Raw genomic sequence first — 141,521 nt, forward strand, 5'->3', positions numbered from 1 at the left:
ATCGTCGGCCTCTCTCCACAAACATTAATCTCAACTTTAACACCTGCGAGAGCTGTGAACAGCGCCGTGAACAAATAGTGTAGCACAGAAAGAATATTAAATATTGCCAGGAAACATCATGACAGCCACGAATCAACAAAATTTACAGCTTCCCTCCACCGTTTCAGTCCAAATTCCCTAAAGATTGACCATATCAAATTTCAAACTCAAGAACAAGAAATTACCAACGCCCATAACCTCACAAGAGCAAGGCCGTTCACCACCAACCATAGACGACCTGAGAGTACCTGTCCTTGAGCCACCGGAAGCTCTTCCGGAAGGACCCCTTGACCTTCCCTTCGACGCCGTACATCTTGTAGCTGGCGACCCTCCTCTTCCTCTGCAGCTCGGGATCGGCGATTCCCCAGGAGTTGGAAGCCGACCCAGATGCGCTCTTCCCTCTCTTCGGCTTAAAGTCTCTCCCTTTATCGTGGCCGCGGAAGTTACCGTTCGGTTGGGCCTGCGGGTAGGCGGCATTGTAGCGCCCGAGCTCGTGGGGTCCGCTGTAGTAGGTCTGCAACTGCATGACGTTATTGCTGTTGCTGCTGCTGACGTTGTTGCCGCTGTAGCTGTTGCCTCCATAGCCGTAGGTTCTTGATCTGTCGTGGTCCTCCATGGTTATGGCGATTGGATGCGTATGAGCTGGGTCTTGATTCTTCTCTGTTCTTGGAGGTTTCTGATGCTGACAGATGAGAGGAGGAGAAGAAGAAGAAGAACAATGATAAGGGAAAAAGGGAGGAGGAGACTCCAATGCACGACGCACTGTATTTCTTTATATAAAAAAACGTATTTTTAAAATTAATCTCTTATATCGCTTATGAAAATAAATAAATAAAAAATATTCAAATTTAAAATGCTTTTATTTCATGAAAACTGAATGATTTGAAAACGTTTTCAAAAAAGTTATTGCTTTTATCGATTACAAAGATGAATAAAGGAAAATATATTTGCATCATTTATGAAATTTTTAAATATGAATTATTGTCGATATAGACCCACCCATGAGTAGCTCAGTTGATTATGGCGTACTTGGAATTGTATGGTTAGGCGCACTGATCCCAGGTTCGATTCCCCAGCTAAGCACTTGTGATTTAAGTGGGGGGCCATGGCGATGGGTTGCTGTGCTAGTCTCCCCCAAGGAATAGTCGAGGTGCGCGCAAGCTGGCTCGAACACCTCGGTTACCAAAAAAAATAAAAATTATTGTCGATATAAGAAAAAAATTATTAACTAATTATTTCAAGAGATATAAACGATCAATTTCTGGAAGATGTTTTATATATCAATTATTTTTCGCGAAACAAACAGAGCATTGAATTGTTATCGATAATGAAAACTTTTTTTAATGATTATTATTTTAAATTATACAAGCGATTACTTTCTGGAAAATATTTTTCAAATTTATTTATTTCCTACAAAATAAATGGAGTTCATAATAAACGAGAGCCCAAAGTTGGTATCGTGGACGCACTTTTTAATTTTCATCGAGTATTTTCAATTTTTAGAATCTTGCCAAACCGTTTTCTTAATTATCTGGAGACCATGTTAAAAAGTGCCTCTATCTTATTAAACAAATTTCGGAAAATTGAATTTTTTTAACATGAAGTAAGTGATTTTACGTGGAATTCTTCCATGTTTAAAATGTGGCCAAAAGTGTTTGTTTTCAATTTCGATAAATTTAACTAGTGTCTGACGGGCACTTAATAATTTGATCCATTTTATCGACAACAGGCACTTTGAGCACTCATTAATAATGTTCCGAATTTAAATTTCCAATGTTTCTTATGATATTTAAGGAAAATCGTACAGTCATTAAGCTCTAAATGAGCTACAATACTTTATAATTAAGTACGCAAGAAAAAAAAAATATATATATATATATATAAAGAAAAATTAGGACGGCGGGGCTAATGGAACTTTCCCTCTAAACAATGGCGTGCTTACCGGGCAATCACATGGTGTGCGGCGATTTATTGCTATTTTAATGGTTTCTATTTTTTTTTAATTTATTGTTTTTATTGGTTTTTTTTTTCTCTAGGAAATTGTGGGGGTTTAATTAAATTTTATTATTTTGACTAGTCAAGGAAAGAACAGTCCGAATGAAAATTGTGACAGATTTTTGGCGCGTGGAAATTTGCTGCATTTTACCAAACATTTTTCAGATAAATATCTTTTCTTAAATAGTCAAACCCTTTGAAAGATTGGAGGAATAATGACACAAACGGCCATTGAATTTCAGCTCAATGTACAATATGATTCATGAATTTTAGTCTAATGTTCAACGCGGTATCTGAACTTTTAATCTGTTCAACATGATTCCTGAACTTTTAGTACATGTTTAATATAGTCCTTGGACTATATGAAAATGATCGATATAGTCCATGTACTTAAATTAATGGAACGACTATATTGAACGGTCAGATTTACCCCTCCACAAAATTTAATGTCGAATTTGGCGGCGAGATAGATTTTTACTTTTTAATTCATTCAAGTCTTTATTATGGAGGCACTTTAATTTTTCTTATAGTTTCTAAGTTCACATAAATTTTTTTAAAATTTACATAATATTTTAAATTTTGGCAGGCTTTTCGCTTTTTGCTGGAGCATAAACGACCATGCCCGCATCAATTTTTCTCTTGATGTGAATAACGGAGTACGTGTATGACGAGTGCTTTCGAGAAAACCGTCCACATCAAATGGGAAGGCAGGCACACGTGAAGAAGATTCTCTTGGTAGAATAATTAAATATTAAATTATATCTTCATTTAATGACTCAAGTTTTTAGAATAATTGACTGCGGTTCAACAAAATCTCACACCTCCTACTTAAGAGTAATTCTCATGTGCCTTGGAAATTGCTTAAATTTTCGGTTTTCCGAGCCTCCAACTCTACTTCTCACACGTGTGCGGGAGTCGTCGCCGCACGTGTGTGTGCGTGCCCGTCGGAGTGGCTCGTGCCCCCCAATTCCGGCGGGGCCAACGGCCGACGACTGGGCAAGGCACCAAGTGGGCCCCACGGAACAGCGTAGCAAAAGTTGGAATTTGACCCGATCGGATCACATCAAATCAATGGGAGTCTACGCCGAAAATAGAATAAGATCGAGAGAGTTAGGACAGGCCCATCACATGTTGCTGTCTTGTCGTCCATTAAATTATTTGATCCACCATAGTCGACCATGTCATATAATATAAGCCCTAAGAAGGAAACAATCAAATCGCTACTATTGAATTTTTCGCACAACTCTTACATGCACGGTTAAAAATATTTTCTTATAGCGAGTCGGGTGGTGTTTGGACCGGCTTTCGAGTTCGCCCGGCATGGGCTTCAGCCCGGAGACTTACTCGAAAGAAAGCTGGGAAAGGCTCGTGCAGCAAGGCCACCATGCTCGTCCTGGAACATCCACAGCCTCCGAAGGGTTAACTCTGGATTAACGGCGGGGTCCTGAGTTATTGTTGTCCATGCGGATGTACTAGTGAGTGAAGCTTGTCGAGGACGACCGGACCCGGTCTATCCCCCGACCTTTTCTAGTCGGCTTGATGTCGAGACTGTAGAAAAAAGACTCTCCTTTTTCTATTCAATGAATATGTTTTCTGTATATTTACAATACTCAATCCTGTTATATATATAGGACATATGACAACCCTAATTAAGAGATATACAATAGAAAGGATTCTATACTAGGAAGAAATCTATACAATAAAAATGCCTAACAAATAGGCTAAAATAGCTCACGACCACAGGGACATGGGCCACTTACTCCTAACCCGTGCGGTCTCTTGGCACGTGGCAAAACGGCACCCGTCAATTCGACGCGCACGGATCGCCTCGCGTGTCAGAAACCGTTCGGCAGCCACCTCTTACTTAGAAACACCCATAAACCATTCACTTTGAGGATAACAATTTCACAAAGGAAAAGCTACGGCTGAAATCTTTTTGGCAGCGATTTATCGTCATCTAAACGTTTTCGATCTCGGTCGACAGTATGTATGAATAATGTTTTGCAAATATACTATTTCCTCGTGAAGTATGCTCATGAACTCTATGTAGGATACACTCCAAAATCCAAATAGACATTCGAACTGTTTGTCCTTACATTTTGGGCTCACCTTTTCAGTGGGCTAATTGGGGAATTGAACTGAGCCTAATCTTGTCTCTTTGCCCATCCAATTTGATAATCAGCTCTATTACACACATTCTTGAAAACACAGAAGCATTCATTTAATTGCAGAACATAGTCAAATCCATCCGTATGCTAGTTCCTGTGCTTCTTGTGATGCGCCATCTCAAAAGGATGCTCGAAGCACAACTGATCCTGTGCCAAGTTAAAAGGCCAGCAACTCGGAAAAAAGAAAACCCTGTCGAAACGAATCGCCATCTTCAATGAAAGCAATTATAGCTGCTGTTATTGTTGCAAATTACGTGAAACGCGGATGACTTAAAGGGTTCGCGGAGAAAAGCATTTTCTGTAAGATGTCAGTATTTGCATTTGTGCACCAAACTCTGAAGTTGAAAATTTAGAAGCTCATGTGTGTTGTTTTGTCAACAGATATAAGGATTAGAAGCACACCGAATGTATTCCTCAAAACATTTACCAAACAGCATTATTTGAAATGATCTGTTGGAGCTCTCTTGTAAATATATAATAAGTTTTCTATAGTTCTGTCTCTATACCATTATTGGGTGCCTTAAGTTTGATTCTCACCCTTGATGCAACGATTAGGCATTTGGACCTTCTCTTCGAAGAGGCGAGAGTTTTCAAGTTCGATCTCTCGCTTGTTGTCAATTCTGAAGATCACCTCAAGAGTTATGGACTCGTGTGATTTTGTTATTATCCAGGTAGTTAGGACACGGGGATTAGTCGATTGCTAACTGACGCAAGACATTTCCAACATTATATCTAGAAAAAGCCTTAAGTCCAACACATCTCTAGGATGAATTTGAGATATTTATTCCATGAACGAACAAAGCGACATTTAAATGTCGATTGGTTGCACAGTTCTTTAGATTAAAAGAGATAACTGAAAGATAGAAAATTTGTGTATCTGTATATTTCATTTCTTTGTGTACATAATATACAGACATGATATACATAAGCCAATGCATCATGATTATACAGGATTCTAACCCTAAACTAGTCAAAGTATATACGCATGATATGCACAAATCTACCAATATTACATCCTCATATCAAACCAAAATCATATCTCTTAACACAGACAATCTCAAACATCAGAAGATGAACAAAGGAATTACATCTCCTCTCTTCTCCTGAACATTATTCCTCTTTCTCCTCCTACGATCAGCAAAATTAGATCACAACAGTCTTATTGAACCATACTATCTAAGTACACTTGAGCTTATAAGTACAACACAATAATGAAGCACGCCTGAATCGGACCATGCATCCTCCCCCTTCTTGGACTCGAAATCAGACCAGTTCTTCTACTATTCCGAGCCAATAGAGTCTATGAATCTGGGATTTCAAAGTTCTTGTTTTGGCAGGAACTCTGGGATAAAAAATTAAGAACCAAAGAGAAAGTTAAAACATGCACTGTACTATGTTAATCATGGTAGGTTTCCAAAGGGAAGCATAGCTGTAAGGTAACAATATTTCAAGAAGAAAGATCCTCTAATTGATCAACTTATCCAGCATGCAGTAGAAAATCAATTCACAGGCCATATGTATGACAAAGAACAGCTTGAAAATTCTTGAAATTATCATTCACAAATCAAGAGATGCACACATAATCCCAACGGTGAGAGAGAGAGAGAGAGAGAGAGAGAGAGAGAGAAGGTATGAATGATTAATTGCCAGAATCATAAGCATGTATGAGCTCATCTCTTTGAATGAACAGACTTGACTCAATGACTTTTCGAAGCTACAAAGCAACCAAAATCATCTCCGAAACTTCATAATCAGCCAGAACTCAAGAGCAATTAGCCCAGCCCTTTGCGCAATTCGGGGGTAGAGCCTATACTTTAGAAAACTAAAAGTAATCTTCTTACTATCTGGGCATCCAAAATGAATCAACGAATCAACTATGATCAACACAACAACTAAACAAGATTAAAAAATCCTGAGATTTTCCCAGGAAAACAGTGATAATATCAGGCAAGAAAATCCTTTTGCTTCTTTTTTATTTTATTTTCGGTTTTGCTCGATCGGGGAACAACATAAACCTAGGCAATCGATTTACTGTGCACCAGCAGTCTCGGGCACTGTAATAGATTTACTGCGTGGCCGTTAAAACACGCTCCCACAGACAGCAAAAAGAGATATACAACGACCAAGATCTGGCAGTGTCCTAGACAAGAAATTAGTAAATAAAAAAGATGCCGATTAAATTAAGACGGAACCCTAGACTGATGAGTTTGGGTTCCAAGACACCCAGAGCACGGTTCGTTTCTTCCAACACTCGCATCTGATATGGAGCATAAAAGGAAAAAGAACCTGGGAAAGGAAAACGATGTTCACTGAAATGAAAGCACAGGTACTTTCTTGCTACTCCACAAGATTCAAAAAGGGCAAAAAACGAAGAAGAAAAAAACCAAGAAAAGAGATTGAATCGGACATGTAAAAACAGCATAACAGAGGACAAGCTCGCATGAAATTGAAAATCACATCAAAATCAGAAGGGGGAGAGAGAGAGAGAGAGAGAGAGAGAGAGAGAGAGAGAGAGGAAGGGGGTGACAGACAGAGGGTGAGCACACAGAGCTTCGAGCATGAATTGGGACATGCAAGAAAGAGTACCATGTGTGCTCACTCTCTTCTGTCACCTCCCTTATTCACCATTTCATTGAACTGAATCACCAGAACAGATGGATGAAAAAACCCTAATCTTGTTATACCCTCTAGAAATCTCTCCCTCCCTCTCCCTCTGTGTTACTGTTCCATTGGAACAAAAACAAGGGCTGGGATTATTTGATGCTGTGGATGAAGAAGCTGTGTTGGTGTTTATATAGATGGAAAAAGAGGAAAGAGAGAGTGAGAGATAGTGCATCACGCACAAGCATAAATGGGTCTTCTTCTCTCATTGGTCGCCCTAATCTTTTTTATATGGGAAGGTGTGTTTGGATGAAAATCGAGATGCGGGCGTGCCAAAAAAGGCAGCTAGACGAAAAATTGTGTGTCGAGGTGATCCGATCTAAGACGATTGGAGAGATCGAAATCCCCCCTAGTTCCACACTTGAGCACAAAGTGCATGATTAGGAAATACATTGAGCGAAAAACATGATCAGAATTGAAATTACAAGGAGTTGAACGTACAAGGAATTGAAAGATAGAAGAGTGTGATTTTGTTTGTGATTGTTCTTCGATATATGCCTCCAAAAGCTTTCTAAAACTCTAGGAATTCGCCAGCGATTTCTACCTCCCTCCACCTTTCAGATTTTTAGCAAACTACCTCCACGTATCTATCCACATAACTGCACCAAACTTCCACGTCAATATCGATAAATACGGTGAGTTCCTACTGCCCTAGAACCGATTATATGATTTCTTCAAAATTTGGAAGCTCTCATCTCCATCTAAATCTAGATGTGGGAGCTCTTCTCTCTCGATCTAGATCTACATTAGGGAGTTCCTTAAAGGTATTTCTATATTCGTCTAATCTCTCCCGAACTAGATCTAGATCTAGTAGCTTGTTCAAGCTATTTTTGTTATCTCTGTATGGTGATGGTGTTGAGGACGCTGAGGTTAGGTGCGGATCGCCCTCTAGGCAAACTGTAACTATTAGAGAAGGGGATTACGGTGTGTGCTTATCACTGATGATATTGTGAGATTCCGTGATCGGCCGCCTTTCGTTTTGTTTTGATGCTAAAACATATCCGTTCTTGAGGGATGAGAGTGTGTTTATCATAGCAATTTGTGCTTTGTTGTTCTACTTTACTATTTTTGCTTTATTTTGAACCTTTCATATATATCATCTTGAGATATGAATAAATATTTACTTTCAACCAAAATAAAAGTTACGATAATTTAATGTGAGTACATTAATTATTCAACTTTTCTTTTTAGTTAAATTAAGGATAAAAATTATTTTAGTTTTTTCTTGGTTCATTTTCCTTCTTTAATGCATGGCCTAGTGTCATCAACAAAATTGACCCGAGTTTTGTGAAATATCCATGATTCCTTTCAAATCGTTTTTTCATTGGATTTAATTGAGACATCTAAGTCGTTTAGTATCGATAAAATCTATAATATATTTGATTCAGATAATCCGAAAACCCATTTGAATAAATTATTTGATATATAATGAGAAATTCTTACTTATAAGGTTGAATAAGTTCCGACTCTACAAATATAAATATAAGTGTTCATCTCTATATAATAGTACGACTAGAAAAATTGACTTTATTACATGCAACACAAATATTTGGTATATTCAAGAATAGACTAAATCTCTATTAAATAATATATTGGGTAATAAAGAGGATAGATACAATTGTGAACATTATTCAATATGACTTTATTATGCAAAATATTTATCTACAAACATAAATCTACTTTGCAGTAAAATAATTAAAATGACTTCTTTATAGGCAATTCAACATAATATAGAATATAAGATGATTGCTTGAAGTATGTCGAGAAAGCAATCAAGTCAAATTATAAAGAAGTATTAGTTGACGAAGAATATAACGTAATATTTATATATGTAGTAAATAGGACATATTAGATATTTGACAAGGGTAAAGTGAATTTAATGTGTAAGACGATTTTGTTCATGATATTTCACAAAACCCATGTGAAGCATCGACATCTTTTTGTTGTTATCAAACTTGTACAGCGAATTCAATAACAAAGCGAACAATAGAGACCTTTCCAAGCAATGTGGGTCAAGAGGATGTAAGAAAAATGAGTCATTTGAAATACATTTATGCAAAATTTTTCTGTGAAGTAGTAGCGGGTTAGAATCGATATAGATGTGGTAGAATTGATGATTCTTGAAATTGTAGAATTCATTAGTTCTAATTAAGCCTTTTTAAATACTGTAAAACTTTTTTCTTCCCAGCTGGAAATACTGTAGAGGTTACACCTATTAAACAAAATCATATAGCCATCGCATCAATTATTTATACACACACAAACTCGATCTAATTCCTTGTATTTATATAGCCTGCAATGGATGGATACGGATCCTTTGTTCGGCCACAACCGGACATGACATTGCTTCGACCATGGGTTGTGCGAGACTTGTATCCGACGGGAATGATGTGGAAAAAGCTACAAAGGAGAAAGCTACGACAATATATATCTGCATGCCCACTGATCTTAGTCAATCATGGATCACAACGTGTACATAGTTGAAAGATCTCTCTCTCTCTCTCTCTCTCTCTCTCTCTCTCTCTCTCTCTCTCTCTCTCTCTCTCTCTCTCTCTCTCTCTCTCTCTCTCTCTCTCTCTCTCTCTCTCTCTCTCTCTCTCTCTCTGTGCAACTGCAGGAGCACGCGTGATATGGCATATATTGCAAAAGGTCAAAAGAGAGCAGAAGGGATACTGATTCAAATCATTCAAATTCAATTGGCATATAACATGGGGGGGTTTTGCTTTGAATTGGCATATCAGGCCTATATCATTTCATTCAACACATCACTAATGGGGGGCCATTGTGGCCCTCTTGGCCTCATTAAAAGTATTCGATATCTCTCTCTCTCTCTTCTGTCATAAGTTGCATACAAGTGGCTATGAGCTTATGCAGATGAATTTCCCTTTTTCCCATAAAATATAGATGACCAAAGATATCTATTTCTCAGAGAGAATACGAAGGAGGTGAGGAGGGACCATCCTCAATTATAGAGATTTTCAAAGATTAATAAACAAATTGAATGAGGGCACAGCCCAAGGAAAGAAGGATGGTCCCAAAAACACCCCATCACAAGCTCATAAGATTGTTGAGCTGTGCCATTTAGTATTTTTAGGAATCTTTACAAAAGCCCAATCTTTAGGAAAGAATCATTTTTCAAAGAAATATATAAGAATTACAGATATTCGTACCTTTTAAGTTACTGCTCTCCATGTGAATTTTCAAAAAAAGTACGCATTTTGATGAAATTGCTTGCTTCAAATAGTAAATTTTAACTTTTTTCAAAATCTATTGAATAAGGTTTAGCGAGTGTCCATAGGAGAAGGTGCATACATGACATTCACGGTCCAACACTCAAGGTCCATGAATTTTCCTAATTTTGGTGAATTACTGGAAAATATGGAATTTTGGAAAACAGTCATGAGTTTGTTATATGTAACCTAAGTGGATTAGACAGTCAAGAATCATTAAGTAGTGAAGTACACAAACTTAAGTACAAGCGTGCAAGGTTTCTTGTCTTTTTTGCGAAAATCAAAGCTTCAATGTTCAAGAGCCAGTCCGGACCATGCGCAGCACCATAGCTCTTTTATATGAGCTATAATGTCGAGGCCATGCCTAACACACCAAAATCAGAGTAAAACCCTAGAAGCAGACTCCTATCTCATAGCCTGCACGACCACAGGAACGACAACCGATGCCGTTTAGGATGGTCCTCTCGATGATCTTGGTGCACATGAACAGAGGGGATTATAGGATCATGTCTGCACAGTATTGTTAGCAGGCGGTTTTCCCCTATAACCCTATCCAGTATCTGCTCGCCAAGGAAGGAAAAGAATTCCAACAACTAGATATGAGCCTCCCAGATGTTACTGTTAATGGTGGATCTGATCCATATATAAACAACACGACAAGAAAACTTAACAAAAAACCCTAACCAAGTGCAAGTGAAAGTTCTTTTTAGAGCCAGATTCAAGGGCCTCCTGTTTTGTTAATTGTCCGGCTCTGCTGTACATAAAGGGCTCTTATGATGTTTTAAGAGACTTGGACACTTGAACATCATGAGAAACTAAAATTAATTAAAAAAGAGGAATGAAAAGACACATCTTATGAGGCACTGGTCCATGGCAATTAAGTTTCCCAACACCCTGCCAAATTATTGGAGGGACCATCTAACTTAATACTATCCAGCCAATTTGGATGCACATAGATTGAACTGACGGTTGGGTGGGAGCCAACAAGCTCATGAATCCCCCTGGACCGACACTTGGAATTGCCAGAAACATATAGACACATTGAGCATCATCATCTATGTCATTTGCATCTGCCGAAAGTGGCATCCAACCCTATCAAGATAGGATGACAACATGCTTCTACACACGTTTTCTCTTTTCTTTTTTGAAGGAAAAGAAAAAGGAGGAAGGAGGAGGAGGAAGAAGAAAAGTAAAAGTTTTCAACTTTTGGACTTCTAGTTGGTACTTTGATATATGCAAAGTTTGTTCTGGACACATATAGCGAGATATTTGTAATCGGTCATGTTAATCTCTGGATGAAGAAAATTTATTTCCATTGGTATATGATATGTGACTTCTTAGGAAAAAAATTGTTCATCTTGATAATTTGTCGCTTAAATCTCTCTCTCTCTCTCTCTCTCTCTCTCTCTCTCTCTCTCTCTCTCTCTCTCTCTCTCTCTCTCTCTCTCTCTCTCTCTCTCTCTCTCTCTCTCTCTCTCTCTCTCTCTCTCTCTCTCTCTCTCTCTTAGTTTGCCTAAGTTGCTGCCTTTATAATGCCTGACCCATTACTACTGCCGCAATGCTTGAACCGTTGCCATTGAAGTGATATCTGAGTTGCTGCCTTGCCATCCAAAGCACACACAATCAAACACACACCCTCTGTCTGTGTATGTTTGTATGTGTATCTTTGTATATATGTGTATCTGTGCCACACCAAGGTCGTGTAGTCCATATGATGGAGGTCGCGACCTTCTAATGACCTAATTCTTGAGCTCCCCTTAGGTGGGAGACATAGCCAATCTATGTGCCAATCTAAGGTTGAGATTTCAAACTGGGCGCTTGAGGTTGCGATGGCAATCCTTGTCGAATGATTCCAACTTTAAAAACGAAAAGTACATGAGATAATGACACAAATGGTTCATAAACTTTGGCTAAATGTGTAATGTGGTTCTTGAACTTTTAATTATTTAGTGTGGTCCTTAAATTTTAGTTCAATGTGCAATATGGTCCATGAACTTTTAATTTGTTCAATAGACTTTTGGTACATATCTAATGTAGTCCTTAGACTATATGAAAACGTTTAGTATTGTCTTTCTATTAATTCGAGTTCAGAGACAACATTGAACATTTTCATATAGTCTACGGACTAACTACATTGAATATGTACCAAAAGTTCAAGGATTACGTTGAACAAATTAAAAGTTCAGGGACCACATTGCACATTGACCTAAATTTCACAGAGTACATTGCATATTGGGCCAAAATTCAGAAACAATTCGTGTCATTTTCCCAAATTACAAAGATACATATCTAGAATGATCTATGTAAATTATCAAGATTATATCACATCAAAATTCTTTTTTCTTTTTAGATTTGGGAGGGAGGGGGGTGGGGGGTGAAGATGCTCATCATAGTTGGGGTTTGATGCTCTCGTTGCTCCTTTAGTATTGGGTTGAAAGGGGAAAAGAGTTTTTGTGCTCGTGGAATGGAACAATGTATGTGTACGCATTCCCACCACCCCCCACTCCAAAAAGGGAAAGTCTTGATCATCATTAAACAATTGCCCACTTCCCTAAAGGGTATAAATTTTTTATTTTGTGCGGTACCCACCACTTACCATCATTTTAAAGTACACCCAAAGAACAAGAATCCCTTGGCATACGAAGACGGAACAGTGAATGGTGATTGAATGATGAGCAGCTGCATTATTTTCTGCAACTGAGCATGTAGCCCTAGCCCTCACTGTCCAATCATTTTGACCCCCCTTTTGTTTAACAGCTAGTTAACCAACCTACCTAGATCTCCATTGATGACTTGGGTTTGGCTTTTATCTTGTTCATCCATAGTCCTTCCAATTGGATTTGAATCCAGCTTAAGGTGATTGGTTCAGATCATTTGACAAATCATTACACAGTTCATGTGGGAATCTTTCATGATTTTGAGATGGTATATGTTGATGAACTAAGCGGCTTTCCTTCTCTCAAAACAGCACAACCAATCGAGTTTGTCAAGCAATTGAAGGTACATGGTCCCATCTATCGGCATGAGGGCATACACGCCTAAATAAAGGCAACCGATATAAACGAGCGAAAAAGCTGTGCGTGAGGAATTGAATTCATGGCCTCTGACCTTAACACCATACCGAGGCTGCTCGAGAAAAGTTTTTCTTTTGTAAATGGTGATTAGTATAGAAATATAATGTTTAACGAGGTGCTTTACGCAAGAATCGAAATCTACTCGCGAATGTATAAAAGCAATGACGTCCCCGCAAACCACGCACTCGCAAGGATTGGTCGGGACAAATGTCGATGATTCTCAGCATGTTATTATTTGTGCTAAACTAATATAAAGCAGTAGAAAAGCAAAAAAAGCATATATACTTTAAGTTGCTTTAGCGCCGTATTAGATCTTTGCGTGAGCATGTGTTAATGAGTCTCTGTTGGTCTCTCATTGGCTGAATCAATCCAATTCATGAAGAGCACCTTCTAAAATCTTTTTCTCAAAAACAAATGTGTATATTGTTTTCTTTTCCAGAAGGTGGGGCCTGCCATTAGGGTTTCTTGATTTAGTTTATGGCCTGAACGCAGTTGAAATGATAAATTAGTTAAGGAAAGTGCATGTCTCTTTGCAAGAACGAAATATTGCCTACCTTTTCTTTGTATCACGATGGATATATTCCAAGGCATGAAGACACACAGCAAAAAACATACCCTAATTTTAATTGGCACTACTTGTGAGGAACATAGTCAAAGTATATGGTTTCTTTCCCTATTTAAGGAGGTCCAAATATCTTTTACATCAAGTTTATGGTTTCTTTCCAGAAGTTCGAAGAATGGAAATTTGAACTTTGATGAGAGACTGAGGGAGGATTTCAAGATTCAAACGCAAAGTCTTCTTCTATAAAATCGAGTGGAATTGATGTGAATCTGTTTGGACACATGATAAAATAGTAGATGAAGGCATCTTTAATAATCCAAAATATTTTCCAGAAAGAGCAAGAGGTTCTTACCTTTGCTTGTAGTATCTTCAAGATTTGCAATTTAGCATAGACGGAATATCGTCAAATTGAGTATGCCATTCCAATTACTCCAAAACTCTATATTGTTTACCGAATCTCCAAAAGTCAATAGAACAATGATATTGACACTCCCCGACACGTAATTTTGTTTTCTAGTCATCTTGTAAAAGTTGATTAAATGACATAACATGTCATATCAACCCAACAACACAGAGACTAAAGGATTGAAATCTCTCGCATTTTGGTATCAGAGTTAGTGCCCGACTTCTTCACGCCTACTTTTACCCTTTTAAGGCTTTGCTCTTGATTGTTGTTGCCTAATGATTAAGTCTATCACAGCATTTGCGCTCTTTGGTGCCTAATGCTGTCTCCTAGGCAACGCATTGTAATAGTGTTGGCATACACTTAAGCAAAGAAATATTTTCGTGTTGCAATTGTAGTGGTATAAGGTCATTGTAGTGAAAGTCTTAGGTTTCTTTGACAATCAAGTTATTACCTATACTACATATAAAGCAAACGTTAAATTTGGTATCCACATTTAAATGATTAAAATACCTTTGTTTTCAACTTTCAATGTAAAAAAGAAGTAAAGAGCAATTAGATATTAATAATGAAAAGCCAAATTTCCCAAATGATGAGGTGACAAATCTATAACTTTTATGTATCGTATATTTCATTTTTAAAAAATCTTATCCTTATTTTCTTACTTAAAACCATCAAATCCATTTTCACTTTTGGCCTAACTTTTACTTAAAACTGTAGAGCACCCACGGATGATCTAGGTACGCATAGAACAAACTCAAATTGCCTCGAACCTTATAGCCCTAAACCTTAGTTGATGTCGAAGACATAGAAATTTGATAAGGTTGTATGAAAGTTTTTTGATGGAGCCGGATGACTGGACAAACCCAACCCATCTATCTATCTCCACAGGCACATGAACGAGTGAAAAGCATCGATATGACTTGAAGAAAGCGAACGTGATGAACGCAGGAAGGACTAGCGTGGGGATTGGGGGCCGATACATGTCGAATCACTAGACGCATTGGTAACCGTGATTGAGATAAACGAGCCTTAAATTCATATCCCAGATCAATCACTTGACGACAAGCTGTGCACTAAAGACGCTTGATGGCAATAGCCCTTGACTGAAAGATCCAGTCAAACATGTATTTATGGATATGGTCTTCCCAGGTTGAGTTGGATTGACAGTGCTATCTTTTTCATTCCCTGTTGTTTTCCTCTTCCCAAAATCATGGGTCTTATCTGCAGTTTCTTGGTCTTTTTTTCTTTCCTTTTGTGCTCCCTAAGCTCGATCAACTCCTCAGTACGTTAGCTTCTACTGTGCAATTTGGACCGTGGTCATTGAAACTTTATCCGCATGATTAGATAACAAGAAGATCATGTTTAAGTAGAGAATTCGATCAGGAAAGGGGAATGTAATGGCATCAATAACGAAGAAGCTTACAGCGAAGAATGTTAGGATTATTGATCTTCATGTGGAATGGTGAATGCACATCAAGGAAACAAAAAAGAAAAAGAGACCAAGTAAACGGTGAAATGCTGACTATGAGATTGAAAAAAGGGAGGAAAGAGAGATACCAAATAGATAGGTTTATCTCATAATTAACTGGATGTCCCAATCAAAAGTTATTTTTGTCATTCATCTTTAAAAACATTGGTGTATTTAGCCAAAAAGGGTGTACAAATATCTCCGCTTAACGATAATGCACTGAAAACTGTAAATTTTTCTTAAGTAGTCTGCTTAACAAGTGCCGAGAACACTTTTGAGCAAAACCCTAATATTGAATTATGCTTATAAAAACAATTGTGATCGAACTCAATTTTTTCAAGTGAAGAAGACAAGTAGACTATTTCCTCTTTGTATTGTCGATACTTTATATTGGATGGACGAGATGTTGGAAAATATCCTTTTCACCTACGTGGTCTCTCTCTCTCTCTCTCTCTCTCTCTCTCTCTCTCTCTCTGTGGGGGAGTGATTAGCAATAAAATATTAGGGCAACCAATGAAAGAAGAAGCCCCATTTATGCTGTGCCCGGCCACCATCTCTCTCTCTCTCCATCTATATAAACACCATCACGCTAAGCTTGTTCCTCCACAGCATCAAATCATCACAATCCCTTGTTCCTCTCTAATAGAACAGTAACGCAGAGTGAGGGAGTTAGGATCTGAGGAAGATGATGCACGCCAGATTCGACGGAGTGGACAGATCGATCTGGGGTAAACAAGGGAGGTGACAGAAGAGAGTGAGCACACATGGTACTCTTTCTTGCATGTCTTAATTCATGCTCGAAGCTCTGTGTGCTCACTCTCTGTCTGTCACCCCCTTCTCTCTCTCTCTCTCTCTCTCTCTCTCTCTCTCTCTCTCTCTCTCTCTCTCTCTCTCTCTCTCTCTCTCTCTCTCTCTCTCTGTTTTTGCTCTTCTCTTGTTTATGCATGTGTGAATTTGTGATGCATTTTCTCTGCCTGTTGTGTGCATGTGTGAATTTGTGATGCATTTTCTCTGCCTGTTGTGTGCTTGATCTGCCCAGAAAACCTTGCATCTTTTTTGTTTGCTGTAGTTGTTTTAAGGTTTCAAAGTACAACCTCAGTGAACATATGTTTTCTTTTTTGGGTTTTACCAGATCTTCTATGTTTGTACTTTTATACGCAGCTGATAATTTGCCCCCAGCGAAATGGAAGAAGCTAGGGTTGAATTGAATTTAATAACAAAATTTTTCCCCTTAATTTTTTTTTTGTGTAACTGACCGATAGATCCTGCTCTTGTACTTTTTTCGGTACTTAAAATGACAAAAGGTCTGTACTTTCACCATCCAAAAATTACAGTGTCCAAGAATTCTGTCTTCCTCAAATAATTTATTAGTGAGTAGTGAGATCTTTTTTGTTTTTTGTTTTTTGTTCTTTTGGTTCTGTGTTTTTGAGTTTTAGCAGATCTAGACTTCCTGTTTCAGAAAAACCATCTCCAAGGTTGTAGATTCCCCAGAAGAATCAGATCTATCAGTTTATTCTTCTTCTCCTTTCAATCATATTTCATTTCACCTTCTTCTTTACATTGTTTATGTTGGAGTTTTTCCTTTTCCATTTTCCTTTTTTGGGTTTTTGCAGGGTGATGCATTTTGAGATGGGTTCTTTACAGGAGTGGCAATTTCAATTGATCCTGAGGTAAACTTGCAACATTTTTATATTGTATTGTATTTTATAGTTTCATCTTGTTCGCTACTTGTATATCTTTATTTTTCTGGTTCAGTAATGCTAGTTATGCTAAGGCCGATTTACAAGAATTGATATCCTAAGTGATATGACAGATTATCTGTCATTTTAAATGCTCATTTGTAGTCTCTCACGTCATTTTCTATAACATGTTTGCGTTGTGTGTCAATTTTAAAATACCTAGCATTAGTCCTTCGCAATTTCTCTTTTCATTTTCATTTTGGCTTTTGGGATGTAATAGATCTCTCTCTCTCTCTAATGTTGCAGGATTAATTCATCAGTCTAATGAAATCTAAGATTTCTTAGGTCATTTCATATTAAGTGGTTTTACATGTTGTGGGCTTTACTGATGAGATTTGATTAATTATTTTGTCAATTGGTACCATTGGAGTCAATATTACATTAAGCCAATAGAGAGATCACTTTGTTTTCTGAGAATAAGATTCTTGGCTAAAATAACGATGAGTGGGTGTTTCACTTTAATTAGATTAAATAGATCTCACTTAACAAATGACTGGTTACCCTTGCCCTATGGCTCTACAAAACTTACAAATCAATGGGGAAGAACATGGAATTAATTAGCGTATCATAGGTTGACCGGTTGTCTTTGTGATTCTGGGAATGACCTATCTGGTATATGTCTTGATACAGGGCCTCAAAAAGGTTCCATATTCTTAATCTAATTGAATTAATGTATCAAAAAGTTGATTGATTGAATAAACTTTCTCCTATTATTTAGGATTATGTTTACCTTTTCTTGTTCTAACAATAACCAACAAGCCCTTTCCCATTGGTTAGCTTGTTTCACTACATGGATCTTTTCACACGATTGCATTTTCGTAGCTTGCCACATCTTCCTTTACATCCAAATGTTTGAGATCTTTTTTTCCCCAAAGTATCAGTATGTCCATATCTTTTTTAGCCTTCCCTTGCTCATTTTCTGTATTTTGTTAATCTTTACTGTTAGTTTAATTCTTCTTAATGAACACTCCAGTGGAAAAAAAGGATTCATTCATAGGATTTAATTTGCTGGATTGACCTTTCCATAGTTAAGGAGGATCTGGTCGATTTTGCAGGTATATAGTTTCACAACCCATATGGACCAATTGTGACTGAAGTACTCTCATAAGTTAGAACTCTCAGTCTCAAACGAACTAAGGGCGAGCTAGAGCACTATAAGATCAGCAGCAAAGTAGCGAGTGACAAGATCATATCCAGAATCTTGTGATGGCATAATAAGTGTATCTTCATGTACTTGCAATCTGAAAATGCTTTCTTGCTGATTGGATCATGCACCTCGGTGGTGCAGAGCCATCTCTCTTTTTGGATATATGGAATTAGAATGGATGTCAAATAGGGCATGAATGTTCATTGTTCTGAACATAGCTCAGAACTCATGTTGGCTGCATTACTCTCGATGATGCTATTACTTAAGTTAGCAATTTATCTTCATTGATGTGTTATATTATCACTGGATTCTCAGAGCACTTGTTTAAGCTTTACTATATGGACAGAAAATTTGTACCTTGAGACGATGAAGTGTTGTAATTTTACCTCCATCTTTTCGAGTTATTAGCACTATTTGTAATGATGGGGATGCCCCTAGGTTGCTGTATTTCATGTGATTTATAATACCGACATTTTACACCAAAAAAGAAGAGGATGAAAGACCTTCGACCACTTCTTAATATTGTATGATCATTTGCTTGATGGAAAGTGAAATATAGAAACCAAGTCATTACGTTCTGAAGAGAAAAGTTCAATTACAATGGAGATGTGTTGATATTTACAAATATGCTATAGAGGAATGTTTATGTCTTGATGCCAATCCTAATGGTACAATTATTACTTACTAATTAATTCAATTTCGAACATTGAATGTGAAAATCCCAAAATGTGGCGACAAAAGATGCAAAAATGTGGGGGGCCATGGCGGTGGGTTGCTGTGCTAGTCTCCCCCGAGGAATAGTCGAGGTGCGCGTAAGCTGGCCCGGACAGCTCGGTTACCAAAAAAAAAAAAAAGATGCAAAAATGTGGGGGCCCTGGCGGTGGGTTGCTGGGCTAGTCTCCCCCGAGATATAGGCGCCCCGATTACCTGTGCGGGCTCGTCCCCCGGGAATGGTGGCGGATCCTCGGTTACCAAAAAAAAAAAAGATGCAAAAATGTTGTTCTAATTGAAGAGTTTGATTGTGGGTTTTTCTTCCACTATTGTTAAGATTGATTGGGTTTGTTCTTCCTTGATTCTGATCTAATCCTATTGATTCTCATCCTTGATTGTTTATAACTTCAATGTTATTTATAATCAACACCAATCAAAGGGCGATTTTTTGTTTGAATCTTGTGATATTCATCTTTAGATAGAAAAGGGTTAGCTGCTCATTTTTCGAGATAATAAATTTGTAATTTATCTAGCAAACATGGTTAATTCAAAGAGGTAAGATAATTTCAATTCAAAGAGGTAAGATAGTTCAAGTGAAGAAAAACATGTGACACCAATCACTAAAATCAATTGACCAAAAAAATTAACTTACTAGGGTCATGTTGATGATTGCCTCAGGAAAAGTTGCTGTTGCTAAGCACTTAATGAGAAACTGTTGGATTTGAGCATTGATCATGTATATATTACGAGAAAACTTTGTAACATTTTCTTATTTGGTTACTTAACTTAGACCCGAAAATTCTCTTTTATCACTTATTATTGTAAATTGTAGATTACAATACAATCTATGATGCATTTGCATGGCATTTTGTTAAAACATTTGGAGGTGTAGAGCTATGTAATTTTATCCTTACATAAGAAAATTTTACGAGTCCATGTCGATATTGTTTTCTAACTTTTTACGCTTCATATATTTTTGGGAAAATGACATAAATGGTCTTTGAACTTTAACCCAATGTACAATGTGGTCCCTAAACTTTCAACTTGTTCAATGTGATTTTTTAACTTTTGGTACATGTTTAGTTTAGTCCTTGAACTATATGAAAATTTTCAATGTTGTCTTTCCATTCATTCAAGTTCAGGGACAACATTGAACATTTTTGTATAATTCAGGAACTAAGTTGAACATGTACCAAAAGTTTAGAGACTACATTGAACAATCTGAAAGTTCAAGGACCATATTGCACATTGCGTTAAAGTCAAAGGACTACACAGAACAAATTAAAAGTTCATGGATCACACTGTACATTGGGCCAAAGTTCATGGACTATTTGTGTCATTATCCCTATATTTTTTGCTCCGACGCTTTTGAACATAATCGATCATCATAAATTTTTTTTCGTTTCATATACAAAATGAATCATTTTTACATGAAATCACAAAGAAACTTTAATTTTGCTGTATCTCAATTTGTTGGAAACAGAAATGGCCTAACATTAAAGTTACAGGTGTAATGTGATCATCCATAATAATGTCCATCACTTTTAGTTAGCAGGTGCCAATGGCCAGAATAGTCATGGGGACGGAATGAAGAAGAGTTTTAGGTAATGCAATCTAGTCTTCCGGGCTGGTCATTTCACATGTTCTTTCTGGGGTCTCCTGAAGCAGAAGTAATATAATAGTTTCTAGCGGGCCCAACAAGGCCCACACAAACTCACCAATGAGCCCCTCCTCATTTTCTTTCTGTCCTTTCTTCTTTGCCCTGTCTACTATTGTCGAAAGGAAAAGAAAAGGGAAGTGAATGCATTCAGATATCAGGCAACTCAAATAAAGGTAGAGTGTTCAATGAGCTCATGATCATCTGATGTTTATTCCGCGCTGTCATGTTAACGTGTTGGTACCGATCCAAATGAATGTTGTCGGATACGTATGATAAGAAATGTACATTATCTATTGTCTATTCGTCGGATCACTTATTACTTAGACATGTCTTGATAACACGTCGAACATTCATGGAAAACGCTTAAACAAAGCACGAATGCTTGAAGGACCCATGTGACTAAAGATAACTCGAATTGTCTAACTCAAGGGTGTCCATTAGTTCATGCTTTTTAACCAACACACATGAGATATATGAGTAAAGTCTTGATGGCATGCCTTTCCAGCTACTGGAGTTAGTGCCAGTATACTCAGAGCTCAACTCAATTAGCTATTCGAATTATTCGGACGCAACTAGAACTCGGAAAAACACCGAGCCGAGCACGGTGGCAAAAAATTTGACGAAGTGTCTCAAAAAGGGCCAATTTGCAGCTTGCAACATAAACTACAAAGAAACTTTTATGAACAGCTAGCATCCAGAACTTACAAGCACCAAACTTAGTGAATAAATTCTTGCGCTCTGGCTATGCCCTCTCAACCATATCCTAAGATCATATAACAAGGAAGAACAACAACAACAACAACAACAACATAAAGAAGTGACAATGACCAGCTAAAGAAGCAGCTTCTGAGGCATTGAAATAGTAGTAAGGATAAGAGTAATCATGCCCTCCCATTCCCGTTCCTGGAATCCCAGGACCAGAAGGTGCATTGTTGGAGTACTTAAAAGGAGGCGGCGGAGCGCTCCACGAAGGGTAGAGCGACGGCGCCTCGGGCGGCGGCAGCAGTGTTGGCAGAGGCGGGCCGGGAGGGGTCAGCGGCAGAGGCTCCAGCGATGGTGGCGGCGGCGAGGAGTAATAGTGAGACTCGGGCGGAGGATGATGGTGGTGGACAGGCAGCGGTGGTGGGGGCAGCGTCGGGAGCGGCGGCAGCGGCGGTGAGGGCAGCGTCGGGAGCGGTGGCAGCGGAGGCTGATATGTTGGCATTGAGAGTGGAGGAGGGGATGAGCAAATGACAGGGCAAGTGGCACAATCACTGATGCAAACTACGCCAGTAGTGGGTGTGGTCAGGGGCATTTGGCCCTGTGAAGTCACTCCACCTGTGAGCCAGAGCAGTGCACTGAAGATTCCAACTTTGAGTACCAATGGAGACCCGAATGAGCTCAACCTGAGACAAGTCCAACTCATCTTCTTGATGATGTTTCAGCTGGCATAAGCTTGAGAAGAAGAGAAGAAGCTGCTTGGTATGGCGATTCACCAGAAGGTGTGAACTCAAGAAACTACACTGTTGTGCTTGTGCTTATCTTGTCCTTTTTGGTGAGTGACTTTATGATGAGTGGCAAGATACCCCTTTTGCACTCCTTAGCTGGTGTGTGTTTCTTTGTAAAGCTGGATTCTTCTCTCTCCCTCTGTCTGGTGTGGAAGAGGAGCCAAATGGAGTCTCTAGTTCATTACTTAATGGAAGTTTTATCTGTTCGGTTTTGGATTAACCACTAAGAGAAGATTCAAAAAGTTGAATTCAGATGCACCCTTTTTGCGGGGTGTTGTGGCTTCTTTTCTTAGTTTAATTCGGCCAAAGTAGGGCGCTACTCCCAAGAACTTTCCCTTCAAATTTCTTGAAAATTGCACTCTACGAGTGAGACAGCATTGTCAAAAGTGCCTTGACTATTGCACTGTGCCCTAAATTTATGGATGTGATTGCACAGATTTTAGCCTTGATGCCTTATGTGTGAATGGGAGACGCAGCTCACCCACAGGGCAGGACAGAGTGGGGACATGGGGACAAATTTCTACTCAATGCCGCGCGCATAGTTGGGCTGATATTTGGATGCAAATGTTCGTCTAAAGTTGTTTTCATAGAAGGGATCAAATATCGTCGTTAGATCTTGTGGGACCGTACTCACGCATGATTCGCATGGATTGGCCCGGCAATGTGCTCTCTCTGGAGCTTCTCGCCAGTCAATTATTGATCCCTCTATGACAGAGTTATCTCCTCCTTTGGATATGAAACACCAAGATTACAAGTCAAGAATGATGTCTATCAGATAATCAGAGAAAGAATCACCATGTTGGACCGTCAAGAAATGAATCATTGCGAGGACCCAGAAAAAGGGGCTTTATTACATGAAAGGACAGAATTTAGAGACCCCCAGAGATAAAAGTGTCTATTCTTTTAATCCCCTTTTATTCCCATGGAGTGGAATCCTAAGTGAAAGTTGCTGGACAGATGCTGTTGCTTTTTTGCTTTTGACTCTCACATATCACAACCCAATCACCTCGTTTTGTGCATCAGGTCCTAGCCACACAGACACACCTTTTGCTTTTATTCTTCTTTATTCTTATGCTTCTCTTTGGAAGGTTGGCCTCCAACATTCCACTTCCATTCCTGATTCTAGGGAAATCTTGTTTGTATTCAATTGAATTAGAGGTTGGCATCATCACATTACATAAGTAATGTTTTTTCAATTGAAAATCTCAAGAAACCTAGTCTAAAAACATGTAACTTAGTCTCGGCAACCTGATTGTTAGAATGATTACCACAAAAAATAAAATCACGAGAAGACATGATAAGGCCAAGAAACTTGGAAGAAATGCGGTGTCGATACTCGTCATAAGGAACACCTAGAAGGCAAATTCATTCCAAGAGCAAATAGAAAAGCTGCCTTCGGTCAATGCAGGTAGCACAAAAATTTTGATTTCAAGCGGTAGTAATTGTCTGCTGAAAAAAGCTTAAGTATACACATTCCTCACTGAACTGTTTTCTAATATCAACAAGCCTCCAAAAAAATGATCTTCACAGTTTAATCTGATTGGGTAATAGCAGGACCAGGATCATTGCATACCATGTAGCTTTTTGTGTGATGAGTCCTGAAACTGTGAGTTCTTCAAGATTGGTCGATGTCATCCTTGCTCGCATATGCATTCATTCATCCATCGTTTCCATCAGTTGAAGTCTCATATGACAGACCCTATATAGATGCCAGCACGATATCAACATACAAAACAAAGACGAAACTTATTTGAAACGCTATTGATTCTAGTATAAATGCAACATTATAAGTAAGGAAGATGTTATGGTTAAGAACAGCTTTTCCCTTTTACTCTCCTTATATTATGTCTAAAGGAGTGTAATGGATATAATTCTTCAGTCAAGTGGATGCCAATCTCTTAATGAATAGTTTCGAGTTTCAGCTTTTTCACAGCTATTCTCAATGACTGTATGCATGCATATTTGTTATTAAACCCGCCTTCCCTCGTCATATTTTGCACACAAATTGAGAAGAATTTCCATGAAAGAAGGAAAGGCCTAAAAAAGTGATATTTTACAAGGTAACTAGAAAACAAAATATAAACAGAAAATCATCTGTCCCAGCTTTTTGATGCGTATCAAATGCAAATCCATGTCAGTTGTTCTGATTAGTTCTCAGTTCATGTTTCTGTCCGTCCAAGCGATGAGGATCAGATGTGATGTAGGATGCATCCATTTAACTTGTTGAAAGCTATAAACAAAACCAAGCTTAGTGTCTAGTCATACCTGACGAAGACTTAAAACTGGAGAACTTGGTCCACGGCTTACAACGGTGGGAGAGCTAGGTCCATGGCTGGGACTGTTACCACTGCTACTTTCTAAGTTGCTTCCAAAATCCCTCAGCCGGTTAAGCTCTGGCAATACAACCGTTCCAAGATCAGGTCTATCCTTCTTTCGCAGCTCTGCGCACATTAGAGCCATTTTAGCAAATGCTAAAGCCTCTTCCACTGGCCAATCTGGCACTGCTGGATCGAGCATCTCTTTGAACGTTCCCTTCTCGATGGCAGTTCTAACATGGTGGGACAGCCCCATTGCGGGTCGAGCTGTGATTATTTGAAGCAACATTATCCCAAAGGAGTACACGTCTGATTTGGTGGTTAATTTGCCCGTCTGTTGATACTCTGGATCTATATAACAAAATGTTCCTGCGGCCGAAGTCATGTGAAATTGCGTAACACTATCTGCTATAGCAGGCGGGACCAACCTCGCTAGGCCCACATCACTAATCTTGCTCTTGTAATTACGGTCTAAGAGGATGTTGGCTGGTTTGAGGTCCCTATGAACAAGGGGCTCAGGCTTGGATTGGTGGAGAAACAAAAGAGCTGTTGCGATCTCAGATGCTATATCAAACCGCTTATGCCACGAAATCGGAGGGGTTTTGCCTTTTCGAAATAGGCGGTCTTCTAGACTGCCAAAGTCCATATATTCGTACACCAAGCATCCATACTCAGGGCACGCTCCTAAAAGGAGGACCATGTTTGGATGTCTCATGCAGCTCAGAACCTCGACCTACATTTTTGGCATAAGAAATTAGCTTTATGAGATAAAATGGCATAGAACAGAAATGTTTCGTATAAATCTGCTGAAAATATGTTGTTTTAAATAGTGTGGGTCACTCCACCTACTCCCCCAAGCGTGTCGTTTCCTCACATTCGGAGATTCTAAAACTGATGCCTCCAGAGATGCATTCGTTCAAGCCAGAAGATCTTAGTACGAATAGAGATTAATCAAAGCTACTAATTCTCATTCCTCGGGCGTACTGATGAACAAATCCAATGAAAACTATGTTTTCTTTTTGTGTGTGCATCTGTTGAACGCAAGCAACCAGACAAAAATTTGTTTACCTCTTGATGGAATTGCTTTTTCCCTTGAACAGCATCAGGTCGTAATACCTTGATCGCTACAGGCGTGTGGTCGAGCTTTCCCTTGTATACCGGCCCATATCCGCCTTCACCAATCTTATTAGTCTTCGAGAATTTGTCGGTTGCTTCCTCAATTTCTTGTATGGTGTATTTCCTGTATCGGGAATCATTCTGGTGCAAAGCACTCAGTGCTCGAACCTTTTCTTTCGACTCTAGCTTGGCTTTTATCTCAGCCTGTCTCCTTCTCTGTGCCTCCATTTCAGCCATCTTCTGCGCCTTCTCTGCTGCTTCAATGGCAGCTTTGCACTTAGCCTTTTCCATCTCGGCAAGAGCGAGAGCTGCCTCTTCTGCAAGCCTGGCTTCCTCGAACTTACGAGCTTCTTCAATCTTCAACAGATGAAGCTCTTCAGCCTACAAAAAAACAATACAATCCCCATGATCCTGTCAGTTACACTCGATACCTTTTCAATAGCTTCAAAAAGGGGCACCTGTGAAATGCGAAAAGCTTAACCAAATTCCATGTCCAATATGTTCATTGCCAATTATAGAATGATCTAACAGCAAATTAACATGATGTATTTACAACACTAATCAAGAAGTTCCTAACCGCAAGATAGGAAGATATGCATCAGTCTCAATCTCACATTAAGTAATTGTAACTTATTTTCATCCATCCCCAAGTGCAAATTCTTTTACTGTTAATTAGAGGGCTTTTTCGAGTATTTGTCAATAATTAATATCGCAGAATGAGAATATAACGAGTGAAGGAAGGCTTCCCAAATTACCACTCTCTAGCAGACCTAGTTGGTGTATATATCAAATATTTTGGAAAGTTTAGTAAAATATCGTCTAGATAAATATAGACACAAAACCAACTGACGGGCACAAAGGGTATCTGTATCTGATGAACTATCAAGAAAGTCATCCGTGCATTAAAATTTGAAGACATAACTTTACCTGCTTTTTGGCGGAGATGGCCTCTTTGCAAGCAGTGCTGTACATGTCCATGGTTTGCTTAAGTTCAAGCCTGAGTCTTTTCATTTCGGCCTCTAGTTCTCGCTGTAAAGGTATTACGCTCAGATTGTGAAAATTGGATTGGACGTTTTGAAAAGATGATTGCGAACTTTGGCGCTTAGACATTGATGCGGTGACTCACAATTCTCTAGAGGGTTGTACTTACAGAAGATTGAGAGATTGACGAAGATGCTAGCGAATCCGAGTCCACCATGCTGAAATCCAAGTTCTGGCCCGCCAAATCCATCGATCCAAAAGAAAGAGACTCCGAAATATCACTGTCGTCGGACATAGAATTTCGCTGTGACGAAGAACTGAGCCCACGGAGGTCAAGATTGTCTACCGACAGGTTCACTGCAGCAACTCGGTTCCTCTCGTTTCCCATACTCATCATATCCGATCCTGTACTTCTTCTTCTTCCCCTGCCGTTTCCTCTGATTTATCAAACAACATTAGGACAAACGAAACTTGCCACTTTGACTTCTAAGAAAGGTCCTTTACGACACTTCTGATGAGTCTCCTATTTTAGATATTGGTGAGCATCGCTCGATTTGAAATGCATAAATACTTTTAGTCACATGAAACAATCTCATGCATCCACATAATCTCGTGTTCTATCAACATGCAATAACTCATTGACTGTAATTTCCACATCTAATAATGCATGAAGAGGTACATTTTCTAAAGAGTAAGGGCCTAATTCAGTATCTACTACCTGGCTGCGTCCTGGAGCTTGATCTGTTCTGGCGAATAAATAGGAGAGACGCAGCGAGAATTTGGCTGTCTAGGGGGAGTCGCGGTGTTTACCACAGGCCGCCGCGCTTGCCGGACCGATACTACCTTCCCTTTTGAAATCACGTAGACGCTACAAAAGTCAGGCGCGGATTTCGAAACGGAGGATGACACGTCGGTGTACTTCAGCTTTCTAAGGTCCAAGAAAAAGAGAACTAACTTAATTTTTTCGTCACTGTTTGATAGGGAAAGAGAGAGAGAGAGAGAGAGACCTGGCTAGAGTGTTCCGACTCGCTGCGCCCATGACAATGCTAGTGATGCAGTTGTTTGCGATATATTCCAGAAGGCCTTTGGCAACATCATTCTCCTCAATGATCACCTCATTTATTTGAACCTACAGCAAGTTTTACCCTGAGAGTGAATCTGATTTGTTTGCGTTCATCAATCGCCATCCATTTCCCAGTAAGAATCTTCCGTCAACCATTTTGCCATTTCTTGTCTATCGAACTTAAGTAAAAGTGATAGATGTTCAAAACCAAATGCTACCCCATCTAAAAGCTATTCATGGAACATCAGCTTCAATTATATGAGAAAGTAAATAAAGAAACCTGATGCCATGTTGATGTCCAGAGCTGTGATATTCACGGATTGTCCAGAATCTCAAAAACCGAAATCCGAACCATGACTTAATCTAGACACTCATACTTCGACACGTGAAATGTTTGATTTGTGCACGAAAACGAGAAACTGGCATACCCCTTTTCGAGCGCAATATCCCCGGTACATAGCGAAAAGATCTCGCGATTCTCCGTCCGCTGGGTCTCCCACAGCATCAGTGCCAGGAGCGATTGCTGAACCAACATTCATAAAATCTCAAGTGTGAACAAAAACCGAATAGTTGGAGCGCGAAATCCAATTCATTCACAATCCTCATTTTTTCGTCTTGTGAATTCGAGAAACCGAAGAGAGAGATCGAGGGTACCTACTGTGTTGCGAGTTCTTGTTCTTGACGTGGATCAGGGTCATAACCGAGCCGTTGGCCCCGAGATGGTCGATGGCCCACCGCACGGCGTGCGGGCTGTTCTTGTCCTTGTCGATGGCCACGGCCACGGTGGCAGTGCCCGCGGCGGCGGCACTGTGGTCGGACGACAGCTGGGACGAGGCCATCTCGCGGACCGTCGAGCGGGGGACGGGGCTGCGGCCGGGGCGGCTGCTGCCGGCGTCGGTCCTATCTCCTCGTGGGGTGGTAGAGCCGCTCCCGGGGTTGCGGCCGAGGCCCCCGGTGGGGAGTTGGTTTGGGAAAAGAGGCTGACAAATGAGGTGAAAGCTCATTGTGCCTGTGGCCTGAGGGTCTTCTGCGTTTCTTTTCCTTAACGGACATCGGCGACATTAACGAACTTTACCTAATTTGCGCGCCAAGCTTTAGACCTATTTTTGGCAGTTTGACCAGGTCGTTATTTTCTGGATGCATAATTGATTAGGTAAATTGACACGTCACCACTTGTCCAGTCCATTTTGGACGGACAAGACAGTGCGGCTAATTGCTTTTTTTTTCGCTTGGATGAATTGTTTTTTTATTATTATAAATTACCCAGAAATTTATCTATTTTAAAAAATGTGAGAGCTTATTACATAAATGGGAAAATGATGCAAATGATCTTTGAACTAATACGGTCCATGAAGTTTTAATTTATTCAATGCGGTACTTGAATTTTAACCTAATGTGTAATGTCGTACTTGAACTTTTAAATTATTCGATGTGAATCCTGAATTCTTGGTACATGTTCAAACTAGTTCTTAGATTATACAAAATATTTAATATTATTCTTCCATTAATTTAAGTTCAGGGATAACATTGAACATTTTCATATAATCCAGGGATCAGTTGGAACATATACAAAAAACTCAAGGATTATATCGAACAAATTAAAAGTTTTATAAATGGTATTGCACATTAAGCAAAAATGCAGGGATCAGATTGAGCAAATTGAAAGTTTGATGACCACATTGCATATAAGGGTAAGCACGGTTCCAGGGTAGAATTTGAAACCTGAAAACCGATCCGATGAGAACCTATCGTTTCATGTTCCAAGGTATGCATGGTAGGTTTCAAGTTCAAAAAATTGAGGAATCTGTTTTGACAAGTAAGTTTCAAGTTCTAGGTAAATGGAACCTAGAACCTGGAACTTGACACCTAAAACCTGAATGTTGTGTTTTTTTTTTTGTCTATGTCTTTGCGCGATCATATGGTATTCCATGGCGTCTGACGATGAGTGTATTATTTAGAATTATTAGTTTGAGTTTTCATTTTATGACTAAGACTTTTATTTTGTTAACGTTTTATATGCTTCGCGTATCTAAATATAATTTTATGGTCAGTGGATTGTAGTAGCAAATAGTGGTCATTAAAAGTGATGATATTCACTACAATCTTTCAATTAATAACACATATGGAATTTTGATAGATCTTGGAACCGATCCTGGAACCTGTAACAAGATAAGTTCTATGCTATAAGGTATGTACGGTAAGTTCCAAGTTTCGAAAAACGAAAAACCTGTTCTGATTGGTAGGTTTCAGGTTTCTGGTGGAACCTGTATGGAGCTTAGAACTGCTCACCTCTAATTGCACATTAGCCCAAAATTCAAAGATCATTTGTGTCATTATCCCTACGTAAATTCACTCTAATTTGCCGATGACAGTATGTTGTACACATATGAATCGTACACAGTTTTGGGCACGAGTACAATTTGGGCAGGCGCTTAATCCAAATCAAATGATGTGATTTAATTAACCGATGTTCTTAATTCCACGTCACTAATCGGTCCGGTCGACGCTACGTGGCCTCATCGGTTTCGATCATGTGTTTGGCGAAAGGAGCAATGTGAAAAAAATTATACGATCGGGGGGGCTTAATTGAAAAAGACAAAAAATTTCAAGGACAACATTTCAGGGACCGGCGGCTGACGGCGTCGTTTGGGTCTTCTTCTTCCACAGCCGATGCTCCAGAAAACCCTGGAAATCGCGGTCGGGGAGAGGATTCTCCGAATCGGAGATTCGCCTGCGCCGAGGTCACGGCACGGAGCTCCGGCGGAGTTCCGGTAGAAGATGTCGACGGTGTACGTGTTGGAGCCGCCGACGAAGGGGAAGGTGGTGCTGCACACGACGCACGGCCCGCTCGACATCGAGCTCTGGCCGAAAGAAGCGCCCAAGGCCGTGAGGAACTTCGTTCAGCTCTGCCTCGAAGGCTACTACGACGACACCATCTTCCACCGCATCATCAAGGACTTCCTCATCCAAGGTGGCGATCCTACTGGCTCCGGCACAGGTCCTCCCCCCCTCTCTCTCTCTCTCTTTCTGTCGCTCTATTGAAATGAAATTGCAGGGATTTTGAGCAAAACCAATAGGTTTGGTGTGTTAGCGGTAGAGGGTTTTGTCGGTAGTTGTTGCTGCTGGTGATGGTGATGGCTGATGTGTTGTTGCTGTTCTGTTGCATTAGTTCACGTGACACTAGAGATTGGATGAAGTCTGAAGATTGGGTTACGCCTCAGGCAACAGCACATCGCTGATTGTTTAATTCGGTCGAGAGCTCTTTTTAGATGTGAGGTTTATTTGCTTGTTCCTGGAGTGGAAATTGCTGGGAAAGTATTGGGTTTTGGTATTAGCAGTGTGGAATCGGATTTGCTTTGACGGCTAGTCTTCTTAGTTCCCCGAAGCAATTGGCTTTTTGATGAATGAAGTGGATTTTGGACCTGTACACCCTGCTTATTTAGGGTTTACGTGGCGATGCGTGAGCTAGATTGGTTCTGTGTATGTTGGATGAGAAATTCCTTGACGTGGATTTTCCACTGACATCAGCAAGTGTGGTGATTTCAGGTGACGAAAGTATTTATGGGGACGTGTTTGCTGATGAGTTCCATTCACGTTTGAGGTTCAAACACAGAGGTTTGGTGGCTTGTGCCAATGCGGGATCACCACACTCCAATGGGAGTCAGTTTTTTATCACATTGGATCGATGTGACTGGCTTGACCGAAAGAACACCATTTTTGGAAAGGTAAACGTGTGACGAGTCATGAGCGATGTGTAGATTGCGAGTCGCTTGATAATTTTCTGCTTTTCCAGGTAACTGGTGATTCAGTATACAATCTTAGTGGACTAGCTGAGCTCGAAACTGACAAGAGTGATCGCCCGTTGGATCCACCCCCCAAAATAATCTCAGTGGAGGTAGGTTCTTGTCATGCTTCTAAGAGTCTTTGAAGAATTGTAACTAGAGGAACAGCATGATGTTGCTCCTCAGAGGTCTATTCCAAATCCAGATTTCTATGATGGTTTGCTCGCTGTTTGTTTTATCAACCCGCTTATGTTGGTTCTGCCTGCTTCTCAGCGACCTTAATCGCCTTTTTTTTTTTTTGGTATAACAATTCACTACACCAGGTACTCTGGAACCCTTTTGAAGATATTGTTCCTAGAGCATCAGTGAGGTCTTTGGTTCCAACTGTACCTGATGTTCAAAATAAAGAACCAAAGAAAAAGGCTGTAAAGTAAGATGTTCTTCACTTATATGATATGACTAATGCAGGGATATCCATAACTTCCCCCACAGCTATTCAAGAATATAATTGTCTTATTTCTTTGTAGAAAGCTGAACTTGCTTTCATTTGGAGAGGAAGCTGAAGAGGAGGAGAAAGAATTGGTTGTTATTAAACAGAAGATCAAGAGCAGTCACGATGTGCTTGATGATCCTCGTTTGCTGAAAGATCATATACCAAGTAAACAATTGGTAATTAGACAGTCGGTTTTATGGTATAATAGCTTGGGAAATAGAGAATAGCTTTTCTTTTTCTTTAGACAACCTTGGTCCTCCATTCTGAGTGGGGGGTTGCATTTGCAGTGTTTTGTTCTATGCAGGTGCAACATTTTCTATCTGTTATACTTGTTTTTCGATAGATTATTTACACTTGGTGATGCCAACTGTGAATTGCAGGATTCTTCTGACGGCAAAACCGCAAGGGATGTCCAATCCGTTAGAGAAGCTTTAAGCTCAAAGAAACAAGAGCTGCAGAAAGAGTCCGGATCTGGATTTTCAAATTCATTTAGGGAAATTGCCGATGATGAAGAAGATGACGACGATGATGCGAGCTTTGATGCAAGAATGCGTAGGCAAATACTTCAGAAAAGAAAGGAGCTGGGTGATCTCCCTCCAAAGCCAAAGTTGCCTGGTACTGAATTAACATCTGATAGTGCAGTTTCATTTATTAAGTTACTGTTGCACCGACATGAAGACTTTTGCCTTTTTTTTCTGTTGCTCCTGTGGACGTCAACAAAAGAAAACATAGTCACTCAGAGAGATTGCTTTTTCTATGTTTATGGCATCAGACTTTGAACTGAAAATCATGAGTAGAGAATCAATCAATGGCTATAACCAAAGCAGTGTAGTGGAGTGATTGTTGTGAAGTGCAAAATGTAGACAACATTGCTAGTGTGAAGCAAATGTAGACATTTTGGGAAGATGAGTCTCACTTCAGCCACATACTTCTTCTAGGAAATGATTTGAGGAAAAAGCAAGAGTCAATTATGAGAAAGATCAAACTCAGTAGTTTGTATCGAGGATATCTTAGGAGAATCATAAGGGGACAAAAACTAACGATTACAATCATGAGATTTCACAAATGAGTTTGTTTTTTTGGATATTCTTGAAATGTCCTGAAACAATTGCATGGTGCAGCTCTGCTTTTAGGGTTCTGAAATCCCTTCTCTCCCACTTCACACCTCGGAGCGCACCGTTATTATAGAGAGAAAGGTTATACCTATCTGATAATTTTTATACTGGTTCTTTGAAGTTGGTTTACTTTTTTCTTCCTCGTCACATTTTGCTTGGAGCTTTACACTCAATTTGAGGTATTTGACTCTCGAGAGAAGCTTTATCGTCAACTGACATAAAGAATAAGAACTGCTTATTATTGCTAAAAGTTACCTGGTGACATTGACAGGACAAGATAATTGAAATTATGCATAGGTGCTCCTTTGCATGGTTGTTTACTCAGTTCATCATCAAATCCGACTTACTTGTGCTATATTGCTCGAAATGCAGGGACTTCTGCCAGAAAGGATCGGGAGACATCTATTTCAAGGTAAAGAGAGAGAACCTAATTCATAAATTAAGGAAATTGTAGATGTTTATCCATTATAATTCAAAATGTCTGTCCTACTTAACCTTGCTCTGCCAGTGAGCAGTGGTTTCGTCATACTTCCTTCTTTGTACAAACTTTACTATATCTTAAAAGAGAAGCTGTTATAGGATCAAGTATTCACCATACTCTGCTTATAATAACAACATGTGATTGCAAAGTGCTAATTTAGATATTAGTGGCTGAGAACCTTAGGTGACTAGGCTTTTGTTGTTTACTGAGACAAAGTGATGTAGATCCTGTGATTTACTATCTGGATTCCTCCTTGAGGAGAAGATGCTCATGATTAGAAAAATTAATTCACTCATAATCAGGAGATTTACCTCAACTTATAGTGCATTATGTTTATTAGAAGACAGTTGTGGCTTAGTGTTTTGACTTTAGACTAAAAATGTCACTGTGCTTAAGATGCTGTGAGGCGAATGGCATTTGGTGCTGTGGGAACAGAGATGTAATCGGCTGCAAATTTCAATAGTAACTGATTCTCTCACCTGTTGCTAGTCAATACAAATTGCTGCCATTCCTGATTTTTGTGTTTGATTCCATTTACAGGCTGGTTTTGGGCCTAGGTGCACCCGTAATTTAGATTGAAGTAACCTTAATGCTATTTCTCATTTTACATCTTCACTTTTTAGTGACCGAAGGATGCATCTACTACCTTAACAAGTTGCGGGGTTAAAGTCATTCATGTTTAAGCCTTCTTAGTATTTTTATGTGGAAGCTTCCAGCTTGGTTTTTTTCTTTGTCCAGATAATCTTAACTATATTATCCTCTTTCCGCAAAATAATGGATCAAAATTGAGCTAGTAAAATCTGGTCCCTAAAGCAAGTTTCTCGTCCGGGAACTCAGTTTTAGCCATTCATAGAGGAATTTTTAGAACTATATATTAGAATTGGGGGTTGGCCTGCCTTGTAATTGAAGTCTAGCAAGTTATATTCCGATTCCTGATTTGTCAGAAATTGTTGCATCAAGCCATGATTCAACACCTGATGGTGTATCTATTCTATCTAACCAGGGACAAAGATGACGATGATGATCAACCAAGGTTGGAAAAGCTCTCCTTGAAGAAGAAAGGAATAGGATCTGAAGCCAGAGCTGAGCGAATGGCTAATGCTGATGCAGATTTACAGCTGTTGAATGATGCTGAGCGAGGTAGACAGTTGCGAAAACAGAAAAAGCGCCGGCTTCAAGGACGTGAAGATGAGGTATTTAATAAGCTGTAATTTTCACAATGTTACCATTCTAGGAAATTTGCAGATAGTTGCAGAGAATTGGATCAACAAGCAAAAGATCTAGAGCCGATGATTCATGCTCAAAGTCACTATTTATTGACTCAGGATGCATTTTTTGCTAAATGACTTGAGTTCCTATTTGTGGGCTTCTAACTTACTTTCACCTGCTGAGTTCATCCAACGCTTCTATTCGTGTTTTGATAATATATGACTTTCAAAAAAGATTAGTTTGCATCAGATTAATTATTTGTGTTTCGTTACTTCATATTCTTGTGCTTGCTGTGTATGCTGTTGTTAATATATTTTTTTATTCACTATTAAGGTACTAGCTAAGCTTGAAACGTTCAAGGCGTCAGTATTGGGAAGACCTTTGGTGTCAAGTGCCAAGGTTGGAGACGGTGATGATGATTTATCTGACTGGAAGTCAGTTAAGTTGAAATTTGCTCCTGAGCCTGGCAAGGTGAGCTTAACTTTTTCAATGTCTATGGCTATATGTTGAGTTCTGTAAAACTTTCAACAGCTTTTGGAGGCTCAAGAAAGAATTTTTCCAATGGACAACCGGTATCTAATAGTGTATTTAACGGAAGTTTTAGTTGAAACTACATCGTCATTCCCGAAAGAAGTTCAGTGTGAAACTGGTTCTGTTAGTAATGACGAGTTGGGCCTTTAAGTTGTATGTGAAATTGAGCAGTCTGCTGTCGTGTATGGGTATAAGATGGAATATGCGCAACTGAGAGATATTTTTATTGCAAATGGCACTTTAAAATGTAAATATTTCGTCTTGTTGAACATTGGAATGTCCCATACATTAAAATAGTTTTGCTAATACATCTGCAGGACCGAATGTCTCGTAATGAAGACCCAAGTGATTATGTCGTTGTGGACCCTCTCTTGGAGAAGGGAAAAGAGAAGTTCAACAGGATGCAGGCCAAAGAAAAACGAAGAGGACGGGAATGGGCGGGCAAATCTCTCACTTGATCCCATTTGTCCCCACTGACATATCTCATGAATATAACCCGAATCCATGAGCTGGGCGATGGTGCAAGGTTCATGCTTGCTGAGCCATTCGATCGACAGACTTCCTCCAAACTTACTTACTATGCACCCCTGGACAAACTAAACCAGTGATTCTCGAAGTGCATGTTAGAGGTGGCAGCTCTCTTCATTGAAGAGATTGATCTATTGACATCCCTCCCTGTATCATTAGGACACAAATCAACATGTACATATTCTCTCCTTTCGAGAGAGGCGGATCATCTTACTAGCACTGTTCTTGAAGCGGTACAATTCTTGCTGAGAGTTTTTAGTTCTTTCTTATTTTTGGGTCTCTGTCAAGATTATGTTTTGCTGGTCTTATTTGAACTGAATCACTTCTGGAAGAAGGGCACGGCCAGAAATGACCAGGAAAAATCTAGGGGGGGGTCTCCATCTCTTGTCCACTAACACGGACAGAGCATGAGGAGGGCATTGGATTCTGACCAAACCCTACCATGATGTTTCGATTTCTTCTAGACGTTTTGACGTTAGGGGGTGACTACAGAACAGACCTGTCCAAGACATTTTTCGAAGCCACCAATGAGTCGAAGCCCTGCTGAGAATTTTGTGGGCTTTCTTGAAGGAGGAGCGTCACATGGTCTTTGCTGGCTGTGTCAGGTTTCCCATTGGAGTGTTTGATCATTCTCGCATTAGTTTGTCATCATGAGAATTGGAAATTTGACCCTCCTTGTTCTTCCAATCACTACTTAGGATTTTTTAGTTTATCTTTGTTTTTGGGAGGTCTTGAGGGTTGGAAAATTGGGTTTGTCTTCTTTTTGCTTGTTTGAACGTGAACCAAAGGAGTGGAAGCTTGGGTCCGAATTGGAGTAATTTGACCCTAGAAGAATTTGACCCTAGAAGGCCTCCCTTTGGAAGTTGGTGAGGCTTTAGATTTCCGAAAGAAGAGCTCTATTTTGGGTTCAATTCAAGACAAATTCGCATTTAACTCTTCCCAAAAAACTGAAATTTCCATACATTACAGCAAAAAGTTGATGTCGAGTAGCCGGTGGCCGGGGAGCAATAACCTCTACCGGCCACCCTCCGGTTCAGGTTCGCATTGAGGCTCCGTTTGTATTTTTTGCGGAAGATGAATGATTTGAAAAGCATTTCCCTGAAATCGATTGCTTGTATTGCTTGAAATAATTAGTCAATAAAAAATATTTTCATTTTTTACAACAATTTATGTTTAAATGTTTACGTGGACGACGCGAATATTTCTCGTTCATTCATTTCTGTAAGCGATACAAATGATTACCGCTAACATATGGGGGCATGAATTCGTGTCTCGTATCAATGTGAACGCGCAGTGTTACTCAGAATTGAGCCTCGAAACGTGAGCCTATCCTCTCCTTTTCTTTTATCTTTTCTTAATCCTTTTCGTGTGCGTTACGCGCGACGTTCTTGTCCACCCACGTACCGGTTCGGATCGATTTCGGGGTAAATTATACACCGAGTAGGGCCCCTAGACAGCAAGGGGTGGCATCATGTCTAACATTAACAACGATAACGAACGAGTAAGGAATGATTAAAAAGCTTTGACTTGAGTCCCCCTCCCATTAAACAAGCAGCTGAGTTTCCTAGATGCTGCTGCTGCTCCAAAACATCGTTCCACAAGCAAAGCCACGATTCCTTCTCTCTTTTCCTGCTTGCCAGGCATTGCTGCTCAAACGTCAAAAAGCAGCGTAAAACGTTGAAATCTTTGCAGCAGCACCCAGCTTGCCCGGCCCGAAAAAGACCCGAAATTTTTTAATTTTTCTTTTTTTATTTTAATCTCGGCATCGGTTCGGAAGTAACATGGTGTCCTGATCGAAGGAAGAATTTGATCGATTAATTAATTAATTAGAGAAATACAATGCGGATCTTGTTCAGGCATCATCTATACGCGTTTAAGACTAATCACGATCAAGGTTAAATGATACTTTAATCCATTTGTTTATTCGTTCGGGCGATCTTGCTCTCTTGTTGCGTGATATGATGACGTTGACCGGATGTAATGTCATTGGAAACGTACGAGTATATTCTTGTAATATTATATTTTTCGCATTTATCCGCCGTATATGGTCCGTATGTCTTGTCTTAAAAAGACATGTTTCTCTTTTTATCTGAAATTTTCAAAAAAAAATATCGAATTCCAAAAAAATATATTAAATTTTTAAAGACGTCGCGTTTCAATATTTTGATGTTTCGAAAGGTTTCGGGTGCTAAATAATAGTCCAACTCTCAACGCTACCGGGAAAAGAAAAAGGTCAAAAAAGAAGAGTAAAAAATTACCTCAAACTACATCAATGTGAAAGAGTGGTCCAAATTGCGAGCAGCATCTTTTTGTTTTCAATTTTTTTTTTTGTAGGAATTGCAAGAAGCATTATTAGTTCTGAATTAATTACGCTAATCCTACTCAAAATATCTTAATTAATTGCAATTAAGGACAATCACTTTTATTAAGGAATTCATAGAAAGTATCAACTTCATCACGTTGCTTGAGATCCGACATCTAGCTGCTACGTCGGCCTTAATGTGAATCCATAGATAATAGTTTATTTGTGTAATTCCAGATTAAGCTAACTTGGTTCCACTATAAGAAGCTCATATTAAATAAAGTTGCTACTCCTTTCAGATGCAATCTATTCATTTATGTAATCATCTTAACGAATCGAGGTCATGTCCGCTTCGATTTTGGCCGACATAACTCAACAAAACGCTTCGATTGAAATGAGCTTAAGGGTCGAAACAATCGGTATCTTAAACGGAAAAAATAGCAAAAACCAATCTGAAAACTAATTGCTTCGCAGTGTTTAAAAAAAAAACCCAGTCTAAGTAGCTTTAAATTAAAAAAAAAACCCATTTTTAAGAGTAGAAAAGTAGATAAAATTGTTTAAAAAGTCCTAAACTTACTTTACATCGGTTAAATCAGATCTAAATTTTTCAATTTTATCAATTTAATCATAAATATTTTAACCATTTATTAATATAATTTTTTCAATCAATTTTGATCGGAAATTACTGACTCAACCGTTGTATCAGGTCGGACGGCCAACTGTCTATTCCAGCGATTTCCGGCCAATCGTCGTGTGCCGTGCATGGAGAATCGTGTTAGACAAATGTTTTGGGGGGGCGAAGTGGAGGGAGGTGTGAACACACCGAGGAGGAGAAAGTCAAAAGAGATTCTCTCACTTCTCTTCGCACTCATGCATCGTCAAAACCTTTTTTTGAAGGGGACACCTATCTACGAAATCGACTTCGCCATGTGTTCTTTTTAAATATCGAAGACATTCAATGCCGCGAAAGGCTTTACATGACGAAGCACGAGTCCTTGTCTTGTCGGCCTCCCAAGTCAGCATTCCGTGCTTCGTTTGGATATCGAGATCTAATTCGACTTATGACCCGGTTTTATTTTTAAGCACGGATCATTCGAACCGCGCGAAAATCCCGTCTTGCCCGCCATGCATCGATCGAGACTTCACCCGTGAATTATAGTCAGAGGATCGAGCTTTGTTAGGGTTTCCAGATCTAATTCGGCCTTCTAACCTAATCGGTTTTCTAAACACGGGGCATTCGAGCTTTCCGATCGATCGAATCCCTGCATATGGACTCCAGATCGTCTCGTCTCGTCTCGTCCACATGCATCGGGCAAGGACTCCCACTCGTAAAGCGCCGCCCCCGCGGCCCCCCCTTAAATTATGGATTTTTCCCTTTCGCACCAAAGTCTTCGTCTGAAGTCTTTAAAAAACAACATACGCCGGACATTAGGATTCACGTTCACACCCGCCTTTTTTCGGCGGTTGTTGTCTTGTAAATTGAAAGATTGCGGCCTCCACGAGAAGGTCAGATTGTCCAAGCTTTCTTGCACAAGTTGCGCCTAGCGCAATTATGGACCATTCCCCACATCGGAAAAGTACCCCTCATGTGGAGATCCAAGAGGAGTTACTCCCTACCCCTGCTATCCAATCGATCGTGTGGAGCTTATCCCCGAATTCAAAATCTAAAAATCGAACCCGATCCGTTCGAGATTTCAAAGTGAACGGAGAAGAAATTAGAGAACAGGCTCGCGCCCGGGAATCAACACCACCCGTCACGTACGTTCAGCAGCCCGGCATCCATCGTCCGGGTGCAGAACGGGTTTGAATTCGGGACCTCTCGCTCGGGCCGAGGATTCGTTTCGAGTCCCTCGTTCACGAAAGGGATAGCGACACAAAATAATTCATAGACTTTAGCACAGTGTGTAGTGTGGTCTATAAACTTTTAATTTGTTCAATATGGTCAATAAACTTTCGGTACACATTCAGTGAGGTCCCTAAACAATATGAAAATGTTTAATACTATCCCTGTACTTAAATTAATAGATGGACAATATCGAACATTTTCATTAAGTTTCAGAGACCATATTGAACAAGTTTAAAAGTCCACGTACTGCATTGGACACCAGACTAAAATTCAGGGACTATATCGAACAAATTGAGAGTTCAGGGTTCACATTACATGTTGAGCCGGAATTCAGGATTCACATTACACATTGAGCCAGAAATTCAGGACCGTTTAGATATTTGTGTGTGTGGGGGGGGGGGGGGGGGGTGGGGGGAGGTGGATCGAGATCTCGTAATGAAAAGAAAAAAAAGTCGTTGGGAGTTATTTTTTTTTAATTAATAATTTTTTTTTTGGGCGGGGGGGGATTTCTTGGGATCCAAAAAACCGCGTGTGTTGAAAACACGAGAGAGAGAGAGAGAGAGAAGGAAGTCACCGTCCAGCACCAACCACCGCCACCCCCACCCCCCGCACACCAAAACCGCGTTCACACCTCCTCCTCCTCCTCCTCCGCCTCCCGCTGTCTCTATTCTAACCTCTATCCGCCTCTCAAAGTGATCCCCTGCCGCGCGCCCCCACGGGACCTCTCGCGCCCTCTACCCAATCCCGTCCCGCCACGTCGCGGACCCCCCCCCCCCCCCGGGGGCCCCTCAACGACCGCCGCTGACCTGGCCGTCTCCCCGGGTCTACATTTGCCAGCTTTGATCGAGGGCTCAATTAAAGTTTAAAAAAAAGGGGGGGAAATAAAAGAAATCCATCTCTTGGCCGAAAAATACAGGAAAGGAAAAACGTTTCGGATACGTCTTCGCGCGTGCCCGTCCGTCCAAACAAATAGGAACGTGATGACTCGTGAGGCGGACCGAAATAACTCTGAACGAATCACGCCGTATGCTTGAATTTTCCTTGCGCGGAACCCAAAAAAAAAAAGAAAGACGGAATTGCCCTTTTTAGTCTGCATTTTCATTGCGTCCAATGCCCGGTGGAAAGAAGAAGAAGGAAAAAAAAGAAGAAGGTAATTCGTACCATATAAAAGTCTTATAAAATCCATTTCTATTTTCCCGCCCCCGGGGGGCGGGGCTCCACCACGGCGACCGCGCGCCCGTCCGCACCGGATCCGAACCCAACGTAAGGAGCAAATCATTATATATATATATATATAGTCATGAGTTCGCGGGTGTTAACTTCCCAACAATCAACAACAACGACACCGTCCTCCTCCCCGTTCACACCACCGCCTCGTATATGTCCAAAAGGACCCCAGAAAAACCACGCCCCACATCTTATAATTCCAAGTTCAATTCCCACCTTCTCGACCCACACAAACATCAAAGAAGAAGAAGAAGAACAGCAGCAGCAGCAGCAGCAGCAGCAGCAACAATCATCAATCAGTCGCCTTCGAAAAGTTGCAAAACCTCTGAACCTCCTTAATCTCTCTTTATGAAACTCAGTTCCCTCACCGGCCCACAAGACTTCTCCTACATCCTCACCTTGCTCCACACCTCCTTCGGGTCGCCGCCCGACCCAATGAGCGAGACCACCCCCAGCACCACCGCCTCCACCGCCACGGCCAGGCGGCGCCGGAGGAGAGAGGGCGGCGGCGGGGGCGGCGGGGGGGCGGAGGAGGAGGGCGGGGGCGGGGGCGGGGGCGCTGCTGCTGCTGCTGCTGCTGATGGGGGCGGTAGCAAGAAGAAGGAGCTGAAGGGTATCCTCACTTCTCTGCTGCTGCTGGAGGAGCAGGAGAAGCAGGACGATCAAGAGCGGGACAGGGCCTCCCGGGAGGAGAAGCAGCTGTTCGACACCCATCACAAGAAGAAGGCCAAGGCCATGGCGGATTACTACTCCAAAGTCGACGATTACTACACGGAGGTGGAGGAGCTGGACCGGGCGAGGCGGAAGAAGGGGCGGTCGCTGGCCGGGGCGGTGGCCGTCACCGGCGCCGTCGCGTGCGAGGCTGATTCGGGGAAGAAGGGGGTCAAGAAAGGGAGCGGGGAGAGCGGGGGCGGCCATCAGAGGAGGCTGTGGGTCAAGGACAGGTCGAATGCTTGGTGGGATGAGTGCAATAGGCCTGACTACCCCGAGGAGGAGTTCAAGAAAGCCTTTCGGATGGGGAAATCGACCTTCGACATGATCTGCGAGGAGCTGAATTCGGTTATCGCCAAGGAGGACACGACATTGCGGAGCGCGATCCCGGTCCGGCAACGGGTGGCGGTCTGCTTATGGAGGTTGGCCACGGGCGAGCCGCTCCGGCTAGTCTCGAAAAGGTTCGGTCTGGGCATTTCGACTTGTCATAAGTTGGTTCTTGAGGTCTGTTCAGCTATTAGGACCGTGTTGATGCCCAAGTACTTGCAATGGCCTGATGAGGATAAGCTGAGGAAGATTAAGGATGAGTATGAATCGATTTCGGGGATACCCAATGTCGTTGGGTCCATGTACACGACCCATATCCCCATTATCGCGCCTAAGATTAGCGTGGCTGCTTATTTCAATAAACGGCACACGGAGCGGAATCAGAAGACCTCGTATTCGATCACTTTGCAAGGCGTGGTCGACCCTAAAGGGGTGTTTACTGACGTTTGTATCGGTTGGCCCGGTTCGATGCCCGATGAACAGGTGTTGGAGAAGTCTGCGCTTCACCAGAGGGCCAATGGGGGGCTATTGAAGGGCGTTTGGATCGTCGGTAATTCGGGGTACCCGCTATTGGATTGGGTTTTGGTGCCTTACACGCAGCAAAATTTGACATGGACTCAACACGCATTTAATGAGAAAATCGGCGAGGTCCAGAGGGTGGCCAAAGACGCGTTTGCGAGGTTGAAAGCGAGGTGGAGTTGCTTGCAGAAACGAACGGAAGTGAAGCTTCAGGATTTGCCCGTGGTTCTTGGAGCATGCTGTGTTCTGCACAATATCTGTGAAATGAAAGGCGAGGAAATGAACCCAGCACTAGGATTTGAGCTCATAGATGATGAGATGGTCCCCGAGGTAGCTTTGAGATCAATGAGCTCGATGAAGGCTAGGGATTCTATTGCCCATAACCTCTTGCACCACGGCCTCGCGGGGACTGCTTTTCTGTAGAACGAACAGTCACAGCTGGTTCTTATTCTTATTTTCGTTTTACTTTTCTTTCTTTTTAAACTTTTGAGATGGCTATTCTTTGGAATTCGCTTTCTTTCATACTTTGTTGTAGTCTTACACGACAATTATTCATCATGATTTGTTGGAGGAGCTGTGTAAAAGAGATGCTCTTGCCCCCTTCCACAAGCGGATGATATTCATAAGCTCTATGTTATACAGGTTGAATCGAAGGAAAATGTTGCAAATCGTGATTACACACTTGAATTACCGAAAAAAAAAAAACAGTCGAATGAAATTTGACTTCGTTGGATTCTTTATTTGCGCAGGGCTTTTCTCTTATAGATTATCGCATTTTATATTCTCTGTTTGCAAGAACTCTGGATTGATGGAATGGGGAAACTCATCTCTTCACTGCTAGATCATGGTCAGTTTCATCTCATATGCTACTTCTTGCGACTTCTCTCTGTATAAGCACTGACAAGTCATTTGAGTTTCTAGTGCTGTATGGCTGCTTATGTATGAATCACAAGGGACTGAGCTACTTGGAAACTAGAAGTCCTTTGACTCTGGCGCACCAGAAATGTGCTTTTCCTCAGCTTATTATCCGAAAAACTAAGAGAGGCATCGCATTCGCATTTACTTTTCTAAAGCCAATTGTGCTCATTTTCTTTTCATCTCATTATTCCTCTTCTCACGTTCCCATTTCCGAGCTCAGCTAATCTTCATCGCTAGAGCGGAGTAATTTTAGTTCGAATGAAAGTATCTTGAGCTAATCAGCTTTTTGTGGATTCAGTATTCTTCTGCATCTAAGTTCAAGCATATGGAGACATACTGTGCTGATATCTATTGATTAATCAATAACAAGCTAACAACGAAAAGAATTTAAAGCATCGGCTACAATTTCAACCGAGTATGCACTGCTCTGCTTTCCTCTTTCCTTTCCTCAACTCGATACATGTCATTCGCAGAAAGAAATAACTCGGACTGTTCTATTTTGTCATCCTAAAGTTCTTTTATCGTCTTCCAAGGGGAGTCATTTTGAATTCTCAATCATTTGGTTTTATGGCTATCGTTTGCTTGATGAAATGTGGTAAACCTCGGCGACATTGCGAGGGCTAATTCTCCGCGTTCCAAGTGTTTTTTTTTTACCTCCAACGGCTTTGCATTTCACGACTTTCATTTGCAGACCCTATAATAACCATTTCAAGTTCATTCTTTCCGAGTAAAATTTTCAAGTCGTTTCTAAAAGCCGATTACTTAGGGAATTAACAGAAGCAATAGGCAGCGCTGATGTTGAATCTCTAGTTTTCGCGCAGTCATTTCCTCATAATGCAGCAAGTTCACTGATGATCTCTAATTTTCGCAAATGGAGCTCCTGAATATCATCCTCCGCGAGTTTATAAGGACGCTTACGTTTTTCAACTGTTGTCATTGTGATCATGAACCAGCATTCTAAGTTTCAGTTGGGGATTAGCTTACAATAGTGAAGATGTCCATAGGGGAACTCTAGCTTCAGTTTCGTGCGTTAGTCAGTTCCATCAGAGCCAGTGAGAACTGTTTTAATAGGTTCATTGCTAGATATCTCTTTAACTCTTGTGGTCTGTATTCCCAGATGAACAGCGAGGTCAACGATGCCTTCAAATCTTGTATTCATCAAATGAATCTGTTTCGGCAAAGAAAATAGAACTGAGAAAAGAAAAGGAAGTTGAATTGTAGATTCTATTACCGGGTTTGAGCAAGACAAGGATAATGTAAATTGGAAAAATGTTTCGTTTCTTCCTCCACTTTTGTAATATCAATCAGAATAGGCTGTACTGAGATCGAGAAATGGCCAATAGCATCTTACAAAGGCCTAGTTAATGTTGCAGGTTATGCTTTCGGTTCGTGTTTCACATGAGAAATGTAGTTATTAGAGCAATAACTAAATGGTGTCTCAGAGTCCACAGCTTGGACTTGGAGAACCCTTGACTTATTATCTTCCTGTCACTTTCTCTAGGGTGCTTGACTTGAATGACAGCATCAAACGCTGCAAAGAATGAATTGGCACAAATATGTTAGTGCTGCAACATCCACTCCACTCAATATTCATTTAAGTCGCCTTCAAAGTAGGTCTGAATCATGACATTTTTTCATTTTTGCATGTATGTACCAGTCCCTTATTGTGACCGGCATATCTCATGCCATAATTTCCTCTGGAAGAATTGGCAAGTCCATACAAAGAAGACCAATGAAACAACCTGATGTGAACGAGTCCATACTAGTCTCACCACACAAATCCGAACAATGCGTCCTTCCTCAAGAATGACTATCGTGTCTTTATATTTAAGAGGAATTTACTTGGTGGGGATTGAAAGGGAGCACGCTTAAGCTTGACAAGATCTTGCACTCATCCTGAATAATCATCAAGACCACAGTGAAATTTCTGTTTCCTTTACAAGAACATCAGACAGAAAATTCTCTTTTGTGATATTCACGAACAGTTTGATCAAGTATAGGTCAAGTCATATAAAAGGAAAAACTCATTCCTGCTTCTATCCTTAGCTCCAACGGCCCAGTGATGTGAAGCTAGCAAAATCAGAGATATGCACACTAGTCTACACGTCATCGGGTAACACATTACAGATTGATCACTATCACATCCATTTGCTCAGATCAGACCTGGCTTTCTAGCCATTCTACATCATTTTTTCAGAGGGTAGACGGAGAGGAAAGTGTGCAAATTGAATCCTCAAGACTGGGGAGTCTGGTTTCTTGTCATCGAACTGGTAACCTGCCAAAAATCCAACAAGCTCTTGTTAGGCTATATTATCAGAGGACTCTAAATACAACATACAGTAATAAACACGGGAAGATAGGTTAGCTGACTAAAACAGTTATAAAACTACGTTTGGTGGCCAGGAAAAAGTCAGGATTTTATCCTATCCGGTGTTTAATTGCGTTCAAGACAGAATAGGGCCAGATAGAAGAGGGACATAACCCGAATTAACCAATCTTATTTGTTTGGGGGGGGGCGATGGTGGATAGGAGTTCTCATGTCCATGGTTTATGCCGGCTACCGCACGAGGACCACCACGACAGCCAATCTTCATCGCCTCCGACCACGGTGCCGTTGTTGTCACCTCCAACCACCGCCACATTGGTGGCCAAATGATCGTGTTCCCCAATCAGAGCTTCCCGATCAACATCTCCGCATTTGTCCAACTCTGGTGTGAGGGTGGGGCTTTCATTTATCATCCCTTTTCATTTACAACTTGTGCATCCTCCCTGTTACATACACACTTCATCTGCAAGGCAAAGGTTCCACCTTTTTTGTAGTCTCTCACTCAATCACGCATTGTGCTCATGGGAATCAAAGAAATCAAGCCACGAATTCTGTATTCTACTTCGACTCATCAATGGAAGTACAACATGTCCGTGCTCTTCAGAGGGCAGAACAAATGGAAGACCTTCGCGGCCCATCTCTTCCATGCACCAGGGATCTACTTTCAGGGACTAGAGATGAGACAGAAATGGTGGCCGATTGGGCACCATGGGTGGATAACTGGGCAACAATTGGTACAAGATGACAACTAACTATAGCTGATGAGGTGAGGTGATGTCAACGGCGGCTTGACAGGTCACAGCGAAAGGCAACAGCAATGTTGAGTTAATGACGATAGCAAAAAGGTGGAGGAGGAAGAGAGAAATTTGTGTTATATCCACGTTATATCCAAATATTTACTGAACACTGCATAAGATAGTACAAATCTCATCATTATCCTATCCAACCTTCATCTTATCCGAATATATCCTATCCCACAAAAAATCCTTGATGACCAAACGTAGCTGTTAGGTTATATTAACAAAGGGCTCTAGATACAGCACGCAGTAACAAACATAGGATAATAGATTGGTTGACTAAAAAAGTCGGTCACTTAAGGGACATGCTTCAGGGATCAAAATGCAGTTTTCTTCTTTCTCCCAAGACTTCAATAATGTAGTCATAAAATAACTGCAAATATTCTGTGAGTAATTGATTGACAAGTTGTACCTTGAAGGGCTTCCATAGCTGTGAAAGCACATTTGGAATCCACAAACTCAACAAAGCACAACACCAAAGCCCGATCTCCACTCTGCAACAAATACCGATGACACGACAACTTTTAACTGCTAAAACACCAAATAACAACATAAATAGTTGAGATCAGGATGCCAATTAGGCAGAAAATCAGGATAGGATTGGTCAATATGAATTGCTTGTATATATAGTGAATCCGTGAAGGATCCAGGAGAAATTCCTCATGAGTTGGGTTAATCTAGTTTTCAAGCAGTCATACAAGTACTCAACCAATATTCTGGAATAAGAAGGAGAGAGATTCTCAAATTTCGAAGAATCACATATGATAAGATTCATGATACAGTCGGTGGAATAGAAAGTTGACAGAGATTGGTGATGGGGCAACTGGAGAGGAGGAGGCAGAAGGAAGGAGTCTGGGGAAAAAAGAAAGAATAGTCCAAGGATTTATGCCAAAATTATAGGTAAATACACATGAAAAAGAAGAAGAAGAAGAAAGAACATTAACATACAGGCTCCATTTAAAGCTGTCGAACATTGTCCACCATTTGGAAATTTTAAGCATGATAAAAGAGTAAATATTAACCAAATAGGCAAAGTTACACTTACACGTCTGGCCTCCTTATGGATAACTCTGATATCCTTGAAGCCATAAAATGGTCGAAACATATCTACCGCTTTAAGTCAGGAAGTTACAAATGACTGAACAGGGAGATTTTGCAACCATTGGCAAGAAGGACTAGATCTTTTGTTTCCGATGAAAATGGATAGGGAATATATGCTCCCTCCAAAAATAAGCAACAGCCATGTCAAAACTGAATGATCAACTAAGTCATATCCTTAATTGGACATGTAACTGAACTATCGCAGCACCAATATGATGCCCGATGCCCCATCTGTAAAAACTTCAGTTGAGGCAATGGAATACAGGTAACCTATTTCGATAAAGCATGCAATCATCAAAAGGATACGGCCTACTTCTCTTCTGGTACAGTCAGTTGGAAGACCATGGACAAACAAGATATTCGATTCTCTTGTGGGTGCTGTCAAGCTGTCAACATTCCTCAAGGAACTTGACCTTTCGCCTGCTGAAAAGTCTTGCCTTTGATGAAGTACTGGATCTTCTAAAGGAGTTGAATAGCCCTTAAGGCTTGTGCCAGCTGCTAATCGTCCGGTTCCAGGTTCAGGACGTATCCCACTTCCTAGAATATCATCTATGCCATATGTCCCTGGTCTTACTGGATTTACCTGAATTTAGAACCTATGAGTTCAATTCTCCCAACAACCTTATTGTAAGAGCTATGAAACTATAGCTAAGTCATTACATCTTTCTGCAAAGCATCTGAAGGAAAAGCGCGTAGATCTTCATAGCCGAATGCATGATGAGATGCTAATGATGGCGTCTCAGATGACAAATAGCCAGGAAAACTTGCCCTGGCAACAGTAGCTGGCATAACATAATTAGAGAAAAATCAATGATGCAACAGTTAGGATCAGCGTTTGATAGTGGAGACTACAAAAGGAAAAGATCGACATGAGGTTCAATTTAGTAAAACAAAAATACTCGGATATTCCAATTAATACTGTTGTGATTCAGATAAAAGTGGCATTGTTTCGATTTATTATGGCTTATTAAATTTTTTCCTTACTCGGCCACAGTGATCAGTGGTATTGCAGGGTCATTACTGCATACAGGCAATCTTCAACCCAAGTCTTCCTAAAAGGATATAAGAATTTCTTCAAGACATCTAAATCACGGTATTAATTGATCGTACACGTGTATTTTGCAGGATAAAACTACAGTCTCTTTTCTTCTTTTTGCACCAACAATCTTGATCTGATGATCGCACTATCCATCTTCTTCTAAAGACTAAAATGCAAACCGTTCCTTCTTTTTAATAAAGGTGAAACAAAGTGGGTACGCAGTAGCTTAAAATGCAGAGGAAGATATAGCCTGAATGCTCGTGCTGCTTTCGAACGGAAAAATAATGGCACAACAGACAATCTTTGCGCTCGAAACAATTCGACCTCAACCAAACTGAACAGAGCATTGCAGTACAAAACCCTGCGTCCTAAACCCTGCTACGCCGGCAAGTTTTTGCAACCAATTAGCTCAAATTCATTATCCAGAGAACAATTTAGTGCAGTGGGATACTACCACCATCAGAACCACAGAATGCCAGTTTCATGTTCCCCTAACAGAAGCACACAAGACCAAACAGAACCCACCCCACAAAGCATATCTAACCAAACCCAAAAGGGCAAACAACAAAAAGGGCTATCTCGTACAATCGACCGCTTAAAATCCTCAATAAAACACACCCCAGCCGAGGAGGTCAGATCAACATTCTACGCCACACGAATCGAACGGAGACATGGAGCTCCAAACTACGGCGATCACACGTCAATACCGAGCAGTGTTGCGACCAGAAAAAAACAACGAAAGCTCCGACCCATCTCGAAGCAATGCCTTTTGATCGATTCCCGAGGGAAAAGTCGGAACCTTTTCTGGTTCTTTTCTCTCTTTCTGGGGTAAGAAAGTCCGGAGCTTTTTGCTCGGGCTGATCAGACGAGACGAAGAAACGACGAGATTCGTCGGCCGTCGACGGGGGGATCGAAAGTCCGGCGGAAGAGACGAGGTACCTCGGTCTGCGGCGGGAGCAGCGTAAGCGTAGTAGGGATCGGCCATGGAAGCGCCAAAGCGCAGAGCTTTCGCCTGCGTGCGTGCGTGCGGGGGACGCTGGTCAATTACGTGAGTGTTGAAATCTGGGGCAATTTGGATGGATTATTATATCTTAAAAGTTTTCCACTCGTGCTTTTTAAGTCCAACAACTTAAAAGCGCAGCCACTCCCGCTGCCCCCCGCCGTCCATCTCCCGCCCTCACCGGCCCTTCCTGGCAATGGCGAGGGGCGCCGGCGGCGAGGGCTTGCAGCACATGCTGTTTTCTCTTCCTTCCTTTTTTTTTTTTAATTTGTTATAATTTAGCTTATAATTAAAATTTAATTTAAATGTAATTTGTGTTAAAAATTATATTTGAATTAAAACGATGTTGTTTTAGCCTTATGTTTTATGATTTGACAGTGTCATTGCCACGTAAGATAGATAAAGTATTAAAAAAGCGACGTCAACATTTTTCATTAAGTGACAGAATTAATAGAATGATTCGACGATAAATTTTAAGACTTCCAGTGTATCAATTTCTCGAACGACCACAGAAAACCTTTCTCAAGCAACACCGCTAAATAAGTTGAAACTCTTCAAGTTTCACTAACGAGTGAACTCCTCAACACTGATCGGTGAATGGTGGCAACGACAGTTCTATCTTTCAACTCATCGAAACTCCATTGAGCCTGCTAATGAATAGCACTAGCAGTCCATAACCACAAAATGGCTACTGGTTGGATAATTGCTGGATATGGCCACAACTCGGTTTTTGCACGGATACTATCGGATGGCCGAAATCAATCGGATTTGCTCGGAATAGTGTCCTACACCGAGACTGGGATTCACAAAGAACATGGAACTAAGAACTCCATACATGTGCAGAACGCAAATACGGTTGATTCGCTATGTTCGACCGCTTCAAATCCCCTCCTACATAGTCATCAAGCAAAATAACAAGATCTGCCTGCAATTTATTCGGTTGCGAATCTAATTCATCTTGCAAAAAATGATAGAGAGTTCGTTATCATGTGCTGCCGAACCAGAATTATGCGCGTTGGCTTAGGCCTCGAGCTATCCTTAAACACGTACCCTTCAAAACGATGGAAAGACAAACAAACTCATTTCTTCTTAAACAGGAAAAGTGCTACCATCCACTCATCTCCGTTGTTGTATGCAAATAGTTCCGCAACAGAGATGAAGAATGTTCTCCAGTAGACGGTCCACTTGACAGCTAGTTCCTTGCCATAAGTACCCTCCATGATGGGCTTGATTGAAGCCAAATTCTTATCCATTCTCTTGAGCCATTCTTCACTGTACGGAGCAATATTTTTTTTAATCAAATGCGCACGAAAGGGACCAGTAGCATAAAAAATTTGCTTGGATTGGAAAATGGAGCTTGATTAATATTCAGAAACTTCTTAGCCACACCATCTATACATCATACATGATAATGGATGTCTTTCGTTTACCTCGTCTGTGCATAATGCTTCCCATTGACCAGCCAATGATTCACAACAGAAACGTCATCCTGCACATAATTCATTTGCATTTGACAGTATCATGTCTACAGTAGGTTGAGAGCCTTGTGTTTAGAGACTGAACTCAGCAGAGCCAATCAGCATTAACTTCAAAACTTCAAGTAACATTGCCCCAAAGAGAATATCAATGTCCACTAAGAATGGAGAGTAAATTAAGTTTCTCGCAAACAAAAGCAAACTAAGCCCCTGATCTATATAGCTCCTTTTATGCTGTTTCTTTTCTATTCTGTTTCAAGTCTCCTGAAAGGTCTAAGTGCTCTATTTCTTTTCTCATTATCTCCTTCTGTCTTTCTAGGTTTTCCTCAACCCTTTTAGCTCGAGGCTGATTAAGTTTCCGAGTGATTTATAATTTCTGAGAGATTATCCCTAGGATGGTGAAATGACAAGTTCAAAAGATTTGATGTTGATTTGTTCTCACAGATAGTAAGGACAAACACAAAGAATCTTTTGTCATGAACAGTTGTAGTTTCTATAGTATCACATCATCAGGTTCTTCAAAGGCTAATGTACGCAAAAGCTAAGAGATTCAGCTCAGAAACTCCTTTTTGCAAAATGGAAAACATCACCTGAAATTATCAGACCAGAGAACCAAAAAATCTGCCTAATTTCTAATATAGTAATGTGAAAAAATTACCTGAAAATAAAGGAGCAGGTTAGCTGAGGGCATTGTACCACCAGTGAAGAAGTATCTAGTAATCCAGTCATCTTCATTTACGTCCTGCAAGAGAATTAAAGGGTGAAAGTTCCTCTTCCTATGGGATGAAGGATTTCGACTTTATCCAAAAATGAGGATGGTGATCTTTTATCTCAGACAGAGACATCTAACTGAATTACAGTTGTACCTCAAAATGGTATGCAAATGCTTTATGGCAGAAATGATGAACAAAAAGAAGGCCATCCTCTTTCATCCAATTTGAAATTTTCTGGAGAAGATCCTTATAGTTCTTCATATGCTGCATTAAGAAAATTTAAAACGTTCTCCAATATTACTGTTAACATCTGATGTATCCAGCCACTAAAGTCAGCGAGAAAGGACAAACCTCAAACATCTCGATAGAGAATATTCGATCATATGAAGCTTCCATTTCATGTGTGCTGATATCAGCAACAATGATCTCTACATTCTGCAACTGAAGATTCCTATGAAAATTGGAGTAACAACTTTAGTCCATTCTCCTCAGTGCAGCAGATAGCCAGATCGAAAAATTGTTCATGTTGCAAAACATTTTACATCTCTTATATTATTCCCCAAAATTAACGTGCATTTAACAATGTATGGTGTCATAGACAACACCCATACCGGCACTGCTCTTCGATGTATGCTTTTTGTGTTGTCGAGTTGCAAATTCCCGTAATCTTGCAATTACTGTAATTTTGTGCTACATACAGAGTCAGTGAGCCCCATCCACATCCCACATCCAGAACTGTGTGGCCATCTTTCAACTGGGATCTCTCACAGTAGAGTTCCAGCATTGCCTTTTCAGCATCCTCCAAGGTCATCGACTTGTCGGTGAAATAACAGCAGCTGCACTAGTTCATACATGTAAAAGATCAGCCCATGAGGACTGAGAACACACGGACGGTTTCTTCGAAGTGGACTGTCCATCAACTCAAATTAATAATAAAAACTTAGTTTCAGGCTTGCAGCTGACTGACAGCAAGATACGGATATCTTTTGCAGGCGAACTTTATCTTATACTCAGTTCCTCCGTCACAGGACATCACTCTAAGTGAAGACCCATGTGCTCTGCATGTACATATAACTTAGCAAAGATTCTCTCTTCTGATTTCAAGAATACAAATTAAGAAGTGCCTTCAAGAGGTCTAGTTTGCCATGGCATTCTTACTTCTGGACAAGATTGTTTCTATATGAATCAATCGAGTCATATCCCTGGACAGAAAGAAGTACCTGTATTTGAGATGCTTGCCGAGCACTAGTTTGAAGAATGAAGTGGGAAGCTCATAATGCTGTTCCTTGGGCTTCTCCGTTGTGATAGCGATAGGCATCTCTTTCAGAGCTGCAAGGAATCGCGGAGTTTCGGACCCGGGATATGAACGGAGCAATTCATCAAACTTACCCCATACTATCAAACACACGAAGCAGCATACAGCAGTTCCAACCAATGTAAAGCTCAAAGTGCATCATCTCTTCCACAGAAGAGATCATGTACAAGATGAGATTATCAATAAAAAAAAAATTCCCCCTTTCATTCTTCTTGTGCTCCCTCTCATCTATCCCGCTATGACACGAATTTCATTATCAGTTTTACAAATTGCGGAGTTGAAACGACAGCAAGCGGCCAAACGAGAAAAAACTTGAAACTTGACCATCAGCGAACAAGTTGAGGCTGAAATTCGAAGAACGCGCAGGAACAGCACGAGCTAAAGCTCTGTTGAAAAAAAAAACTATAAACCGCTCATCGAACCGTCTCATCCATCATCAATCGAGTTCAATCATCTTATATCGAGCTCAATCGTTTCGTACAAGAATCACGAATCGAGCCGACGTGAGTGGCGATAGAGAGGGAGAGAGAGAGAGAGAGAGAGTACAGTGCGCGAAGTGGAGGAGGTCGGAGAGCTGCTGGTCGGCGGAAGGGCGGTAGCCGGAGCGGAGGCGGCCGGCCAGGAGCAGGCGGGTGAGCCGCCGGATGACGGCGTCGGGCAGGAGGTTGCGCTCGAGGGAGGCGAGCATCATCTTCACCGTCGCCTCGTACGGCACCTGCATCATCTTCTCCATTGCCCCCCCCCCTCTCTCCCTGGATGACGACGACGGCGACGGCGACGGCGGCGGCGACTGGTGGGGACTCCGTTCCTGTTTTTTCCGTCCAATCTGTTATCCGTACATAATGAAAATCCCGGGTCGATCGGGGCTTTGGATTCCCTGCGCGGGACTGAGACGTCCCTTTAATTCGAGACGGCGTGACGTGGCCTCGCCTCCTCCGCTCGTTTGCGCCGGAAATCCTTTTCCGGCCATGGGGCCGGCGGGGGCCGCAACCCCGTTAGTGTTGCGGGTCCCACACGCGGGTCCCACAAAGTCAAGGGTTGTCGTGCTGAAGCTCTGGTCTTTTGATCGGGTCCGAACATTTTCTCGTCGCCATATTCCTCGACAGCGGCGAGAAATTCCGAATTCCCGTTCGAAGCGGCACTCGTTTCTCGAAATACCCAAGAGCTTTATCACTTTGAACAGATAAGGAAAAATGGCACAAACGATTCATGAACTTTAGTTTAATGTGCAATTTGATCCATGAACTTTTAATTTATTCAAAGTAGTCCTTGAACTTTAGTTTAATATTCAATGTGGTTCATGAACTTTTAATTTATGCAATGCCGTCCCTGAACTTTTAGCACATGTTCGATATTCAAATTCATGAATAACATTGAACATTTTCATATAGTTCAGGGACTAAATTGATCATATATCAAAAGTGAAGAGACCACATTAAACAAATTAAAAGTTTAGGGACCACATTGAATATTAGGCTAAAGTTTAGGGAATACGTTAAACAAATTAAAAATTCAGGAATCAAATTGCATATTGAGCGAAAGTTCAAAGACTATTTGTGTCATTGTCCCGGCGAATAACCCCCGGCTTCAGAGTGTGAAAATAACGACGATTTACTGAACACACCGCCCCCTCTTCGGGGGCATTTTAGTTTGCAAACGGACATTTTTCTCGTGTTGCTCACATGCTCATCAAAAACATCAATAAGCCCCAAACTTGGCCTTACTTTAAAAAGCAAAATGAAAGGTTAGGGTTTTCTTCAGCATAGACCGAAAAGTTGGAGATCTAAGATTATTGTAGATGTGAGAGGAGAGCTGTAATGAGAACGTCGATGATAAAAGCGAACCTACAAGGCGCTTTCCCTACGTAGGAGAACTACAGGGTAGGTTCAATTGAGGTGGGTTTTTTTTTTTTTAAATTCAATTGAATGGTTTAGAGTTACAGTGGTTTTTGGACCAAAATACCCTGAGGAAAGGTGCTAAACGTGCACACGACGAGCGCATTTTCGTTCACCGGCCATTATTTTCAACAACGATTGGACCAAATTTATCAAATTTAGGGGGTAGTTTAGAAAAACAAATCAAGTATAAATGGAACTTTAACAAAGAAACGTGCCAATTTAGGGGGTTTTCAGTCGAAAGCGGCCAATTTTGAAATAGAATCATGTTCGAAGGAAACTTTGAGAAACGAGCACCACTTCCGAGGAGGGTAGTAGAATTTTCGCCTCACTATTTCATAATCGGTGTTAGAGAATTAGGGTCTGTTTGGCAACTTGCCAAATAGTGTTTGATTCTGTTCTTTTGTTCCTAGAATCAGTTTGGGAACAGAAATCCGTTTGTTAAAATTTTTGTGCCCGGGCACAATTTTACCAAAAATTGATCCCATAATCAGTTTTGGAACAGAATCAAGAATAAAAAAAAAAGTAGCTTCTTGATTCTGGGAACAAAAATGAGAATCAATTTTTTTTTCTTCTTCTTTTTTTTTATTTTTAATGTAGCTTCTAATGTCCGGCGCGAGGGCCACCCTCGCCGTATATGGCGAGATTAAAATATTTTAATAAAAAAATGTTATTAATAAAAAAAATATTTTACCGGACATGAAAAAAAAAATTTATTTTACCAGCCATGGCTAGCTACTAGGCCATGAAAAAAATATATATTATTAATAAAAAAATTTATCGGCCATGGCCGGCGACCAGGCCATGGCAAAAAAAAAGGAAAAAAATATTTTCAATAAAAATATTTTAATAAAAAAAATTATTAATAAAAAAATGTTAATAAAAAAAATATTTTACCGGCTATGGTCGGCTACCAGGCCATTGCAAAAAAAAATAAAAAAATATTTTCAATAAAAATATTTATAAAAAAAATATTTTACCGGTTATGGCCGGCGACCAGGCCATGGCAAAAAAAAAATAAAAAAATATTTTCAATAAAAATATTTTTTATTAAAATATTTTAATAAAAAAATATTTATAAAAAAATATTTTACCGGCCATGGCAAAAAAAAATAAAAAAAATATTATTAATAAAAAAAATTTACCGGCCATTGCCAAAAATAATAAAAAATTATTTTTTAATAAAAATATTATTAATAAAGAAATTTTTTACCGGCCATGGCAAAAAAAATAAAAAAATTATTTTTAATAAAAGTATTATTAATTAAAAAATATTTTACCGCCCATGGCCAAGGAGGAGAAGAAAAAAAGAAAAGAAATAAATATTAAAATATATAAATATATTATTAAAATATTATTAATAAAAAGAAATTTTATGCCGTTACCAAACACTTTTCTGCTCTTTTACTATTTCAGTAATAGAAATTTTGGGCCGTTACCAAACGTCTTTAAATACTCGGAATCGGTTAAGGCACGGAATTAAAAGAATCATTTCGACAGAATCGATTCCAGGCGCGGAATAGTTGCCAGTGCGCGGCCTTAGCAAGAGCAATAGTAAGTATATGGGAAAAGTGCCAAAAAAGTCCTAAACTTTTTGCATTTGCGCCAATTTAGTTCTAAACCTTTTTTTGGTGCCAATTCAGTTTTAAACCTTTTGTATTGGTGCCAATTTAGTCCTAAACCTTTTTTTGGTGCCAATTCAGTTCTAAACCTTTTTGTCTTTGTGCTAATTCAGTCCTTTCGGCTAATTTTGATCGGATTTTGCTGACGTGGACGCCGGTCGGGGCGACCGGATGGAGGATTGAGGGGGGGAGGGAAAAAAATAAATAAAATAAATAAAAATTCAAAAAATATTAAAATATTATTAAAATTTGTCCACGTCAGCGCTGGTGATCACTCGTCGGCCGGCCGGCGTCCACGTCATCAAAATCCGGCCAAAATTGACCGGAAGGACTGAATTGGCACAAAGACAAAAAGGTTTAGGACTGAATTGGCACCAATACAAAAAGTTTAGGACTGAATTGGCACTAAATAAAGGTTTAGGACTGAATTGGCACCAAATAAAGGTTTAGGACTAAATTGGCGCAAATACAGAAGATTTAGGACATTTTTTCCGTAAGTATCTCAAAGGATTGCTTAACTCCAATGTTGCGTAGTAAATAAATCTAGAAAGATACGAATAAACCATGAGCTCTGATACAAAGTGGAGTTTGTGCTCTAATATATGTAAGAATTTTGAGTAACTGCAATAATAGAGAGTATGGTTTGGAATGAACCGATTCAAAGACCTCAGAATACCTTCTAGCATCTCCAAGATGCTTGAAAACTCCAAATGAAATCAATTGGGCAAAAAATGTTCACAGTTTGGTCTTCCATGGAAACAAAGAGCAGACAAAAGGTGCCACATATGAGATGACGTCCAATAAAACACAATTATTTCCAAGTACTTATTTCTCATGAACAACATCGTTATGCGCGGTTTGAGCGATGCTTTACTTCTAAGGAAAACACCATGAAGACTTGCGGTTTTGAGAAGCCATACGAGGACATGAAATTGACATTCGAAAAAGCTTGATATTCGATGCGGAATTTGACATAAGCAACGTGCTTTTCACCACGTTGATAGTTATAGGCTATGGTTGTAAGTAAAAAAAAAAGCACATGTAAAGATGTTTAGAAAGAAGTTTTAGATGAGGACATGAAATTAGAGGTGATCGGTTTCAGGACAGTCCAGCTTGATTCCCGAATGTGCCAATGAAATCGGTGGCATGTTCTTTTATTTTTTTTGATTTGTCGTTATATTCTCTTGTTAAATCACATTTGCTTTTTGTTTAGCGGGTTAAGTGTAAGGTTGCCAATAGTTGAGGGGTAAAGTGCAGAGTGTTTCCTTATCCTTGTATTAATAGGCACCTAATGCTTTTCTACTAGATTATTAGTTTGAAGATGAGCACCTTCTTTAGATTAACAAGAACGATAAGAGCACCTTCTTTCCTAATCTTCTTTAATTTAAAGTTTAATTTTACTTCCAAGCATAAAATGGGCACACCCCTTTAACTCTCTCTGTCCATGACATCACCTTATGGGTCATATGTGCACATGCAATAAAATGTTAAGGAATCCAAATGCTTCAGAGAAGGGCAAACCCAAAGAGGTTAAAGCCAATCTTGAAAACACAAGCCTCGTGTTAAAAGGCGAAAAAAGGAAAAGTAGGAAGGGATTGAGTAATAAAGAGGTTATGTGAAAGGTAGAGAGATTATGTAAACCTCAAGCGAATCGGTCCGGTTCGGATGGTTCGGGTGGACGGTTTTACACATAGAATTGAGAACTAAACCGAAAATCACCAAGAATCAGACCGAGGCCCTAGAGAATTATCTAGAATCGGTCGGTTCCTGGTTTGGGCGGTTTCTTTTGCTCACCCCTATATAACTTGTCTCAAACAAGGATATGATGTAATTAACTTAGGGTCCAAAAAATGATTGTTTGAGAAAGAAAATATTTTCATCGTTCACGAAAATATTTATATTTAAATTGTCGTCGATAATAAAAATATTTTTCATTAGTTAATTATTTTAAGGGGTACAAATAATCATTTTTTTTTTGGAAAATACTTTCCAAATCATTCGATCTCCGCGAAACTAACGGAGCCTAATCTCAAATAAGGGCTCGAGCTCACTGACCAGTTTGCACGTGCGACTCTCATGCTTATTTCCTTTTTTTCTTTAATTATCTCACTGCTAATTTCGGCCGGAAAGCAATTTTGACCCGAATGTCCCGAATTTACCCAATTTGGAGGAACCTCGATTCCCTCATTATTCATCAGGGGCAATCCTGTTACTATTGTCGGTAAATTTTAACTAAACGATCTAAACATTCTTTTAAATTCTTAAGGAATGGAGCCTATTTTTAAAGCAATTATCCCTTGATCGCGGTAATTTTTCCTTAATCAATTGCAAAATTCACAATCATAGATTAGCGACCGGGCCTCAAATTTACCAATTTAACACGACTCATCCGACGGACGAGATTTTTTTCAATTACGAAATCGAACGGTCATGCCATGCGCACGGCGCGCCGATCCGGCGAGAGGGTCCACCGGAACTTTAGAATTTTGCCAACGCGCGCGCAAAAGACAAGAAGACGGGAAAAGCGCATTCATCAATTCCCCTTCACGCCTCGCCCGTGAAAATAAATAAATTTTCTCGGAAAAGTTGCAGCGGGGAGAAATGGGAGAGAAAATCGACGCTTTCCTCGAGTAAATACGCGCTAACTTAACTGATTTTCCTTTCTCGTTCCCGTCTTCTTCCTTTCTTCTCCTTCTTCTCCTTCTTCTTCTTCTGCTTCTTCCTCTTCCTTCGTCGGCGGGGCTCGCGAGGTCAACGTACTGCGGAGCCGCGCGCACTTGCCTCGGACATTTTCCGGTCGCCGCAAGCAAGGAATATCCTCGATCCAGGTACGCGCCGCGCCGCTCCGCTCCGGTCCCCTCCCTGAGCGATTTCTCCTCCGGCCGCGCGAGCCGGCCGTCGCGGCTGGATCGAAGTGCGCTCCGGTGCGAATCGCCGGCGCTTGACTTGGTCTCTCCTCTGTTTTTTTTTTTTTTGTGCCTTTTCTCCCTTGCTCGGATGTCTGGGATTCTCGATTTGCGCGCGTGCTGTGGAAGTTGTTGTGGATGTGATTCGGTTGCTGTGCTGTTCTTTGCTCGACGGAGGTGTTTGTTAAGTGCACGGAATGTGCTTGGAGAGTGGATGCGTTCTTTTTTTTCGTTTTTCTAGATTTTCCAGATTGTGTTGTCGTGTGAGGTACAGAGATGATGAGTAGATGATCTTCCTGCTTTGAAGTAACTTCGAGTGTAACGGCCTGCGTTTAAGTGAAGAGTGTTGTGCTTGTCTCTGTGCATTTTGCATTCGTATCGAAACATCGTTGATTTTGTCATGATCTGAGTGAGTTGCTGAAGCTTTTTATCAGTTTTTTTTGGACAAAGTGTTCTTAGCGAGTGGATACATGATGTGCTTCTTCCTCTAAAACGTTCCAGATTGTGTCGTCGCATGGTGGAGAGATGCTGGTGTCCGGACAGGAGTCTGGAAATGGGGCGAGCTCTATGAGTGCCAGCAATAGTCAGCTCTTGCACGATATTGAGGCGATAAGCAGAGCTTTGTATTTGCATGAAGCCACTCAAAAGCCTTTGATCTCCCCATCAACTGAATGTCCTGGAAAAGTTGGGTGCGTCAAACATAGATTGGTTGCAGAACCAGGAAATCGGGATGACAAGGGATCGAACAAGTTCAACAAATCTTTGTCGATGTGGAATTGGAAGAAACCCCTAAAAGCTCTGTCCCATCTTCGGGGCCAAAAGTTCGGATGCCTTTTCTTCCTTCACGTGCACTCTATCGAGGGTTTACCTGTAAATTTCGATGGTGTTGGTTTTTGCGTGGAATTCAAAAGGAAGGATGAGGTGTTGAAGTCCCGACCATCAAGGGTTCTTAGAGGAACTGCTGATTTTGATGATACTTTGATGCATAGATGTACTGTGTATTGCCATAAAAGTGGGCCTCTTAACTCGTGCAAGTATGAACCTAAGCTGTTCTCAGTTCATACTTATGTAATTGGAACTCCGGGGTTTGATGTTGGTGAGCATTGGGTTGATCTCACCAGGCTGCTGCCTCTGACTTGGGAAGAGTTGGATGGAGACGAAAGTTCGGGGAAGTGGACAACAAGTTTCAAACTTGCCGGCAAGGCTAAAGGTGCAACTCTGAATGTCAGTTTCGGTTTTTCACTGGTAAGCAGAGCTAATCTTGAGTCTCATGGTAATATGACTGTTTCAGAGCTCAAAAACTTGGCATATAGTAGGCCAAACACAGAGCAACATGATAGAGGATTTCCTCAGAATTGTTCAACTGAAAAGCTTCGGCGGAGTGGGAGCGTTCCAAGCGATTTAAACCATCCTTCTCTCCAATTTGCACAGCCTCTTGATGTTAAGATGGGACATGATGCCTTTGTTGATCCTGCTATAGAATTCTCCAAATCGATCCATTATCTCTATGAGAAACTTGATCAAGATATTTTGAGTGATAAATCAGGGTCGGATTTATCATCTGAGAATTTGAAGTCATTGAAAGCAAAATCTGATCTTTGTCCTGAGCCTGTTAGAGAACCTATAGATGATGAAGGAGATGACATGGACTTTGTTGTGATAGACCAGGGAATTGAAGTACCTCAAAGTAAACAGTTGAATCCTGTTCAAGTTAGCATTCATACTCAAGATTCTGCAACTGAAACCCTAAATAAGGATGAAACCCTCATATGCGACTTGCTCTATCTGGACGAGATGAAGTGTGATTTAGTGGACCACTTAACTGGTAGTACAACGGCCGGGCTTGTAATTGGTGATAATAAAATAGGAGAGCTAAGTGTACATGCAAAGCGGTCAGCTTTGGAAGTGGAGTCAACTTTTCTTGACGCGTTGATTTTGGACTCAGCTGACTTGGGTTCTTTGCCTGCTTCAGGTCACAGTAAGCGTAAGGAAAACTATATGGAGCTTAAATATAGTTATAAAGCAAACAAAAAGGGAACCCAATCTCTAAGTTGTGATGATATTAGCGAATTTGTGACTAGTGATTTCTTGCACATGCTGGAAAGCGAGCACAGTCTCTCAGGCTCAAATTTCAATGGCGAACCTGAGTCTCCCAGGGAACAACTCCTAAGAGAATTTGAAAGAGAAGCTTTCCTTTCTGGCAATTTTATACTAGGTTTTAATGCAACAGAGGAGTGGGCAAGATTTGGTTGTGGGGCTTCAGTTGGCTCTTCTTCTGAAGATAACTCTGAAGATTCTATTCTTGCTTCAGTTCTTCAAGATGCTGAAGAGGAATACGAGCGGTCAAGTCAGTCATTGAGGCACAGAAGAAAGATCAAAATGCTTGAAGATCTAGAGACCGAAATTTTAATGCGCGAGTGGGGGTTGGATGAGAAAGCCTTTCAGAATTCTCCTCGGTGTCCCTCTGGTGGCTTTGGCAGTCCAATTGAACTACCTCCACAGGAGCCAGTTGAGTCACCTTTGCTTGGAGAAGGTTTTGGTCCATCCATTCAGACTGGAGGAGGAGGTTTCTTGAGGACTATAATTCCCTCACTCTTTAGGAATGCAAAAAATGGCATGAACTTAATACTGCAAGTTTCTAGACCAGTTGTGCTACCTGCGAGAATGGGTTCTAGTAACATGAAGGTGCTCCAGCACCTTGCATCAATCGAAATCGAAAAGCTTTCTAAGCAGATCGATAAAGCCGTGCCTTTGAAGAACATTACTGGTACGACTCTGCAACAGGTAGCCTGTGAAGCTGCTCCTAAAACCATTCGGTATGATATGTCACGAACTTACTATCTTCCGCTTTTTTTTTTTTCCTTTGCTAATTACAGATACCAGCTCAATATGTTTCACTGTTGGTTCATTGGCTCTATAATTTTATGGTCCAATGATCATATAGTTTTCTATCTCTAGTTAATAATTGATAAAAAAATTCATCTCTTATTTTAAGTGTAAACTGTTTTTTGTAGCAGGCAGGCTCTTTTGCAGCACGAAACAGCATCGAGCCAAAATTCCAAGGAACAAGAGTGTACTTTGAGTTGTAATAACCCCGTCTCGGACTTGGTGTCTCTAGAAGATATTGTGCTCTTGGCCATGGATAAGATTGAAGCCCTAACAATTGAAGGTTTGAGAACTCAATGTGGGATGACAGATGAGGAGGCACCTTCAAGTATCATTCCACACTTTGAAATGCCTGCCTCTCAAAGAATGTATGCAAATTTTCATGAGCTTATGAGCTTGGAAGACGATGAATTTCACCTTTACGATGTTCAAAATAGTGACAGTGATGCTTATGGATTGATGGATTTCTCTGTAACTTTGGATGACTGGTTGAGGCTTGATGCTGGAGTTAGTATTGGAAACCTGGATGAAACTGGTGAGAGCACTAGAAAGATCCTGGTGGCCCATCATGCTAAGTGTGAGGACAGCTCCAGAGAGAAACTGATTGAAGACATACATCCCGGTGAAGCATCTGGTATGAGGAGCGGCCTTTTACGGAACAACCTCACTGTAGCCTTCAGGGTGCAGCTGAGGGACCCTCTTAGAAACTTTGAAGCTGTTGGTGATCCAATGCTTGCTCTGGTTCATGTAGAGAGAAGATATGTTCACCAAGACGTTTCAGAGAGGAGAAATGAGGACGAAGACGGCGGAATGCCCACAAGAGATGGAATGGCCATTTCTTCGTTTAGAATCATTGAACTCCATCTGGCAGGCGTAGACTCCGAACCAGGCAAGAAGCAATCATGGGGAACTACAAGGCAGCGACAATTGGGCGCCCGGTGGTTATTTGCAAGTGGTTTGGGTAAGGCTACTAAACAACCACTTGCGAAAAAGGCTACTAAACAACCACTTGCGAAATCAAAAGCTGCGGTGAAATCATTGCTAGGAGTGAAGACGAAGGGGCCACATGCAGATGTCTTGTGGAGCATCTCTCCTTGTCCTCATGGCATTGAAAGCAATTCTAAGAAGTCTGAACGACGAACCACGCATGTTCGAAATCCTGACGTCATCTTTCTAAATGAAAGCTCACGTTCAGCATCTTGTATTTGAGCAATTCTAATCTAATTGAAGTTTCCACTTGATGCATGCGATGATTTATCCATCCTTTGTGAAGAAGCGGATCATGTCATTTTGTATATATCTCCAGAGTGAGTTGGTCTACGAAACCGAAAAGCTGGTTTAGCTAGTTAAACACGACCGCGCACAATCTACATCGACAGATCTTTTGTTCCTGGCAGTGAAACTATTTTCGTACATCACATGTCATTTAGCTTTTGTTTTTCCTTGAGCTCGTAAGCGCCACTCGACACGATCTGCTAATTTATAGATATTGAAAAGGTACCCTACAATCGCTGCTGCAATAATTCTTTGTTACACTGCAAAAACAAGAGTTGCATACAGTACAAGACTATCAGTGACTCTCGAGCTCCATTCGGAAACAGCTCTTCGATTCTACATCAGCACGTACTTCAACATAACTTCACGAATGTGAGTCGCATACAGTACAAGACTATCAGTGACTCTCGAGCTCCTTTCAAAAACAGCTCTTCGATTCTACATCAGCACATACTTCAACCAAACTTCACAAATGTGAGCACGGCCTCCGCAATGTCTGCGACTAGAAGGGCCCTTGGTGATTATGGATGCCCTCGTAGGTCGTTATTACGTACCTCGGGTCGTCTCTGTCCCGTTCAACTCTCTTCTTTACCGGACATCCTTCCACTGAGCACCGATAGTAGTTCCTGCAGATCGTTCAAGAACGAAATCATTCGGCAAGAAGACAAACCGAACCCGTACATCAGTGCTTCAAAGACAGCTTTCTAGGTCAAGTCTCCGTTTGGTAACAGGAAAATGTTTTGGCTGACAGTATTTGAGCGAGGGAAATAAACAAATAAACACTAGAGCATTGGAATCAATTTGTTAAACTGTTCTTGTCATTTTCATTAGTGAAACAATGGGCAATACCGCAATCCAACTCAAGGCAAGAACTACCTCGGATTCGGACTGTTCTTCACCATCTTCTTTCCATACTTCCTCCACTTGAAACCATCATCTAGTATCTCGACCTCGGATTTCGTCTTGAAGGCGAACCTTTCTTTAACTTCCTTCTTCTCCTTTCCGCCTTCGGCACCTGCTAGTCGCATACGCAAACTCTCTCAGGTGCGAGTCAGCTGAAGCAATGAATGTATGCAGTGCAGACAAACTCAGTGATTTTCTACATGCGTAGGAACCCTGAACACTAGCATCGAGTCGATAACCAAAAGAGAGAACGAGATGCGACGTCGGAATGGATATTTACGTCCACTGGGGCCGTCCGGGTTGCTGCTGGATCCGATGGAATCGTCAACTTCATTGGACTGATAAAAATAACTATTCGCCGGCGCCCCGTGGACCATGGACGCCGGATCATCGCCCAACCACTCATCGATCTTTAGGAACTCCGAGAGCTCGAAATCGGACTGGTCGTTGAAGTCCATGTCCGCCGAGTCCGGCGACTGGAAATTAGTACTATCGGACATTCTAGCGACGGCGACGGCAACGGCAAGAAGAGCACGCTCCTCACAATCTCATGCGTCTGTGGAGTGGAAGCGTCATCGGCGCAACACTTTATACCAAGCTTTCGAGTTCTTATCTAGTAAGGCTGCTTCTCACGAGCTTCCTTCGATGATGTAGGAAACTTCAACGTTAATTCTCAGTTGAAATGGGCACCCAAATGCGATACTGCAGGCCCCACCAGAGAAAAACAAAGGAGAAGAAAAAGGGTCCTGGCTCGTTAAGGACAAAATGGAGAGGACGAAATTTGTGGGGCTTACCAAGGATGACTTGTGGTTTAGACTTGACGCACAAGTTCTTGTGTGAACTTAGTTCGAGGGTCTCGTGCGAAGACCAACCCCTTCTCAACGGGAAAGAATTGGAGTCAACTATGACTACGACGCCTTGTGAGAGACCCTCAAGCATTCTCCTTGCATTCATCCACCATCTGAAAAATGCATATCTAGGAGGCTTTCTTGGCAACTGCTAGGGCCTAAGGGCATTCTATTCTAGTACACTTGTTCTCGGAGAATCCCGGCGCATGAACCGTCTTCGATCTTGAATACGATCCGAAGGTGTCACGAAATACTATTGCGTGTGATCCGCACTAGTGTGAACGTTCTGTCGAATTGAATCATTTCGCATCTCGAGAAATTTCGCATCTCGAGAAACAAATACGACAGGTAAATGAAAAGTAACCCAAGTAAACACGACAGCTAAATGGAAAATAGCCTTGTCGTGTTTCACACGCCTTTCATTGTGATTGTTTTTGACAGATGGGTACTGATGTGTTCTAGAAGGAAGAGTACTGTAAGAAACATCTTTTTTATGAAAGATAAGACTTGCTTTAGTAGCTCATAATGTTTATTTATGGGTCAGCAACCTCTTTCATCTGCTCGTTCACACCTGATGAGCTATGGAGCTTTGGCGTCACCCCATCTGAGAAAAGAAAGAATAATACAGCCCAAGCTTTTTCCCATATTGGATCAGGGTTTCTTGATCAAGATAAGTATATGATGGTATAATGGATTACCTCATTGGTCGGTCATAAAGGAGGTCAAATGAGAGGTCAAGTCAACTTAATAAAAATAAAAAAAAACATATATGTAGATTCAATGGACAGGAATTGGAATTCAATTATCAAATTGCTCGAGTCATCATTTTCTTTCATTATCATATTGTACTAAGATGCTCTTGCCTTTTATTCTAACAGCTCATGGCCCGATGGCTACATGGCAGACGCCTTTCTTGCCCAAGATGCAATAAAAAGCACATCGTTTGGTAAAATCCAAAATAATTTACTTAACCGGATAGTGTTGATCGAGTAAGATCGCTAGGCGAGAAACCGGAAGAGTAAAACACGGTCGCTTTTCCTCTCCATATCAACGGATTGATCGAGTAAGATTGCTAGGCGAGAAACCGGAAGAATAAAACATGGTCGCTTTTCCTCTCCATATCAACGGATTTGAACTGCCATTCGAGTCGATCTAACTCCCGAATCGGTACCAACCCTGTTGAATGGAAAATCTCCAAGGGACAGGAACAAAGCATGCGTCTTCGTGACTTCATTTTTCTTGAGTCAGCAAGCGAGGAGGGCTATCTGATGGTTGACTGAGAAGTTGTGAGGAAGCTTCTATTGTCCGAGCCAAGCCTTGCTGGATCGTCGTATTGGCCCACCTTTTGAAAACGAAAGAGATAGGAAGCGGAAGAACCGAATATCGTCTGGAAGTAATCTTTATTCCTCAGTTATTACGGGATGACACTATTTCATCAGGTCGTCGTCAAATTCAACCGGTCGCCAAGGGTACTTAGGAGCACCGTACTGTCGCAATTAGCTTGATTATGATGGTAATGGTGGATATTAGCTATCTGTCAAAATCAAGAGGGATTCCCTATGCAGCAATGAGTGATGATGAAACCTTAGAGCTTCTTCCTGGAACCCTGCTTCGTATGCATTCTCGCCAGACGATGTGGTAATTCTTGTTTCGGACCCACTTTCGTCGTCACTAGAATCGACCGCGGTTTGGAAAGTGCGGGTCTCAAATGGAGTCCACATGATTTAATGGTGGTAATCATATAGAGTGCATGAAACCCAAGCCATGCTTTCAGTTTGTTGGCTCGGCAAGGCGAGACTAAGAGAGTCACCCGGATGGCAAGTGCCTTTTGTCTTTTTCGCTTAACATCTGGACAGCAATCAACGCGGATGGGTCTGGACTGTATTGAACGACACGGATATGGGAAAAAGTACCAAAGAAGTCGTAAACGTATTGTATTAGTATCAATTCAATCCTAAACTTTTTAATTGGATCAATTTAGTTCTAAATCTTTTCATATTGGTACCAATTCAATCCATCCAACTAATTAAGTCGGAAATTGCTGACGTGGACACCGACCATCTTATGTGGCACAGTCAACGCTGACATGGACATTTTTATAATCATTTTTTTGAAAATTTTTCTTTATTTTTCTTCCATGGCCATAAAATACGAGGGCTAGCCTTGCCTGAGCAAGGGTTGCCCTTGCCAAATCTGGCGAGGCCGATCCTCGCCGGCCATGGTCTGTACTGGTATAGGCCATGGAAAAAAAAGAAAGAAAAGAAAGGAAGAAAAAAAGGGAAAAAATTATTATGAAAATGTCAATGTCAGCATCAGCCATGCCACGTAGAATGATTGGCATCCATGTTAGCAATTTTCGGCTTAAATTAGCCGGATAGACTGAATTGGTACTAATGTGCAAAAATTTAGGATTAAATTAGTCTAATTGAAAGGTTTAAGACTGAATTGGTACCAATGCAATATGTTTAAAATCTTTTTATTACTTTTCCCCATGAATATTATAGTTGGATGACTATCGCTTGTATTTGAAATTGCAAAGACCTCTTTGCTCATAGATCAGTAATATTAAATTTAGCACGCCTAAGGCGGCTTGAAAAGGTTCAGTAGTGGACCGTACCCCATGGCGTGTGTTGTCATTTGTCTACTCACAAAGTGGACCACGATGATCCTATTTAGTTCCATTCTTGGCAACTTCAATTTGTTAAAGGCCATTTTAGAAGCTTCGAAACCCTTTTATATTAAACTTGAGCGTGGAACCAAATTCTAAGTTCAACTTGGAAAGCGATAGTGTATACATTTCGTATCCCGACACTTCATCTCACAGCAAGATCCGTCATGATGGTGCGACCTTGATGCCAAATTGAATACGTCCGAGTTATAAGTATAGTCGAAACGGAAAAAGAAATATATAAAAAACGAAAGTAACATTGTAAGGGCATATCCTAAATTGGCAGACCGTCCTTTCATTGTCGGTCTCTCTCTCTCTCGATTATGTTGGTACCGGTCGCGATTTGAGTTAACAGCCGTGACATGGCGGTGATCTAGACGAGATTTGGGACGGCGGACCCCGTGCGGGATCGATCTAATTATGTTCACCCCAATTATGAGCAGCGTTATTAGGCAAAAAAATAATAAGAAGTGGGCCCAACCTTTCGTCGCGGCCCATCTTGGCCCAATAACTATCCCAACTAAGCTATGGGATGTCGTCCTAGAGCCAAATGGGCCCAAAACGAGGCCCTGCTCGGCCCACTAACTAGCCCAACGAAGCCATAGGATGTCGTTCCGGAGCCAAATGGGCCCAAAACGGCGCTCGCTCTTCTTCTTCTGCGTTTCAGTTGAGACTGCGCCTCTTCTCTTCTCTTCTCTCCGAGCTGCTCCGACGGCGAGCGATGCGCCCGTCCGCCCCGTCAGCGGCCGCCAATAAGGCGGACATCCGGCGGCTGAGCAACGCCGAGCGCTCGGCCTACTTCGCGCGCAGGGAGGCGGCGAAGGTGTTGCGGTGCGTCCTGCAGGGCGACGCTCGGCGGCGGGCCGTCGGCTCCGTCAAGTCGCTCGTCTACAGCCCCTCCGTCAGGAACAAGCGAGCCACTTTCGCCTTGGTGTGCCAAACGCTCAAGCGTAAGATATTTAGATTTACGCGCGGTGCATTCGTGAGCTCTTGATTCCGTCTTGCTTCTCTCGTATGGAAGGCTGCGTTTCGAAAGCCGTTGCCTGCTGGAGTTGGCTTAGTTTTTGTTCCGGCGGTAGAGTTTGTCTCGAGTGATTGAGATTGATTTTGTATGATGGTTTTACGTTCTCTACTGGTGCTGAAATTTATGATTTGGTGATGGTATTTCCATGATTTACGGCAAGTGGTAGCTGCGTTCTGTTTAATATTTGGAATGGACCATCATATGGTGTTACCAGCATTATGATATTGTCGAAAGTGACGAGGTCGCATGGTTTGGAAATGCTTGATTTTGGTCGAAACCAAAACTTAGAAATTTCAATGGATGATGAATTCTGTGCAATCGAAATGAAGCTTCAAAGTCTCATTTGAAATAGAAGCCACGGGGGATGTCTCTGTTTGTAAGGTGTTGAATGACGGAGTGGGAGAGTGATGATGATAGCTGAAGTAGAAGAGAAGCCCCGCTGATTCTACTTATGGAAATCCCTTGTCCTTGGATCAGCCCATTGCCATTTCACTTTCTGCTTGGCAGTTAGTCAAGTGGCAGTTTGAACTGGCACGTCCCACATGTGGCATTGTGAGAGGATGGAAATGAATCCACCGTTCTTCTAGATTGATCCAAGGCAGATGTAGTTTGAGTTTAGAAAGTCAAAACCCAGATAAGCACTTCCATTTGGGCCAAAAACATCCTTCACTGCTCAGCATCTTTTGCTGAAGTAGCTTTCTGTAAAAGAAGAGCCACCCTTTGAAATATATAAGCAAAATTGTTCTTAAATAGCTGCAAATTGGAAACCTTCTGGATCTGATAAAAAAATGCATCTTGATTAATTATGTAGTGCATGGATTGTTTTAAAGAAGATACTTTCGATTGAAAATCCATTTCTTGCTTACTTTTCTGATTTATGTGATCTCGACATTGTGTAACTGGCCGCTGGCTCAGATTTAAGACGTCATTGATTTAGTAGGCTGTATCAATTGCTCTAGTTCCGTTTTTCTCCACTTTTCTTTTTGTTCAGTTCTTTGTTTTATTCCATTTCCTCCATGTGGTGCAACTTTTGTGTAATTATTGCTTTTGAGTTGCAAAATTAGTACTAATGGAGTATATATCTACTGGCTATTTTCAATATGCTTTTTAACTCAATATTCCTCATGATGCACGCTAACAACAAATTAGATTAGAGTCTTCTGTCAAACATTTGGCTTCATCCCTTGCTTTTTCAATAGAATGATCTTTTATCTGATGCTGTCTCAGATCTTCCTATTATAAAGAAGATCTTGGAGGATGCTCACATTGTAAATAGCAAGTGGAAGGTAAAATTATCCATTCACTTGTATGCCTACTCATGTAACGAAATGAATTTCTTCTTGCGATATGAGGATGAGATAATTTAAAGTTTTCTTTGACTCTGTCTATCAGTTATATTTGCTAATATACTTACTTATTGTTGCTTTGAAATATTCAATGACGACTCAATAAGTTGCAAGTTCCACTTCTCACTATAGTATACTGTCGGAAGAGAATAATGCTAGAGATACTTAGACTCATATATCGAATGGATTTACTAGATGAATATGATAGATTCCTGTTGAGTGCTTAAATGGGCCCACAAACATAAATAATTACTTATGTTTACCACATCATTTAGTAAACTCATCTAGGATATGGGTCTTAATATCTTTAGCATTTCTTGTCAAAAAAGTGTTCTCGGGAAACTTTTGTAATCTTCAGATGAGTATCTCTTGCATTGGTTCTTTAGATGTGGGAAGTGTCTGGTTTTTGATAGGACGTGCCAAATTTCCAGCTTATCCAGCTATTGCTTAATAACTTGGCTTGCACATTTTATGTTCTCTACTTTTGCTCTTGCAGAGAAAAGAAGACTTGCTTTTCATAGCGACATACGACGTTCTCTTTGGTCAAGTAGGTCATTAACTTTCCTTAGACTCAAGAGTGCATCGTGTTTCAGTATTCTCACTGCATCGGGCTAGCTTATGCTTACTGTATCCTGGACAATAGTTCAAGTTTTTTTTTCTCTTTAATTTGTATGGTGAATGAAATGCTAGGGCTTTTCCAGTGTGAACACTTAGCAGTAATCTAAGGAGTTGGGACCGTTAAAAAGCAAGAAGCACATCATTCTTTATGTCTCCTCCCATATTTAGAAACTAATGATAAAGTGTTTTTTCACCAAGTAGACAAGTGTATTAGTTAGGGCTAGTATATCAAACCTATTATATGGGCTCTTCTTACATGCAGCTTGTGGTTGTAGGGAGGTGCTTGTTGCTTCAGGGATTGGCATAAATATATGGTCATTGAATTTGGTCCATTTGGTAATGATTTACTATTAACTGCAGCTGATTTGCAAGAGTACTCTGTGCTGCAGGCAAAGCAGTCAACTGGTGATGCGGAGGAATTTATCATCCACCATAAAATTAAGTTGCAGTCAGCTTTAGAACAATTGTTATCGAGAAAGAAAGTCAATGGTGTAGATGAATTGACAGCCCTTTATCAAAAAGGAGGTCTATATTCGTTCCTCTTTTAGCTTTATTGGATTCCATTCTTTCATTTTGAGGCAGAGCTTAATCATGCTTGTGTTGCAAAATTCTCAGAATTTGTCCATTTAAACTATTTTGCGCTGTTTTTTAAAATCCTACAACCCCCAACACACGCAGGCAGTTTTTTTCTTTAGTTCCATTCTGAGAACTCAATGTAAGTTCAATGTAGCACAGAAATGACACATTAATATGAAATGGACTTGATCATTAGATTAAATAGGATGGTCGTTTAATTTATTTAAATCAGTGATTTGGGGATCTATTATTTCCACATATTTTGTTTGAATAATGAGTTTTAGGGACTATCAATTAGAGAACTCTTAAAAGAAAGGAACTTGTACTTGAACGCAGCTACTTTCAAGTCTTGCTTTTAGTTGGATGGTCATATGGCCGTGGTGTTTCTGACGGAGGGAATTGTGCTGCCTTTCTGCCTATATGTCCTATCCTTTTATAAATCTGAACTAGTCACCAATTTCATTTCAGTTGTTGAATAAGATATGCAAATAACACCTACTAGACTGTGATGTTCATGTAATGCAGCTTCTGATTTCTCATGCAGATACTCCTAAACCGCGATACGTTAGAGTGAATACTCTGAAATTGGAAACTAGATCTGCAATGCTTGAATTGGGAAAGCTAACTAAGGTATTTTGCTAGTGTGAATTCTTATTGGATCCATTGCATGCCCGAGTACATCATGTGTGCATGAAATAACTATAAAGTGGACGAGAAGAAGATTTTAACTGGGGAATCTGCAACTTAGAAGAACAGAGACAAATGGGTGTTGGTCTTCTTGATCCCTCCATTTTAAGTACTGTGTCACCTTTGATTGACAATTCTATTAGTTAACAACCTGTACTGTTAATGATTTTGAATGCTGTGTAACCTTGAATTTACAGTATGTCCACCCTCTGATGCTTTTTGATGCATTAGTATTTCCCAATTAAGTGATGGACAAGATCTCAATGACACCATGGTGTGTTCTAAGAATGGAGTTTGCATGCTGTTCCTTTAAATTTTGAGTTTTCATTGGCTATGTACTGAAAGTTAATGGGATTTATTCTTGTGTTACATAGGTTCAAAAGGATAACCTGCTTCCTGACCTGCTTATTCTGCCGGCCGGTACTGATTTGCATGATCATCCTCTTGTCTTGAACGGAAGTGTCTTTATGCAAGTAGGTGTCAGGAAAAATTACACTTCAGCTGCTGTCATGATGTGGTTCTAGTGTGTTTTATCTAATATTTAGTTTGATGGATGTTCCATGTGTTTTATCCAATGTTGAGTTTGGTGGAGAGAGATGTTTATTTTGAATATCTAATTTTGCAGGGTAAAGCAAGCTGTATGGTTGCAGCAGCCCTTTGTCCTGAGCCAGGCTGGGTGGTGAGTTGCTTTTTGCTACTGTTTCTAATGTTCTCTCTCTGAGGTCTACTTTAATCTCAATGAAGATACCTTGCCATTTTTCCTGAAATGGTTCACATATTTGATCCTCCTTTTCCAAAGGTTCTTGATGCTTGTTCTGCACCTGGAAACAAAACTGTCCATTTAGCTGCTCTCATGAGGGATAAAGGAAAGATTGTAGCTTGTGAACTCAATAAGCAGAGAGTTCACCGTTTAGAAGATACTATCAGGCTCTCTGGCGCTTCCAGTATCCTTTTGCCCCGATTACCAGTATTTCGGCATCTACTGACACCTAGATTGTATGCATCTGTTTGTATTTTATTTACAACTGGTGCGTTGTCTTAACATTGGGAACATTGGTTTAACCTGCTTGAGAACATTGGTGATTCACTTTTGCATTCTTGGGTTCTTCTCTTTGTCATGTAAGTATTTAGACTATTGTCCGCTTATTGTGAGCCTTGATAGCTGCTAGACATCCATGTAGTCCACGGAGATTTTTTAAATTTGACCCCAAGCGTTCACCCATACAACAAGGTAAAGAATCATGACATGTATTCCATGGTATTCTTGGTTTAACTGCACATGTTTTCGTGGTGCTTTGCAACCGTCATTTATGGAACCTCACCCCCAGAAAATTATTATTTCCATTTCTTCAGGGGGGGTGGGGTGGGTTGTCTGTCTTTCCTGTGCTTTTCTACACATAGTCACGAGAGTTCACGTTTGCAGGTCCGAGCAATTCTTTTAGATCCGTCCTGCTCGGGATCTGGGACATCTACTGAGAGATTGGATCATCTGCTTCCTTCTTACACAACCGGTAATTATCCATTATTTATTCAAGAGTTTTATTTTAAATAGTATCCCATGGCTTTCTGTTTTCAGGAGTTAATGACTACTATCCATGTCTCGTATCATATATATCATATCTGTGCATCTTTTGCATATTACTATATTAATAATGTCCAAAACCCATTGATATGTCTGGGTTATCCAGGTCATGCAGCTGATGGTACAGAAATAGCGAGGCTCAATAAACTTGCAGCTTTTCAGAAGAAGGCCCTGACACATGCATTATCTTGTAAGGTTGCTGATCGATTCTAAGACCATTAGTAATGCAGCGGAAGGATCTCATGTATTTTTCTCTGTACAGTTCCAGCTGTAGAAAGAGTCGTTTATAGTACGTGCTCCGTCCACCAGATTGAAAACGAAGATGTAGTACAGTCTATCCTCCCTCTTGCTGCATCTCATGGGTTTCGCCTGGCAGCTCCCTTACCCCAGTGGACTCACCGTGGTCTTCCAGTTTTCGAAGGCGGTAAGTGCTGTGTCATTTGATTTTAGCCTTCAGGAGGACTCTTTCTTTGCTCGCTTTAAAAGGGCCTAATACCCAAAAAAACCCCAAACTTTAGTCTTTGTCCCAATTATATTCTAAACTTTTTTTTGTCTCATAAAAAATCCCAAACTTTTACTTTTGTCCCAAATCTACCACCGTTAACTTTTCCGTCCAATATTACCGTTAATAATTATTTTTTATTTTTTCGAATTTTTTTTATTTTTTTTTATTTTTTCTTTTCTTTTCTTTTTCCTTTCCTTTTTTTTTTTTTTTTCCCTTCACCTTCAACCTCTGGCCGGTCGCCGGTGCGGCGACCGGCCAGAGGGGGGGCTGGCGAGGCTCAACCTCGCTGGTGTTGGGCGAGGTCGATCTCGCCCGCCCCCGGCGAGGTTCGTCCTCGCCGTGCACTTCGCCAGTGGCCGGCGGGACCGAGCCCTCGCCGGGGGCGGGCGAGGCCGACCTTGCCCAACGCCAACGAGGTTGAGCCTCGCCCGCCCTTGGCAAGGTTCGTCCTCGCCATGGCTAGCAAGGCTTGGTCCCGCCGGCTAGTGGCGAGGTCGAGCCTCGCCGCGGCCGGTGAGGACGAGGCCGGCGGGACTGAGCCCTCGCCAGCGTTGGGCGAGGCCGACCTCGTCGGCGTTGGGCGAGGCCGAGCCTCGCTAGCCATGGCGAGGACGAACCTCGCCAGGGGCGGGCGAGGCCGACCTTGCCCAACGCAGGCGAGGCTCGACGCCGGCCAGAGGTTGAAGGTGAAGGGGAAAAAAAAAGAAAAGGAAAGGAAAAAGAAAAGAAAAGAAAAAATCAAAAAATAAAAAATTTTTAAAAAATAAAAAATAATATTAAAATAATTATTAACAGTAATATTGGACGGAAAAGTTAACGGTGGTAGATTTGGGACAAAAGTAAAAGTTTGGGGTTTTTTATGAGACAAAAAAAAGTTTAGGATATAATTGGGACAAAGGCTAAAGTTTGGGTTTTTTTTTGGGTATTAGGCCCTTTAAAAGTCGGTCTCGGCCTTTGCCTCCTGAATCACTGTTCCCTTGTCATGCAGCTGAAAAGTTGCTGCGGACCGATCCCGTAGAGGACAAAGAGGGTTTTTTCATTGCACTGTTTGTCAAAGAACATGTCGACAGGCACCGAGGAATTCAATCTGGATTGTCTACTCAGAAAACCAACAGGAGAGTCTCCGGTTCGACAAAGAAGAGATTTGTAACGGGTACTAAATTGTCCAGGTTGCTTTTTTACTCATCAGGAATGCAGACTAAAACTACTTGAGAATCGTCATGATATTTGCCTTTCTTGGTATTCTAATTGCATGTCATTTGATCGGTTCCACTGCGAGTCCTATAGAGAGCATCTAAAACTTGATTGAGCAAATCGATCGGTCTTGACGAGTCCTTGAAAAATATATTCGAATCGTCGGAATACTGCAATTAGCACACCGTCCCGAAGTGAACTTGTCTCGCTGCTCTATTTGCTTAAGTAAGTTCAGCATGCGACTGGAGTTCAATTTATCAGAACTTGTCTTAGTAACGTTCAAAAGGTGCCACCGGTCTTTCTCTGTGCATTCATCAGATTCAGCAACTCAACAAAGATGCGCTCCTCCTCGTCTTCGATCCTCGAATTTCTTAGGTTGTGCACCCGTTCAAACCCACGAAAGTGCTCCATTGGGGTCGATATGGTTTTCTAATTCCGTGAGGTTTCTCAAACGGGACAAATCGATCGCGGCTCTCAGTGAAGAGCAGACCCTGACATGAAGTTCCAATAAAACTCCGAGGAAATCTGCGGAGCGAGCTGCGGATTCACGGAAAAGATTCCGACCGTGATCGGTCGGAGACAAAAGGTCAGATGGGAACGTTGGCCATTCTAGGTATGTCTGATTCTTGCATACCGCGATATCACCGGTTTTTTCATGTCCATTGATACGACAACCCCCCGTTGAGTAACAAGACTTATGCAACAAACTCATTCCGGAAGACCCCCACACAACCAGACTTTAACACTACTACTCACACCCGACAGAAGAACAAAAGAAGAAACTTCTTTCTCGTTTCTTCGACCCTCTTATTCTTTCTCCATATTATAGGCCCTGGACATAGTACACGCACAAGTCACGGGCAGTTTTAAGCGATCTGGACCTCGATGGTTTTGGGCTTCTTGGGCTCCGGCGGCGGCCTCTTCTCCACCGTCACCGTCAGCACTCCATCCTGGTACGCCGCCGCTATCTTCTCCGTGTCCGCGTTCTCCGGCAGCACGAACTTCTTCAGGAACTTCCCCAGCCTCCTCTCCATCTTTATGTAGTTCAGCAGCCCCCCTCCCGCCCCGTCGTTCTGGTCCTTCTCTTTCTCCCTCTTCCTCTCGCCGCTCACCACCAGCACGTTCCCGTCCTCCACCTGGACCCTGATCTGGTCCGGCTTCAGCCCTGGCATGTCGAGCACGAACACGTACGAATTCGGGTACTCCTTCACGTCGGCGGGAGTCGCCGCCATTGCCTTCCTGTCGCGCAGGAAGGCGCGGGACGGGGCGTGGTGGGACTTGGCGTCGGCCTCGTCGGAGAGGTCGAGGAGCTCGTGGAGGGTGTCAAGGACAGTGGTGTCGAAGCCCATGTCTCTGAGATCCATGCTTTTTCAGCTGCTAAGCTTTGAAACTGAAGTGTGTCTCTCGTGTTTCTTGGTGCAGTTGAAGTCGTGGGAGTCTGTGGGATTTATATGGAGGTGACGAAGTCGGTGGCGCGACGGTAACCTTGTAGATGTAGATGCTTCGACGAGGCTCTGGAATTCTCATGCCAAGGAGATTTTCCTGTTGTCCAAGGTCTCTCAGGCTATGATGACAGGTGGTGATTAAGCGCACAAGTCACTGACACATCACAGAGCTTTGCATGGCATCATTCATATCTTTTGTTTTTCCAATTTTTTTTCTGCCTTCCTTGAATTTGAAAACCCAACTATAATAAATAATGACCATCGATCTCAAACCTTAGTTTAAGCTAAAATAGGATGCCTGTGGTAATTCGATTTTTGTTCAGGTAACTAATGGATGGAAAAACAAATAGAGAGAGAGAGAGAGAGAGAGAGAGAGAGAGAGAGAGAGAGAGAGAGAGAGAAGCTCCAATGATTAGACCAAAAAGCATTTTCACAATACTTCCTGGTTTCCCTTCAAAATGCCAAAAAAAGAAAAAAGGATCACATTGGTTCCAAAACAATCTAATAACTACTGTTAATATTTTTTTTTTTGGAGATATAGAAAGTTTACTACTAATTGAGATAAAAATCACAATTAGTCCTAAACATGTTGGATTAGTGTCGATTTAGTTATAAACATTTTGATATAGTGCTAATTCAGTCATTCTGACTAATTTTGGTAGGATATTGCTGATGTGGACACCCGCCGTACCACGTAAGCCGGTTGGCATTGACATGGATAACTTTTAATAATATTTTAGTATTTTTTGAATTTTATTATTTTATTTTCTTTCTTCTTTTTCTTTCCTTCCCTCTCTTCTCCCTCTGGCTGGTTGTGGAGGTTCAGCGACCGGCCAGAGGCCAGGGCCGGCGAGGTCAACCTTGTCGGATGGTCGCAAGGGTGGCCTTGCGCTCGGCTGCGAGGCTCGAGCCCTTGCTAGAGGCCGCGAGGTCAAAGGCCATGATCTCGCGTCACCGACGAGGGCAAGCCTTGCCATGGCTGGGTGAGGCTACCCTCACCTTCACCTCTCTAGTGACCGGTCGCCGAACCTCGGCAATCGGCCGGAGGAAGAGGGGAGGGAAGGAAAAAAAAAGAAAAAGAAAGAAAAGAAAAAAAATTCAAAAAAAATTATTAAAAGTTATCTATATCAGTGCTAGTTGTACCATGTAAGCCGGTCGGCGTCCATGTCAGTAATATTTAGCCAAAATTGGACGAAAGGGCTGAATTGACACAAATACAATATGTTTAAGACTTTTTTGACACTTTTTCCGTCAAAACGAAATTCAGAAGTGTGGACATTGCTAATCGAACCTTTGTATTAGTTGTAAATATTCTAGGATATTTAAGATAGAGGGAGAGAATAGAGAATCGATAAAAACTATATTTTTACTCAATTAATTCATATTACTATATTAGAATCAAGGATATTTATATCCAAACAATACATATACAAAACAAAATAACTAATAAGAAAATTAGTTATTTTAGAGAATAACGAAATAACAAATGATATTCTACTAATAATATCTCTAACAATGTTTCTTAATAGGGAATTCAATATCCACAAATATTTTTTAACGAAAGAGTAGGCTTATAATCTTTATTATAAAGATATTCTAGTAATTAAAGAACTCAAAATTTATTGCTTCGTGGTGGAATTTGGAAGAGGTGGGATGTGGAGAAAGCATCGCTCCAAAAGCAATCGTGAGCCTCTTTCATACGTGGTGAGGTACTAGGTGGCCCCGACCTCCACGTGGCTTTAGCATATGAGTGTTCGGGTCGAACTGGACCGGTTCAATGAATAACTACTATCGCACGAACTCAGAACATGTGTGTCTATATTATTTTTCTATCATATAATCTTTACACGAGACTCACATGATTAATTGAGATGGCGTATGCGAGCTTCACTTCATCTCAATTGCTAGAGAAATTTCTTCTCGAATCATGTCGTGAAGATTTTTTTATGTAAATCGGGCTGCTATATTCCGATTTAGTTGCCAATATTCTATGATGTTAAATTCAATTGATCTAGTATATGTTAATCTGTGATTGATATAATACATATTGAAAACCCTTATTAGATTCATTACCCAGAGACAAGTTTCATTACGCATATCAGAACCCCATGCAAAGTCATGCAAAATAACAGAAGGAACTACAAGCGCACCAAAACTTGCCTAGACACAATTAGAACAGGACACAATTAGAACAGGCCATCATCAACCAGCCTCCACTTCAATGGTCTTGGTCTTCGGCTCCGGCGGCTGCACCTTCTTGACGGCGACCCTGAGCACCCCGTCCTGGCACGCCGCCGTCACCGTCTCCACATCATCGTTCTTTGGCAGTGCGAACTTCCTCATGAACGTCCCGGTCCTCCTCTACATTCTCAGGTAATTGGCCCCTTGTTCTTTCTACCTCTTCCTCTCCCCGCTCACGATGAGCACGTTGTCGTTCTCTATCTGGACCTTGATCTTGCTAGCTCTTATCTCGGGCATGTCCACGACGAAGACGTAGGAACTTGGATACTCCACGATGTCAGCGGGAGTCGTGGACATGGCCTTTGCATCACGGACGTAGGCACGCGAGGGGTTGTTCCTCGACTTCTCGGGTGTTGCGGAAGCAAGCAATCAAAAAGTAAAAGTAGACAGAACAAAAAAATAAATCGGACATCAGATTTACGTGATTCGGTCGTAGTGACCTACGTCCACGGGGAGAGCAGCACGAAATTCCACTATAGATCAAGCTATACAACGGAGATTACAACCACACTAGAGTCACTCGAACACTCTAAGTGTTTTTCAAGCCCTAATTACACCCAATAACTCATGTAGTGTTTAACTCACAATTTTTCACGAAATAATCTCTTAATCTCACGAAGGAATTAAAGACAAATTCTTACCACAAGAATTTAATCGGCTACAACACAGTTGGATATCTTCAGGATGTAATTCCTTAGTAGAAGCTTCTCTTTGATCATCTTCACAAATAACGTCCCTTCTTATTTATATGCAAGAATTTGATCTAAATTAGGAAACCTCTTTTCAGGAGACCTTCAATAATTAGGAAACCTTTTCTAACTAGGAAACCATTTAATTAGCAAACCTATTCAAAATAGGAAACCTACTTGAACGAGGAAACTTTCCTTTTTGGACTCAAAATCGAGACATAATTTTAACATCGGGCTTGTCGGGGAAGTCGAGCATGTCTTCGAGGATCGCGAAGAGGCACAAGTCGAAACCGAGATTCCGCTGATCCATATGTTGTCTGCTTTTCCTCGTCCAGAAAGGAAGAGGGACCGTGTGTGATTGTGGGATGAGGAGGCTGGTGTTATAGTTTACCGGGGTTTTATAGAGTAGGTTTAAGGGGGGATCGCCATGAGAGATGTCTTGAGAAAGGTCTGGAGACGAGTACAGTGGACTGTTCATGATGTTTTTTGAGGTGCTTCGGTAATCTTCTGCAATTTACTATAAAGATTACTAAATAGCGACATTCCCCTTTTTTAATGACACGTAGTCCATTTGATTCATCTATAGTAATCAATCTTATTTCTCTATGATAGAGCACACTCGAACGTCGAACAAAATTCAAAATTCAAAATTTGCCATCGTTTTAGCAAATCCTTCATTAGGTAAGGTTTCTTTCCTTGATCAAAGGCTGTAAGGAAGGATTTAAATTTAGATTTAAAATGTATATAAAATAGTTCGAAAGATTATTTTTAAAATAAGTTTTCAATCATATAGTACCCACAATTCGATTATTACTTAGTTTAATAAATAGAACTTGGAACAAAACGTGTCGAAATTTGAGATTGACAATCGCCTATGAACTATGGCTAGAAAAAAGAAAAGAAGAAAGAAAACTACCATTGACTAATCCTTTCTAAACATTGATTTTGTTTATCGGTTAGAAAGTCCAATCCAAAAACTTAAATCGAGAGATAGAGGAAGAAGGTAATATAAAGCACAAACGAAATTAACTAGGGCATAATTTGGCTTTGATACCATGATAAAAGGTTCAACCCAAAAAGTTTAAACTGATGGGTGGAGAGAGAACATGTATATAAAAAGCATGTAAAATCCACAGTTAGGCGATATGGAACAATCATACTTTAGAAAAATTTGAGGTTGAAAGTTAACTTATAATTTGTTTCATATGCCTCATAAATAAAAGAATGATACAAGCTCCTACTTGTGGGGGCAAATGTATGATACAAGCTTCTTAACAAAGGAAGCATGACGGGATCATATCATTAATCAAGGGTCTAGGGTCCCCTATGAGAAAAAAAGGGGCCGCATCCCACGTGCAAAATTGACTGGTTACCAACATAAAGATAATTTATGAACTGTAAGATAACTTTTGCATTGCAAATACTTAAGAACGTAAAGGTAATTTAATAACTCCGAAGCTAATTTTACGAACACAAAAATATGACTTACAAACATCATTTTGCAGTTATGAGACAATAAAGATGTCACTACAATACCCACCTATGGATAGCTCAGTTGGTTAGGGTGTACTTGGGATTGTGTGGTTAGGCGCACTGGTCCCAAGTTCGATTCCCCAGCTAAGCACTTATGATTTAAGTGGGGGGTCATGGCGGTGGGTTGCTGTTCTAGTCTCTCCCGAGGAATAGTCGAGGTGCGCGCAAGCTGGCCCGGACACCTCGGTTACCAAAAAAAAAAAAAGAAAAAAAAAGAAAAAAAAAGATGTCACTACAATTAGACCTTGTAAGCAATTTATTAAGATCAAGTATAATTAAGATCATCAACAATTAGCACTCACTCAATTTATTAATTACAAGGGAAATGAGTACCTTAGAGGAGCATTACATCTTATAGGGTAAATTGCTACTTTGAATTACTTACTATATTGTCTTAAGAGATGTTACTACTTTGAAGGTACATCACTCATTTCATCACATGAGAGTGCTTACACTTAGTAATTTCCTTATAACATCATAAATTACCTCATACCATCGCAAGTGATATAGTACTTGCTTATTGACCTAAAGCTATGGTAAATTGGCTAAACAACTCATAATATTATTGCACTTACTGTTTGTACAGTTTTATTAAAAATAACGACATTCCTTTACCCTTTGTAAGTTGGGGATGTTGTTACCAGTAATTATCCATTGATGATCTAATTTTCTTCAATTAGTTGTAATTGGTAGTTCATTATGGTTAGTATTTTTCCATTTTTAATTGGCATTATTACAACTGGCATTCTTTCTTTTTTCTTCCCCAACTGGAAAGTCCCCCTGTCATACCTGACCTAATTAAGGGAAAAACAAATCATACCACCACCTTAGCATGTGCTCTTCCTACTTGTAACCGTCTGTAATCTGACTACAACCGCAACTCATTCCTTACCTTAAGTACAACATATAAAGAAAGAAGAAAGAGAAGAGAATTCCATGTATTAATATAATATTACCTACTGTTGATACTCCATCCATCATCCATGTAAACTCCATTTTTTAATTAACAAAGATTCAACACGCCTAAGACACTTACTATTTTAGACCAGCACACACACACATGCATGCATTCTCAAATGTATCGTACCTAAGTGGCGAATAGGCACACTGAATAGCACATACTATATAGCATCTACTCTTGCATGGCCTCATGGCTCAGTGCACTTCTCCTGAGACAAGCACACCTGTAGCTATATGCAGCCGTTAAACTATAAGATCGTCCCTCTTCCGTTTTTTGAAGGCCTTGCAGACGAATTTCAGGACTTCGAATACAAATCTCAGGACTTTGCGTACCAATTTCAGGATTAAGCGAATTATGTGGCACAGAAAAACAAGAGACATCAATACCCCCATATCCGCACCGCATTTACAACTACTGTATCTGTGGCATACGATTTGTCCTTCTCTGGTGAGGAGAATACTATGATGACCGAATAACTCAATGCTGTGAAGGTTACCGCGACCCACATAGTATTGCAATCCACGTGGTGATCTGACGCCGCTCTAAAAAAATACCACTTATGAGAAGCATAATGGTGCTAAGCGATGCGATGAAGCTTATCATGTTACATGCTATGAACAACTTGTAATCCTCATCAAAATCCTCATCTGCCTTTGCAGATTCGTCAGGCAGGTTCATACCCGCTTCGTAAGCTATGGTAGCTGCCAATATCGCCACCACCATTAGCGCCTCATGCATACCCTTTTGCCACTTTCTCTTCCTTTTCCTCTTGCTCTCTTTTCCTATAAGTGGATGGAAGGTGGTGATCGTGTTATTCACATGGACTGTTCGTCTGGATGGATCGTGATTCTCTGAAGTTTGAGGAACAAAATCCATAATCTCTTAGGCTCTTTCCACGCTTTGACCTTGTGCTAATAGGCCTAGTGCTGTGAAATCTCTGGAGTTCGTAATGTTCGGGTTTACTCCTTTATTAATCAGGAAGTCTATAGTCTACAGAGGAGTCACAACAGAATATACCTACTGGTGTCAGGTTTGAACAAGACAAGCCCATGTCACATACTTATTCAGGATTAACTTTGCTTCTAGCTTTTTAAAGTCCTCTAGTGTTTGTGACTATTATTTGATGCTTTCAAAAGGGAAACTCATCCCTCGTTGAATTTCTTCTGCTTCACTGTTTTTATGTTTCTTCTAATCTAGATAAAATTAGAGTGAAAATAGTGTGGAGTGTAAAGTTGTAGTTAATTATTTGGACCAATAACTTCTTTTTCAAATATCACAACCTATGATGATTTATAAATGGATTTCTGTTAGCTTCCGAATATTTTTATAACATTCATGTTTCCTAGGACAGCCTTTTTTTGTTGATAAGCTCACTTAATTTGACTAGTGTAGAGGCTTGGTTGTATGAAAATACCTTAGTTTGTCTATCTACAGCAGCCAAATGCAAAATCGTGTTGCCATCTTTGTCCCTCGAGTTGATGAACTGATCATCGCCCAAAATATCCAACAAAAGCTTCAAAGCTTCCAGTCTGTTGTGCTTCCCGCATAATTGCAGGATCGTCTGGCCATGTTCGACGACACTACCGGCTGCATCAGGTCTCGCTCGAACCAAGCGTTCCAACACATCCACATGCCCCTTCATGGCCGCGAAATGAAGAGGGTTCCTTTTGTATTTGTCACGGACGAAACATATTTTAGGGCTGACTCTTAACAATCTTGCTACTATGTTAAGTTACACTTTTGCTGCCGCGAGATGAAGAGGCGTCGAAGGATCTTGCTCTCTTGCCAGCTCGGCCTTCCGAGCTAGGACCTCTTCCACGAAATCCAAGTGTCTGAGCATGGCTGCGATGTGCAGAGGAGTCTCGGTGCGATTCCCAGTCATGATTCGGGTGAGAAGCAGCTTATCTTTTCCGAGCAAACCCAGCAAAGAAGGCACGTCTCCTCTGACGGCAGCTTCGTAGAGTTCGGACTCCATGTTTGGCTGTCTAAAGAGAGTTTCGGGGTACTCACTCCTCCTGTATATTCACACCTCCGCGGTATACTTGAGAGAGTTTCACGCCCTTGCTTGCGGCCGGCGGGGCTGCAATGGCCCTAGGCGAGGGCCACCTTGCGCCAGCCGCGACCCTAGCCGGCTAAAATGAAAGAAAATAAAGAAAGAGAAAAAAGAAAAATAAAAAAAAAAGAAAAAGAAAAGAACAAAATGAATTGAAAATTCAAAATACTATTAAAAAATGTTCATGTTAGCACCGGTCAGGTTACGTAAGATGGCCAGCATCCACGTCAGCATTTCTAGCCAAAATTGGCCGGATGGATTTAATTGGCAAAATATGAAGAGGCTGAGGACTAAATTTGTACAATTGAAAGGTTTATGACTGAATTGGCATAATTGCAATAAGTTTATGACTTTTTTGGTACTTCTCCTTAAAGTCTTGAGAAAGTTTCGATTCTTCCTCTGAGTTTTTTTCTTTTGTTCTTTCTTGCTCTGCTCAAGAATGGATGAAACTGTCAAAAATTTGATGCAAGTAATGGCTGCAACTAAATTCTTTTCCAATACAAGTCAACATTATTCATATATTTCGTTCTTGATATTCTAGACGCATTACGTGCTCTTGCTTTGTCTTTTTAAGAGCAGTTACAGCAACATGTTAATGTCCAACGCCAAGGAAGCAATAATGGAGCGGTACAACAACATTTTCTCAGATGAAGCCGCGTCGTTTTTGTCAAGAAGGTCCAGGTCTTCTTGTCCTTTGTCTAGTTGGAAACTTTTTTTTGTTAAATAAGCAACGTGGAATTGAATTTTCATTAAAAAAAGGTTACTAGGATGAATCACAAAAATTTGTTGCCAGAGGCACTTAAATGATCATTTTTTTCACCGATGCGGCACTCAAGTGATCATTTGAAAAGTTCTCATACTAAGGTGAATGCTGTATAAAAGTTATAATACTTCTAATGTCTTTATCCTGGACAAATTTTATGTAGAGCAAGGTCAGTTTTTCTTATCTATAGGAATGTGGCTCAGTCATCCCAAGAAGACCAAGGATGTTGGCCTCGGCACGATTCGTGTAGATTACGTGAGGTTCAAAAGTGCGTCTCATTGTCATTTTGTCGATTTAGTCATTATATCCTTAGCACTACTCACAAAATAAGAGGGCATGCCGCAGTAGTTTTCGAATTCAATTTTGGTCCTTACCAATGCTACTTATTTTCAATTTGTCCTCTGTAATCTGTATCAAAACCCTCGATTTATCATACGATCAGTTCTCGTTGCCGCCATCTAATCAAACGCGACATACATTGGTCCAACATAGTTTCTTGGAAATCTCCAACTATCATGCATAGTTTCTGTTAATAAGGAAACCTCCTAATAGATTTTGAAGTTGACAAAACTATCCATGTAAATTCTGTAAGTCTGATACATACTCTGAAGTATTTTGATCGAGGCAGACATATTCTGGAAATGTCAATTCCAATATTTCGAGAAAACTAAACTTTCTGGACACTCAGACTTTACGAGACCTAGAAGGAAGACTTCAGACTTCAAACTTTACGAGATTTAGAACGAGAACTTTAGACTTTACTGACAAAGTCATTCAAACTTCATAGAGTACTTCAGACTCTACTTCTAAAAGGTTCAGACCTTACTGAAGACCCACGTTGACTTAAGTTTTGGATGTGAAGCAAAAACCAGAAATTATCCAGACATTGAAACTATTCAGAACGAACATAATGGTTAGTGATCTGGCGTGAATTTCACAGAACGAAAGTTTTGACTAACTCAATCTTAAAATACTTTAATTGATTGACAATCAAACATTAAGGTAAGTATATATCTCACAACGGATAAAGCTCTACTTATGAAAACCAAGATTCTAGTTGTATGGGCGACTAGATTCAGCGGGATTCAGATTTTGTCAACCACAGCTGCTCAATCAATTTTATATAAATCTGTCTAAGTTGAAGATTGGAAGATGATCCTCTGAAGACTATCCAACTGCTAGTTTGGAAGTGGAGGAGTATAAAAGAAGATTAACGAGGAACAAAAGGTACAGAACGAAGTCAAGAATCAAGACCAAAGTCTGAGCATACTCCGATTCTATTACTTGTCTTTCCCAAGCCAAACACTGAGATCTTGAGAGATATTTTGTAAGAGTGATTGTGTGAGATAGAGAGTTCTATCATTCACAGAAGTGATATCACTCAGAATTTGTAATCTTTTTGATCATATAATGGAATCTAGCCAGTAGGCTGTCAGCATGGGAGAGTGGACGTAGGCTTAATATAAGCCGAACCACTATAATCTTCTGTGTGCAATTTTTCTATCCCTAAACTCCTATTTTATATACACTGCACACTAGCACATTTGTTACAAAGTTTGATCAGAATCTGGTTGTTTTTCAGGCTTCAATATTGATCATTTGCTTCTACTTTAAAAATTAATCAAAAAGTTTTAGATCACCTATTCACCCACCTCTAGGTGATTCTTACTAGCTACATCAGTTCTATCCCTTAAATTATTACCATTGATGTGTTTCATACTTGTCAAGAAATAAAACATCCATCCATAGTCCATGTAAATTTCATTCAACACGCTTAAAACATCTATAATTTTCACTAAACACACACATGCATTCTCAAATATATAGTCTATAATTTATCTAATTGACACATTGAATAACACATACTATAGTGTATAGCATCTACTCTTGCATGGCTTTATGGCTTAGTGCACTTCTTCTGGGACAAACACACTTGAGGTGAAATGCAGGCACTAAGGTATGTGATCCTGCGGCTTCCGTTTTCTGAAGGGTTTAAGGACAAATTTCAAGACCTTGCGCAACAATTTTAGGATTAAGCGTACAACATGGCACAGGAAAAGAAGAGCCATCAAGACAGCCCATACCAACACTACAAACCCAACTGTTTTATACGCAGAATTCCAATTATTGTCCAGTGTGAATGCTAATATGGAGATGGCATAAGTCGCCGCTGTGAAGGTTATCTCAACCCACATAGTCAGCATTTTAATCCCCGTGAAGATCCGACCCCGCTTTAAAGGAAGACCACTAATGAGAAGCATAATGATGCTAAGTGATGCAATGAAGCTTATTGTGTTACATGCTATGAAAACCTTGTACTCATCCGGGTACCTATGAGCCATTATGGAGTCGCCTGCATTATGTGCCGTGTAATTTGCATCGCCCTTGAAGTTATCTTGCCAATTGCCGCCAGGTGGGGTAATACCTGCTTGGAATGCTATGGTAGCTAGCAATATCGCCACCACCATTAGCGTCTTATGCATACTGTTTTGCCACTTTCTCTTTCTTTCCCTTTTGTTTTCTTCTCCCAGAGGTGGATGGATAGCGGGGACCATGTTATTCGCAGTTCATTTGGATGGGTCATGATTCTCTACAGTCTGAGGAACAGAGTCCGCAATCTCTGAGGCTCTTTTCTGCACTTTTGCCTTGTGTTAATAAGCTGAGTGCTGTGAAACCTTTGGAGTTTGTAATATTCAAGTTAACTGCTTTATTAGTCAAGAAGAGTATAGTCTGCAGAGGAGTAACACTAGAATGTACCAATTGGGTTCAAGTTTGAACTAGACATTCCTATGTTATATAATTTTTCAGATTAAATTTGCTACTGGTGTTTTTCAGTCCTGTAGTGTTTGTGACTATTATTTGATGCCTTCAAAGGGGAAACTCATCCCTTGTGAAACCTCTTTTGCCATCTCTGATTTTATGTTCCTTCTAATCTAGATAAAATCAGTATGAAAATAGCGTGTAGTGTAAAGAAGATGTTAATTATCTGGACCGATGACTTCTTTTCCAAATATCATAACCTGTAATGATTTTTAAATGGATATCTTTTAACTTCCAAATATTTCTAAACGTTCACATTTCCGAGAACCACCTTCTTGGTGGATAAGCTCACTCAATGTGACTAGTAGAGAGGCTTGGTTGTATGAACATACCTTAGTTTGTTTGTTTGTCTATCTGCAGCAGCCAAATGCAAAATCGTGTTGCCATCTTCATCCCTCAAGTTGATAAACTGATCATCGCCCAAGGTATCTATCAAAAGCTTCAAAGCTTTCAGTCTGTTGTGCTTCACGCATAAATGCAGGATGGTTTGGCCATGTTCGATAACACTATGGGCTGCATCAGGTCTCGCTCGAACCAAGTGTTCCAACACATCCACATGCCCTTTCATGGCCGCGATATGAAGATTTCATATTCGTCACGGACAAAACATATTTCAGGGCCAACTCTTAACAAGCTTGCAACTATGTTAAGGTACGCTTTTGCTGCAGCGAGATGAAGAGGCGTCGAACTCTGAGAATCTTGCTCTCTTGCCAGCTCGGCCTTCCGAGCTAGGACCTCTTCCACGAAATCCAAGTGTCCGAGCATGGCTGCGATGTGCAGAGGAGTCTCGGTGTGATTCCTGATCATGATTCGGTAGAGAAGCAGCTTATCTTTTCCGAGCAACTCAAGCAAAGAAGGAACGTCTCCTCTCACGGCGGCTTCGTAGAGCTCGGACTCCATGTTTGGCTGTCCAAAGAGAGTTTCGGGGAAAAGTGCCAAAAAAGTCCTAAACCTTTTGCATTAGTGCCAATTTAGTCCTAAACCTTTTTTTGGTGCCAATTCAGTCCTAAACCTTTTGCATTGGTGCCAATTTAGTCCTAAACCTTTTTTTGGTGCCAATTAAGTCCTAAACCTTTTAAATTGGTGCCAATTCAGTCCTAAACCTTTTGTTTTTGTGCCAATTTAGTCCTTCCGGTCAATTTTGACTGGAATTTGCCGACGTGGACGCCTGCCGGCCGGCGGCCGGTCATCGGCGCCGACGTGGCGCTGACATGGACAACTTTAATAATATTTTTTTGAATTTATATTTTTTTTCCTTTTTTTATTTTTTTTTCCACTTTTTTTTCGGCCCCCCCTCCTTCCTCTGGCCGGTCACCGGTCCGGCGACCGGCCAGAGGCCAGAGGCTGGCGAGCTCGACCTCGCCGGCCACTGGCGAGGGCGGCGGCCTCGCCCGGCGAGGGCGAGCCTCGCCATGGTCGGGCGAGGCTCGACCTCACCAGATCCGGCGAGGTCGGGCCTCGCCCGACCATGGCGAGGCTCGAGCCCTCGTCGGAGGCCGCGGCGAGGGCGAGCCTCGCCATGGTCGGGCGAGGCCCGACCTCGCCGGATCCGCGAGGTCGAGCCTCGCCCAGCAACCTCGTCGCGGCTGCGGCGAGGGCGAGCTTCACCTTGGTCGGGCGAGGCTCACTCTCGCCCGACCATGGCGAGGCTCGCCCTCGCCGCGGCCTCCGGCGAGGGCTCGAGCCTCGCCTTGGTCGGGCGAGGCTCGACCTCTCCAGATCCGGCGAGGTCGGGCCTCGCCCGACCATGGCGAGGCTCGCCCTCGCCGTAGGCCTCCGGTGAGCGCTTGAGCCTCGCCCGACCATGGCGAGGCTCGCCCTCGCCGGGCGAGGCCACCGCCGTCGCCAGTGGCTGGCGAGGTCGAGCTCGCCGGCCTCTGGCCTCTGGCCGGTCGCCGGACCGGCGACCGGCCAGAGGAAGGAGGGGGGGGACAAAAAAAAAGTGGAAAAAAAAAGAAAAAAAAGGAAAAAAAATAAAAATTCAAAAAAATATTAAAATATTATTAAAGTTGTCAACGTCAGCGCCACGTCGGCTCCGGTGACCGGCCGCCGGCTAGCAGGCGTCCACGTCGGCAAATTCCGCTCAAAATTGACCGGAAGGACTAAATTGGCACAAAAACAAAAGGTTTAGGACTGAATTGGCACCAATTTAAAAGGTTTAGGACTTAATTTGCACCAAAAAAATGTTTAAGACTAAATTGGCACCAATGCAAAAGGTTTAGGACTGAATTGGCACCAAAAAAGATTTAGGACTAAATTGGCACTAATGCAAAAGGTTTAGGACTTTTTTGGCACTTTTCCCGAGAGTTTCGGGATGCTCACTCCTCCGGTATACTCCCACCTCCACAGTATGCTCGATGAAGACTGAAAGGGGGATTGGTAGATATTTCTTATTAGCAAACCTGTGGCTCAGCTCGTCCGAATGTCCTTGGATGTTACGTAAGGTGATGATTCTTGGAGATTTATTGTGGCTTAAAAAAAAATCAAAGTTTCCGCAATGTAAACAGATGAGTGTTGACACCAATAATTTATCAAGTTGTTGACAGTAAAAATAAACTTAAAAGTGTTCAAAATAACAGGGACAAAAACGCAAATGTCGTCAAAGGATGATGTATCCCATAAAAAGTTTGATTGCAGAAGGAGACAACTGGCAACCATTTGGATATCCTAACGGGAAAATTAATAATTTGAAATTGAAAAGATTGGAGACGTGAAAAAGATGAGTGCCACCCGAGTTTCCGTACCGGAGGTCGTCGATGAAAATTATCAGGAGAAAACTAGGTCATCAAAGCCGTCGACGAGAAAAGAAGCACTCGGTTTTATTTATGGTTTCTGCATTGAAGGTAATTGACGAAAATTGTTATTGGAAGACTAGGTCATCAAAGCCGTCGACGAGAAAAGAAGCGCGTGATATGCATAGTTAATAACCGATATCTCATGGAAGGGACAGGTGTCAAGATAGGAAAACAATTGATGACGGTTATCTCATGAAAGGGACAAATGTCGAGACTGGAAAAGGATTGATGACGGTTGTTGTCACAACCCGACGCTTGAGCGCGCTAACATCCTACCAATGGTCGTGTAATGGCAACGTCCCAGGAAGCGTCGCCAATCCAAATAACTAACATTGATCAAACGAACGCATGCGGAAGCGTATATATAAAACCCCAACCATGAACAACAAAATTAAATAGCAAGGAAAACACTTTGAGATGAAAACCAATGAAGCCATTTGTATAAACACTTGTTAACCCTAGGAAGATACAATTTACAAGCCCACCCAAAGGCGACTTCCTAATAAGACCATGCATACAAAAGGGATTGCGTTAACTTAAACTCCTCTACAAGAGGCCATCCAAAAAGGATGATGCATCCAATGCCCAACACACCCCTGGTCTTCGAACCGCATGTGACGACTATTTGTCACTCCAAGCCTGAAAATATTTAACAATGAGGGGTGAGATAAACTCAGCAAGTACACTCCTTAACCTCATTTAGGAGAATACGTTGCCTCCGGAATGCCCTAAACATGCAATCACTCCCATGAACACATAACGGAATCATGACAACACATATCATGGCACAAACATGCACATCAACAACTTAATAATCCAGACATGCTCAATCATCAACCCCAGGCACATATCATTCATCGATGCAAATCGCACTCATGATAGTCCAAATTATTAACGACCCCTCGGGTCACGATACATCCCATGGATGGCGGTCTTCTGGCATTGCCAGGCATCGTCCTGCACCACCCTGGCGACGGCATCGTCTCACCAACCTCAATGACGGAATCACATAAATGGGTTTGTCCTCAATCCGATTTGCGAACGACTTCATCTCACCTTGCCCCCGCGACGGCATCCAATCACTAAGATTGGGCAGGACCTTAATGGCCATGGTACAACCCCTAGGGTTGGCGGTCTTCTAGTAAAACCGGGTACAAAGGAACTTTAGGTGATCATGCACACACGGCATTCACTCAAGTCCCATTTCTTATCTTTATCAACTAGCCAATGCAAACATGATCCGTGCTCATTCGACAAAATGTTATGACTTTCACATGTAAAAAAATGCAATGCAATAATCACACGTGAAAGAAAGTCGGGCATAAATGAAATTGGGGGTAAACCTGGGCAGATTGCACAGTAACTGAAATCCTTTCAAAATAAATAGTAAATGAGCTCCAAAAATTCTAAATTTTGGATATTTTATAGAAAACACCTTGGTAAACATTTCTTATTAAGAACACAAAACCCAGTTCAATCTAAAATCATGTCTTATTGTCACTCAAAGTCAGACCGAAATCAGCTCGTTCGAACAGACTACTCGATCCCCAAAATACATCTCATTCAATACCCAAATCACCTTAAAAAGTTTTAAAATTTTTATATGTCATAGAAAGACAAGTCCTTAACAACTTTTGTGAAGGAAGTTTGTTGAAAATAGATCTACAAAAATTTATAAAAATTCGAAAAAATAAGAAGGTCCGAGAAATAGCATTTCTGGGTAGTTTGAACATGGTTTGAAGATGGGCTTTCGTGTGACCCAAATGACCTCTAAAAATTCCAGATTTAAAATATGTTAAATGTCAAGATGTGAGAAACAACTTTTGTGAGGAACACCACTTCATAATCGGCCCACAAAGGTCTCTACAAAAATAGTAAACTGAAGAGGTACAGTAGTAACGAATCCGGGTTTCAACCAAACATAATAAAATATCAAACAAACCAAGATCAGCCATCAACTAATCCTCCTATCAACACCCTGATCAGCTCCTAAACTAAGTCCATTACAACCTAATGCCCTAATCAAGGGTTAGAGAGCAACTTACACTTAAAACCAAAGAAATTAAGCTAATGGCAGCCACGGCAAGGGCGGCGAAGTGTGCAACGGCGGACGGCAGCGACGCACGGCGGCTTGGGAGCGGCGAAGATGGCAGCATGATGGTGGCGGTGCTGGTCACGGCGGGGACTGTCACGCCCCGGACCCCACCGAGCCCGAGACATCCCGTCCATGGTCGAATTGAATGCGACGTCCCAGGACGCGTCACCGACCCAAATGAACTACGCAAGCGGAAGCGAAATAAAACAACCCAGACAACTAATACGATGACGAAAGGATAAAACGAAACAATAATTGCATAACATCATAAATTAGTCACTATTATAGAATGATAACCCGGGCTACCAATTTCAAACCACAATTTTCAAAAGGGGGCGGTGGTTGACAAGCTTATTTCCTCTACAAAAAGATACTCAAAAGACAGGGTAAACTTGATATATCCTTCAATCCCTGTAGTACTCTGGCGGCATCTCCGGATTGATCACGGTCGCGGATCTGAAAGTGGTTATAAAATAACCGTGAGAACGAGTTTCAATAAGCAACACCCTAAACCTTACGTAGGCCAATGCGTACCCAGACAAGTCGTACAAGCAATCTAACCCTCAACACAGAGAATTCACGTCATTGTACTTACCTCGCCATCAAACGCATGTTCTGCACGTTAGTTAAACGTGATAATGCAATATTAATAGCCTAATAACATATCACAATCACTCAAGCACCAACCACACTAACACTCAATCAATCCAACCAATTCAATCACACATTCAATCAGCCAGTCCAATCAGTTCAATCAATTCAATCACACTCAACTCGCATGCGTGGCCGAACAACTTTTCACAACCTCCCAGGTCCTTTCACACTACCCGCGCCACTGCGCCTCAAGCCCAATCTCACAGCCTGCGCCACTGCGCCTCAGGCTCAGCCCTCAGATCAAGCCGGGCTCGGTCCCGCGTAACCACGCCTCAGGACATTTTTCCCCTTGCAATGACCCGCGTAACCTACGCCTCGGGTCTGGTCATGCCTTTCTCGTCACACCCGTGTAACCACGCCTCAGGTTGGCAGCCATCCGATCAATCCGGGCTTTTCTCATGCACATGCACCATAACACAATTCGCAATTCTCACAAGTCGTACCAATCAAACTCAAGGCATGCTCACCACAATATTCCACCAACCTGACCTTCAAGTCGATCACATTCAGCTATCAATTCCACTCCCAAACGCCACGATAAGCCAATCATTGACTCACCAACAATAGCCACAAATATGCACCCACAATCATCCCAATTCCAAATCACAAGCTCACGATTCCGACATTCAAGCCGGCCACAATCACACGTCAATTTTCCCCACACACGCCACGACAATACGGATATTTAACCCACCATAATTAGCCACTAATTAAGCCCCACAATTATCACAATTTAATCTAACAAATACGCACATACGAATATTGACCCTAATCCACGTTTAGCCTCTAAACCGGTACTAATCACGTCCTATACAAGTCTAAAAATACCCATAGTCCTAAATAAGGATTAGGAGGTCACTTACTAGGTTTTTGGCCTGGGAAAAATCGGCTATGGCCCAGAATGGCCCGGTCGGAACGGTGGTGTCTCGGCGCAGCCGAGGGCGCGCGGGGATTGGCCACGGGCAAAATTCTCGGTCACGGCTGGGCACGGGCACGGGCACGGGCACGGCGACGAGCACGCCCCGAGGCAACTTGGCCACGGCCCGGGCAACGGCGACGACGGCGGCGGTTGGGCTGTCCCGGCGAGCACGGCGGCTGCAAGTGGCTGGGCAAGGTCGCCGGGGATTGGGTGGTGGCGAACGGAGCAGCGGCGGCGGCCGGAACGGCGGCGCGCGGCGGCTGGGCGAGGCGGTGCCGGAAAGAGTTCGAAACAGGAGAAGCGTCGGGGAGGAAGAAAAAACAGGGGAAGGAAGGTGGTGGCGGCAAAGGGGAGCAGCAGGGCGGCGGAGGTGGCTGAGGGGAGCGGCTGGGTGGCAGAGGCGGAGCGGCGGCGGCCGGAACGGCGGCACGCGGTGGCGGTGAAGTTGGGAGCCCGAAACAGAGGAAGGCGTCGGGGAGAGAAAACAGGGGGAAAGGGGAGGTCGGGCGGTGGTCTGAGGCGACACGGCGGCGTCGTGGGTGGTCGGGCGATTGGAGGACAGGCCGGCGGACGGCTGGGCAACGCCGGGCCGCGGTGGATGCAGCGGTAAGCTGCTGCTCCCGTGCAGCGTGGACAGGGCCGGCGACAGGCGGTCGCGGGCGACGAGCGGCGGCGCGGCTCAGTCGGGCGACGGCGGCGCGAGGCGGACGGGGAGGGGTGGTCGGCGGCAACTGGTCGGGCGAGCCAAGGCAGAAGCAGAACCAGTCGGGCGGATGACCAGAGAAGAAGAAGAAGAAGAGAGGAAGAAGAAGAGGAAAAAGGAAGAGAGAGAAGGAGAGTGGGATGGGTCTGACAGGGGAGGGGACGATCGCGAGAGAGAGAGAGAGAGAGAGAGAGAGAGAGAGAGAGAGAGAGAGAGAGAGAGAGAGAGTCAAACCTCCTTTTGACTCATCCTAGGGCTCATATTTGATCTTGGTGAACAAGCCAAGATTCTAAGGCCACGAAAATTCCAGATTTCAAATTAAAAGAAAAGACTAAATAGACACTAAACAAATAAATCTAGAGGGAGGTCTACTAGTCCAAATTCGCACCCGGTCAAAAATCCACTTTTCACATATCCCGGGCAATCTCGAGGCTGGCCACATTAATATCAACACCATCCAATTAAATTCGTCCCGAAACTCCGAGAAATTCGACACCAAAGTTTGGGCTCTAAATAACGGCCAAATTCGATCGAGCGCGATTCTAGCGAAATCTCAATTTTAAAAACAATAACTGAGAGTGATCAGTTCCCAGGCGAGATTTTACTATAAGCACACTGACGAATTACACGTTTTATAAATCCCAAAAATGGGCCGAAATTCGGAATGTCACAGAGACGGCAACGTGATGGTGGCAGTGCTGGTCACGGCGGTGGCGGTGATGGTTGGCCGAACAAGAGGGGGAGAGAAAGAGAGAGAGAGTGTGTGTTATCCAAAGAGAGTCAAAGTGAGAGAGAGTGAGGAAGAGAGAGAAAGTGGGCATTAAGTTCATCCAAAATAAGGGCTACGATGTCATCTTGCTCAACAAGTCAAGATTCAAGGGCCAACATTCAATCTTCCAAAACAAGCCACAAAAATATCTAGGGGAAAATTATAAATAAGAAAAGATAATAGGGGCAAATCTATCCAATCTAGCCGGCCACATAATGGAGGGAGTAAATGACTATTTTACCCTTCAACAAATCAAAGGAATCCAAAATAACTTGGGGGGTAAAAAAGGTCTTTTTCAATTCAAATCCGAATTTCACTTATTCCAAGAATTCCGAGCGAATCGATAAATATGTGGGTTTAATGAGGCGACGTCCAATGGTTTAGTAGTGGAATCCTTGAAAGTTCAATACACAAATTTGGACTCCGATTCATTGTCAAAATCGATCAATTGCAACTTTAGTGCATCTCAAATTAACGGACGGCTTTTAGGAGTTATGCGTATTCGACCTGTGGTTGATTTAATATCAAGCCACGTTTAAGTTTACTCAAGTCATGGGTGACCTTGGTTTTCATGTAATTGCGCGGGTCACTTACTAGTTCCGAAGTACACGATCGTTCGGAATTGGTTTCGGGTCGTTCGCAATCCATGCAACGGTCAAACAGAATCATCCGTAATCCGATTGTATACCATTGGCGAATCATTCCATAATCATCCCTTGATCGGTCTATAATGACTCAAATTTGTCCCTCGTCAATCCTTATGGTCAAGTTGTCAATCCATGGTCGAGTTCTTAGGTCGTGCGCACTTAATTCATCAATAGCCTATCCTTAATGGTTAGTTCTCTTATGAGTAACCAATTCAGAGCGAGATTTAACTAACAGTGCATCGATAAAATAATCTTTTCATATATCCCGAAAATGGTTGAATTTCAGAATGTCACAGTTATCTCATGGAAGGGACAAGTGTCAATATAGAAAAAGGATCGATGACGGTTATCTCATGGAAAGGATAGGTGTCAAGATGGGAAGAGATCGATGACGGTTATCGCTTCGGGAAGAACAGGTGTCGAGATGGAAAGAGATCGATGACGGTTATAGCACGAGAAAGGACAGGTGTCAAGACGGAAAGAGATTGATGACGGTTATCGTCTTGGGAAGAACATGTGTCAAGACGGAAACAGATTGATGACGGTTATTGCACAAGAAAGAACAGGTGTCAGGATGAAAAGATAAGATCGATGGCAGTTAATGGACAGATGTTACCAGATGAATAGCGAATATGAGATCAATGGTGGCTATTGAATATAGTAACAGAATGTGGTTATCAGACTCGCATTATAAATAATACCCGACAGCCAGAAGAAAGCTCCCCGCGAATACATATCAAAATGCTGTCTTTTAATTATCTTTACTTTCCAGTACTGCACTTTAATTTCCATAGATGTAGTTATTACATTTTAAGCTCAGTAGCCTTGTAATGTTGCATTGACGGAGTTCCGACGCCGCCAGTTAGTAACTGGATCGATTTGTCTAAATTATTTATAAATATTAGTCAAATTTCGTTACGGTACGAAACTTGTGTTGCTGATTAAAACAAACAGGCTCTTTGCTCACGCTTGGATAGCTACTGTCTGGAATTAGTCACAGAACCCGGTCTCCTCTATTTAAAAATCGAAGAATGACTTTCGATGAATTATATTTTGTCGTGGGAACATATCCGGCGAAACAATAAGACATAACATAGGTTACGTAAGCCACTTTGGCAACTTCAGAAGGTACTGTTATAGTCTCTATCGAACCTTGACATCCTTTGATCATGTGTAAAGCAGCCACGCTCTACTCATGCAAAAGGTTGTCGAATCACTTCATTCGCACAGACATGTACATTACTTGGATAGGACATGAATTTCATGGATGCGTGACTGAGATAATTTCTGCACCAACGCTCGCTCAATCGGAATGAACGGTAACCTAAGGCAGTTTCGGAGAAGCTATTCTACCTTATGGTTGTGTTAGGAAGATGGTTACAAATGGAGCCATGGTTTAAGCTCGATGCGGAGGCATTAGCCTTGCCATGCCTCCAAAGTAATGCCAAAAGAGAGTTTGATCTTCGTTTTGTTACGTTGAAATTTTAAAGATTGAAGGGCCATAAATTTCTGATTGATTTGATCAGTGACGTGATTACGTGAAACATGTAAAACATATTCCCCTTCCTTTACAAATTAGATGAAGACGTCTCGGATGTTTCTGCATTGAAACGCTTGGACAGATGTCGCTCGCGGCTCTGTAGACCTCATGAAACTTGGCATCGACATTATCATCAAGAAATGACCCACAGTCTCTTCTTTAATTTTTCTATTGTGTGATATCGAATTTTGATTTATTTGACAGTCCTTGCCCTAAATTGCCCTCATATACACAAATTATGTGCTTTGGCGATTCTACATTCTAAGATAATCTGCTTCGGGCTGCCGCTCGTTTCTAACTTATCGGGGGCGATTCTACGGTCCCCTAATGAAAAAAAAGAAGAAGGGAAACTCCATCCCGGGTGCAAAATTGACGTACTATAGCCAGTTACTTGTAGTTTACTTTGGTCGCAGACAATTTACGGATTCAAAAGACAATTTATGAGCTGCAAGATAGATATTTACAAACATAGAGGTAAATTAAAGACGTTGAAACTAATTTTACGAATTAAAAATATAACCTACGAAAATCATTTTGCATTTTTTATACAATAGAATGTTTCTCCGATATGGCTTTGTTAGCAATTTACTGGGAATAAGTATAATGAAGATCATCAAGGATTAGCACTCACTCAATTTGGTAATTACAAGGGAACTTACTACTTTAAAAATTGGGTAAATTACTACTTTGAATTATTTTCTACGAGGTAGATTACAGTCTTCAGACATTTTACCGCCTTGAAGGTGAATTATTCTTTTTGCATCATGAGAATGCTTACACTTAGTAATTTCCTAATGACGTAGTAATTACCTTCAAACCATCACGAGTGGTTTATTACTTGGTAATTGACCTAAAGCTATGGTAAATTGACTGAACTCGTTATAATCCGATTGCACTTATTGTTCATTAAATTTTGTTAAAATATGATATTCATATACACCGTTTCAATTAAGGATGTTGTCACTAGTAATTATCCAGTGATATTATTATTTTCTTCAATTAGTCACAATTGGTAGTTGATTATTTTTCATTTTTCCATTATTAGTAATAACTTCCTTTTATAATAACAATCGTGCAAAGGGTAATTTTCCTCAACCGGTCACAACTTGTGGTTGCTGTCCTTAATAAATATACTTCCTGTTGTTCGGTTAAGTTCGTATATCAGAGATTAAAATCAAACGTTAGGAAAACTAACCTGAAAGCAGTACAACCAAATAAACAGAATGTTGATCCGAGCCCAACGAATTAACGTCGTGTCCTTAAGACGAATTTGGCCCCTCAATCAGTACCCGAGGATATTGGACAATCGTCTCCCAGGATAGAACGGATCTCGTTCGTCCGAAGCGGTACGTATTCGGAGGACTCCAACGAACGCAATTTTGCAGAACAATCGCACCAAATGACAATGATGAAGTGAATATGCGTAGAGTGCGTCGGGAAAAAATGAATGCCACGAAGTGATGTCTATTCCGAACTAAACTGTTCGGTCTTATTCAAGTGGCGAAAAATTAAGAGTTGCGAATTTTCGTGAACAGTAGCGAAGGTTCACTTGAACCGGTTCGGTTTGTGAACAGTCGCGAAGGGCTTCGGTTTTCCATTCGGGCGAACCGAACCTCACGAACAGACATGTTTATTTGTCCAAAAAATAAAAAAATAAAAACCGATAGAGAGTGGATCCGGAACCGAACCGAACCGCCGGCCGGACGAACGGCGGCGGCGCGCGGGGGGTGGATCGACCTAGCTTGACGTAGGTCCTCTCTCTTCCACAAAAGTGGGGTACCCCTTGGGGCCCAAACCCATTTGTGAGGCTCAACTATTTGAACCCATCTCCCATCTCTCTTCTACCCTATGTGGGACACTTTCACCCACACACTTCTCATTCAATTCTATGGGATTTTGGTTCCAAAATCCCAACAATCCCCCACATGAATGAGAAGTTCAGATATCATGACTCTTCGTGTATGCATGAGATGCAATGTGCGATTATTCCATGAGAAAACGTTGCATCAGGATAAGTAGTCTGAGACCTTGAACTTTCCTTAGTGAAACCTATCGGACTTACTCAGTCAATCAGTAGACTTGATGTCTTTGAACTGTCGACTTTTGGTGTAAGCCTAGACAATAGAAATCACACAACTGTTTCTCGAACAAAATTGGTTCTCACTGTTGTGTTCATTTTGGCCATGAACACCGCCTGGTCTCATAAGTGTTTTAGAGAATTCGGCCTTTTCAATTCTAACAGAAGCGGCCCTCACTTCACATTCACATAGGTGATTTCTGAACATATAGTATATCACATACTCAATTCAGAATCATTAAAAGCTTTTGCTTAACCTTCACATATTAGTACTGTCTTCATCCGGGAATGAGTAAAAATTTGACAGTACTCTACACTGTCTTCATAACTTAGTTGTCCCTTTGAACCTAGATCTTGGGATCTCCAGTCAACTAGGTAGGGTTTCTGCTATGATGACTTGTTTATAGGCCTTAAACCCATTCCCTTGATGTTTTTGCAACCATCTCTCTAGTTAGGCCTTTTGTCAATGGATCCGCAATATTATCTTTTAACTTCACATAGTCAACGGTGATAATTCCACTAGAAAGAAGTTATCTTACTGTGTCATGTCTTTGACGTATGTGTCGAGACTTACCGTTATACATGACATTCCTTGCCCTTCCTATTGCCGCTTGACTGTCACAATGTATACAAATAGCGGGCACTGGTTTAGGCCAATTAGGAATATCTTCCAAGAAATTTCGAAGCCACTCTGCTTCTTCACCGGCTTTATCCAAAGCAATAAATTCTGATTTCATAGTGGATCTAGCAATACAAGTTTGTTTGGATGATTTCCAAGACACTGCCGCTCCCCCAAGTGTGAATACATATCCACTTGTCGATTTTGTGTCTTTAGTGCCGGTTATCCAATTTGCATCACAGTATCCTTCAAGTACCGCTGGATATTCTGTGTAATGCAAAGCATAATCTTGAGTATGCTTTAAGTAGCCCAATAAACGTTTCATTGCTTTCCAATGATTTTCATTTGGACTAACTGTAAATCGACTTAGCTTGCTAACCGTACAAGCTATGTCCGGCCTAGTACAGTTCATGACATACATTAAACTGCCTAGTATACTAGCATACTCATTTTGAGCCTTACTTTCACTAGTATTCTTCGAAAGATGTAAATTAACATCTATCGGAGTCTTTACTGGTACAATATCTAGATTCTTGCACTTTCCAAGAATCGTCTCAATATAATGGGATTGTGATAGAGCTAATCCTCCATATGTTTTATGAATTTTAACTCCTAAAATAACATATGCAACCCCCATATCTTTCATATCAAATTTACTTGTGAGCATGCGTTTGGTCACCTTAACAACCTCACTATCGCTGCCCATTATAAGCATGTCGTCTACATATAAGCACAAAATGGCAAAACCATTATGAGTGTTCTTAACATATACACATTTATCACACTCATTGATCTTGAAACCATTCGACAACATGACTTGGTCGAATTTAGCATGCCATTGTTTCGGTGCTTGTTTCAATCCATAGAGTGACTTGATAAGCCGACATACTTTCTTCTCTTGACTTGGAACAATTGACCCTTCGGGTTGTTCCAAATATATTTCTTCTTCCAAATCCCCGTTTAAGAAGGCCGTCTTAACATCCATTTGATGGATTTCAAGCTTATACACCGCTGCTATGGCAATTAGCATCCTTATAGATGTAATTCTAGTAACAGGTGAGTAAGTATCAAAATAATCAAGACCTTCTCGTTGCTTGTATCCTTTTTCTACAAGCCTAGCCTTATATTTATCAATAGCACCATCCGCTTTCAGTTTCCTCTTGAAAATCCACTTACATTGTAGTGGTTTATTACCAGGAGGAAGGTCAACCAATTCTCATGTATGGTTTGACAATATGGATTCAACTTCACTATTGATAGCTTCTTTCCAGAACGGGGCTTCTGGCGAAGTCACAGCTTCTTTGAATGTCCGAGGCTCATTCTCTAACAGATACGTTAAGAAATCAGGTCCAAAAGACGTGGAAGTCCTTTGTCTTTTACTACGTCTAGGTTCATCCTCCATTGGATCACTTCTAGATATAGTATCTCGAGGCCTCTTGTTATTATCAATTGGCTCATATACTATGTTATACGGAAATATATTTTCAAAGAACGAAGCGTCCCTTGATTCAATGATCGTATTAACATGTATATCTGGGATCTCTGACTTGTGAACAAGAAAACGATATGCATTGCTATTCTGAGCATATCCAATAAAGACACAGTCAATAGTCTTTGGTTCTATCTTAACCTTTTTAGGCTTAGGAACTGCAACTTTAGCCAAACACCCCCACACTTTGAGATAATTCAAGTTAGGCATTCTGCCTTTCCATTTCTCATAGGAAGTTTGTTGTGTCTTTCTGTGGGGTACTCTATTTAAAATAAAATTCGCCGTCAAAACAGCTTCCCCCCACAAATTCTGTGGTAAACCGGAACTATTCAACAATGCATTTATTGTTTCCTTTAAAGACCGGTTTTTCCTTTCCGCCACTCCATTAGATTGCGGCGTATAAGGAGGAGTCATTTGGTGAACGATACCAAATTCAGTACAAATTTCCTCAAAAGGAAATTCATATTCACCTCCTCTGTCACTTCTTATCATTTTAACTTTCTTATTCAACTGAGTTTCAACTTCGGACTTATAAATTCTAAAAGCATTCACAGCCTCATCTTTGCTACTAAGCAAATAAACATAACAATACCTCGAGCAGTCATCTATAAATGTGATAAAATACTTATTACCACCTCTTGACGGTATTGATTTCATATCGCATATATCTGTGTGTATCAAATCTAAAGGTTCTAAGACTCTATTGTCTACAGAATGAAAAGGAGGCTTAGAAAATTTAGATTCAACACACACTTGGCATTTCTCACTTGGACAATCAAATTTCGACAACAGTCCCATATTCATTAATTTCTTTATCGACTTATAGTTAACGTGTCCTAATCTAGCATGCCATAAATTAGGAGACTCAAGCACATAAGCAGAAACAACTTTATTCATAACATCATTGGGTACAACAGTCATTACATTCAACTTGAAAATACCATCACTAAGGTAACCCTTTCCTACATACATCTCATTCTTGGAGAGTACAAACTTATCGGATACAAAAACCAGCTTGAAGCCATTCTTGCTAAGAAGAGATCCGGACACTAAATTCTTGCATATGTCTGGCACATGTAGCACATTATTTAGTGTCACAACTTTCCCAGATGTCATCTTTAGAGCAACCTTTCCAACACCTTCAACCTTAGAGGTTGATGAATTACCCATATAAAGTTTTTCATCACCCCCCACACTTGTGTAGGATGAGAACATCGATCTGTTTGCACAGATATGACGAGTTGCTCCAGTATCAATCTACCACTCCTTGGGGTTTCCCACCATATTACACTCGGATATCATGGCAGTTAGATTGATATCATCAACACCATTGGAAATTTCTTTCACCACATTAGCCTGAGTTTTCTGTCTTTTCTTGGCTCTGCAGTCTTTGGCTCGATGTCCAGACTTGCCACAGTTGAAGCACTTGCCAACGAACTTCTTCAGGCCTTGGGTGAATCCCTCTCCAGACTTGCTAGGCATTTTCCTCTTCTTGTTGGGTTTTGATCCTTCTTCAACAACATTGGCTCTTTAGACCGCCAAATTGCTGCCAACTTTCTTCTCGAAATTTCTATTGTCTTCCTCTATCCTTAACCGAACAATCAAGTCTTCAAGTGACAACTCCTTTCTCTTGTGTTTGAGATAATTCTTGAAATCTCTCCAGGATGGTGGCAGTTTTTTCAATGAAGGCAGCCACTTGAAATGTCTCACTTAGAGTCATTCCTTCAGCATGAATATCATGCATAATCACTTGAAGCTCTTGAACCTGACTTAAGACGGTCTTTGAATCAACCATCTTGAAGTCCAGAAATTTACCGACAATGAATTTCTTCCATCCGGCATCTTCGGTTTTGTATTTCTTGTCCAGACTATCCCATAACTCCTTAGCCGTTTTTAGCGGACTATAGACGTTATAGAGAGTATTGTCCAGACCGTTGAGGACATAGTTGCGACACAGGAAGTCAGAATGATTCCATGCATCCACAGCAGCAAGCTTTTCTTTATTTGTCTCTCCAACGTCCAATTTAGGACCATCCTCATTGAGGAATCTAGCCAAGTTCAAGGTCGTGAGATAGAACGACATCTTTTGTTGCCATCTCTTGAAATCCGTACCATTGAACTTTTCTGGCTTTTCTCCGTGATTCGGAATAGGATTAACCGGAGTCGAAGCCGAAGCCATTTCTGAAATATAAACACAGAACATATTCACGAACAGAATCGGAAATTTATGACTATGAACAGAATCGATTGGTCATGAACAGAATTGAGAATTTCAATATGAACAGAAATGAAAAAATTTGTTCACGAATAGAATCGAAAAATTGTAACGAAAAATTGTATGAACAGAATCGTATTCTGAATACGAAAATTTTCGAATATTGTAATAGAATTTCGACACAAGCAGAATTGAACGGTGTGATAGAAATTCGGCAAAAACTAAGCGAACATACAAAAAACAAAGGTTCGACTTAAAGAAACGGCAAACCGATATTGGACAGAAAAACTCAACGAACAACACATAAGAATATACGAACAGAACCGAAGAAAATTCGTCTTAAGATTGTTGTTCGGCTAAGTTCGTATATCAGAGATTAAAATCAAACGTTAGGAAAACTAACCTGAAAGCAGTACAACCAAATAAGCAGAATGTTGATCCGAGCCCAACGAATTAACATCGTGTCCTTAAGACAAATTTGGCCCCTCAATCAGTACCCGAGGATATTGGACAATCGTCTCCCAGGATAGAACGGATCTCGTTCCTCCGAAGCGGTACGTATTCGGAGGACTCCAACGAACGCAATTTTGCAGAACAATCGCACCAAATGACAATGATGAAGTGAATATGCGTAGAGTGCGTCGGGAAAAAATGAATGCCACGAAGTGATGTCTATTCCGAACTAAACTGTTCGGTCTTATTCAAGTGGCGAAAAATGAAGAGTTGCGAATTTTCGTGAACAGTAGCGAAGGTTCACTTGAACCGGTTCGGTTCGTGAACAGTCGCGAAGGGCTTCGGTTTTCCATTCGGGCGAACCGAACCTCACGAACAGACATGTTTATTTGTCCAAAAAATAAAAAAATAAAAACCAGGTTCGTGAACAGTCGCAAAGGGCTTCGGTTTTCCATTCGGGCGAACCGAACCTCACGAACAGACATGTTTATTTGTCCAAAAAATAAAAAAATAAAAACCGATAGAGAGTGGATCCCGAACCGAATCGACCGGACGGGACCGACCTAGATCGAGTCGGACAGGCGGCGGCGGCGCGCGCGGGGGGTGGATTGACCTAGATCGACGTAGGTCCTCTCTCTTCCACAAAAGTGGGGTACCCCTTGGGGTCCAAACCCATTTGTGAGGCTCAACTATTTGAACCCATCTCCCATCTCTCTTCTACCCTATGTGGGACACTTTCACCCACACACTTCTCATTCAATTCTATGGGATTTTGGTTCCAAAATCCCAACACTTCCAACAATTGTAATTCGCTTGAAATCATCACGATCTCAATTGCATGTCTAGTTGGTAGTTTGCCTTTTTGTGTGGTAATCGAGCTATACCGTTTCGAAGAATTTCCTATCACTTAGCAATTAACTAATGGGATGGTAAGGTACTTGAAATTGTGTTGAGAGGAACAACCAATAATCAATAATTGACCAGGGTAATCGTAAATTAGTCGTAAGTCCTTGTAAATGGTAGTTAGTACTCTACCTTTATAAATACTTTCTCAAGTTATCGTAAGCTCAAATGTCTTAATGCTCGTAATTTCTTTTTTTAGAAATACTAAGCAACCTAAAGTGATGTAGTACAAGCTCGATTACTTAAACAACAGGATCGGGAGAGTGACTTACACACACGAAAAACTCTTAACACAAAATGAGCAGAAATTTCAGTTCTGCATTAGCTCAGGAAAATGGTCGTAACTTTCTCGATTTGGATCAGAATGACCTAATTCCAAAGCCAAAAGTATGAAGACTCTCAGATCTACATATTTTATGTTTTGAGTTTTCTTAGATGAATACTTTAGGAAGGTCGAAATTGGGGAGGAAGTGCACGAACGAGAATTGATGGAATGCTGAAAAAAATATGAACTTCAATGGTTGCTCTTCTAGGCCCATATGGAAGTTGAAATGGCAACAATTTTTCTAGATTGATGGCTGCAACTCTTCAAGGATGCAGACTTTAAAATCTCCGACTCTTCAAGGATGGAGTGAAAACTCTTCTAGGTTTTTAAGGGGTATGAACTCTTCAAGAGAATTGTATTAACCAAATTTCATTATTCAAATTCAGTATGCTTACATAAACTTGATGGCCTTTTATAGCAACACAAAAGAAAAGCAAAAGATTAAAGTCAAATATAGAAACTAGGAGCTATTAAAAGTACAATATTTCCAATGCTTGTGGCTGTCCTAAAGTGTCATGTTGCAAGCTTCCAATGCATGGGAAATAACAAAGCCTTTATGACATAGTCAAAGATAAGACTCTTACCGGTGAGGGACTTGCCGATGAGAGCTCATCGATCTTAGGCTTATCGATGAGAGGCTTATCAACATTATGCTTATCGATAAGAGACTCATCGAGCTTGGATACGGGCTAATCTTCTTGGCTGAGCGAGTTGGTCTTGAATATGGGCTGCATCTTATCATTGTACGCCAATCCATAATTAATAATGCTTTTGATTGTCGTGATTTTCCTTAATTAATCATAAAATTTGCAATTCCATAGGAACATACTTCCTTCATTGTCAATAAATTACCGCTTCAACATGTTCAAGTTACACTTTTTAAAATGGGTTAATACCACGAAAAATCCAAAACTGGTACATCTGTGATAAATTTACCTCAAACTAATTTTTTGACCACCAAAAACCTCAAATTGGTACACCGGTGATAAATTTAATCTCCGTTAGTTTCCGTTAAATTACTAAATTGGATGATACGTGGAAGTTGACGGATGTACCGGTTTGGGGTTTTTCCCCTATATTTGTCACATGTTTATCAATTTGTGATTTTTTGCGATATTAATCCAATTTAATGGAGAGTAAATTTGCTTTGGGGTTTTTGGTAGTCAAAAAATTAGTTTGGGGTAAATTTGTCACAGGTGTACCGCTTTGGAGTTTTTCATGGTAAAAAAACTAGTTCGGGGTAAATTTGTCACATGTGTACTAATTTAGGGTTTTTTGTGGTATTAACCCTCTTGAAATTGATCCCACGGCTGAGATTTTTGGACTTTCTATCGACTAAATCATATTCAAACCGCCACAAATCGAATCAAATCAAACAAAACAACCATCCATTATACATCTAAACTCCATCTTTTGCATAAATTCAACACGCTTAAAACATTTATTGTTTGCACTAGCACATACACATACATGCATACTCAAACGCATCATAGCTTGGTTGTCTAATCGGCACACCGAACAATACATATTGTATAACATCTCCTCCTGCATGCTCATAGGGCTCAAGGTGCTTCTTCTAGAACAAACCCATTTGCAGCGATATACAATTACTAAACCATAAGATCTTCCGGCCTGCGTTCTGTCGAGGCTTTGCGAACAAATTTCAGGACTTTGCGTACCAATTTTAGGATTAAGCGAACAACGTGGCAAAGGAAAAGAAGAGCCATCAATACAACCCATGCCAGCACCGCATATCCAATTGCTTCATTAAAAGTTTGTAGTTCGCTCACTGGTGTGAAGACAGATATGGAGATGGCATAAGTCGCCGCCGTGAAGGTTATCGCAGCCCACATAGTTAGCATTGCAATCCACGTGGTGATACGACGCCGCTTTAGAGGAAGACCGCTTATGAGAAGCATAATGATGCTAAGTGATGCGACAAAGCTCATCGTGTTACATGTTACGAAACGCTTGTAACCAATCGGGTACTTATCTGCCATTACGGACTCGCCCGCAGTATGTGCTGGGAAATTTTCATTGCCCGAGAAATCATCTTGCCAAAGGCCGCCGGGTGGGGTAATACTGGCTTGGAATGCCATGGTAGCTAGCAATATTGCTACCACCATTAGCGTCTTATGCATAGTATTTTGCCACTTTCTCTTTCTTTCTCTTTCACCCTCTTCCCCTACAGGTGGATGGAAGCCGGTGACCATGTTATTCGGGTCGATTGATCGTCCGGATGGATCGTGATTCTCTAAAGTTTGAGGATTAATCTCTAAGGCTCTTCCCGCGCTTTCACCATGTGCTAATAGGCCGACTGCTGTGAAACCTCTAGAGTTCGCAATGTTCGGGTTTACTCCTTTATCGATCAGATAGTCAATAGTCTACAAAGGAGTAACAACAGAATGTAGCAATTGGGGTTAGGTTTGAACTGGATTAGCCCATGTTATATACATTTCAGGATTAACTTTGGTACCTATGTTTTTTCAGTCCTGTAGTGTTTGTGACTATTATTTGACGCCTTCGCAAGGGACACCCATCCCTTGTTGAATCTCTTTTGCTATCTCTAGTTTTATGTTCCTTCTAATCTAGATAAAATTAGCATGAAAATAGCGCAAAGTGTAAAGTTGTACTTAATTATCTAGACCAGTTACTTCTTTTTCAAATATCGTAACCTTCGATGATTTATAAATGGATATGTTTTAGCTTCTGAAAATTTCTAGGACACTAAAATATCCTTGAATGGGAAAATAACATAAATTTTCCCTTAACTTTGGGTCAATGTACAATATCATTCTTGAACTTCTAATTCGTTCAATACGGTCTTTGAAGTATTCCTAAATGTTCAATTTAGTCCTGAAATTTTAATTTGTTCAATCTAGTCTCTCAATTTCCCTAAAAAAGTCAAAAGTCTTCATAATTACACTATTGCTTCGATTTAAGAAATTTTTTATTTCAATCCATAACCTAAATCAACAAAAAATATGGCTATCTTTTTATTACGTTTTCACCTTTTTGACATTTATAAAAATTACGATAGTTTTATTTAAGCATATTTTAATTTATGATCTCTATAGTAGCAAAAGTAGAATCTCATTTAATGTTGTATCGGGTCAATATTCCAGCTATTTTAATTTCCTAATTTACAGATTTAACTAAATTTATTGAGAAAACAGGAAACACAAAAGGTTAATTTACAGATTTAACTAAATTTATTGAGAAAACAGGAAACACAAAAGGTTAATTTACAGATTTAACTAAATTTATTGTTCAAGGACTACGTCGAATAAATTAAAAGTCCAAAAGATGACATTGCATATGGGGCCAAAGTTTAAGCACTATTTTTGTCATTATTCCATCCTAGAACCGCCTCTTTTGTTGATAAGCTCACTGAATTTGACTAATACAGAGGTTTGGTTGTATGAACATACCTTAGTTTGTCTATCTGCAGCAGCCAAATGCAAAATCGAGTCGCCATATTCGTCCCTCGTGTTGATGAACTGCTCATCGCCCAAGATATCCATCAAAAGCTTCAAAGTTTCTGGTCTGTTGTGCTTCACGCACAAATGCAAGATCGTCTGGCCATGTTCAACGACACTACGGGCTGCATCAGGTCTCGCTCGAACCAAGAGTTCCAACACATCCACATGTCCTTTCATGGCAGCGACATGAAGAGGGTTTCTTTCGTATTTGTCGCGAACGAAACATATTTCAGGACTGACTCTTAACAAGCTGGCCACTACGTTAAGGTACCCTTTGGCTGCCGCGAGATGAAGAGGCGTGGATCTCTGAGAATCCTGCTCTCTTGCCAGCTCGGCCTTCCGAGCTAGGACCTCTTCCACAAATTCCAAGTGTCCAAGCATGGCTGCGATGTGCAGAGGAGTCTCGGTGTGATTCCCAGTCATGATTCGGTCGAGAAGCAGCTTATCTTTTACAAGCAACTCGAGCAAAGAATGCACGTTTCCTTTCGCAGCGGCTTCGTAGAGCTCGGACTCCATGGTTGGCTCTCTAGAATGGGAGTTTCGGAATGCTCACTCCTCTATTTGTAGACTTGACTATATACTGTCACCAAGTCAACCTTCCCGTCGGGCTTGACGAAGACCTAAATATGATTGGTAGATATCTCTTATCTGCAAGCGTGTGGCTCAAGTCTCCGTTGAGTCTTGACATCCTTTGATCACGTAAAGCAGCCACACTCTAGTCATGCGAAATTTATTGTCAAATCATTTCATGTTCACGAACATCTAATTACCGCGATAGGACATGAAGTGACAGAAATGATTCGTACACTAACGCTGGCTTAATCGGAATGAGCCATAACCTAGGCACATGGTTGTGTTAGGAAAAGGTCACCAATAAGTACAGTATCATTAGCACATTAAGGCTCCGTTCGTTTGGCGAAAAATATTCTCCTTTTGGAAAATATTTTCCCGGAAGTCATTTTCCTGGAACACAATTTTCTGGTGTTCGGCTAAAATCTGAAAAAGTTTCGGAAAATGTTTTCTGGTATTCGGCGACCGGCGGCGTATAAGAACTTAGTTTGCTATTCGTAATGAATGTTAGAGATTGATGTAATCTTCTTTGCAAGGTTCGTCGTTACGTTCATATAACTATTTTTGTCCCAAAAAAAGTTCCTTGATTCGGTTCTTGAAATAGTATTATGTTTTCACGATATGGTTTTTAAATGCCAATGATGCATGCTATGATCTTCCGATTTTCATACCGTGTTCAGCAAAAACTCATCGAACTAGTAGAACGTGCGATGTTTTTAATTCAGTCTAGGGTGTGTGTTCTTCTTGTGACGTTGTCCCTTGCATCTTCTCGCACCATATTATTCTGTGATAATGGGTACCTTCCATTATTCAATGCGAGGTGAATTATGAGCTCGGAAATCTGGAGACTAATCATTGAAACTTAAAATAGTCCATCTTGACTCCACAGCGACAATCATTCTGCATTGAAAACGAACCAAAATATGCTTCTCTGGCTCATAGAAACTAGGGTTTCTTCTGCAGATACATCAATTATGAACCTCCTCATACTGTGAATATTCTTCAGCTTTTGCTATATTCTGATTGGCGTTTCGAGAGATCTGGATAACACTGCATGCAACAAGAAAGCCTCATCTCAAAAGCAATAAGCAACACGCATATCCTCTCGAAAAAACCAGAAGGGATAAGCGTATTAGAAGTCTTAAAACTTGTCACGAAAGTATAATCGAGTCCTAAAACTTTCAAAAAGTGCAATCAAGTCCTAAAACTTGTTGCAAAAGTGCAATTGAGTCTTAAAACTTTTAAAAGGTGCAATTAAAAGAAGAACTTAATTGGACTAACATGACAAGTTTTAGGATTTGATTGCAGTTTTTGAAAGTTTTAGGACTCAATTGCATTTTATGATAAGTTTTAAGATTCAATTGCACTTTTTGAAAGTTTTAGGACTCAATTGCACTTTAATGATAAATTTTAGGATTTTTAAGGCATTTATTCCGAACCAGAAAACTTAGCTTTCATGTGTAGTGACCTCGTCACATGGTCGTGACTGAGAATTCACTGCGTGCAGACAGATACATCAGCGTCACGCAGTGCCTTGGTGGTCTTTTCATATTTGCTTTATTGATACCATCAACAAGGACCACTTAACCCGACCTCAGGCTGCAAATTGATGAACAGAGCCACGTGAATCTCTACCATTAACGACGCCTGTGTTCTTGCTTCGGCAGCATACATTGATAGGCTTATGCTGGCGCGTGCCCTCAAATTCTCAATCCACTGACCTAACACGAGCTATCAGTTTGGCATGGATAGTGCATCTTTTCCACAAATGGGAAGAAGGAAAATCAGGAAATAAATGAAATGCGTTTCCGTTTTCATTTTAGCTTTAGAGCAAAGCATGTGATTTGTAAGGTATGCAATGAATATTGGTGCAGCGTTCGTTTCGATGTTTCCGGTGGAGCGTCGGCATGTTTGTAGCTTTCGAGTTATTTCAATTCCAGTCATGTGTTTTTATTTTCCAACGATTTCCCCCTTCAGTGTTTACTTCGATTTCCCTTTCATTTCGTGTTTCTTAGCTTCAATTTTCTTTAATTTCATCCCTTTTTTTCCTTTTAATCTCCTTTGATTACCGGTCATTGCGCTTGACTTTTCAATAAATCTACTTTCCTCGTCATTAAGGTCGAACCGGCAATTTACACCTCGCATATTTTGTACTTTAAAATAGATAAAGTTACGTTTAATCTATCTTAATTCTTAATGCTATCGCTAGGCCTTAGTGGCATGTCCTAGTGAACGAATGAGTTAAGACATGTGACTCGATTAAACTATAAGTGGCCCCATATATTCATTCCCTCTTCTTGGATTATACTTACCATAAATTTTAAGCCTAACCTAATCGAGCCATCCGATAGGCAAACTCCATAAATACAAAGAAAAAGGGTGCAATCACCAAGCAATAATGGCCGGAATTGGGAGAAAATTAGCGATGCCATCATCCAAATTCATCATCACCATAAGAAAAAAGAAGAAAAAAATCTAAATTATGCGCTCGATTAGACTTTAGATGCCTGGCAAAAAACTCCTAATTGGGTTTTGGATTGTCGGGAAAATTGCCCTTAATCATTTCCTTTCTGGAGCCTAATCAAATCACGCCTGCCCTAATTGTCCTTTGGGGCCCCGAAACAAGACAGAAGAGACGCTTGGCAAATGTCGTCGGCAGCTCTATAGAGGGATAATTACCAAAAAAGTCATAAATCTATTGCATTTATGTCAATTCAATCATAAACCTTTCAATATAATCAATTTAGTCATAAACATTTTAACAATTTAACAATGCACTCCATACAGCCAATTTTGACTGAAAATTATTGACATGGATATCGACCGTGCTACGTGGTATGACCGGCACTGACGTGGATAATTTTTTAGTTTTTTTTTTAAATTTTAAATTTTCTTTTTTCTTTTCCTTTTTTTCTTCTTTTTCCTTTCACTGTGGCATTTATATGCTATATAAATTGTCCACGACGGCCCTCGCCTCCCCTTGCTCGCATCTGATGAGGGCTTCGCAGCCCTTGCCCAGGTGAGGCTCACTGGCCACAGTGAAAAAAAAAGAAAAGAAAGAAAAGAGAAGAAAAGAAAAAAAATTGAAAATTGAAAATAAAAATTGTCTATGTTAGCATCAGTCATGCCACGTAGAACGTCTGGCGTCCGCATCATCGATTTCCAACCAAAATTGGCTGGATTGACTAAATTAGTAAACGTCAAAAAGTTTAGGATTAAATTGGTCAAATTGAAATGTGTAGGACTGAATTGGCACAAGTATAATAGGTTTATGACTTTTTTGGTAATTTTCCTGGTCTATAGACCTAGTCATACTTGGAGATGTGATTGGCAAAGATAAAACACCATAATTCTCTACGGTACTTTCGCAGAACAATCAGAGACATATCGACACCCTTCCTTTCCTTTTCGCCCAAACAATCAGGGCTCCTGTTATAGTCTTATTTGAGCCAGCACATTACATGTACTAATTTACATAAATTCATATATACAAGAAGATATTTGTTAAGATTTGAACCTTTAATTAGTGTGAATAATTTCATTAACGAAATCAGTGTCAGATAAAATTTTGAACCATGATTCCATTTATTAATCGAATTATCGCATATATGAATTTACACAAATTCGGTTAGAAATTTCTTGTGCCTTAACACTTTTTTGGCCTTGTACTTCCTCCTGCATTCATGAACATTTACAAAAGTTCATCCAACTATTGTTAGAAGCGGCACTACTTCTTATGTTCATATAGGTGAAGTTCCAAACTTATAACCTTAGCCTTGCCTTGCTAAAATCTTTGTTAAGTGAATTGCAAGCGCACAATATCTACAAGTAATAAAGTGATGAGTGAGTATCGTTTCCATGAGGATTGTTTCTAATTATTCAATTACTTACCGAAGGTGATCAATCCAAGGAACTAGCTAACCAAGTCGAAAAGGCAAGTAAAAAGTGAACTAAACCAATTAAAGGACTGAAATACAAAAGAGCCGAAGCTTAAAGGATTCAAAAGCTAATTAAAATTGCAAAGTAGACCTAATCCAAAGCAAACCGAAAATTAACAAGGCAAATTATCAAGATTTTAACCATGATCACAAAGCGTTAGAGCATCCAACTTCACTTAACCACTCATAATCAATTTTCATAACTTGTCATGCAACAAATTAATTTCCAATTGTGTTGGTGAATTTTCCCTAAGTTAGATTACAAGCTGACCTCGGTCTAATAATCCCTAATTAGGTATGTTAACCCACACTAACCTTAGGTGAATTTAAACTACCTAAAAGCATTAAGTTCTTGTGGAAATTCCCGGATTTAATCTAAGTAGTCCCAACCTAGATCTGCTACCACAACCACACAAACAACCTAGTGTACCTTGACCTAGATTTAATTTATGGTTCAATATCACTAGTGCACATGCATGCAATCTCCACCCGGTATCATGCATACATCGAAAATCATTTAAAAGTTGGCCAAACTTATAAAAGCATTAAGATCATGATAGAGAACGACACAATCAGAACAACTATATTGCATGAGCATGTCTTGATAATCAATCAATTATGGTTAAGATCCATTGTAGCTCTAACAAAAGAAATTTAGAACATAGTTAAAGCTAAACTAACAAAAAAAATTAAAGAGAACACAATGCTAAATTAAAATAAATTCACCAAATTGAGTCACAAAGAGGTTTAGGTTTGTCTCCTCCTTCTCTCCTTGACATGCGTCAACTACACTAACAAAATAGAAGAATAAAAGTTAACTAAGAAAACCTAAAATCTTCCTCAGAGGTGGCAGCTCCTCCGGATACTGAAATATGAGTCAAAAGAGGGGTTTATTTTGCCTCCAAAAATCTATCCTAGGTTAACCCCCATTAGGTCTTGAATAGGATTCCTTGCCAAATTAAGAATTTTCCTTCTTAAGATTCCTATTCTTGATTTTCTTTGAACCTATCCTCAATTATGGTGAAATCCTCCAAATTTCTAGTCTTGATTGGCTTTTTCTTCCAGAGAAAATATTTTGGAAGATACTGAGATATTCTGGAAGATGCTGAGACGCAGGGATTGATTTGCAATTCCAGCACAGACACACAGGAAAATTATGCATATGGTCTTGGCATGTTCTGCAAATAGTGCGCATGGTCCCTTAGCCTCCGAAAGTTATATTTCCTACAAAATTCAATGAAATTACATGAGTAGCAAATAAATTCACCAAAAATTCATCAAAATTTAGCAAATATCAAGCTTAAATTAGTAAAAATGCTCTATCTAAAATAGAGTTATCAATTAGCCCCAACTTAGAGGTTTGCTAGTCCTCGAGCAAACAATAGAATCAGACAAACCACATCTCCAGATATCACCATCCATTCACAATTACTCAAAGGAAAACATAAATCCCATCAAACCCAAAACCAATACATAAGCTATATCTAACCTTAACCATGCAATCCGTGTGTATGTGACCCTTGACTTTCCAAATCATGTATACTCAAATAAATTAAGTTGATATGCAACACCCCAAACTCAAAATCCACTAACCAAGTCTCATAGGTTTGTTTTTCAATTCTGTCTCCACTAATGAAAACCAATACCCAGTCAAAAATCAATAGGTCTTTAAGGCTTATAATGTGGCTCTGCTAAGGGTAGGATATAAAGGATTTAAGCTCAATACACCCCCATAAACATATCAATTCTCAAAGCATTTTAATTAAATAGGATTCAAGACATATCATCCATCTGCTTACACTATCATAGCCATGCAATTCACAAACACTTAACACTTTAAAGCTTCCATTGCTTCTCTTTCCAAGCTTTACGGCGAAGTTTCTCCCTAAGTTCCTCCCATAGTGCAATGCTAACCCATTGAGTATCCAAAAGGCTCACTTAAGTTGAAAGTCAGCAGTGGGGATCCATATAAGCAGTACCGGAGTAAACAACTTCCACTTTATAATTTGCACTTAAGACTTTTTCTTCCTTTTTCATTCTTTCATTGCCGATTTTTTTTATGACTACTTCAAGCTTCAGCAACTTCAGACACATCAAGAATCCCTAACTATTAAAGTAGCTTTAAGGATAAACATGCCTATGGGGTGTAGGGTAAGATAATATACCTAACTTGGATCAACATTATAAGGTCATCAAAGAAAAATAGGGCAATTAAAGACTCAAAAGGGTATTAGGGATCAATTAACAAGGTAGGCTTGAAAGGCTCAAACGATCCAAAGAATGTCTATATCACCTTCTTGATTGAGTATAGCATATTAATTTCAAGAGAACATCAAACAAATTCTAAGACTTATGTGAGTTCTAGAGAGTCACATACTTCCCATTGATCTTTTCTAAGCACACATAACTTAAAAATGCAAGGATAGGTGCTCAAAATATGGATTGCACAATCAAGATTAAGACTAACTTATATATCACTCTCAAGTTAAACAAGATTTATATCGCAACAACTCATAACCATGAAAAGGACATCAATCTTGTAAATTAAGGTTCAAAAGTCATCATCTCTTATAAAGTTTGCTTCAAAATATTTCAAAAATTTCAAATAAGCCCAAAAATTTTAGCACAAAAATTTTCAATCCCCTACCCCCAACTTAAAATGAAGCATCGTCCTCAATGCGTAAAAATAAAAAATTAAACAAGAGCAATGAGGCAAACAAATTAGAGTAAAGTAAGGTTCGAAATACTCCCCTGGATATGTGAAGATGCCAATAGTCCATGTTGAATTAGGCCCAACAGGGTGAAGAATGGCTCAGGTATATTGTTAGAGACTACTCAAAGAAAATTTCTTGGCTGCACGGTCGCACGGCCGTGCATCCCTAACCCCTCTTCTGTCTCTGTGGAGCACTACAGGGCGATAGAATATGCATTCTGCCTCATGCTCGTGCACACTGCTATCCCTGCAAAACAGAAAATTCGTATCCACAAAAATTCTTTCTTTTTTTTAATTCTTTAAAAAAAAACACAAAAACCAAAGAAACACAAGAAATAGAAGATTAGAAACTTGGGTTGCCTCCCAAGAAGCATTTGCTTTATAGTTCGCAGCCGAACTCTTCCCATGCTTCTAAGTATGTGGAACCAAGGCGATGAAAGATGCTTGGGCATTGAAACCTCCTCCATAGTAATACTTGAGCCTATGACTGAAAGTCTCCTCCTTCTCATTAGTAATCTCAACGGCTCCAAAAGGGAATACTTTGGTGATGGTGTAAGGACCAGTCCATCTAGATTTCAACTTACCTGGAAACAAACGAAGACGGGAGTTATATAATAAAACTTTTTCACCTACAAGAAACTCCTTCCTTAAGATGTGTTGATCGTGTTGATCATGCCATCTCTTTGTTTTCTCTTTGTAAATTCTTGCACTTTCGTATGCATCATTGCGCATCTCTTCCAACTCATCCAACTGAAGTAATCTTTTCTCACCTATTGCCTGCATATCAAAGTTAATTTTCTGCAAAGCCCAATATGCTTTATGTTCTAACTCAACAGGTAGATGACATGCTTTACCATACAAAAGTCGAAAAGGTGACATACCAATAGGAGTTTTGAAAGCAGTTCTATAAGCCCACAAAGCATCATCAAATCTTCTTGCCTAATCCTTCCTATTAGTGTTCACAGTCTTTTCCAAGATTCTCTTTATCTCCCTATTAGATATCTCAGTTTGACCACTAGTTTGGAGATGATAAGATATAGGTACCTTATGAGTGACTCCATATTTATACAAAAGTGACTCAAATTGTTTATTCATGAAGTGTGTGCCTTGGTCACTTATAATAGCCTTAGGTGTACCAAACCGAGTAAAGATGTGCTTCTTCAAAAAATTACAAACAACCCTAGCATCATTAGACTGCAAAGCCACGGCCTCTACCCATTTAGACACATACTCACAAGCAACCAATACGTAAGTGTTACCGAAAGAAGGTGGAAACGGACCCATGAAGTCAATGCCCCAAACATCAAATAATTCACACACCATAATAATGTTTAAGGGCATCTTATGCCCTCTAGATATGTTCCCAGTCCTTTGACACCTATCACAATGAGAAACATAAGCATATGCATCTTTAAAAAGAGTAGGCTAATAAAATCCACATTGTAAAACCTTAGCAGCAGTCTTGGTGGCACCATAGTGACCACCCGCCTCTCCATCATGAAAATGAAAAAGAATGTTAGGGATTTCTTCATTAGCAACACAACGTCTAATAATTCGGCCATCACATACCTTAAACAAATAAGGATCCTCCCAAAAGTAGTGTTTAACATCGGAGAGAAACTTCTTCCTTTGTTGATAATTCAAGTTAGGGGAGAGGATGTCACTTACCAAATAATTCACAATATCTGCATACCATGGAGTTTCGATTTTCAAGGAAAAGAGTGCTTCATCGGGAAAATCATCCAAGATTGGTACCTCATCACTAGGGGCATTCGGCAACCTAGATAGGTGATCGGCCAGAAGGTTCTCGGTCCCTTTCTTGTCCTTGATCTCTAAATCAAACTCTTGAAGCAACAAGATCCAACGAATCAACCTTGGTTTCGCATCTCTCTTTGCCAACAAGTACTTTAAAGCTGCATGATCAGTATAGACAATCACTTTAGAGCCGATCAAATAGAATGGAATTTATCAAAAGCAAAAACAATTGCTAGAAGCTCATTTTCAGTGGTGGCATAATTCAATTGAGCTCCATTAAGGGTTCGGCTAGCATAATGTATGGCTCGAAAAATCCCATCCTTCTTTTGACCAAGCATGGCTCCAATGGCATAATCGCTAGCATCGCACATCAACTCGAAAGGCAAACTCCAATCTGGTGGCGTCATTATAGGAGTCGAAATTAGCTTCTCCTTCAAGGTCTAAAATGCCTACAAATACTCAGAGTTAAAATCAAACGCAGCATCTTTTTCAAACAATATTATGAGTGGTCTTGCAATCTTGGAGAAGTCCCTTGTGAATCACCTATAAAACCATGCATGTCCTAAAAGTCCTCGAAGTAATTTCACAGAAATAGGGGGTGGTAATTTGGAGATAATTTCAATTTTGGCTTTTTCCACTTCCATACCCCTAGCAAAGATTTTATGGCCTAACACTATCCCTTACTGCAGCATAAAATGACACTTCTCCCAATTTAGCACAAGGTTAGTCTCTTCGTATCTTTGTAACACCAAAGCTAAATTATGCAAGTATGAATCAAAAGATGTGCCAAAAACAGAGAAATCATCCATGAAAATCTTAATGCATTTTTCTATCATGTCAGAAAAAATAGCCATCATGCATCTTTGAAAAGTAACAGGTGCATTACAAAGACCAAAAGGCATTCTTCTATATGCAAATGTACTATAGGGACAAGTGAATATAGTCTTTTCTTGATCATCAGGTGCAATAAGGATTTCGTTATACTTTGAATATCTATCCAAAAAATAATAATACTCACGCCCAACAAGTTTTTTTAACATTTGATCAACGAAAGGTAAAGGAAAGTGATCCTTACAAGTGGCATTATTCAATTTTCTATAATCCATGCAAACTCGCCAACCCGTAACCGTTCTAGTTGGAAATAATTTATTATATTCATTGGTTAGAACAATCATACCTCCCTTTTTCGGCACTACTTGCACGGGACTCACCCAATCACTATCAGAAATTGGATAGATAATACCTGCATCGAGTAGCTTAATCACTTCGGCTTTCACAACTTTTTGCATTTTCGGATTGAGCCTCCTTTGTGGCTGGATGACCGGTTTGTGTTGTTCCTTCATCAAAATTTTTTGCATGTAATAGAGGGGCTTATTCCCTTTATATCCGCAATGATCCACGAAATCGCACTCTTGTGCTCTCTGAGCACTCTAAGTAACTTCTCCTCCATCACCCCTGTCAAAGAAGAAGAAATAATCGCTAGGTAAGAAACACCATCAAGGAAAGGTATATTTTAAATGAGAAGGCAAGGGTTTAAGCTCAAGAGTTGGTGGTTCTTCAATGGAGGGTTTCGGCTTCTTTGCACTTGACTCCAACTCTTCAAATTTTGGTACTTCTATCTCGGGTTTGGTGGACTTGCTTCTAAAAACTCCATAGCCTCCCAAATTTCTTCATTTTCGGCCTTTTCCTTTGGCTGAACCAAATATGCCTCTATAGGATCTTGAATTTCGGTTAATTTAAATAGGGTCTCCACTTCCCTATCTAGGGTGTCCATCCTCAAGCAATCACTCAGTCCCTCGAGGTTTTTCATGGCCTTGAAGACATTGAAGGTGACTCGATCTTCTCCCACTCTAAGGATCAATTTTCCTTGTTGTACATCAATGAGCGCTCTTCCCGTGGCTAGGAATGGTCGGCCCAAAATGATAGAAACTTCATAATCCTCCTCCATCTTTAACACAACAAAATTCGTCGGGAAGATAAATTTATCCACCTTCACTAAAATATCCTCTACCACGCCTTTTGGATATTTGATAGATCTATCTGCCAATTGTAGAGACACGGTGGTTGCCTTTACTTCCCCCATACCTAGTTTCACAAACACCGAATAAGGCATTAGGTTTATACTAGCACCAAGATCACATAAAGCTTTATTAAAGTAAGTACCACCAATATTGCATGGAATAGTAAAACTCTTTAGATCTTTTAATTTTGGTGGTAGCTTATTTTGAAGGATGGCCGAACATTCCTCATTCAACTTCACGGTCTCATACTCCTCTAACTTCCTCTTGTTAGCTAGGATCTCCTTCAAAAACTTGGCATAACTTGGCATTTGAGTTAGAGCATCTACAAAAGGAATGTTAATGTGCAATTGTTTAAGATAATCTAAAAATTTTGAAAATTACTTATCTTGCTTGTGTTTAGCTAGCCTCTCCGGAAAAGGAATAGGTGGAACATATGGCATTAGAGATTGCTTGCTCTTTAGTGGCTTATCCTTGTGTTCGGTCTTGGTTTTTACTTCTTACTTAGGTTTGGCCCTTTTCTCTTTTATTACATCCTCATCTTGATTTTGCTTTCCAACTTTTTTTCCACTTCTCAATGTAATTACCTTTGCATTCTCTATGGGGTTCCTCTCAGTATTGCTTCGCAATGCACCATTTTGTCTCTCATTAATTCTTTGAGCTAGTTATCCCACTTGTTTCTCTATGTTTCGAATTGATGCTTTTTGACTGTGGAGTTTTACATCGGTGCTTCTCATGAAATCTTGAGTGGTTTGAGCTTGTTTTTCCACGGCTTGGGCTTGCCTTTCCACGGTTTGGGCTAGTTTGGCAACCAAATCCTCCAAGTTGGAATTCGGCTTCTCCATGGGTGGTGCTGGTGCTCTCGGTCCTTGTTGATTTTGACCTCCCCGAGATAGATTAGGGTGATTCCTCCATCCCAGATTATAAGTGTTGGAATAAGGATTGTTTTGAGGACCCCTGTTAAAATTTGAAACAAAGTTAGCATGTTCAGAAGAACTAGCATAAGGGTTACTTACTTGACAATCAGTGCTAATATAATTTCCACCACAAAATTCACAAGATACTCCTTGAGTTTTCAAAGAAGCAATCATTGTGCTCAATGCATCAAGTTTTACATTCAAAGCCGTATTAGTGTCAACTTCATGAACTCCACTTGGCCTCCGGGCTTGGTATCTCTCAATTGGCCATTAGTAGCTATTGCTTGCCATCTCCTCAAGTAGATTAACAGCTTCTTTGGGTGACTTGTTTTGCAAAGTGCCTCTGGCTGCCGCATCTAGACTAGCCCGAATGGTGGGATGTGCTCCATTATAGAATGTGTGCACTTGCATCCAAATTGGCAGTCCATGGTGCAGGCATCTCCTTAGCAGCTCCTTAAACCTCTCTCATGCTTCATAAAATCGCCCACCATCTATCTGCATAAATGTAGTAATATCGTTACACATTTTGGCAGATTTTGCAGGAGGAAAATACTTAGGAATTTTTTAGCCAAGTTCTCCCAAGTAGTGATAGAGCTTGCAGGAAAAGAAGTCAACCAAGTCTTAGCTTTATCACGAAGAGAAAATTGGAACAATCTTAACTTAATGGCATCACCAGTAACGCCATTGAATTTAACAGTGTCACAAATTTCAAGGAATGCTTCTAACTGCAGATTTGGATCATCATTAGGTGATCCACTGAATTGCCTTGCATTTTGAAACATTTGAATTAAGGATGACTTGATCTCAAAATTGTTGGCTTGCACCTCCGGCCTCCTTATACTTGATTGTGCTCCTTGAATTATTGGTGCAGCATAATCTTTCAAAGTCCTCCTTGGAGCTGCGACTTCTCGAGCTTCAACCATTGCAATGGGGATTGCTTGTGCTTGCTCTCTTCTTCTCCTAAAATAGGTTCTTTCAATCTCGGGATCAAACTCTTCAAGGTCTCCTTTTTGGCTTCGGGTCATGCAATGCTCCTCCCACCTTTTATAGAGAGGTGAGTTTGGCTTGCAAAAGAAACAAATTAAAAACAAAATAAACGCTAGTCTAAATCAAGAATCGCTAGATATCAATAGTAATTGGAAAAATATCAGAGCAATCCCCGGCAACGGCGCCAAAAACTTGTTAGGTGAATTGCAAGCTCATAATAGCTACAAGTAATAAAGTGATGAGCGAGTATTGTTTCCACGAGGATTGTCTCTAATTATCCAATTACTTACCGAAGGTGATCAATCCAATGAACTAGCTAACCAAGTCGAAAAAGCAAGTAAAAAGTGAACTAAACCAATTAAAGGACTGCAATACAAAAGAGTCGAAGCTTAAATGATTCAAAAGCTAATTAAAATTGCAAAGTAGACCTAATCCAAAGCAAACCGAAGATTAACAAGGCAAATTATCAAGATTTTAACCAAGATCACAAAGCGTTAGAGCATCCAAGTTCACTTAACCACTCATAATCAATTTTCGTAACTTGTCATGCAACAAATTAATTTCCAATTGTGTTGGTGAAATTTCCCTAAGTTAGATTACAAGCCTACCTCGGTCTAATAGTCCCTAATTAGGTATGTTAACCCACACTAACTTTAGGTGAATTTAAACTACCTAAAAGCATTAGTTCTTGTGGAAATTCCAGGATTTAATCTAAGTAGTCACAACCTAGATCTGCTACCACAACCACATAAACAACCTAGTGTACTTTGACCTAGATTTAATTTATGGTTCAATATCACTAGTGCACATGCATGCAATCTCCACCCGGTATAATGCATACATCAAAAATCATTTAAAAGTTGGCCAAACTTCTAAAAGCATTAAGATCATGATAGAGAACGACACAATCAGAACAACTATATTGCATGAGCAAGTCTTGATAATCAATCAATCATGGTTAAGATCCATTATAGCTCTAACAAAAGAAATTTAGAACATAGTTAAAGCTAACTAACAACAAAAATTAAAGAGAACACAATGCTAAATTAAAATAATTCACCAAGTTGAGTCACAAAGAGATTCAAGTTTGTCTCCTCCTTCTCTCTTTGACATGCGCCAACTACACTAACAAAATAAAAGAATAAAAGCTAACTAAGAAAACCTAAAATCTTCCTTAGAGGTGGCAACTCCTCCTGATACTGAAATATGCTTCACAAGAGGGGTTTATTTTGCCTCCAAAAATCTGCCCTAGGTCAGCCCCCATTAGATCTTGAATAAGATTCCTCGCCAAATTAAGAAGTTTCCTTCTTAAGATTCCTATTCTTGATTTTCTTTGAACCTAGCCTCAATCATGGTTAAATCCTCCAAATTTCTGGTCTTGATTGGCTTTTTCTTCCAGAGAAAATATTTTGGAAGATACTGAGATATTCTGGAAGATGCTGAGACTCAGGGATTGATTTGCAATTCCGGAATAGACACACGGGAAAATTACACATATGGTCCTGGCGTGTTCTGTAAATAGTGCGCATGGTCCCTTAGCCTCCGAAAGTTATATTTCCTACAAAATTCAATAAAATTACATGAGTAGCAAATAAATTTACCAAAAATTCATCAAAATTTAGCAAATATCAAGCTTAAATTAGTAAAAATGCTCTATCTAAAATAGAGTTATCAATCTTGAGCTTCATTAAGAGTGTTTTCCTACACTTATCCTCTTAACTTTCCATGAGTACTAAAATTTTGTCCCAGTCCTCGATCACTGTTAAGATACAATTACTTGTACCCATTGAACTTTGACAAATTTGTTAGAAATTGTAAAGTTGGATTTCCATTGTACTTGATTATTATCAATTGGTCTAATACCCATTCCTTTGGCAATACTACTAATTAAACCTCTCGAGAGTCCCTTAGTGAATGGATCTATGAAGTTATTATTTGTCCGGACATAAATTACTAAAATAATTTCATGGTAATTAATTGTCCAACATACTCATGTCGCAAGCCAATGTCTAGATTTTCCATTGTTTTTCTTTACCGTATGTCTTGGACATTGTTGCCGCACTATTGCAATGTAAAGATATGACCACCATTGGTGTGGCCACAACTCTTTATCCAATAGTAAATTCTGTAGCCATTCAACCTCTTTATCGGCCGCCGATTGTGCTATAAATCAAGATCCATCATTGAATGAGCTATGCATGTTTGCTTCTTTGATGCCCAAGAGACTGTATCATTTGCAAACTTGAAAATTCATTCGGATGTCGACTTGTAATCAATTGTGCTAGTTATACAATTAGTATTTGAATATCCTTCTAGTTTTGCTAGTGGTCTTTTATAAAATAGACCATAATGATTCTGTCGAGAAGCAGCTTATCTTTTGCGAGCAATTCAGGCAAAGAAGGCACGTTTCCTTTCACGGCGGCTTCACCGAGCTCGGACTCCATGTTTGGATCTCTTTAAAGGGAAATTTCGAAATAATCACTCCTCCATTTGGAGACTTGAATGTACATTGTCACAACCAAGTCAACATTTAGGCTTGACGAAGACCGAAAAATGATCGGTAGATCTTTCTTATCTGCAATTATGTGGCTCGTTTACATTTAGATAAGGTGATGATTCCTGGAGCTTTACAGTGGTTACGTGGGGATTTGCCTGTCCGCCATTTTCTAGCGAGTCTCGTCTCCATTTGGTCCTATTTAGGTCAAGTTCGCACATGTAACATGTCCCGATTGAGCCATGGCGTCCCTTGATCATGTAAAGCAGCCACACTCTATTCATGATTTTTGTTATGGAATCCACTTCATTCGCACAAACAGGTATATTACTTTGAAAGGACACGTATTTCATTGATACGTGTGAAATAATTTTTGCACTAATGCTCGCCAAATCAGAACGAGCCGTAACCTAGGCACTCTCGGAGAAATTATTCTGTCATATGGCTGTGTTAGGAAAATAGTTACAGATGAGCAATAGTATCATTAGCACATTAGGAGTCGGTCTTCTCAACACGGTAATCCCAAGTGATTTCGAGTTTGCAAATAGTTTAAGCTCAATGTGGAGGCACCAGCCTTGCTATGCCTCTAAAATTCTACCGAAGAGAGTTGATCTTCATCTTCTTCCGTTAAAATTTCAAGGATCCAAGGATCATAAGTTTCTGATTGATTTGATCAGTCACGGAAGCCTAAATGGTACTAGCAGGGCAATGAATCTCATGGAACGTACACCCCTGCCACCACATGAATGGTTTTCTTAGGTGAAGAAGCCTGCAATGAATCACATGGAACGTACACCCCTGCCACCACTTGAATGGTTTTCTTACTTAGGTGAAGAAGCTTGCAATGAATCACATGGAACGTACACCCCTGCCACCACATGAATGGTTTTCTTACTTAGGTGAAGAAGCCTAGGACAATTCTGTACACAACTGCTTGGACAGATATCGTTCGCGGCTTTATAGACCTCATCAAACTTAGCAGCACAGATCGGTTATTGATATTTGAAATCTACTCACAACTGTTTCTTGGGGGAATCAAGAAGAAACCCACAATCTGTTCTTTAAATTTGTATTTTGTCAAATCGGATTTAAATTGGTTTGAAAGTCCTTGCCGTAGATTGCCCTGAAGGAAGCTACCATTCTCTCCTTGATCGTCGGTTCTCTCGCAATGCTTCATTGCGATGATGTTCTTCCCTTAAACCACGACCAGACAATTTCTCAACTATTGCAATGAAACAACAGCCTTCCCCGTAGAAAAGCAACTCTCTTTTAGAAAAGTTTTTGGCATGAAGTGGGTGACCATGAAACATCATATTCTGAGTTACTCGTTATAGTGACATGACATTACAAAAAAAATAAACATCTGCGCTATGCATCACCCTTATTCTTATCTGCAAATATGTGGCCTGGATCATCCAAAGGTCCTAGGATGTCAGGTAAGGGAACGATTTTGTGTGAGGATTCATAAACAGAGGCTGTTCCTTCATATGTTCAGTGGATTCAGTCGCAGATATGGCTTTTGCCCCACGTATGTCTTTCTGCGAGTGTTTGCGCACGTGTGTTAAAACTTAAGATTGGCCAATTTGAGCAGCAAGAATGTTGAGCATATGAATCGCCTGTATCATAATTGAAGATTTTTGAAGAATTATGTACTATGCATCTGTGTTAAAACATGACATTACAAAAAAAATAAACATCTGCGCCATGCATCACCGTTATTCTTATCTGCAAATATGTGGCCTGGATCATCCAAAGGTCCTAGGATGTCAGGTAAGGGAACGATTCTTCAAGTTTGTGTGAGGATTCATAAACAGAGGCTGTTCCTTCATATGTTCAGTGGATTCAGTCGCAGATATGGCTTTTGCCCCACGTATGTCTTTCTGCGAGTGTTTGCGCACGTGTGTTAAAACTTAAGATTGGCCAATTTGAGCAGCAAGAATGTTGAGCATATGAATCGCCTGTATCATAATTGAAGATTTTTGAAGAATTATGTACTAATATTAAACTCTTAATAGATAGACATAGTGTCATAGTCCCCGAAGCCTTCACACAATGTTAGACGTCATTGGCTAAGATCAATGACCATAATTTTCTACGGTACTTTCGCCGAGCAATCAGATATATATCAACCCTAGGTGCAAGTTACATTTGATTAGTCTTCCTACCAAAATAGTCGCAAATGATTTCTAGCTACCAAATAATTCAAGCACAATGAGGAAGCAGCAGTCTTGCTATACATTTGATTGCCCATTTCTGTTCGAAAACCAATGTGCCTTCATGATTGTCGTGTGCCTACGCAAAGATTTGTTGGGATTTTGGCATCCACATCCCATAGAATTGAATGAAAAGTGTGTGGATGAAAGTGTCCCACATAGGATAGAAGAGGTGATGGGAGATGGTTTATTTTGAGGAGCCTCTCAAATGGGTTTGGGCCCCAAGGGGTACCCCACTTTTGTGGAAGGGAGACGACCTACACCAAGCTAGGTCAGTTCCGTGTCCATTCTCTATCGATTTTTTATTTTTTATTCGAACAGACACGTTGTTAGAAATTAATTAATTATTTATTTTTTGGACAAACAAACATGTCTGTTCGTGAGGTTCGGTTCGCCCGAACGAAATTTTTCACTTCATCATTTTGTGTGATTATTCTACGAAATTGCGTTCGAAGGGGTCTTCCGAATACGTACCGCTTCGGAGGAACGAGATCCGTTCTATCCTGGGAGACGATTGTCCAATATCCTCGGGTACTGATTGAGGGGCCAAATTCGTCTTAAGGACACGACGTTACTTCGTTGGGCTCGGATCAACATTTTGCTTATTTGTTTATACTGCTTTCAGGTTAGTTTTCTTGACGTTTAATTTCAATTTCTCGTATACGAACTTAGCCGACAACAATCTTAAGACGAATTTGCTTCGGTTCTGTTCGTATATTCTTATGCGTTGTTCATTGAGTTTTTCTGTTAAATATCTACATTGCCGTTCCTTTAAGTCGAACTTTTCTATAGTTTGCATGTTCCTTGTCATAGTCGTATAGGAATGCAATTCTGTTCATACATTCTGTTCTTGTTACAATTTTTCAATTCTGTTCGTGAACAAGTTTTTCGTTTCTGTTCATATTAGAAATTTCAATTCTGTTCATGATCAAACAACTCTGTTCGTAGTCATATATTTCCGATTCTGTTTGTGAATATGTTCTGTTTTCATTTTTCAGAAATGGCTTCGAGTTCGACTCCGGTCAACCCTATTCCGAATCACGGAGAAAAGCCAGAAAAGTTCGATGGTATGGATTTCAAGAGATGGCAACAAAAGATGTTGTTCTATCTCACGACCTTGAACTTGGCTAGATTCCTCAATGAGGACGGTCCTAAATTGGACGTTGGAGAGACAAATAAAGAAAAGGTTGCTGCTGTGGATGCATGGAATCATTCTGACTTCCTGTGTCGCAACTATGTCCTTAACGGTTTGGACAATACTCTCTATAACGTCTATAGTCCGCTAAAAACGGCTAAGGAGTTATGGGATAGTCTGGACAAGAAATACAAAACCGAAGATGCCGGATTGAAGAAATTCATTGTCGGTAAATTTCTGAACTTCAAGATGATTGACTCAAAGACCGTCTTAAGTCAGGTTCAAGAGCTTCAAGTGATTATGCATGATATTCATGCTGAAGGAATGACTCTAAGTGAGTCATTTCAAGTGGCTGCCTTCATTGAAAAACTGCCACCATCCTGGAGAGATTTCAAAAATTATCTCAAACACAAGAGAAAGGAGTTGTCACTTGAAGACTTGATTGTTCGGTTGAGGATTGAGGAAGACAATAGGCTTTCTGAGAAAAAAGTTGGGAAGAACCTAGAGGTTTCAAAGGCCAATGTTGTTGAAGAAGGATCGAAACCCAACAAGAAGAGGAAAATGCCTAGCAAGTCTGGAGAGGGATTCACCCAAGGCCTGAAGAAGTTCGTTGGCAAGTGCTTCAACTGTGGCAAGTCTGGACATCGAGCCAAAGACTGTAGAGCCAAGAAAAAACAGAAAACTCAGGCTAATGTGATGGAAGAGATTTCCAATGGTGTTGATGATATCAATCTGACTGCTATGATATCCTAGTGTAATATGGTGGGAAATCCCAAGGAGTGGTGGATTGATACTGGAGCAACTCGTCACATCTGTGCAAACAGATCGATGTTCTCGACCTACACAATTATGGGGGTGATGAAAAACTTTATATGGGTAATTCATCAACCTCTAAGGTTGAAGGTGTCGGAAAGATTGCTCTAAAGATGACATCTGGAAAGATTGTGACACTAAATAATGTTCTGCATGTGCCAGATGTTCGCAAGAATTTAGTGTCTGGATCTCTCCTTAGCAAGAATGGCTTCAAGTTGGTTTTTGTATCTAATAAGTTTGTACTCTCCAAAAATGATATGTATGTAGGAAAGGGTTATCTAAGTGATGGTTTGTTCAAGCTGAATGTAATGACTGTTGTAACCAAGGATGATTTGAATAAAGTTGCTTCTTCTTATGTGCTTGAGTCTTCTAATATTTGGCATGCTAGACTATGACACGTTAACTATAAGTCGATAAAGAAATTAATGAATATGGGACTGTTGCCGAAATTTGATTGTCCAAGTGAGAAATGCCAAGCATGTGTTGAATCTAAATTTTCTAAGCCTCCTTTCCATTCTGTAGATAATAGAGTCTCAGAACCTTTAGGTTTAATACACACAGATATATGCGATATGAAATCAATACCATCAAGAGGTGGTAATAAGTATTTTATCACATTTATAGATGACTGCTCGAGGTATTGTTATGTTTATTTGCTTAGCAGCAAAGATGAGGCTGTGAATGCTTTTAGAACTTATAAGTTCGAAGTTGAAACTCAGTTGAATAAGAAAATTAAGATAATAAGGAGTGACAGAGGAGGTGAATATGAATTTCCTTTTGAGGAAATTTGTACTGATTTTGGTATCGTTCACCAAATGACTGCTCCTTATACACCACAATCTAATGGAGTGGCGGAGAGGAAAAACCGGTCTTTAAAGGAAACAATGAATGCATTGTTGAATAGTTCCGGTTTACCACAGAATTTATGGGGGAAGCTGTTTTGACGGCAAATTTTATTTTAAATAGAGTACCCCACAGAAAGACACAACAAACTCCCTATGAGAAATGGAAAAGCAGAATGCCTAACTTGAATTATCTCAAAGTGTGGGGGTGTTTGGCTAAGGTTGCGGTTCCTAAGCCTAAAAAGGTTAAGATAGGATCAAAGACTGTTGACTGTGTTTTTATCGGATATGCTCAGAATAGCAATGCATATTGTTTTCTTGTTCACAAGTCAGAGATCCCAGATATACATGTTAATACGATCATTGAATCAAGGGACGCTTCGTTCTTTGAAAATATATTTCCGTATAACATAGTATATGAGCCAATTGATAATAATAAGAGGCCTCGAGATACTATATCTAGAAGTGATCCAATGGAGGATGAACCTAGACGTAGTAAAAGACAAAGGACTTCCACGTCTTTTGGACCTGATTTCTTAACGTATTTGTTAGAGAATGAGCCTCGGACATTCAAAGAAGCTGTGACTTCGCCAGAAGCCCCGTTCTGGAAAGAAGCTATCAATAGTGAAGTTGAATCCATCTTGTCAAACCATACATGGGAATTGGTTGACCTTCCTCCTGGTAATAAACCACTACAATGTAAGTGGATTTTCAAGAGGAAAATGAAAGCGGATGGTACTATTGATAAATATAAGGCTAGGCTTGTAGTAAAAGGATACAAGCAACGAGAAGATCTTGATTATTTTGATATTTATTCGTCTGTTACTAGAATTACATCTATAAGGATGCTAATTGCCATAGCAGCGGTGTATAAGCTTGAAATCCATCAAATGGATGTGAAAACGGCTTTCTTAAACGGGGATTTGGAAGAAGAAATATATTTGGAACAACCTGAAGGGTTCATTGTTCCAGGACAAGAGAAGAAAGTATGTCGACTTATCAAGTCACTCTATGGATTGAAACAAGCACCAAAACAATGACATGCTAAATTCGACCAAGTCATGTTGTTGAATGGTTTTAAAATTAATGAGTGTGATAAATGTGTATATGTTAAGAACACTCATAATGGTTTTACCATTTTGTGCTTATATGTAGACGACATGCTTATAATGGGCAGCGATAGTGAGGTTGTTAAGGCGACCAAACGCATGCTCATAAGTAAATTTGATATGAAAGATATGGGGGTTGCAGATGTTATTTTAGGAGTTAAAATCCATAAGACATCTAGAGGATTAGCTCTATCACAATCCCATTATATTGAGACGATTCTTGGAAAGTACAAGAATTTAGATATTGTACCAGTAAAGACTCCGATAGATGTTAATTTACATCTTTCAAAGAATACTGGTGAAAGTAAGGCTCAAAATGAGTATGCTAATATACTAGGCAGTTTAATGTATGTCATGAACTGTACTAGGCCGGACATAGCTTGTACGGTTAGCAAGCTAAGTCGTTTTACAGTTAGTCCAAATGAAAATCATTGGAAAGCTATGAAACGTTTATTGGGCTACTTAAAGCATACTCAAGATTATGCTTTGCATTACACAGAATATCCAGCGGTACTTGAAGGATACTGTGATGCAAATTGGATAACCGGCACTAAAGACACTAAATCGACAAGTGGATATGTATTCACACTTGGTGGGGCGGCAGTGTCTTGGAAATCATCCAAACAAACTTGTATTGCTAGATCCACTATGGAATCAGAATTTATTGCTTTGGATAAAGCCGGTGAAGAAACAGAGTGGCTTCGAAATTTCTTGGAAGATATTCCTATTTGGCCTAAACCAGTGCCCGATGTTTGTATACATTGTGATAGTCAAGCGGCAATAGGAAGAGCAAGAAACGTCATGTATAACGGTAAGCCTCGACACATACGTCGAAGACATGACACAGTAAGACAACTTCTTTCTAGTGGAATTATCACCATTGACTATGTGAAGTCAAAAGATAATGTTGCGGATCCATTGACAAAAGGCCTAACTAGAGAGATGGTTGCGAAAACATCAAGGGGAATGGGTTTAAGGTCTATAAACAAGTCATCATAGCGGAGACCCTACCTAGTTGACTGGAGATCCCAAGATCTAGGTTCAAAGGGACAACTAAGTTATGAAGACAGTGTAAAGTACTGTCAAATTATTTACTCATTCCCGGACGAAGACAGTACTAATATGTGAAGGTTAAGCAAAAGCTTTTAATGATTCTGAATTGAGTATGTGATATACTATATGTTCAGAAATTACCTATGTGAGTGTGAAGTGAGGGCCGCTTCTGTGAGAATTGAAAAGGCCGAATTCTCTAAAACACTCATGAGACCAGGCGGTGTTCACGGCCAAAACAAACACAACAGTGAGAACCAATTTTGTTCGAGAAACAGTTGTGTGATTTCTAGTGTCTAGGCTTACACCAAAGGTCGACAGTTCAAAGACATCAAGTCTACTGATTGATCGAGTAAGTCCGATAGGTTTCACTAAGGAAAGTTCAAAGTTTCAGACTACTTATCCCGATGCAACGTTCCCTCATAGAATAATCGCACTTTGCATCTCATGCATACACGAAGAGTCCTGATATCAGAACTTTTCATTCATATGGGGGATTGTTGGGATTTTGGCATCCACATCCCATAGAATTGAATGAAAAGTGTGTGGATGAAAGTGTCCCACATAGGATAGAAGAGGTGATGGGAGATGGTTTATTTTGTGGAGCCTCTCAAATGGGTTTGGGCCCCAAGGGGTACCCCACTTTTGTGGAAGGGAGAGGATCTACACCAAGCTAGGTCGGTTCCCCCCCGCGCGCGCGCGACCGTCCGTCCGGCCAGCTCGGCTCGGTTCCGAGTCCATTCTCTATCGGTTTTTTATTTTTTATTCGAACAGACACGTTGTTAGAAATTAATTAATTATTTATTTTTTGGACAAACAAACATGTCTGTTCGTGAGGTTCGGTTCGCTCGAATGAAAACAGAAGTCCTTCGCGACTGTTCACGAACCAAACCGGTTCAAGTGAACCTTCGCGAGTCTTCATTACTCGCAACTCTTCATTTTTCGCCACTTTAATATGACCGAACAGTTTAGTTCGGAATAGTGACACTTCGTGGCATTCATATTCCCGCGAGACATTTTCCCGACGCACTCTAGACATTTTTCACTTCATCATGTCGTGCGATTATTCTGCGAAATTGCGTTCGAAGGGGTCTTCCGAATACATACCGCTTCGGAGGAACGAGATCCGTTCTATCCTGGGAGACGATTGTCCAATATCCTTGGGTACTGATTGAGGGGCCAAATTCGTTTTAAGGACACGACGTTACTTCGTTGGGCTCGGATCAACATTTTGCTTATTTGTTTGTACTGCTTTTAGGTTAGTTTTCTTGACGTTTAATTTCAATTTCTCGTATACGAACTTAGCCGACAACAAGATTAACTTACATTTGAAGGCATGATCCGCAAAGAGAAATGATCCTAAATCGGAGAAGGGAAAGCCAAAATTGTTCGAATCAATTTGACTTATTAAGTTTTTTCCTAGAAAGAAAGAGCAAGAAAACCTGACAAAATTAAGCATGTTACATGCTCGTATCACTTGCTCCACTTCATTCAGAAAACATTACAAAGAATTCTTGAGAATGTTTTGATTCTTCCTCGCATGACTTGTGCAAAGAATCTGTTGGCACGCAATTATTATATTGACTTTCATTTTTTAAACAGCGAAGGAGGTGAACAATGTACATTAGGAGGACAGAGAGCCGCCGCCGCGCCTATCACTAGGATGCATTATTGAGAAAACCTCCTAATAGATTTTGAAGTTGACAAAATTATCCATGTGTTTTATAAGTCTGAAAAATGCTTTGAAGTATTTTGATTCAGGAAATTATTTTGGAAGAGAATATATGGCAATCTCATCATTGTTCAAGTTCAGATTGTGGAATTTTATTCAAGAAAAAGAGGTTTGGACTTTAGACTCCAATGAAGAACTTTAGACTTTATATGAAGAATTTCAAACTCAGAAAATTACTTATATTCCCATCTTGACATAAGTTCAGAGTGTAAGATCATATTGTGACACAAGTTCTGATCGTAACAAAGTTCCGAACGTATATAACGGCTAGTGATTTGGTTTGGTTTTCACATTTAGAAAGTATTGATTGACTCAATCTTGAAGATTATTTTACAACGGTGTAATATCCAAAACATCTTAATTGATTACCAATCTCTAGACAAGTTACTTTCCAAGCGAAGAAGCTCTACTTATGGAAACCAAAACTTTATTTTTATGGGCAACCAGATTTAGCAGAGGTTCAGATTTTGTCTATCAACGGCTACTCAATCTTCTTGATACAAATCTGTCTAATAGGGAAGTTGGAAGATGATCCTCTGAAGACTGTCTAACAGCTAGATTGGAAGGGGGGGGGGGGGGGAGTATAAAAGGAGACCAAGGTACCGAGGAGCAGAAGCAAGAGACAAAGTCAAGAATCTAAAATTCCAAAGTCTGAGCAAACTTCGATCATATATACTTGTCTTTCTGTGAGCCAAAATCCGTGATCTTGAGAAAAGTACTGAAAGAGTGATTTAGTGAGATAGTGAGATCTATCATACATTGAGCATTATCCCTCACAATTGTAATCTCTTGATTGATCATATAGTGGAATCCAGTAAGTAGGTTGCCAGCGTGGGAGAGTGGACGTAAGCTTGATCTAAGCCGAACCACTATACATCTTGTGTGCAAATTTTCTCATCCCTTAAAGCTTCTTCTATTTATTACTTTCTATTGCACATTTGCACACTTGCACACTTGCTTCCAAAGAATGTTTAAAATCTGAACGTTGCACTTTATGTTCAGACTTTGTTCTTGATATTTGAATTCCGCTTTAAATTTATCAAGAATTGTTAGAATCACCAATTCACCCCCCCTCCTCTAGGTGATCATTGCTAGCCACCTCATGTATAAGGGCGCGTTTGGTTGGGCCACCCCATGATGTGGATTTTGATCCTATCCATCGTGTCGATGGCTATGGTGAGGACTTCTCTAATGTCGATGTGCTCACAGCAGTATATTAGCCTTCATAGCACACATTTGAAGGCATTAGGCTTTTGCCATCTAATCTCGAGACCGCAACCAAGTGCCCAGCTGCATTGGCCTCCTTGTGGATGCATCCAAGCCCGACGCGATCGGTTACCGATCCTTTGGTCACGAAGAAGATGTAGATGAAGCCCTGCGCGGGGAACAAGTCAGATCAATTTCTACAAGAACATCAGCTAATTAAATGTTGTTTTATGAATGTGATATTTACCTCTTCGGTTCGTATGATGTCCATTCCGAACTGGGTTTCTTCAGGTTCGGGGACTAGTTCTACTGAAAATGACCATTAAGCATGTGTGTTGGTGATCATTTCTATACTATGCCTTTGTTGATCATGATATTAATTTACCAATATGATGGTCCTTTTTAGGATAGGTATGAGTTGCGATGTAATATGATGTAACTAGCAAGGATCACCTACAGGAGGGTAAATAGGTGATCTAAAACTTTTGATTAATTTTTTAAAGCGGAAACAAATTATCAAGATTAAAGTCCGAAAGACATTCAGATTCTGAGTAGACCTTATAGCCAATGTGCCAGTGTGCAGTATAAAAGATAGAATAAGAGTTTAGGGATAGAAAAACTGCACACAAGAAATTATAGTGATTCAACTTAGATAAAACCTACGTCCACTCTCCCTTGTTGATAGCCTACTGGTTGGATTTCACTAATTGATCAAAAGAGATTACAATTTCTGAGCGATATCACTCTGTGAATGATAGAACTCTCTATCTCACATAATCACTCTTACAAAATGTCCCTCAAAATCTCAGTGTTTGGCTCAGAAATGACAAGTAGTAGAATTGGAATATACTCAGATTTTGGACTTGTAGATTCTGAACTTCGTTCGACCTTCTGCTCCTCGTTAATCTTCTTTTATACTTCTCCACTTCCATACTAGTCGTGGGACAGTCTTTAGAGGATCATCTTCCAATCTTCAACTTTGACAGATTTGTATAAAATCGATTGAGTAGCTATTGGTTGACAAAATTTGAATCACGTTGAATATGGTCGCCCATACAACCAGAATCTTGGTTTTCATAAGTAGATCTTTATCCATTGTGAGATATACTTGCCTTAATGTTTGATTGTCAATTGATTTAGGACAATTTTGCATTATAGACTTTCCTTGCAAAATAGCCTTTTAAGATCGAATCAATCAAAACTTTCTTTTGTGAAATCAATGTCAGAGCACTAGCCGTTATATACGTTCCGAGTAGTTTCAAAATCTCGATAACTTATGGTTCTTGCTTCACATCCAAAACTTAAGTCAGTGTGGGTTTTCAGTAAGGTTTGAACCATTTAGAAGTAAAGTCTGAAGTTCTTCATCTACTTAATATAAAGTTTGAATGACTTTTGTAGTAAAGTTTGAAATCTTCCTTCTGGTCCTCGTAAAGTCTGAGTGTCTAGAAAGTCTAATTCTCTTGAAGTATTGGAATTACTATTTCCAGAATATATCTACCTGGATCAAAAAACTTTTGAGTATTTATCAGACTTACAAAATTCACATGGACAGTTTTGTCAACATCAAAATCTATTAGGAGTTTTCCTTAACATAATATTCGTAGAAGAATTTGAGTTGATAGTTAACTTACAATTTGCTTCATATGTCTTATAAATCTAAGAACAATGCAGGCCCCTCTCTGCAGGGGCAAACGTATAATACAAGCTTCTTAGCAAAGGAAGCGCCATGGGGCTGTATCATTAATCACGAGTCTAGGGTCCCATATGATAAAAAAAGGAGACCTCATCCCGTGTGCAAAATTGACTAGCTATAGCCGGTTATTTGCAGTTTACTTTGATTGTAGGCAATTTACGCATTCAAAAGGTAATTTATGAATTGTAAGATAACTTTAACATTAACAATTACTTACATACATAAAAAAATTTAACGACGTCGAAATTAGTTTTACGAACACAAAAATATGACTTACAAACATCATTATGCATTTATGATACAATAAGGTATATTACCACAATTAGACTTTGTTAGCGATTTACTAAGGATGTGTATAATTAAGATAGTCAAGGATTAGCACTCACTTAATTACTAATTACAAGGGAATTACTACTTTAGAAGTGCATTACATCTTATGGGGTAACTTGCTACTTTGAATTACTTCCTATAAGACTTATTATTGTCTTAAGAGATGTTACTACTTTGAAGGTAAATTACTCATTTTATCACATAAGAATGCTCGCACTTAGTAATTTCCTTTTTACACAATAAACTACCTCAAACCATCGGAAGTGATATATTACTTAGAAATTGTTGGCTAAACTCCCCATAATCTGATTGCATTTATTGTTCCATAGTTTCATACAAAATAGTGACATTCCTTGACACGTCGTAAGTTAGGGATGTTGTCACTAGTAATTATCCAGTGATAATGTAATTTTCTTTAATTAGTCGTTATTGTTAGTTCATTGTGGTTAGCATTTTTCCACGGAATGATTACAAAAAAAAAGTGCCAAACCTATTACATTTGTGCCAATTCAATTCTAAACCTTTCAATTATGTCAATTTAGTCCTAAATATTTTCACATTTTACCAAATGAGTCCATACGGCCACTTTTGGCCATAAATAGCTGATGTGGACACTAGACATCTTACATGACACGGCCGGCGCTAATGTGAATATTTTTAATTTTTTCTGAATTTTTTTTTAGACAAGGACGGAAGGGTCGCCGGCATTGGGTGAGGGCGTCACGGCCCTCGCTAGCTCTGGGCGAAGGCCACAATGGCCCACAATGCCCTTGTCAGCCACTAGGCGAGGGCTCTATGGCTGGGAAGGGCCCGGGGGATGTTCGTGACGCCCTCGCTAGATCTGGGCCAAGCAATGGCGTCGCAATCCTTGCATGCCCTGGGCAAGGCCGCAACGCACATATTCAGTGCAGGCATTGTGGCCCTCACCTGTGGCCAGTGACCCTTGTCGGCCCTTGGTCCAAAAAAAAGTAAAGAAAAGAAAAAAAAAACCAAAAAAAATTATAAAAATTCAAAAAATTGATAAAATATTATGAAAAAAAATTTCGCGTCAGCGTCAACTGAGCAACGTAGGACGGCTGGCATCATATAGACTCAATTGGCAAAACATGAAAAGATTTAGAACTAAATTGGCATAATTGAAAGGTTTAAAATTGAATTGGCACAAGTGCAATAGCTTTATGACTTTTTTGGTAATTTCTCTATTTTTTCCACTGTTAATAATAAGTTCCCTTTGTATTCCGTAACTTGACGATGGAATTACTGTAGTAATTATCCTACCTTAGTGTAACTTTCCTCAACAAGTCATAACTTGTAGTTCCTGGCTTAGTGAACATAACCCCAACAATCGTAATTTGCCTGAATTTGTCGTGATCTTAGTTGCACCGATAATTAGTACTTTCCTTTTTCGCATGGTAATTGAGCTATACAGTTCCTAACAAGAAATTCCTATCATTAGCAATTAACTAATGGGATAGTGCGGTACTTCAAATTGTCATGAGACACAACTTAATATAGATTTCAACAATCGTAAAGTACTTCAGAGCAATATAATAAGTCTTGCATTACTTAAACTCCGACAACTTAATTGCCTCCTCGTGGATGCGTCCGAGCCCGGCGCGATCGGTTGCCAATCCTTTGGTCACGGAGAAGATGCAGATGAAGCCCTGCGCAGGGGAGCAAGTCAGATTAATTTCTACAAAAATATCAGCTGATAGAATGTTGTTCTATGATTCTGATGATAGCCTCTTCGGTTCGTATGATGTCCATCCCGAGCTGGGTTTCTCCAGGTTCGGGGACTAGTTCTACTGAAAACGACCAATGGGTATGTGTGCTAGTGATCATTTCTAAACTATGCTTTTGTTGATCATCATAAATTTACCAACATGATGGTCCTTTTCAGGATAGGTACGAGTTGCGACGTAATATTCGTAGAAGAAAGTTGAAAGTTAACTTACAATTTGCTTCATATGTCTTATAAATCTAAGAACAATACAAGCTCCTCTGTGTGGGGGCAAACGTATAATACAAGCTTCTCAGCCCAGGAAGCACGAAAGGATCGAATCATTAATCACGGGTCTACGGTCCCGTATGAGAAAAAAGGAGACTTCAACTCGTGTGCAAAATTGAATGGCTATGGCCAGTTATTTGTAACCGTAACATAAATTTTCCATTTACAAATACTTACAAACGTCAAATAATTTAACAGCATCGAATTAGACTTTGTTAGTGATTTACTGTGAATGAGTATCATTAAGATTGTCAAGGTGGCACTCTCAATTTACTAATTACAAGGGAAATTACTACTTTAGAGGTGCATTACATCTTATGGGGTAAATTACTACTTTGAATTACTTCGTATAAGACTTTTTATTGTCTTAAGAGATGTTACTACTTTGCAGGTAAATTACTCATTTTGTCACATGAGAATGCTCACACTTAGTAATTTCCCTTTTACATAGTAAATTACCTCAAACCATCGTGAGTGATATATTACTTAGCAATTGACCTAAGACTATGGCAAATTGGCTAAACTCCTCACAATCTGATTGCACTTAATGTTTGCGAGTTTTATACAAAATAGTGGCATTCCTTTACATATCGTAAGTTAGCAATGTTGTCACTAGTAATTATCCAGCAATAATGTAATTTTCATCAATTAGTCGTTATTGTTAGTTCATTATGGTTAGTGTTTTTCCATTGTTAATATTAAATTCCATTTATATTTCGTAACTCGACGATGGAATTACTAAGTAATTGTACTACCATAATGTAATTTTCCTCAACAGGTAATAACATGTAGTTCCTGGTCCTTAGTAATTATATCTCCAACAATAGTAATTTTTCCTGAAATCGTCATAATTTCAATTGCACCTATAGTTTGTTCTTTCCTTTTTGCGTAATAATTTAGCTATATAGTTTGTAACAAGAAGTTTCTTCACTGAGCAATTAACTAATGGGATAGTAAGGTATTTGAAATTGTTAAGAGACACAATCAATAATTGACCTCAATAATCGCAAATTACCTGTTAGTTTATGTAAATGGTGGTTAGTAATCTACCTTTGGAGTTAGTAAGTTACCTCAAGTTATCGTAAGAGGTCTTAATGATCATAAAATTGTAAGCAGCCTAAAGTTATTGTAACTTTCTCTTTCCCTATTCCTAGTAATCTTTACTTAAACTTTCCTTTCAAGTTCGTAATCAACAGAGACTATCTATAATTAATAATCCTTTTGATTGTCGTAATTTTTTCTTAATTAATTATAAATTATAGAATTTCACAGGAATAAACTTCCTTAAATGTCCTTACCAAAAAAAAAAAAAATTCCTTAAATGTCCTTACCAAAAAAAAAAAAACTTCCTTAAATGTCAATATATTACCGCTTTAAGAGGTTCCGGCTACACTTTTAAAAATTGATCCCATGGCTGAGACTTTTGTACTTCAAATCCAATAAGCCATACACGGACCGGTTCAACGCATACTACTGCCATGGATTTGATGGATTTTTCCTTAGTGGTGACCACCACAAATCAAATCAAATCAAAGAATAACCGCCGCATTGATCATTGTGGAGGTAGCCGTTGGCACGAATCAGATAAAACATCCATATATTATTCATGTAAGCTCCATCTTTTACAAAGATTCAACACACTTCGGACAAACTCAGTGATTTTCTACATGCGTAGGAACCCTGAACACTAGCATCG

General features: G+C 40.3%; 12 protein-coding genes, 1 long non-coding RNA gene, 1 other non-coding gene and 3 pseudogenes across 21 annotated transcripts; 6 read left to right on the forward strand and 11 right to left on the reverse strand.

Moving 5' to 3' along the window:
- Positions 1-80: 80 nt before the first annotated feature.
- Positions 81-779, reverse strand: LOC115671241 (uncharacterized). Its single transcript, XM_056320897.1, has one exon. The coding sequence runs from the start codon at positions 653-655 to the stop codon at positions 257-259; it is 399 nt and encodes a 132-aa protein (XP_056176872.1). The 5' UTR covers positions 656-779; the 3' UTR covers positions 81-256.
- Positions 780-16,062: 15,283 nt separating this feature from the next.
- LOC130140739 (uncharacterized) lies at positions 16,063-18,880 on the forward strand. Of its 2 annotated transcripts, XR_008818736.1 has the most exons (3): positions 16,063-16,370; positions 17,217-17,273; positions 18,398-18,880. It is a non-coding gene; the product is annotated as an uncharacterized LOC130140739 (long non-coding RNA). The 2 variants fall into 2 exon arrangements; XR_008818735.1 differs by lacking the exon at positions 16,063-16,370 and having other exon boundaries at positions 16,406-17,273.
- A 2,609-nt stretch (positions 18,881-21,489) lies between these two features.
- On the reverse strand, positions 21,490-22,610 carry LOC115670956 (leucine-rich repeat extensin-like protein 3). The gene has a single exon (XM_030592374.2). The coding sequence runs from the start codon at positions 22,263-22,265 to the stop codon at positions 21,630-21,632; it is 636 nt and encodes a 211-aa protein (XP_030448234.1). The 5' UTR covers positions 22,266-22,610; the 3' UTR covers positions 21,490-21,629.
- A 1,131-nt stretch (positions 22,611-23,741) lies between these two features.
- Positions 23,742-28,826, reverse strand: LOC115671109 (U-box domain-containing protein 51-like). Its single transcript, XM_056320935.1, has 9 exons — positions 28,481-28,826; positions 28,251-28,345; positions 27,767-27,888; positions 27,478-27,687; positions 26,929-27,196; positions 26,706-26,807; positions 25,731-26,159; positions 24,613-25,395; positions 23,742-24,046 (listed from the first exon to the last, which is right to left on the reverse strand). The coding sequence occupies exons 1-9, from the start codon at positions 28,824-28,826 to the stop codon at positions 24,005-24,007; spliced, it is 2,397 nt and encodes a 798-aa protein (XP_056176910.1). The 3' UTR covers positions 23,742-24,004.
- Positions 28,827-30,455: 1,629 nt separating this feature from the next.
- Positions 30,456-36,231, forward strand: LOC115671217 (peptidyl-prolyl cis-trans isomerase CYP57). Its single transcript, XM_030592718.2, has 10 exons — positions 30,456-30,820; positions 31,369-31,547; positions 31,616-31,717; positions 31,928-32,034; positions 32,132-32,273; positions 32,478-32,712; positions 33,585-33,624; positions 34,697-34,886; positions 35,236-35,373; positions 35,751-36,231. The coding sequence occupies exons 1-10, from the start codon at positions 30,601-30,603 to the stop codon at positions 35,889-35,891; spliced, it is 1,494 nt and encodes a 497-aa protein (XP_030448578.1). The 5' UTR covers positions 30,456-30,600; the 3' UTR covers positions 35,892-36,231.
- Positions 36,232-41,612: 5,381 nt separating this feature from the next.
- Positions 41,613-43,570, forward strand: LOC115671315 (protein ALP1-like). The gene has a single exon (XM_030592849.2). It carries the CDS (start codon positions 41,685-41,687, stop codon positions 43,314-43,316), a length of 1,632 nt encoding a protein of 543 aa, XP_030448709.1. The 5' UTR covers positions 41,613-41,684; the 3' UTR covers positions 43,317-43,570.
- Positions 43,571-45,685: 2,115 nt separating this feature from the next.
- On the reverse strand, positions 45,686-50,170 carry LOC115671319 (nuclear speckle RNA-binding protein B-like). The gene is made up of 6 exons (XM_030592856.2): positions 50,014-50,170; positions 48,696-48,817; positions 48,342-48,618; positions 47,980-48,041; positions 47,347-47,428; positions 45,686-46,086 (listed from the first exon to the last, which is right to left on the reverse strand). Exons 1-6 carry the CDS (start codon positions 50,057-50,059, stop codon positions 45,992-45,994), a joined length of 684 nt encoding a protein of 227 aa, XP_030448716.1. The 5' UTR covers positions 50,060-50,170; the 3' UTR covers positions 45,686-45,991.
- A 706-nt stretch (positions 50,171-50,876) lies between these two features.
- LOC115671342 ((S)-coclaurine N-methyltransferase-like) lies at positions 50,877-54,456 on the reverse strand. Of its 2 annotated transcripts, XM_030592888.2 has the most exons (8): positions 54,124-54,456; positions 53,483-53,591; positions 52,874-53,098; positions 52,614-52,713; positions 52,416-52,526; positions 52,208-52,291; positions 51,505-51,563; positions 50,877-51,346 (listed from the first exon to the last, which is right to left on the reverse strand). In XM_030592888.2, the coding sequence occupies exons 1-8, from the start codon at positions 54,308-54,310 to the stop codon at positions 51,154-51,156; spliced, it is 1,068 nt and encodes a 355-aa protein (XP_030448748.1). In that variant the 5' UTR covers positions 54,311-54,456; the 3' UTR covers positions 50,877-51,153. The 2 variants fall into 2 exon arrangements, with proteins under 2 accessions (XP_030448748.1, XP_056176911.1); XM_056320936.1 differs by lacking the exon at positions 52,416-52,526.
- Positions 54,457-59,639: 5,183 nt separating this feature from the next.
- LOC115671110 (protein PLASTID MOVEMENT IMPAIRED 1-RELATED 2) lies at positions 59,640-109,186 on the forward strand. 3 transcript variants are annotated; one of them, XM_056320925.1, is made up of 4 exons: positions 59,640-59,922; positions 60,502-62,816; positions 63,015-63,850; positions 109,046-109,186. In XM_056320925.1, the coding sequence occupies exons 2-4, from the start codon at positions 60,526-60,528 to the stop codon at positions 109,090-109,092; spliced, it is 3,174 nt and encodes a 1,057-aa protein (XP_056176900.1). In that variant the 5' UTR covers positions 59,640-59,922; positions 60,502-60,525; the 3' UTR covers positions 109,093-109,186. The 3 variants fall into 3 exon arrangements, with proteins under 3 accessions (XP_056176900.1, XP_056176899.1, XP_030448449.1); XM_056320924.1 differs by lacking the exon at positions 109,046-109,186 and having other exon boundaries at positions 59,641-59,922; positions 63,015-64,299; XM_030592589.2 differs by lacking the exon at positions 109,046-109,186 and having other exon boundaries at positions 59,642-59,922; positions 63,018-64,299.
- On the reverse strand, positions 64,349-65,686 carry LOC115671198 (probable WRKY transcription factor 50). Of its 2 annotated transcripts, none has more exons than XM_030592688.2 (3): positions 65,345-65,686; positions 65,038-65,179; positions 64,349-64,787 (listed from the first exon to the last, which is right to left on the reverse strand). In XM_030592688.2, the coding sequence occupies exons 1-3, from the start codon at positions 65,562-65,564 to the stop codon at positions 64,664-64,666; spliced, it is 486 nt and encodes a 161-aa protein (XP_030448548.1). In that variant the 5' UTR covers positions 65,565-65,686; the 3' UTR covers positions 64,349-64,663. The 2 variants fall into 2 exon arrangements, with proteins under 2 accessions (XP_030448548.1, XP_030448549.1); XM_030592689.2 differs by having other exon boundaries at positions 65,038-65,176; positions 65,345-65,680.
- On the forward strand, positions 69,246-76,188 carry LOC115671339 (25S rRNA (cytosine-C(5))-methyltransferase NSUN5-like). Of its 3 annotated transcripts, XM_056320926.1 has the most exons (13): positions 69,246-69,530; positions 70,832-70,890; positions 71,447-71,497; positions 71,958-72,093; positions 72,689-72,774; positions 73,206-73,304; positions 73,457-73,510; positions 73,631-73,775; positions 74,001-74,062; positions 74,255-74,342; positions 74,520-74,603; positions 74,676-74,837; positions 75,907-76,188. In XM_056320926.1, exons 1-13 carry the CDS (start codon positions 69,302-69,304, stop codon positions 76,128-76,130), a joined length of 1,479 nt encoding a protein of 492 aa, XP_056176901.1. In that variant the 5' UTR covers positions 69,246-69,301; the 3' UTR covers positions 76,131-76,188. The 3 variants fall into 3 exon arrangements, with proteins under 3 accessions (XP_056176901.1, XP_056176902.1, XP_056176903.1); XM_056320927.1 differs by lacking the exon at positions 74,001-74,062 and having other exon boundaries at positions 73,631-73,798; XM_056320928.1 differs by lacking the exon at positions 73,206-73,304.
- Positions 76,294-77,619, reverse strand: LOC115671218 (17.1 kDa class II heat shock protein-like). Its single transcript, XM_030592719.2, has one exon. It carries the CDS (start codon positions 77,474-77,476, stop codon positions 76,979-76,981), a length of 498 nt encoding a protein of 165 aa, XP_030448579.1. The 5' UTR covers positions 77,477-77,619; the 3' UTR covers positions 76,294-76,978.
- On the reverse strand, positions 79,760-80,797 carry LOC115671111 (17.6 kDa class II heat shock protein-like; annotated as a pseudogene).
- Positions 83,224-84,956, reverse strand: LOC115670982 (ankyrin repeat-containing protein BDA1-like; annotated as a pseudogene).
- Positions 88,273-89,531, reverse strand: LOC130140722 (ankyrin repeat-containing protein BDA1-like; annotated as a pseudogene).
- Positions 108,187-110,975, reverse strand: LOC115670980 (uncharacterized). Its single transcript, XM_056320932.1, has 2 exons — positions 110,252-110,975; positions 108,187-109,204 (listed from the first exon to the last, which is right to left on the reverse strand). Exons 1-2 carry the CDS (start codon positions 110,816-110,818, stop codon positions 108,431-108,433), a joined length of 1,341 nt encoding a protein of 446 aa, XP_056176907.1. The 5' UTR covers positions 110,819-110,975; the 3' UTR covers positions 108,187-108,430.
- An 11,659-nt stretch (positions 110,976-122,634) lies between these two features.
- Positions 122,635-122,741, forward strand: LOC115671358 (small nucleolar RNA R71). Its single transcript, XR_004004597.1, has one exon. It is a non-coding gene; the product is annotated as a small nucleolar RNA R71 (small nucleolar RNA).
- Positions 122,742-141,521: the final 18,780 nt, after the last annotated feature.

Source organism: Syzygium oleosum, unplaced genomic scaffold (assembly GCF_021117445.2).
Source record: "Syzygium oleosum isolate NSW1041296 unplaced genomic scaffold, Sole_v2.1 Sole_v2.21, whole genome shotgun sequence".
In the NCBI taxonomy this organism is placed as follows: Eukaryota; Viridiplantae; Streptophyta; class Magnoliopsida; order Myrtales; family Myrtaceae; genus Syzygium; species Syzygium oleosum.

Coding starts and splice junctions, on each gene's coding strand:
- LOC115671339 (XM_056320926.1), top strand. CDS start 69,302: ATGCGCCCGTCCGCCCCGTCAGCGGCCGCCAATAAGGCGGACATCCGG. Junction 73,511..73,630: donor GTCCTGAGCCAGGCTGGGTG/GTGAGTTGCTTT, acceptor CCTTTTCCAAAG/GTTCTTGATGCTTGTTCTGC. Junction 74,604..74,675: donor CCTGACACATGCATTATCTT/GTAAGGTTGCTG, acceptor TTCTCTGTACAG/TTCCAGCTGTAGAAAGAGTC.
- LOC115671319 (XM_030592856.2), bottom strand. CDS start 50,059: ATGGCCGATCCCTACTACGCTTACGCTGCTCCCGCCGCAGACCGAG. Junction 48,818..50,013: donor TGCTCCCGCCGCAGACCGAG/GTACCTCGTCTC, acceptor ATGTTATGCCAG/CTACTGTTGCCAGGGCAAGT. Junction 47,429..47,979: donor TCCATAAGGAGGCCAGACGT/GTAAGTGTAACT, acceptor TATTTGTTGCAG/AGTGGAGATCGGGCTTTGGT.
- LOC115671110 (XM_056320924.1), top strand. CDS start 60,526: ATGCTGGTGTCCGGACAGGAGTCTGGAAATGGGGCGAGCTCTATGAGT. Junction 62,817..63,014: donor GCTGCTCCTAAAACCATTCG/GTATGATATGTC, acceptor TGTTTTTTGTAG/CAGGCAGGCTCTTTTGCAGC.
- LOC115671315 (XM_030592849.2), top strand. CDS start 41,685: ATGAAACTCAGTTCCCTCACCGGCCCACAAGACTTCTCCTACATCCTC.
- LOC115671217 (XM_030592718.2), top strand. CDS start 30,601: ATGTCGACGGTGTACGTGTTGGAGCCGCCGACGAAGGGGAAGGTGGTG. Junction 32,274..32,477: donor ATATACCAAGTAAACAATTG/GTAATTAGACAG, acceptor TGTGAATTGCAG/GATTCTTCTGACGGCAAAAC. Junction 34,887..35,235: donor TTCAAGGACGTGAAGATGAG/GTATTTAATAAG, acceptor TTCACTATTAAG/GTACTAGCTAAGCTTGAAAC.
- LOC115671198 (XM_030592688.2), bottom strand. CDS start 65,564: ATGTCCGATAGTACTAATTTCCAGTCGCCGGACTCGGCGGACATGGAC. Junction 65,180..65,344: donor CCCGGACGGCCCCAGTGGAC/GTAAATATCCAT, acceptor GTATGCGACTAG/CAGGTGCCGAAGGCGGAAAG. Junction 64,788..65,037: donor AAGAACAGTCCGAATCCGAG/GTAGTTCTTGCC, acceptor AACGATCTGCAG/GAACTACTATCGGTGCTCAG.
- LOC115671342 (XM_030592888.2), bottom strand. CDS start 54,310: ATGGAGAAGATGATGCAGGTGCCGTACGAGGCGACGGTGAAGATGATG. Junction 51,564..52,207: donor ACCTGCTCCTTTATTTTCAG/GTAATTTTTTCA, acceptor AATTATGTGCAG/GATGACGTTTCTGTTGTGAA. Junction 51,347..51,504: donor AAGCATTATGCACAGACGAG/GTAAACGAAAGA, acceptor TGCTCCGTACAG/TGAAGAATGGCTCAAGAGAA.
- LOC115671109 (XM_056320935.1), bottom strand. CDS start 28,826: ATGAGCTTTCACCTCATTTGTCAGCCTCTTTTCCCAAACCAACTCCCC. Junction 28,346..28,480: donor GAACAAGAACTCGCAACACA/GTAGGTACCCTC, acceptor ATGTTGGTTCAG/CAATCGCTCCTGGCACTGAT. Junction 25,396..25,730: donor AAAAGCAATTCCATCAAGAG/GTAAACAAATTT, acceptor CCAAAAATGTAG/GTCGAGGTTCTGAGCTGCAT.
- LOC115670980 (XM_056320932.1), bottom strand. CDS start 110,818: ATGGAGTCCGAGCTCTACGAAGCCGCTGCGAAAGGAAACGTGCATTCT. Junction 109,205..110,251: donor CTGCAGATAGACAAACTAAG/GTATGTTCATAC, acceptor ACTCCTTTGTAG/ACTATTGACTATCTGATCGA.
- LOC115671241 (XM_056320897.1), bottom strand. CDS start 655: ATGGAGGACCACGACAGATCAAGAACCTACGGCTATGGAGGCAACAGC.
- LOC115671218 (XM_030592719.2), bottom strand. CDS start 77,476: ATGGATCTCAGAGACATGGGCTTCGACACCACTGTCCTTGACACCCTC.
- LOC115670956 (XM_030592374.2), bottom strand. CDS start 22,265: ATGAGTTGGACTTGTCTCAGGTTGAGCTCATTCGGGTCTCCATTGGTA.